This window comes from Pleurodeles waltl, chromosome 3_1, assembly GCF_031143425.1.
Source record: "Pleurodeles waltl isolate 20211129_DDA chromosome 3_1, aPleWal1.hap1.20221129, whole genome shotgun sequence".
Taxonomy (NCBI): Eukaryota; Metazoa; Chordata; class Amphibia; order Caudata; family Salamandridae; genus Pleurodeles; species Pleurodeles waltl.
The window spans coordinates 1,540,041,056-1,540,185,234 of record NC_090440.1 but is presented as its reverse complement, the minus strand read 5'-3'; positions in this window follow the sequence as shown (position 1 = coordinate 1,540,185,234).

Genomic DNA, 144,179 nt, shown 5'->3' with positions numbered 1-144,179 from the left:
CAGGGCCCTAGGGAGAGACAAATATTGTTATCTTCCCCAAAAAGGGGAAGGACCGTACTAGATGTGGCTTGTACGACCTGATTTCCTTAACCCCTTCTGTGCCGGGGACATAATGGTAATGTCCACTGGCACAGTGCTCATGTGCCGAGGACGTAACCATTACGTCCTCGTCACTGAGCTCAGAGTGGGCTTCCCTTCCATCCCCCCCAAGGCAGGGATGGAAGGGGAAACCCTTCCCCTTCCACTCCAACCCCCCCTGACTCCCCCAGGGACAACTGATGATGTCAGCGCGCATTTGCACGCTGACCTCATCAGAGGTCACTTCCCCATTGCGCTGGAATCTCAGCTTTCAGTGCGATCGGAAGAGAAATGCTAAGCATTTCTCTTCCGATCATGTGATGGGGGCCTGAGAGGCTTCAAAGGGAAGGAAAGTAATTTCCTTCCATTTGAAGTCTCTCAGAGCATTTCAAAAGCTGGATCGTAAAGAGATCCGGCTTTTGAAATGCCCAGTAGACACCAGGGATATTTCATAAAAATGAAACTGGCATAAGTGGAGCGACCCCTTGGGCAAGGGTCACTCCCCAGAGGGGCAATATTTTGCAAGGCCTTTTCTGCCCCCCCCGGGGGCAGATCGGCCTATTGTTGTTAGGCCGATCTGCCCTCGGGGGGGGGAGAATCCACTAGGCGCCAGGTATCTTTTTTTTGTTTGTTTGTTTTTTGTATTTATTTTGTATTTTTTTTTTTTGTTGGGGAGCGACCCCTTAAGCAATGGTCGCTCCTAGAGGGCAAATTATATTTAGGCCATTTCTGCCCCCCTTGGGGCTGATCAGCCTATTTTTATGAGGCCAGAGAAACCACTAGACACCAGGGAGTTTTTTTTTTATGGCAAATTCACGGAAGGGGAGCAACCCCTTAGGCAAGGGTCGCTCCCCGGGGGGCAAATTTATTTTAGGCCATTTCTGCCCCCCGGGAGTAGATCAGCATATTGTTATTAGGCTGATCTGCCCCAAGGGGGGACAGAAACCTCTAGGCGCCGGGAATATTTTTTTTTTCTTCTGTTTTTTTTTGTTTTGTTTTTTGGGGAGATGGGGAGCGACCCCTTAGGCAAGGGTAGCTCCCCTGGGGGGCACATTGTATTTAGACCATTTCTGCCCCCCTTGGGGGCAGATCGGCCTATTGTTGTTAGGCCGATTTGCCCTCAGGGGGCAGAATCCACTAGGCACCAGGTATCTTTTTTTTCTTTCTTTTTTTTTATTTATTTCGTTTTTTTTTTTTTGTTGGTGAGCGACTCCTTAAGCAATGGTCGCTCCTAGGGGGCAAATTATATTTAGGCCATTTCTGCCCCCCTTGGGGGCAGATCAGCCTATTTTTATGAGGCCAGAGAAACCACTAGACATCAGGGAGTTTTTTTTTTTACAGCAAATTCACAGAAGGGGAGCAACCCCTTAGGCAATGGTCGCTCCCCGGGGGAGGGGGCACATTTATTTTAGGCCATTTATTAGGCTGATCTGTCCCAAGGGGGGGCAGAAACCTCGAGGCGCCGGGGATTTTTTGTTGTTTTGTTTTGTTTTTTTTTTTTTTGGTTTTTTGGGGAGATGGGGAGCAACCCCTTAGGCAAGGGTAGCTCCCCTGGGGGGGCACATTGTATTTAGATCATTTCTGCCCCCCTTGGGGGCAGATCGGCTGATTTTTGTTAGGCAAATCTGCCCATAAGGGGGGCAGAAACCACTAGGCACCAGGGATCTTTTTTTTGCACCAATTTCACGCAAGGGGAGCGACCCCTTAGGCAAGGTTCGCTCCCCGGGGGGCAAATTTATTTTAGGCCATTTCTGCCCCCCTGGGGCCAGATCGGCCTATAGTTATTAGGCCGGTCTGCCCCCAAGGGGGGCAGAAACCTCTAGGCGCCAGGGAATATTTTTGTTTTGTTTTTTAGAGGTGGGGAGCGACCACTTAGGCAAGGGTCGCTCCCCTGGGGGCAAATTGATTGTATTTAGACCGGGGCACATCGGCTGATTTTTGTTAGGCCAATCTGCCCCCAAGGGGGGCAGAAACCACTAGGCACAAGGATCTTTTTTTTTTTGTGCCAATTTCACGCAAAGGGTGCGACCCCTTAGGCAAGGGTTGCTCCCCAGGGGAGGGGGGCACATTATTTTAGGCCATTTCTGACCCCTGTGGGCAGATTGGCCTATTGTTATTAGGCCGATCTGCCCCCAGGGGTGGCAGAAACCTCTAGGCACCAGGGCAAAAATAAATATTATTTTTTTTAGCGGTGGGGAGCGACCCCTTAGGCAAGGGTCGCTCCCCTGGGGGCAAATTGTATTTAGACGATTTCTACCCCCCTTGGGGACAGATTGGCTGATTTTTGTTAGGCCAATCTGACCCCAAAGGGGGCAGAAACCACTTAGGCACCAGAGATTGGTGTGTGTGTATGCATGTGTTTTCTTTAGGGGCAGCCCCTTGGATAAGGGTCGCTACCCATTAGGGCACATTCCTATTTTTGGAAGGCCCATCTGCCCCCAAGGGGGGGCAGAAAGCCCACCAGAGACCAGAGACCAGGGAAGTTTTTTTTCTCCAAAATAAGAGGGTGGGGGTATGGCCATACTACCACCCCAAATAAATGGGGCCAAAGTTGTTCTGCCTACCAGTGGGCAGACGGGGCAATTACCCCTGATCCACACCCCTGGGGGGGGGCAGAAAGTCTACTAGATGCCAGGGAATTTAAATAAATATATATATATATATTGGGGTGGTGGCTACCAACCAGTATGGGCCTGGTTATGCCCCCACCCCAACTGAAGGGGGTAACAGTCTTGCAGCTCTCCCCTGCACTCTAAAACATCTTATCCCACAGCAAGCAAGAAGGCATTTGATTATTTTGGGTTTTGGTTTTACATTTGGGCCATGAGAGCTTGGCTAACTCTCGAAATCATCCCCCTTGGAATGGTGAGGGCTGCACTTTATGGACGTTGGGACGCTGCCATGCAGAAAAATCCACAAGACCTAGACACATCTGAAAACTAAACATCTGGGTGATTCCAGGGTGGTGTTTCACATGCACCCAGCACCATTTTTGTACCCACAATGCCCTGCAAACCTCCAGCTTTGCTGAAAATCACACATTTTTCCCACGTTTTTGTGATGGAACCTTCCGGAATCTGCAGGAATCCACAAAATTCCGACCACCCAGCATTGTCTCATCTATACCAATTCTGCTGCACTTGTCAGCCTAAAAATGTTTTTTTGCAAACTGCCCTTTTGGACCCACTTGGTTCCCCCTCAATATCGACATGTTTTAGTCTCTTCCCTTTCACAAGCACTTGGCCCACCTACACAAATGAGGTATCATTTTTACCGGGAGACTGAGGGGAACATTGGGTGGTATGAAATTTGTCCCAGTGCGGTGATCCCACACAGAAATGTGGGAAAAATTGGATTTTTTAGCTAAATTTGAGGTTTGCTAAGGATTCCGGGTAAGAAAACATTGGGGGATCCATGCAAGTCACACCTCACTGGACTCCCTTGGATGTCTAGTTTTCAGAAATGTCTGGGTTTGGTAGGTTTCCCTAGAAGGCTGCTGAGCCCAGGACCAAAAATGCTTGTGCCCCCCGCAAAACCAGGTAGTTTTGTATTTGATAATTTTGATGTGTCCAGATAGTGTTTTGGGGCATTTCCTTTCGCGGGGAGTAGGCCCACTCACAAAAGTGAGGTACCATTTTTATCGGGAGACTTGGGTGAACGCTAGGTGGAAGGAAATTTGTGGCTCCTCTTTGATTTCAGAACTTTCTGTCACTGAAATTAGAGGAAAATGTGTTTTTTTGGCCAAAGTTTGGGGTTTGCAAAGGATTCTGGGTAACAGAGCTTTGTTAGAGCCCTACAAGTCACCCAATCTTGGATTCCCCTAGGTGTCTAGTTTCCAAAAGTGCACAGGTTTGCTAGGTTTCCCTAGGTGCCGGCTGAGCTAGAGGCCAAAATTCACAGCTAGCCACTTTGCAAAAAACAGCTCTGTTTTCTTTGTGAAAATGTGATGTGTCCACCTTGTGTTTTGGGGCTTTTCCTGTCACGGGCGCTAGGCCTACCCCCACAAGTGAGGTACCATTTTTATCGGGAGACTTGGGGGAACGCTGGGTGGAAGGAAATTTGTGGCTCCTCTCTGATTCCAGAACTTTCTGTCACCGAAATGAGAGGAAAAAGTGTTTTTTGGTTACATTTTGAGGTTTGCAAAGGATTCTGGGTAACAGAACCTGGTCAGAGCCCTACAAGTCACCCCATCTTGGATTACCCTAGGTGTCTAGTTTTCAAAACTATGCAGGTTTGCTAGGTTTCCCTAGGTGCCGGCTGAGCTAAAGGCCAAAATCCACAGCTAAGCACTGCAAAAAACAGCTCTGTTTTCTTTGTGAAAATGTGCTGTGTCCACCTTGTTTTGTGGGGCTTCTCCTGTAGCGGGCGCTAGGCCTACCCCTACAAGTGAGGTACCATTTTTATCGGGAGGCTCAGGGGAACGCTGAGTGGAGAGACATTTGTGGCTCCTCTCTGAATCCAGAACTTTCTGTCACCGAAATGAGAGGAAAAAGTGTATTTTTTGGCCAGATTTTGAGGTTTGCAAAGGATTCTGAGTAACAGAACCTGATCAGAGCTCAACAAGTCACCCCATCTTGGATTCCCCTAGGTGTCTAGTTTTCAAAACTGCGCAGGTTTGCTAGGTTTTTCCTAGGTGCAGGCTGTGCTAGAGGCCAAAATCCACAGCTAGCCACTTTGCAAAAAAAAGCTCTGTTTTCTTTGTGAAAATGTGATGTGTCCACATTGTGTTTTGAGGCAGTTCCTGTTGTGGGCGCTAGGCCTACCCACATAAGTGAGGTACCATTTTTATTGGGAGACATGGGGGAACACAGAATAGCAAAACAAGTGTTATTGCCCCTTGTCTTTCTCTACATTTTTTCCTTCCAAATGTTAGAGAGTGTGTAAAAAAGACGTCTATTTGAGAAATGTCCTGTAATTCACATGCTAGTATGGGCACCCCGGAATTCAGAAATATGCAAAAAACCACTGCTTCTCAACACCTTATCTTGTGGCCATTTTGGAAATACAAAGGTTTTCTTGATACCTATTTTTCACTTTTTATATTTCAGCAAATGAATTGCTGTATACCAGGTATAGAATGAAAACCCATTTCAAGGTGCAGCTCATTTATTGGCTCTGCGTCCCTAGGGTTCTTGATCAACCTACAAGCCCTATATATCCCCGCAACCAAAAGAGTCCAGCTGACGTAACGGTATATTGCTTTAAAACATCTGATATCGCATGAAAAAGTTACAGAGTAAAACGTGGAGAAAAATGGCTGTTTTTTTCACCTCAATTTCAATATTCTTTTATTTCAGCTGTTATTTTCTGTAGAAAACACTTGTAGGATCTACACAAATGACCTTTTGCTAAATTCCGAATGTTGTCTACTTTTCAGAAATGTTTAGCTTTCTGGGATCCAGCATTGGTGTCTCACCCATTTCAGTCACTAACTGGAAGGAGGCTGAAAGCACACAAAATAGTAAAAATGGGTTATGTCCCAGTAAAATGTCAAAATTGGGTTGAAAAATTGGGTTTTCTAATTCAAGTCTGCCTGTTCCTGAAAGCTGGGAAGATGGTGAGTTTACCACTACAAACACTTTGTTGATGCCATTTTCAGGGGAAAAACTACAAGCCTTCTTCTGCAGCCCTTTTTTCCCATTTTTTTTTTTTAACTACATTTTTGTTGTACTTTGGCTAGTTTCTTGGTTTCCTTCAGGGGAACCCACAATGTCTGGGCACCTCTAGAATCCATAGGATGTTGGAAAAAAGGACGCAAATTTGGCATGGGTAGCTTATGTGAACAAAAAGTTATGAGGGCCTAAGCGTGAGCTGCCCCAAATAGCCAAAAAAAAGGCTCGGCACAGGAGGGGAAAAGGCCTGGCAGCGAAAGGGTTAATTAACGCCAATTGCAAAATCTATACTTGTGTCCTGCCTAATAGGCTATCTGCAGTGATATCAGGGCTGGTACACTTAAATAAACATGGATTTATTCCTGGACAATTTTATGTTGGCTTGAAAGGTAGGATCTGCTGTTTGGGTTCACTTTCGGACCCTATAGAAATTGTTAGCAGAACTAGGCAGGACTGTCCCTTATCTCCTCAGCTATTCATACTATGTATAGAACAATATATTCAAGTTTGCAAACTGTCCAAAGATTTCTGCTCGTTTCATAATCTTTGGCTTGAGGGGAAAGTTTTAGCTTTTGAAGATGATGTGGCAGTTTTTGTTCTACCCAGTGGTTGCTGGTAAACTTTGAAAGTGGTGGGGCATAACCACCACTTTGAACTGCATCCAGTTTGATTAAGCCAATGAATCAATCAAATCTGGCTTAATTAGGGGTGCTTGGGTGGGGTTTTTCCCCTTCAGAGAAAATTTTGAAGACTGCATGGCCAAATGGTGCATATTGGTGCCTTCCGAAAGTCACAAATGAAAATTTTCTATACTTTTGCACAATGTCATCCTTCACAGGGTGAAGTTTACCTTCCCCAAGATAACTAAGAACAAATGGTGGCGAAACAGTGGATTTTCCAGCATAATTTTAAAATCACGTCACAATGTATTTCACTTCTTTTCCCTATGCTACCTCGTGCCTCTGCGAAGTAGATTTCCAATACCTCACCTATACCTGGAGTTCTCTCACTGTTCCAAAAACTAGGAGGACAGCCCTAGGCAAAGACCTGATTTCTTAGGGCAACGCTTCACTTGCAGGGTGAGGACCTTTAGTCATCATCTTTAGGACAGCAACATTACCACTCTTCTGGAAACCAGTCTTACTGCATCAGTGGTCACAGTCTGAATTCATTTGCAAACAAGCTTCTGAAAGATGATCTGTTTGGGGCTACTACTCTCATAGTAAATAAACACCAAACTGTACCCATAAGCCAAATTAAATTTCAGCTTCAAGTCACAAGAACATTTTTGCCATATCTGAAGAACTCAAGTGTGCTCTTGGGCGACCTCAGAGACGTTTGGGAGACAAAGGATAGGTACCTCTTATCTTGGAAAAACAGGGACAAACCCACAAAACACCACTACCCCCAAGATTGGGTTTAGCAGTATTTACATTAAGATTTCAGAGGATTGGGAACAGCCTGTAAAGTCTGTAAACTGGAACATATGTTCCCAAATCTCTCAAAACTGAGATTACAAATTTTAGCAAAATGTGGCAACTTTGCTCTTTGAATCTCCTTTTTAAGAGAGAGATTTCTAGGACAGTTTATATCCTCTTTCCTTAATAACTTAGTGCCCTCAAATTTTCCCACAAAACTGTGGCCTGACATGCCTTTCTTAAAATGCACATAACGCATTAAGTTATGAGGCATGCATGCACAGCTCTGATTAAAGCATCCTCCCCTTCCATGAGTTAGCACCTTTCTGGTTTTATACCAGTGTGACCAGTATTTCAATTTCCTACTGGTGCAAAAAAATAGAAAAATCACCTAAAGCTGCCATTTTTCCTCTCATCAGTAGCTACTTTAAAAGGTAAGTACAAGAAGACACTTTAAAATGTGGTCTACTGCTGCCTTAATGAACCCTGAGTAATAATTAAAGAACACAAAGGCAAAAAGGGCATGTTAAAAACAAATGCAGACAAATTCATATATATATTTCTACTGAAGAATCAGGTCCAGGCCTTTGCAGAATTTTAAAACGTGAAAAGATGGCCTGTATTCTTCTGTGGGAAAGGTGGCAACCCTACCCTCTAATTACCAATATTGTAGCATTCTCCATGTGTATTAAGCATTCACTCATGTAAGGAGTGATCTCAAAATGTGATCACACATGAATTGGACATCAAGGAGATATTTCTGTCAAAAATCAAATTAACAGCTATAGTAAAGAAGAATATACTTCAAGGGAGTGGTTATTGTTCCTGACTATTTAATATAGGGGCGCCTGTTCGCATACTAATAATCACAAAAACGTGATTATGATCTAATGTATTTTAATGTGCTGTTTGGTATTTACATTACAGAAATTATGGCAAAGTAGGCAAAATGTGCTTGGTCAGTGCCCCGATGGGGAACGGGTAAAAGCTAAAAGAGTTATCAGAACATTGTTCGCAGCATGGAGCAATTTAAATGACCAAGAGATTCCACCAACCAGACACATGGAACGATTTCAACTTCAGTATGACAGGTGTGTTTGTGTCTCGCAAACTACAGCATTGTTTGTTTGTTTTCCCTGAGTTGTAACGTTGCACACACAAACCGACTCATGTCTTGCAAATGGAAAATTCCTTAAACGATTTGACATCAAAGACTGCAAGGAAGGCTCTTACCTTATGGCAGTATCGGTTATTTTTTATTTTTTCACTTTATCTGCTCAGGAGTTTCCAGCGCGGAACACACACTTCATGCTGCCTTGATTTAAAAACTCAGGGGAGCGGCACAAGTAGGAAAAGATAGTTTCAGGCCCCTGAGTATAATACCTCGGACCCGGTTACTTGAGCTGGGGGAAGCTATGCCCCTTTCCCTGCCACAGCCCACCAATTACACTCCAGTCAAAGGAGGCAGATACACACCCACTCCTTCATTGTTTACACGGCCTCCCATGGCCCTGGCCATTTAGTATAATAATGATGCTGTTTTGTCTCCACCCCCGGCCACAATTATGTGAAAATCTATTAACAGTCACTTGATGTCTTCAATAAGTGGAACTAGCTACATCTTGGTGTGATTAAGGGGTGTAATGTCAGCACAATGATTATTCTCCCCAGGTGTTTGTTTCTTTTTTAGATGCATCCCCCTTTATCCTCCTAAGGCTTTTTTAACAAGACTGAGGCACGCCGGCAGAAGTACATCCGGAGCTCCGTGAGATAGCCCGGGATAGAGGTGTGCTGTCCCTCCTGTCGCTGCAGCTGTACTATCTCACCACTTTCCTTTCTTGGCTTTGGCTGGTTATGGGTAAGGGAACATCGATGCAGGGTCTCATGCTTGCATATTATCTACCTTTAGGGGACTCGATTACTCTCTGTACTGGCATGATCAACAATGTCTACTTTAATAGGAACCGGTTAAAGACTTTGAGGGAATGTCCATCTACTTTGGGAGTATCTTTAAAAATATGTGCCGTTATCACCTCTTTAATTGATATGCGTAACTAGGACACAACACTAATTTACCTCTATGTACCCACTGTGGCTTTCGGGAGAGCTGGGAGGCGGCTAAACTCCTTACCCTGGGACAAATGTTTGAGAGTGATGTACTTCGTTCTTTTGAGACTCTGCGGCAATGTTTCTCTCTTCTCTTTCAGGTATCCACAAATCTCTACACACATTTACACATCTCATAACTGGTATTAGAAAGCAGGACTGTCCTCAATGTTTCTCGAATCAAGGTGCACCACAGCAAATGTATTAAAGATTTCTACGACACGCTCCATTGTATAGATATTGAGAGCTCGGAGGGGATGACCAGTGCTTTAGGTGTGGGGCGGTCAGGGGAAATATAGTTCATAATTTTGCAGCATGCCCAGTCTTACGTAATTACTGGTCTTTTGTCTTTTGGAAAGTTAACAGCATTTCACAACTGGCTGTTGCACGAGATTCTAAATTAATTTTGCTAGGGCATTCAGCTGCTATTCCATAAAAGTTTGCAGGTTCTTTTCAATCTCCCTGGCAAGACTGGCTCTCAAGTGAGGCTGCTGAAGGCGGGGCGTACCAAGATGGCTGCCTAGATGCGTCCCAAGAAGGCTCCTGTCCAGAGCCACAAACTCCAACACCATCCTGCAGCCCCCGGCTCCCTCAAATGAAAGAAAACACAGCAAGGGATGTGGACTTCTGCTGGTTTTCCACCGGAGCAGAGTTGGGCCCCAACGCTGCCCCCTACCGATCGATTGGTGATATCTGAGTGCAAAAGGCGGCTGCCCAGGCAAAGTCAGAGCCAAGGTCAGAGGGGCGGGACCGGTCCAAGGCCAGCCTGCCTTGCCTGAGTTGCAGGGGCGGCTGCTCATGCTAGCGTGTGGAGGGGAAGCAGTGGCAAAGTTGGACGTCAGTGACGGCGATACAAGGGAGGGACCCTCTGGTGCTGGAGCGGATGTGAAGCTGTGAGCCTGGGAGTGCTGAGGCTGGAACGGCCCATGGCCCTGGTGTCCCCATGAATACTTGGTGGGAGCGCCAGACGGGGGGGAGTTACGGACCCTTGTCCACTTTTTGAATGGATACCACCTCATACACAGCGGAGACAGAGCTTCAGGTAAGGGGTGGGGGGTTGGGAGCACCCCCTCCGCAAATGAAGGTGAGGGGAGAGGCACAGATTCCCGGCGACACGCCACTGAACCCTGAAATTACTTCGGCAAATGGTTCTCCAGATCCTGTGCATGCCAATTGTCAAAAAGGTCCCACAACTGGTGTAACTAGTGTCTTATTGGCTACTAGAAGTCAGGACTGGATTTAAGCATAATGTTGCACGGTCTGAAAGTACTGCTCGTGGGCCACCATGGGCAAGGAAAAAATGCACAAAGGAGCCCAATCTAATAAGATCATGCAATACACCATGCCAGGGTGTGGATTGAGCACCGCGGAGGGGTGGGACCCCCCAACCCAGCACTCACAAGACACTACAGATATTCTGGAGGCAATTCAAGGGACCCGAGAGCACAAAATAGACACTATGGCAATGGGCATAAACCACCTCCGCCTAGACCCACGTAAAGTGGTGGAAAGAGTCACGAACACAGAAGAGGAGGTAACAACATTACGGGCCAAAGTTAAAGAGCTTCAAACAAAGGTCACAGAACCTAATAAAGTAGCTGTCCAGAACTTGGAAAGACTCAGAGACGCAGAGGGCAGATCATGCCGTAACAACTTCCACCGGTGGGGTTCCCGTAATGAGCAGAGGGACCTTTCACAGAACTTTTCCTTGAGGACTGGCTTGTTGCTGCCCTCCAGCCCATGCGCCTTTCAAAATTCTTCATGGTAGAGAGGGCACATTGAGCCCTGGGCCCGACCCCGAAACATGGTGCACCACCGCAAGCAGTTATTGCCTTTTTAATCACAGGGATAGAGACGTAATCCTTCAACATGTGCGATCTCGGCCCCCCCCCCTAACTATGAGGGTAAGCCCATCCTCATATTTCCACACTACACAAGAAAAGTGCAGGAACTGCAGAGAGACTTCTTATGGATTAAAAGAAAGCTAAGAGACAATAACATCAAGTACTTTCTCCTTTTCCCGGCAAAACTGAGGATACAGTATGGAAAATCAGCACATTTGTTTGAGACTCCACAGGAGGCGTTTGACTGGATGGAAACCCAAGGTCTCTCACAGGGAGAGCATGCTCCTGGATGGCGGGGACCTAGTAGGGACAGGACCTGATGGCCTCCTGGCTCTGCTCAGGCTCCCAAATGAAGAAATCATTCTCTGGCACTGGATTGAGCCCATACAACCCTGGGGGCTGAGGTGGAAGCACTGGCTATGGAGGGGGATCTAGAGGTGACCCCCCACCTCTTCCTCTCCTCGACTCACTCTGCAGATACTCAAAACTCAGAATGTTTGGGCATATGACAGTGTGACATGATGATTGGGCCTTCCGACACCCCCCTTGAGGGTGGAATTCCTATATGTCCATCGGGTCGGAGTCCTGCTCCTGGGGGAGACAGAGATCCGTAGAAATCCTTTTCCTTTTAATTTAATTCCGGGTCATATATATATATGGAGGCAGAGGGGGACTGATGGTTCATAGTTTGGGGCAGGGCGGTTCAGGATCAGGGTACCACAGATTTGCTGAGCCTAGGTTGGGCACGTAACGAAGGGTCACTTGAGGTCCTGAACAGATTCTTCATTACCACATGTTCTAATATTGTATTTATGAGTTTTGCTGTTTTCTTTTTCTGGGGGGTAAGTGGGGTGGGGTTTCAGACCCTCTTGGTGACTAGGTACTGGGAGGGTGTTGCGGTCACTGCCTATGGATGGGGGGGATCAGAGGGAGGGACAGGAGTTGTCGCCCCAGGACTGTTCAGGGACTACACTAGATGTTTTCATTTGTTGTGCGTTATATTTGTTGTTACCACCAGACCTGCCATAGCGCAGAATCCTGTCTACCGGGATGAACGGCCCCCACCGAGAAAGGCTGGTTCCACTGGGCCTCCCTGGGTTCCCCCTCATAATGGGATAGTACACTACAGAATACTTCATATATGGTAGGAACAGGATCCGATTACAAAATGTTGACTTGGAATGTACGGGGCCTTAATAACCCTACTAATCGAAACAGGGTCTATGCGTTCCTGAAGTGCTATAGGGTGGCCATAGCTCTCCTACAGGAGACACACCTTTGGGGACACTGTATTAAATACCTACAGAGAAGTTGGCGGGGTCAAGTCTTTGCCACCTCCTAATCGGGCTGTGCGAGGGGAGCACTTATATGGGTGGCCCCAGGAGTCCCCTTCAGGGCTTTCAGATCACGGATTGACGAACAGGGTAGATATGTTCTGCTGGAGGGATCAAATGATACTAAAAAGATTTGTATAGTCAATGTATATGGTCCAAATACCGATGATGAAGAATTCCTTGCATCCATGGTGAGAACGGCTCAGATCGAACCCACCACTGAACTAATTCTGGTGGTTGACTTTAATTTTGTGCTTGATGGCAATATGGATAGATCGCCCCCTAAACTTCCCACTAAGCCTTGTTTGATTGCCTCCCTCCACCAGCTCACACATACACTGGGGCTGGTGGGTGTCTTGCTCCAACATCACCCCCATACCCAAGTTTATTCATACTATTCCCCTCTAACAACGACATTCTATAACACAAATACAGTACCTGGCAAGATATCTCTCGGACCACTCTCAACTCCTTGCTACATATACACTGCGGAGACACCCCCCTGAGGTGACCTTATGATGCCTACGGCCAGAAACCCTCACTGACCATGTATTTTAGGCAACAATTCAGGAAACATTAACACAATATTTCAAGGTGAATAGCCACACTAGTAAGAGTCGGGCTACTGAGTGGGATGCCTTGAAGGTGGTTCTCCGAGGGGTCTGTATGTCCACCCTGGGTGTGAGTCGAGTGCTTGAAAAGGAACTGACAGAGCGAGAACGAGAGCTGGAAAAACTGGGGTCTGGGCCTCCTACAGCCTCAGAACTCAGAGTGAAATGGGAACCATTGCAAGCTAAGCTGTATGAGTGCTGGCTCCAACTCGAGAAACAGAATAGAATAATGGCTCGTAAACAATGGTACCTGGAGGGGGAAGAGGAAGGGAAGTTGCTGGCTCATTTAATCAAGGCAGAAAAATCACTTGAGCCCATACTATCCATACAAGACCGGGGGGTTGGGAGGTCTATACGCAACAGGCCATCAATTACGTTTTTTTGGACTACCTCAGGAGGGTGTACACCCAACCACACACCAATATTGGTGAGACAGATAAACAAAAGTATTTACACTTGTTACCCCTTTCATCACTCCCAGAATCAGATTGTGACAATCTTGGAAACCCGATTAGTAAAACTGAAGTATTGAGGCCATAGCAGCACTGAAGTCCTCCTGGGCACCCGAAAGTGATGGCTTACCATTGGAATTTTATAAAGCATTCTCAGGAGTCTTGGTGGAGAGGCTGACAGAGGTGTACGACAAAGCATATAAAACTGGATACCTCCTTCAGTCCATGACTGATGCGCTTATAGCAGTAATACCCAAACCGGGCAAAGATCGGCTAGAAGCAGGCTCCTACCGACCCATATCTATGCTCAATAATGATATAAAGATTTAAAGCAGTATCCTAGCAGTGAGACTGCTCCCACACCTCCCATCCCTTGTCCATGATGACCAGTCAGGGTTCATCCCACATAGAAACACCCTGCATAATCTATGTCGACTCGCACATGTGCTTCTTGACCCCCAACTCCAGCAGGATAAATACTCCCTAGCCTTTTTTGGCATTGAACGGGCCTTTGATTCCCTTAATTGGGACTTTGTCTGGTCGTACTGGGGAAAATGAGGATGGGACATCAGTTTATCCGATGGTTTAAACTATTATAGGATCCGCACAGGACGTTATGTATCGGATGAAATCTTATTGCAAAGAGATACAAGGCAGGGATGTCCCTTGTCTCCCCTAATATTTATGATAGCAATGGAACCGCTGGTGTGCAGACTCCTCCAGGTCCTACGGGGTTGGGGTATTTACCATACCAACCACCATGGCGGTGGCAGCCACCGGGCTGGAGAAAGAATCACCACCCCGGCGGCTGCTATTGTACCACCGGCGGCATCATGACCCTGCCTACCGCTTTGGTTTTTGTGGCGTTCACAATGACACGAAAACCATGGCGGTAGGCCCTACCAGTGACAGGGAATTCCTTCCCTGTGACTGGTAGGAGGTCCACCCACCCCCAAACACTCCTCAGATACCCCCACCCCTCCTCCAGTCATGCCCCCTTCCGAACCCCCACCCCCCATACATGCTCACTCACATAAACGCACCACGCACATACACTCTCACACAGGCATACACATATTCATTCATGCATGCATCCATTTATTCTCAAACACATCCATACACACATTCACACTGACATGCAGACATGCACTCACATTTCAATTCATACATGCATTCTCACACATGCATACACCCACGCAAACAACACTACACACAGAGACTCATTCACACACACAGTAACACATTCATGCACACAACCCCACAAACACACACCACCCCCGCCTCCCTCACCTGTCGGAAACCCAACTTACCTGCATCCAGGGGGTCTTCCGGCAGGGGACAGGATTGTGCGCTGCTACTACCAGCAGCGCCCACCAGTAGAACACCACCAGGTTGTATTATTTTTCATAATACAACTGGTGGCGGTCTACTGGCGTGGCGCTGCTGTTGGTAGCAGCACCACCTTAAAACCATCCGCCAGTATGGCCACATCTGGATTTCCGCCCGTCTTGTGGAGGAAATCAAGCTGTGGTCACAATTTGGCAGACGTCTGTTAGCCGTGGTGACAGTCTTTTGGCAGCCTTCACTGGAGTGGTAGGTGGCATTTACCACTGATCTTGAAATGAGGGCCATAGTCTCCTTATATGCAGATGACGCATTGATATACCTTTGATGCCCCAATATATCACTCCACCTACTGCTCAAGGTGATGGACGAATTTGGAGAGGTGTCAGGCCTAAGGGTCAATGTGAGGAAGTTCACCCTTATCACACTTGGGACACTGACAGGAGTACCCTGCAATGGGCTCCCTAACACCGAACTCAGATGGGAATTAGAAAAGGTTAGGTACTTGTGCCTGTACATAACGCAAGACCAAGATTTATTCTATGCCAGTAATATGGCCAGAGTGTTGACAGGACTAAGATCCTCAGTACGTTTCTGGAACTCCCTCAGGCTGTCTTTGCTGAGCATGGTGGCACTTGTGAAGGTAGTCGTCCTGCCCAAATGTCTTTATATCATGCAGGGTTCTTAGTTTGAAATTCCGAGGGGAGTGCTCTGCGAGCTCAACAAAATTTTAATTGAGTTACTTCAGCAGGGAAAGAGGAGCCGGGTTAGCCTGGCCACCCCGAGGCAGGGATATGCCTAGAGGGGCTTAGATGTCCTGGACCTGGAACTATACTACTATGCAGCCCAGCTCCAACATGCTGTTTCTTGGTTGGATGGGGAATGGAACTGGGAGAGAAGCCTCCTGGAAGGCTCGTACAAAGGCCATCAACTGGGGGAACTTTTATTGTTGGGTGCGGGCATACCTAAATACTTTCCGCATTTAATATGTCTAATGGGTCGAATATGGGACCGAACAGTGGAAACAGTCCTGAAAAGATCCCCCTTCACCTTAGAGTTGGATCTATGTACAGTCCCTCAGTTTAAACGCCTAGCCTAGGTAATGACGATGGAAAAATGGCAAGAGGCGGGCTGCATAATGTTAGCGGACATATACCTTGTGGGCCGATTTATGTCCTTTCTGGAGGCACAAACACTTTTTCACCTGGGAAGGGGGCAATTTCTTCAATATGCCAATTTATTCGCCACAGCACGACAACTGTGGCCTGTATTCTCTAGAACACCGCACCCGACCTATACATTGACCACCCTCCTAGATATGGCAGGGGGGAAAGACGATAAATTACCAATATGTATTGTGTCTTCCATGCTGACAGACACCAAAAGCCACTGAGAATCGAACAGGTGTGGCAATGTTACAGTGCAGAACAGATTTCTCCCCAAGACCAAGGGGTTCGTGGAACAGCCACTTCGTCCAGATTTAAGCAAATCCAGTATTACTTTATTCATGTGACATGCATTTTCCCCCCCCCCCAGCGCCTCAGCTGAATATACCCCTCTAGGCCCAACTAATGTCCTAGATGCAGCATTGTCAGGGCAGACTTTGTCCACATGGTCTGGTATTGAACAAAAATATAAGAGTTTTGAATACAGATCTTAGAGCACCTAAAATTGGACTGGATGGGATGTTTCCCTATCTATTACAGACTGTATACTAGGGCACCTACCATTCAGCCCCCCCAAAAAAAAACACTAGACGGTAAACAATCTTAGGCTTAGTGGTGGCTAAGCACTGAATTGCCATGCGATTGATTGGCCCTCAGCCCGACACTAAATGAATGGAGAAAGATTTAATAGAATGGGCTGGGCGGAGGAGACATACATGATAAAAACCAGGAGGGATGCGATCGTGGAGGAAGTACTGAAAGCGTGGGAGGCCATGACCCAAACACTAATACACCTTGATCCACCGAAACAGGACCACACCACGGGTAGCCCCGGATGGGTATAAGACTACCTATGATATCCAACTAGAAGTCCCCGTATCAAAGACTATTCATAAATAATGACTGCCCTACAGGAGGGAGAATCAGGTGATACATGACTGATATCACATGCAGTACCGAGTGACACAGGAAGAGAATAACGATATCCTGCAATATCCAAGGCTTGACTTGTTTTGATAGTTTTGGGTTTAATGTTTCTAATATTGTTGGTTTTAAAACAAAGAAAGAAAAAAGGAAGACCAAAAGAATGTGTTATCAGTACTTCAAATAGATGTCTTATATCTGACAACTGCTCCGAACACGTTGTAAGCAAAGGCTGAATATATAACAATAAAGAAATTAGCAAAAAAAAGTGAGGCTCCCACTCCCTGGGTGTGGTAGCATGAATTCATGAATGCATGCTTTTTGGAGATATCTCTGCTAGAAAATGATGTCCGTAGAAGGAAGTTAAGAAAAATGTGGGATACAGTTAGGCTCTGGATGGGTCAAACATTGGTTTGCCAAGGCACAATAGGCCAGATGTATCAAAAAAACGAATTTCCTTTCTTAAATAGCGAATTTTAAGAAATAGCTATTTAAGAAAAACAAAATGGTATGTATGAATTTTGCGATTCAGTAATAGCGATTTCTTAAAATTTCGCAAATGCTATTACCAAATCACAAATAGATGATTTCGACCTCATTCGCACCTATGGGCCCATAGGCCCATAGGTGAGAATGGTTTTGCATTTCCCAAATTGCGAATTCCATTTAGCAATTTGCAAATTAGTAAATGCAAATCGCAGGGTGTTGGCGGCCTAAGGCCTCTTCTGCTGCACCCCAAAGATCTTTTACGGACATGTGAAGCACACACATGTCTTAGGGGCATGTGTGCGCTGCAAGTCAATTTTAAAAATGCATTTATAATGCATTTTTAAAATTTGCCCATGGTTAACACCAAACTTTAATTTGTGGTAATTGCATTTCCTAAATGCCCAATTCGCGTTTAGGAAATGCTTGATACATGTGCTTTGGAAATCGCAAATAGGAATTCTCTTTATGCGATTTCCAATTTAGAGAATCGCAATTTGCGATTCTCTAAATGGCATCGCAATTTTACGGAATCGCTACTTTAGCAATTCCTTAAAATTGCACAGTGAATGCCTTTCATACATTGTGAAAGGCATTTTTGCATTCCCAAATGGCCGAATTTTGCGATTCGCACCGTTTGCGAATGCCAAAAAGCTTGATACATGTGGACCAATGTATCTTCTTTGATGTTTTTTTTCTTCCGGCCTTTAGATGATTTATATTACAACGCTTCCTTTACTATTATCACTTTGCTCTATCACCGCCTGTATATCCCTAATTCTACTGATACAAAGCTCTTAAATGTTAAGTGCTTATTTTGTTTTATTATTTCTATGGATAATACTCTCCAATTAAAAAAAAAAAAAACTAATTTATTCCAGGATTTACCGACAATGGTATTAATCTAGTGATGTCCTGTGCTTTCATGGTTGACAAAACCATGAATTGTTGACGGATAATATTTTCTCTGTCTTAAAAACTGTCTACATTTTCTAACGCATTTTGTCAGTATGTACGAATGTTTAATTGTCATGATATGACGATAGGGCGAGAGTGCACACTACAAATGTTTTAAGTGACTTTAATGCCTCCTTTCCTTGTTCATTGTCTCCTACATCACCAGTGCTTTTAGGTGACTGTTGATTGTCCTAAGAAATTATACAAATCACAATTTTTGCATGATGTGACTTTAATCGCACAATATGCTGTAAAATTAGCTTTTTTCTTGCATTTTAAGTGAACTGTGCACAGTTTGATCTTAACTGCACAATTTCAGTCTATATAACTTCGTGCACCAGTGAGCAGTGTATTATCACATTCATGGTCACCAACGGAACAAGTGAATGCAAGAATAAAAGCTGCACAGTAGGGGTGCCTCTGCATTATGTAAACAGGTGCCTCTACCTCCTCCCATGGTTGTGAGCATAGGGCATAGCGAGGGGCCCATATCCTGAGCAAGTTTTAAACTAGCCAAGAGATAAAGTATAGTGCCTCCAAGGAATTTTGCTCATTGCCTGCTGTGAAAGTGCGAAATTAGTGTACCTTACAAGCATAAAGAGAAAGAACCTGGAGTACTAAAGGAGGTTTGGTGACACTGAGCAGTAAAGGACTTGTCAAGCCACTACTCCATTTGCAATATTTACTTTTCTGCTAATAGAACCACCAAGAACAATCCATAAACTCGTGTGCTATTCCCCAGAAGTGGTAGGAACAATCAGTAGACATCAACCAAATGCACCCAATGCATGTGTTTACAGGAAGATCCCAGTGTCCAACATGGGTGGGATTTCCTTCCCAGGAATGTGGTTCCAGTGGCCTGAGTCTGGTTTGTTATGCACTTGTAGGAATATATGTGGCTAGGGTGTTTTGCCTTGAAGTCAAGACCAAGCAATGTATATGAGAAGCCAAAGTTTGCATGGACAAACAAGGAAAATTTGAGTCTGAGGGTAACACAAGCAGGGTGACCACCTGGCATTGATGCAAATTCTGGACAGGACTGTAAAAAATTCAGGACAAAGGGTTAAAATTCAGGACACAAATTCAGGACAAAGGGTCAAAATTCAGGACAAAAATTCAAGAACAAACATCAGTTTTACAGACACATGCAAGAGAGGCCATGCCTCACTATGTTGTCAGTGCATTTATTTACTCTTTTTTTAACATAGCACTATTTATTCACTGGGGTCTTTTTGTGATTGCCTCCTGGTATGCTACATTCAGGTGTCACATTACGTCCTTGTTCAGTACTAAATTAATACCCTTCAGTACTGTAGCAAGGCCATCACCCCTACCCAAATCTACCCAATCTTTCTTGTAGAGAAAGTAACAGCAAATTTTTGATTATGTTTCTGAACATTTTAAAACCCCTGGCAAACAGTTTGGGAAACATTATGGTAATTAACTTTATGCTAGTTTAAACAAATTGAACAAAAACATCTGGCTTAGTTTAACCACCCATTGACTTTCAAACTAAAAAAAAATTAAAGAGGCAGGGCAGATGGTGTGGGCGCAGTCTCACACCTAATGTCAGGATGTGAGATACCCACAACTTGTCTGTAGTCTTACAGCACTAGAGTGTATGTCTGGGACTCTACATTTATCTCACATGAGTCTACTCTGCACTCTATGACACTGCACCACTCTGAATTACTGCACTCTAGGCCACTCTACTGTATGCCACTCTACTCCACTGCACTCTATGCAACTCTACCCCATGCCACTCTATGCCCCTGCACTCTTCACCACTGCACTCTAAACAACTGTACTGTACGCCACTGCCCTCTACTCTGCACCACTGTACTCTACACCACTGCTCTCTGTGCCACTCTGCTCCACTCAACATCACTGCACTGACACTCTACTCCGCAACATTGCATTCTCCACCACTGTACTGTACACCAATCTACTATGTACTACTGCATTCTAGCCACTGCGCTCTATGGCACTGCACTCTATGCCACTCTATTCTGCATTACTCCACTCTACGCGACTGCCCTCTACAGCACTATTCTCTACTCTGTATTGCACCACTCTGCACTACGCCACTGCACTCTCTGCCACACAAGTCTTCTCTGCACTCTATGGCACTGCACCGCTCTACACTACTGCACTCTCTGCCACTCTATTGCATGCTACTCTACTCCACTGCACTCTATGCCACTCTAATCTGTCGCATGCCACTCCATGCCACTGCTCTCTAATCCACTGCACTCTATACCAATGCACTCTAAACAACTGCACTGTATCCTGCACTACAGAGCTCTCTGCCACTGCTCCTATGCCGCTCTACTCCACTCCACACTACTATGCCACTAACTTTTAGCCATGAACAGCAGCCACTCTGGTGTATAACATGGCTAAAACACATTGGTAAAGCCAATAACTCTTGCGTAGACTAGACCTATTGGCTTTGCTAATGTTTGTTAGTACTATGAAGTACCGAGGCTCCTGAAAGAACTGTGAATGTGTAAGTCCTTATTTTATACATGCATTCGATGCCTAGTCAGGGATAGTGAGCGCTACATAAATACAATTACATCACATATAGGCTGCTACAAAATGCCAAATACTTTTTGGTTAAATAAAAAAAATGCTTCTCAAATACAGATTCGAATAATATACAATTTATACCTAGTACTAACATCTTTTATAACACTCCATTAAAACCACACACTCCACAGATCACCTCGTAACACCATTGCAGTACCTCTCTAAAAGAAGATATCTTTGCCATCAGAAAGCTTCAAGGGACTGCTTTTGGTTAAAGTGGATGCAGGTTTTCAAGCCCCTTTACATTTGCAGATTTACCAGTTGCCCACATTTGCATTTCTTTAGTGGAAGGAGACACCCTGGCAAGAAGGTCTGTTTCTGTTCTGTCTGCCCCTCCCTCCTTCTCAGCACAGGAGACTCCCTGCCTCCCACTCCAGCCGGGGAAACTAATCTGCCCATAATTTTGCCCTACCCTCCTCTGCCCTTTTGGTGAAAGGCTAAAATTACGGACAAATGCTGTCTGTTAACCCTTCCATCACGGACAACGGAAGGCAGGATGAAATTACGGGCAGTCCGTGAAATTTACGGACGGGTGGTAACCCTAAGTACAAGGAGTGTCAACCAAATTAGCGAGCAGTATGTTATGTATGGTTTTGTTATGTACTGGCAAGAAAAGATCCCTTGTTTCACCCCACCATGTCAGTGAATTGTGATATTTGTCTCCACTGGCAGAACTGTTTACTGAGGAGATGTAGGGCCCTCAATGCTTTTCAGAGGAGATTTGTCAGCTGATGAGATCTTACCTAGCTGCTGAACGGATGCAGGTGGGTTTCACGATAGATTGCTCAAAGCCACCCCTAGTTATATAGTGATGTCAAGCATTTTTATTTGATATTGTGCAGCAGTGTTGAGCCACTGATACATGTGCAGTCATCACAGTGCGCAGCAGTCCACAGGCAAATGTAAAGGCATGATGATGTGCTCTACCCCCAAGGGATCGCTTTTCATAGGTCCACCGTAGGAAGTGAATCAACTATGTAAGTGTCTACCTGCATAGCTCTGGTGGGTCCTCCCTGGCCTCACTCCTTCATCAACAGGAACTGCTCTTGGGTTCTTCCTTTTGACCAGTTGGCAATTGCAGACTGCAGAAGACTCTTCATTTTTTTTTTTTTATTCTAGGGCCATTCCAGTCAACCCCATTGCCATGTGCTAAAGAAATTGTACCAAGGAATATGCTTTGAGCTTGAGTTTTCTCCCCGAGGTGTAAAAGCTTCCAGCATTATCCAGAATATTCTTCGTTAATGGGAAATCCTTGATGACTTCACCAGACAACCTGACCTCACCACCCTACTAGAGACAGAGACTTTATGCTAGTTTTAAATCAGTGGTCATTAACCTCCTTAGGACTAGCTGTTTGATGCCCCCGCGAAGCCTGGGGCCGAGTAAATCATGTGATCCACCTACAGAGCCACTCTATTGGTGGTCCACGACTTCAAAGCTGTGCTGAAACACCGTTTCACCTGCATCTGTGGGAAGACCCACAGACAGTTCACAGCCTTGCCCTGAACAGCATCCAGAAATAATTTCTTTATGTGAGGCAGAGCTCCCCCCCTCCCCGCCCCTCCCCACCACCACCCATGGAATGCCTTAAATTTAAAGGGCATGGTGCAGGTAAAGAATAAGTACACATTTCTGAAGCTTGCAGAGGTATGGTGGGTGAGGGGTCAATATTTCACGCTCGTCACCAATCTCATTTTCCATCTCCATATTTTCCGGCAGATAAAATAATTTTGACAGCTTGTAAAATTTCGCAGTAGCTTGTGCATTAGATTCCATTTCCAGGGACTTGAAGAGGAGCCTTGCTTCTCTGAACATCCCGGATCAAGAGATGAGGCCAGACAGATAATTCGACACAGCACGAGCGGCAGAGACAAATCCTGCCTCTGGGTCTGGAGAAAACCAGCAGCTCTTAATCCCCGGCTGTGGGGCTGACGCTGGGCGCGGACGGTGTGAAAGCATCTGATGGACAGATTCTGCACGGTGTGGATTTACACGGCTACCAATCATTTCTTGCTGCTCAAATCCCTTTGCTGCCACAGAATATCGTCAAACTAAACTCTCTTTGGAGACAGCAATCAACATATTGTCATGTAACTGCCTTTCACGAAACCAAATCCATTCTTTAGGTATGGGTATTCATTTTTGTTAGACATTGTCTCATTTAAATTACTCTCTCTAGCAGAGCCTAGAAGTATGATAGCAGCTTGATTCGGAGGTGAACTGGTTTTTCGAGAAATTGTGAGTTTCCCAACCAGAAGGAAGGCTTCTCAAAGGTTAGCAAGGAGTTTCATTATTTACAGCAAAGTTTATTTTAGAAGTAAGATTAATTTCAAACATAAAAAATCAATGTTCCAGGAAATTGTGTTTCATACATATTACAGGCTTAAGGCTAAAAAAGGTGTCTGTAAAAAGATAAGCTTACATTCACATGTACAAGATATAAAAATATCAAATTCCATTTCATTTAAAATTGCCCTGGATGTTGTTATCCCTTTGTGCCACCCCTCCCAATAATTGAAGAACAAAGACATCTCCTAACCAGACAGGCTCCACAAACAAATGGGCAGTGTCTGCACTATCATAGAAGTTTCTTTGCATGTGAAGATGGCATTTTCAATGAAAATATTTTATGCTACTAAGTTTTGAGGACCTTATCTAGAGTTTGCAGGATGGGCCTCTGTCCCACCGCCACAGCAGAATATTGTCATCAGAGTGGTGGATGACCATTCTTTGTATTAAGGCCCACATTTACACAAAATTTGGTGTTATGATTGCGCCACTTTTGTGGTCCAGCCGCGATGCAAAATCCATGTCGGGGTTTACAAAACCACACAAATCAAGGTATGTGGAATTTTATCCCAGAAGTAACACAATGTATAGTCCTGCCTTGCGTTACCTTGCATCGGGGAGGCATCACATTGGTGGTGCTTGGCAGCCCCCTTGCATCCACCACTGTATTTTGATGCAAACCCATATTTACTAAAATCAGTGAACATGGGCTTGCGCCAAAATATTGCGTCTATTCGACGCTAGTGTAATAAGGAGAAATATCTTCATTTCTCCTCGCTGCTTCCTCTTTGTATGTGTGCTGCATTCTGCAAAACACATACAAAAAGGAATAAGCCTCTGACTCTAGGCAGCCAGAAGTGCACCAGCACTATGACAGAGTAGAAGTGTGCCGTATATTAATAGATATAGCGTATTTCTGCTCTCTCCCTTTGACACAATGCAATGCAGCAACTTACCTTGCTGCACTGCATTGCATTAGGTTTAGTAAATCTGGCCCATGGTGTTTTGTCTCTCATGTCTGCCATTGGCCAAAGCATAATGATGCCTGTTTGTGGTCTTTCCCTCTTCCGTCGACAGGTTATCCTTTCTCTGTTAGCAGTTGTGTGCCAGTCATTGTTGGTGTGGTGGAATACCGTCCACCATACCTAGGGTTATCCTCCATCATGGTGTGATGGACAAACCACTGTGAAACAGGATAACATTGGCAGAGAACAAAATGTTTAACGGAAATTCTTCAAAATTAAATAGAAGATTTGTCAAAATACATCTGATGGATATCTAACAATTACAAACATCTGCTACCTCCCCTAAAAAACAGACCTCACAAACAAACCAAACTATTTACTACTCACTAAGGCGACCACCTGGCAGGAAAGCAAATTCTGGATGGTGACAGTAAAAATTCAGGACAAAGGATCAAAATTCCAGATGAAAATTGAGGACAAAAGGTCATTTTTGCAGACACAACTGAGGACTTCGCACAATAATAAAACAAATAGCTGACAAAAGTACAAGCCAAAATAGGTATATGTTGTTTAGTTACTATTTCACATTGGAATAATACGGGAACATTTACACATAGATGGATGTATTTCAAGATGAAAAAACTAGCGTGCATATACATTCATGCAGAATTTGACAGCCGACAAATATTTTCTCTGTCTTAAAGAAAGTTTTCACAATTCTACCCTGTATCATGAATGATTGTGCCAGAAGCAGCCCTGTGATGTTTAACATAGACTTAGAGTTCACTGGCATTAGCACTACAAGAGAGTATGAAAGGGAGAGAGAGGGATTTATACAGAGAGATAAAGAGACAGAAAGTGGGAATAGTGAGAGTGTACAGTCAGAGACGAGAAATGCAAGTGAGGATCTACCAGCCGAGAGAGAACAGGCTGTGATAAAGAGAAGAGAAAAGAGAATCACAGAAGAGGATGGGCAGAGAACGGAGTGAACAACAGATACAGAAATACACTAACGAAGACAAAGAAGGTTGAAAAGAGAAAATAGGGAGAGGGGGCACGTGAAAGGTGATGTAGAAGGAGCCAGGAGAAACCATGTGGGGGAGAGAGGGATAGAAACACATTTCAAGGTAGGTGAGTGGCTTGAGCAGTTGAAGCAAAAGGAACAGAGAGAGGAAAAGGTTGAATGGGAAGTTGACACAGAGATTATGTGAGGATTCAGGGGCTCCTTTAAAAGGAACTTGTGCCAAGTTGCATCATTTTTTTGACACAGTGGCGGTGCAATCAGTGATCCACACTGCTCCATATTTACAAACTGACACATTGGGCCCAATGCTTGAGTTTGTAGAGGCCTGCATCACTTATACCTGTGCCGGGTACAATGAATGCAGGGTAGGCAATCCCATGTTAAAAGCCACGCAGAACTGACGCAGTGAATGTACAACTTTTCAATGTGTCACTGCGTCAAAATTCTTACGCCTGTTCAAACCAGGTGTAAGGATTGATGCAGGGCTTTTAACATAGGTCTCTCCTACCCTGTTCTTCTGCATTGCTGGAGTTGCGTCAGTTTTATGACGCAACTCCAGCAATGCATCAATTTAGTGGTGATAGATGCATCAAAATTTCTGATGCATCCATGAAAACACGTGCTATGGAGCTCTCTATTGTAAATACAACGCATTCATGGTGCCATTAGAGGATTTGCAGCAGGCGCAAGAAATCTGTTGTATCGATGCCGATGCGTCAGTTCTTGTAAATGATGCTCTGACTGTGTAACTTGCATGTCAGAGGTTTCAATCCCAATTCCAATGCACCCTTTCTTTGGAAGCATGGTGCTTTTTTGCTCTTTTTCTTTCATGAATGCAATGCAGCAACTTCACGTGCTGTGTTGTGTGAAGTGTCAGTCAATATGGCCCTCAATGCTTTGGCAGTGGTGCCCTGATAACTTTTGTCTTGGACCATGTACAGCACTCTGCTGACTTTTGGCTAGGGTTATGCAACTGAAATAACATATACATGCAGAAATCACTGTGCCTTAAGAAAAGGCTATTTTTCAAAGAACGAAGGGGAAATCCATCGAAGACTTCAGCACAAGGAATTTTTCTGGCAGGTTACAGTGTGGCATTACAAATTTGTGGATTAGTACCCGCTGGTCATGTTATGATAAGCATTTGTAATCATGCTCTTCTTGCTCCATTAACTAGAAATGTTGAAATAAAAAACTTTAGGGAAACAGAGATCACAATAAAATAAAATCCCTCAATTCTATGGCTATGCCTGCTTAGCAGTCCATCCCACAGACGGCGCCTCGAGTGCTTCTGCCTCAGGGCACGGAGCATTGCACGGGCTGCAGGAATGAGCCTAGAGGTGGGGAAGCCAACAACTCAACAGGACAAGCTGAGCCAGAGCTGACACAAGGTTCTGACTTGGCTCTTGGAGGCTGTGCACAAGCCAAGCCAAGCCCTGAAAATGTTTAACATGTGAATCATACAACAGGCTTCACATAAAATATGATAGTTTCTTCATAACTCAAAAAGAGTATGTCATTAACATGTAGAAGCACTTACATTAATAAGTCTCATTTTTCCACTGCACAGTGAAGTAATGTTTAAAAGAGACAGTTTTTAAACATGAACTTAGAACCATTCCTGCCCCCACCCCACTATGATGACAGAGGCATTGATGAATTAAAAGGAAAGACAGTTGTTATGTGAACCCTGTATGTGGCCCAGTTTGTTATAGAAAGAACAACAATATAGTCTAATAAATCAAACGCATTAGGTTTTTGAAGAGCATCGGAATTATGAACTTGTGTATTTGAAGGAGCCTTCATATGTGAAAGTGATGAAAGAGGAGGATCGGTGAAATAAAATATTTTTCTAAAATCACACAATTTGGTGAAGGGGGAAGCTGTGATTAACCCAGGTTCTGTGGTTTCACTTTGTACAAACAGTCCACTAAATGGGTATCTATTTTTCTCCCTTTTTTATATCAGATGTTAATGCTTTGTTTTTACCTCTGTGCATTAAGGTAGAGTGAGGTGCTTCCAAATGGCCCTTGAGCTGATCCTGAGCCAAGCTCCAGGGTTGAGGCTGGCTTGAGCTTCCAACGGTTGTCTCACCTTTAGCTTTGTCCCTGACAGGACTCGCTTTGGTGCTGATGGTAGCTGGTGTGACATTCTTTGTTTAGTTGTTTTCCTAACATCCCCAAAGACCCTCTTGCATGTGTATTTCAATTTTGTATAGTGCTACTCATCCCAAGTATGTAGAGTAGGGTGTCAGAGTGCGTTACATCTCAAAAATAATATACAGAGAGAATGATTCATATAAGTGTGGAAGTCACTCTATATGAAATGTTATTTTCGCTAACTGTGCTATAATAGGATTATAACTTATGAACTGCAAGTAACAAAAGCAACTCTGATAACAGCAGTAACCCACTAAGCGGTCGAAATAAAAATAATTCTTTAATCTGCACGTTACATGTTGTGCTTTGCAGAAGTCGTATTATCATTCCGCATTACTTTATGATTAATCGTAACTGGGACTAGTCAAAACGTTGATCTTTCCAAAAGATAATTTAATCATTAGAGTTAAATTATAATTTTTATTATTGCCTTAAAATTGGTGGCACATATAGAATTTTGCAGTCTGCACCTTTAACATGTTTATTAATTTCAAAACACAGCGCTGCAAAGCCTGGGTGGCACAGGCCCCTGAAAAAAGCTGAATGCTGTGTTCTAGCCGCAGCAGGAGGTGGCCTCACAGGTTGTAACTTCTGGGGTTGCTTCAGCCCTTGGCTGCAGATGTGGTGTGCGAGCTGGCACCAGTAGTGACCGCTGCAGAACTTGGAGGCTTCTCCCAGGGAAGCAGCATAGCTCACTTCAGTCCCCACAATTATAGATAAAAGGCGTTCATAAAAGAATTATCATGAACAATAGAAGTGAGGCCCACATAACGAATGGTCAGTGAAATTTATGGATGGGTGGCCACCCTACCACTCACAACACCGCCCTCTGCTGATCCACAATAGAATATACTACCATCGCAGACAGGATAGCCCCTCATTTCTTTCAGGATGAGCTAAATGTAATGGCGGATGAAATTGTGAGGGTACACAGTTGTTTGGTGCTCAGATTTAGACCACAACGATAAGTCAGCATAGGGAAATGTGGGCCAGAATAGTGGAATGTATGAGTTATTTGACCAATATGTGAGGCTCACAGGATGACATCTGCAAATGGTAGAACAATTTGTGCATGAGAGGCTATTCCCATCAACATGAAATAGCAACAGGTGGTAGGTTATTGTCCTGGGAGGAGGAGGTGTTAACAATAGTTCACACTCAAGGCATTGTGGGCAAGGCAAAGTGGACAGTCGCAAGTACTCAGTAAACATGTCCTTAGGTATGCTTGGCTATGCCTTCCTTTAGGGATTTATTTTTCAATAATTAAAAAATTAACACATAAGCTACACACTGTTTCACATGTGTGTACTCATTTGCGCCACAGTACACACCATTTCAATGGTTAAAATCTTTGATTCCCCACTTCCACAATCCCCCAAATCGACAAATCCTTATGGCATTTGGGGGACCTACTAATTCAAAGTTATCATGGACACAGGTCCTTTTTTGACTTTAGCATGCACACAGGGTACTCTGCCTCAAGCATAACATATTTCCTTTTCCAAAGACTGTTATGTTTCTGCTAGGGAAACGTCTTCTGGCTCTGCTGGGAAACACCTTATACTGATGACTGTTGTATTTTGTGACTCTGGTTAAGGGTCTTTACACAGTTCTACATAGCGAGAGCATTTATTTTAACTAACTATTTGTTACTTGTAGGAAAAAACTGTTGGACCTAAACTTTTTTTATTTGAATGTAATCCACACGTGCTTGGTGATTTCTTCAAGGGTGTCTGGATTTTTAAACGTTTTACTTCGGTGAATATAAAAGTCACGAGGGGCAACATTCAACATTATAGGCAGGTGTACAGGTGTACATCTATAGTTAGGTAATTGTGTAAATATGTGCTGTAATCTGGAAATTGATAGATCTGTTGCAAAACTTTAAGAAACAGGTTCCTCTAGTGCTGAAATGTTTCGGAACAAACCCCTATTTTGTTGTAGTTATTTAGAACTATGCAAAGTAAAACTAGAACACCCATGATACATTAGTTGATGTAGTTTATAACACAAAAAGCCAGGACTAGGATCATTGTAGGAAGTTAAATGGAAGTAGGTGGTAACCTTACTTCATACATATAACAATCAACTACTTAAAAGTACCCAAAGAATGTTGCCAATATTAGACAACCAAATTTCACAATAATTTCTAAAAATAAAGAAATACAAGTATATGTTTCTGATTTGATATAATATTACAGTAATTACTATGTTGCATTTAATAACATATTTTTCATAATCTGCTCTAATAAAAATACATTTTCATTCTATCCTTTCCCCACATAATGATTGCCTCATCAACATGAAGGTCAATTAGCACATACCTTATATACTGTCAGCCCGATGCAATTCAATGAAAACCCATGCCCATTAAATAATAATGTCTTTTTAAAATTCTACAAAATACTACATGGTGATATTAGTGATTGTCATTTCCACATCCACTTTAAAGATACCCCATATAGGCTGTATATCACCAACCCCATCCAGAAATCAAATCATTTAAAAAATGAAACCAAATACTATTTAAAAATTCCAAGTCAAGGAGCAATCAGTTGGTTTTCCACAAAATAAAAAATAAAAACTACATATAATAATGGCTATTATGACAATGAAGTTACTTTACTTTATCCATTGTAAAATATATTTGTCATTATAGGGGCAACGCTAAGGCAACAGGGTACCAAGTCCACACAGCTCTCCACATCCTCTGCAGACAGAACATCACATGTCTTCATCGCAAGAAGGAGCCCTCTTATTGCATCAATCAGTCAAGATGAAACATCAGGCCGATCACGTATGTCTGGCCTCTCCCCTACTCACTCCTATAGGTGCCTTCAATGCTAGTGCAACCAGAAGTATCCCATCTTCTGCTCCACCCACCACCATTGGTCCAATACCACCTCCCTGTGCTATGACCTACACCGTTGCCGCTGTGGCCCACCTAGCATGCCTTGTTGCACAAGGCAAATCACAACAAAGTTGTCGATAAGTCGAGGAAGACATTGCCATAACTCAAGAGTCACATAGTCGTTCCCAAAAGTGCTGAAACAGGACCAACCGTTGAGAGGGAGGTGCAGGGCGTATTTCAAAATGTAAATGAAATAGGACAACACCTGAAAGGTGTTGCAACATGGGACAAAATTATTAAACCACTACAGACACAAAATATCTTTCAAGAAAGGAACATCAAAGTCACGAAGCAGCAGTGTGTCATTTTTGATCGCTTTAAGGCACTGACTGGGGTAGTATTGGATCTGGCATCTGCACTTTGAGGCCAAGCATCATCTTCTGCCACCATCTCGCTTGCAACATTTCAGAGTGGCAGGGTCAAAGAGAGCACAACATTGTCACACATTGCAGCCCCTGGCAAAGACCCACCTGTTCTACAGTCTGTCCTTCAACTGCCACTACATAAGGGGTTGTACTGTAGGTTCAGCTCATTCAACCTTGAGGAAATACAACTGCCAAGAAAGGAGAGAAATAATGTCATCATATGAGCTTTGATCTTTGGACTATAGTGTCATCCTATCTAGGAATGAGTTATATATTTCTCTTGCAACTGTGGACTGTCTTCACATACACATTCTCCAGTACAGTATTATCAGAAAAACTGTAAGATGTGAAATGTGAATGCCTGTAACACATTTAACTAATTAAAAAGCAAAGTATATTTGGTTAAGACCTGTGCTAGCCAAGATCTTTTGATTTAAAAAAAATATATATGTATAATATAATTACTTACCCAACAATAACGTTTTAGAAACATGACCACAAAGCCAAAAGGCTGCCTGACAATTCCTGAACTATTGATTTGCTAATGCTTGTTTTCTATGCTTTCTAATGATTAATGTGGAAATATCTGTATGTACCTTGTTACAAAATGTTTGTCTTTCCTTAAAATATTCCTAGAATCGTCTTCCTCTACATGTCAGGGCCTTGTCCTCTCTTACTTTCTTTAGAAAGGAGCTGACAATGTCGCTTTTTAATAACTAAGGGTCTCGTTCTAGTTGTGTTCAAGTGAAGCTAGTGCCAAGACACCTCCAGGTAAACGAGCGCTCTATCAATCTCTTTAACATTAACATGAACATATCAGCCACGTATAACATAGGTACTGATTAGGTACTTTTAATATTGGTATTTTTCTGTATTCACAGTGTCTCTGCAACGACACAGCCTATGCAGACTAAACCAAGGCCCAGATTTACTAACGTTTTGTGTCTCCAGGTGCAATGTGTTGTGGTGGAATTCACTATCCAACACACAACCAGAATTTGTGTTGGAAATATCCAAAAGTAACTCAAAGTTGCTCTATGAGCTACTTTTGCATCAGGAGTGCATTCCACTGTCGGTACGAGTGTTCACATCCAACCTTTCTTGGGTTTTGACACAAATCTCTACCTACAAACATTTGTAGACAGGCTTTTCTCCCACAACTGTGCATCTTCTCAAGGCAGGCTTAAAGAACAGAAATATTTTAATTTCTTCCTACTTTTCCTACTTTGCCTGTGTGCTGAATTGCACATCACTCATTCAAAGTCGGAAGTCTCTTAAAATATTGTTTATGTACTGAGTGGGTCCACTTCCAGATTCAAACCTATGCTTCTGAGAATGCACAACCCCTTGTACTTTGGCACAAGTATTTGTGCATAGGTGCATGGCAGTCAGGGTGTGCCAGTGCTCAGGGAGAGAAAACAAATGCACCATATCTTATTACATATGGTTCATTTTTACACTCTTCCTTTAATGCAACTCAGCATGCCAACTTTGATTGCTTTACAATGGTGAATTAAATGTTGGTAAATTTAGGTCAAAATACAGATGTGAGATGTGTTTCAAGAAAAGTTAGCATCATACGGCATTTATATGTTTTTACTGGTCATTTTTACACAGTTATAGTGTGAATAGGTATATATTTGAAACATAATTTCATACTATCCTTTCCCCTTTCCCACTATCTTTAAACCAAAGTAGTTTAGAGGTACTATTAGTTTTTTAGATTTACAACATATAATGATCACAAAACAATACTATTATTGTATACACAATTTAATTAATGAATAAACAAAATAGAATTGCTATCATCAAAAACAAAGAACAATATTCCATAGTTGGCATGAAACATGCAGGCCACCATTTTCAAAGAACACAATGCAGAGTACACACCATGAATTATTATATAAAAAATAGCCTGGTAATGATCTACTTTAGCATAACAATTCTGACTGCATATGTTTCACATAAATTGCACATTTTACAAATTGGTGAGTCATTGTATGTGTTGCACATCTGAGCAATCAGCTTTTTTTTAAAATACCTTTGGGTATTTCAGTAGAATGTTACACACACCATTTTGTACTGTCAGCACCTATTTCCTGAAAGTTGTTCCTGTACACGTGCAGCAATTCTTCTACTCCGATTTGGATTTGGGGGCATATTTATACTTGCTTTGTTCCACTTTAGCGTCACTTATTTTGATGTTAAAATGTTGGAAAGTTAACTCCATGTTTATATTTTGACGCTAGACCCATCTAGCCCCTAAATATAGGATTTAGCGCCATATTGTGGATGCAGCAAACTACCTTGCACTAATTAGATGCAAGCTAGCTGTTCCCATCCACAATATCACGCTAACCCCCAACGCCTTATTTTGTCCTCTGGGGCAAAAATTACATGCAAAGAGTAGGCAAACCCAAATAATAAGCCTGCTAAGCACCATTATTTAACACGTGGGTCTGACCAGGCATTAGGGGACTTGTGGACCCATTTCCATGACTAAACAGCATCAAATGGTCCCACAGGTGCCCACCCCGACCCACACCAGTGGGACGCCATGGGATGGGGAACCCCATCCTCTGTAAGTAGTGGTAAGTATATTTCAATTTTATTTTTAGTGCCATTGGGGGCCCCTTACATGGGGCCCTCTGCCTGGCACTGGGTAAGATGGCCATGCCCAGGGAGCACTGGTCCCCTGTGCTGGCCATTTGGGTGGTGGGCATGACTCCTGCCTTTACTTAGACAGGAGTCATGTTTGGGTGGCAGTGTGTCAGGAAACGATGCTAGGCTGGTTAGATGCATATTTATTGCCGCAAGCCAGCCTAGCGTCATTCCTGGCGAACTAACACCTTTTCCCCTCCCGCCATCCCCCCCGGCCAGCGTCTTTTCTGTAGACACTAGCCTGTCCTTTGCGCCATTGTGCGCCATTCCATTAATATGGCTCCCAGCTGGCACTCTGGAACGGCGCTAGCAGGCGCTATGAATTTTGACGCAAGACTGAGCTAAGGCAGTCTTGTATCAAAATCCACAAATATGGGCCTTGGCTTGTTGATTTACAAAAATACAAAGTTCAATGTTTAGAGAAAGAATACACATTCTTTAGGTATAAAGTGCATGAAGCATGTACAGTTTACATCACAACATGACATTGGGTTGGGTTATGCATCCATAAGCATTTGCATTCAAACAATGTGTTTTCACCTGGTACTTCAGTTCTGTTCGTTTCCAGTGGCTGACCAAGGCATCAATGGATCCACACATGGCTCTAGTATGGCAGCAGAAGACAGGATGAAATACCATATGAAGAAACAACGGCTCATAATTATGCATGCAATATTATAAATAGCATAAATATTATAAAATTATAATAATAATAACATATAATCTATATATAATATTAATATATAGTTACAATAATAATATTATAAAATCACCTGCAACAATTTTAAAGAAAATAAAACATTCATATTCTGATTATAACATGAAATCTATACTTATTTCATGAACCTCAATTCTAATTAATGTTTGGAGGAATGTTTCACATATTGCATTGTGGAGTATCTAAACTAATCCCCAACTCTAGTAATATTGATTTTCTACAAAATGCAGTTCACTACCCTATGGGTACAGATATCTTCTCCAAGTAGATATATGTTTCTGAAGTACATGTAGGAGGGACGAGGAAGAGTAGAGGGAAAATGGTGAATAATTACTACAGAAAGAGGGGAGTAACACAGCACACTCCTGTAGAAAAAAATAAATATATAAAATGTTAGTGAAGGTAAGTAATATTATTTTAAAATTTTTGTTCACAAATTGATATTTTCAGCTTGAAATAATATGTTTAATATATTTGAAATGTAATAAAGACTTAATTTGTATTTTACACACACAAGCATACATATATTTTTTTCTTTTATTTTTCTTTAAGTGTTAAACTATAATAATTTTCCCTATATTTCCCTGCATGAATATCTTAGTCTGGGTGGTGGAGAGTTCCATACACTGCAGAAAAGTTACTAATAGTAACTTTACAGTCGCGAAATTGGTTGTAAGTGGCTGTACCTCGGGTAGAGACATGAAAGTCTACATCTAGGTGTACTGTAAGACTCCACTAGAGCCAATCCAGGAAGGTCATTTAAATGTTTTGCAGGGACGTAAACACAACCTCCAGCATCAGATAGGTTCCTAAGCAAGAAAGTAAGCAGAGTCTGGCTGGCTAAATTCCAAGACCCAAATGCTACAACCAGATGCCATATCAGAATAGTCAGAAGAAACATTAAGTGGTGTCAAATTGTACGGAGAGAGCACTGAGCTTGAGCCAGAGGGGTACTGAGTAGAGAGGTAAACATAGCATAGACGCTTGTATGCCAGTAGAAGGCAGTATTTTGGCTAATGCACAGTCCTCTGTAATACGCACTTGTTGAAATCCATCAAGTCTGCCATGCTTCTTTAAAACATTATTTGTGTTGCTGCCCCTTAGCTGAAACATCTTCTCTGCAGCTGCTGCCATATTGTTCTGCTGAGGAGAGATCATGTCTGAGGAATCTAGTGACAGGGGAACAAGCTTCTCCCCACAGGAACTGGGGAGCTGGGTATCCTGGCAGAGGGTAAAGTACAATCAGGTTTGTGGTTCAACAGACAGTCAGTAGACCATGCACTAATAAGGAAATAAGGTCTTACGTTGAGTCTGAACAGACTGTCTGTTGGAAATTTGCCATTTCTCAAGGGTCACCACAACCTTTTTTGCTATTTCGCTTAACTCTATTTTTTGCTGGCTATCGAACCCTATGCACTTTACCCCTGCCAATTAATGGTAAAGTGTTTGTGGTCCCCCTTTCATCATTTAAAATAGGTATGCTCCTGAGTGGTATAATTAATTGCCAATAAGTCCCTAGTATGTGGTACCAAGTTGACCCTGGGCCTGTAAACTAAATGCTACCAGTGTCTACAGCACTCATTGTGACACTGATTGCAGTAGCACTGTAAAACCTGTTTTAAAACTGCCAATATTCAACTTGTCAAAATAACCCCTTTTGACAGGCCTAAACCTTCCTTTTAAATATTACAAAATCACCCACAATGTAGGTCTGATTGCCTATAAGGCAGGGTGCATGGTGTTTAAAAGGAGGACATGGTAAAGTTTAATGTTAAACATTTCCTTATAGTGAAAAGCCCTTAAAGTTATTAAAGTTATTTTCACTGTAGAAGGGGTCACTATTCCATAGGAAGGCATGAGAATACTATAGTAACTTTAAGAAATGTTATCTCGGGCTAGGAAACAGCTACAAGTTTAATTTCTAGACTTTTTAAAATATTTTTTACAAACTTAAATCGCTTGTGAGCTCTGATTTGCAATAAATATTTTGGAATGGGGACTTTTAGAAAATTGACTTTGCCCTGGGAGCTAAATCTGCTTTTTTGTCTTCCACTTCTCCTAGCCAACAATTAGTACTTGAATAGGCATGAAGGACGTATGAACGTTCTTCCAGTAGCAAACAAAAGGCTGACCTGAATGGGAAGAAGTGACGTGTTAGACTTTTCATTCTTGGCGTGGTCTTGCTTAACTTTGTGCCTCTGTTCCGCAGGTTGTTGATGTGTGCTGGACTCTGATTTTACTGTTTTTGTTACTTTGGGCACTTTACCACTGCTAACCAGTGCTAAAGTGCAAGTGCTCCTTTACAAAATGTGTATGTAATTGGCTTATCCATGGTTAGCATGTTTGGTTTACTAGTAAGTCCCTAGTAAAGTGCACTAGAGGTGCCAGGACCTGTAAATCAAATACTACTAGTGGGCCTGCAGCACTGGTTGTGCCACCTACATAAGTAGCTCTGTAATCGTGTGTGCAGCTGTAACTGTAAATTCGACTTGGCAAAGTGTACCCACTTTCCAGGCCTAAACCTTCCCTTTTCTTACATGTCAGATACCCCTATGGTAGGCCCTAGGTAGCCCCAAGGGCAGGGTGCAGTGTATGGTTAAGGTAGGACATATAGTAATGTGTTTTATATGTCTTGACAGTGAAATATTGCTCAATTCATTTTTCACTGTTGCAAGGCCTGTCCCTCTCATAGGTTAACATGGGGGCTACCTTTAAATCTGATTAAAGTGTAGATCCGCTTTGGGAGTGGATGGACATGCGGAGTTTGGGGTCTCTGAGCTCACAATTTAAAAATACATCTTTTAGTAAAGTTGATTTTAAGATTGTGTGTTTGAAAATGCCACTTTTAGAAAGTGGCCATTTTCTGGCTTATACCTTTTCTGTGACTCTGTCTGTTTGTGGATTCCCTGTCTGGGTCAGTTTTACAGTTGGGCTGGTTGCACCTCACACTAGACAGTGACACAAAGGGAGCTGGGGTGTAGCCTGCATATCCTGATGAGCCATCTGTGCTAGGAGGGAGGGGAGGAGTGGTCACTCACACCTGAAAGGGCTGTGCCTGCCCTCACACAATGCAGTCTCCAACCCCCTGGTGAGTGTCTGGGGCGTGGCCTGGGCAAGGCAGGATTTCACATACAAAAGAGACTTTACTTTGAAGTAGGCCTACTTCAAAGGAGAAATTGGGTATAAGAAGGGCACCCAAAACCACAGACTTTAGAAGCCCTTCTGGAAACAAGAGGAACCTCTGCCTGGAGAAGAGCTGAAGAGCTGAGGAAGAAGAGCTGCCCTGCCTGTGACTGTGGTTTGTGGAGCTATCCTGCAGTTGCTGCTTCTGCCAGAGTAAGAGGGCAAAGACTGGACTTTGTGTGCCTTCCATCTTGAGAAGAAATCTCTAAGGGCTTGATTTAGAGCTTACCTCCTGTTGTTTGAAGTCTCAGGGACAGCAAAGACTTCTCACTGCCAGCACCTGGTGTCTCTGGAGAGACTTCTCCTCTGCCCTGTTGTGCCCATCCAGTTCCTGGGACCCTGAAAGGAGAAGCTGGCAGCCGAAAGACAAGGAAATCCACTCACAGAGCGCCGTGCAAGGAAAAGATCATCACAACTCTGATCTGCGGCTGAAGAAACAACGCGTCGCCGGCTCAACAGCTGAGAATCGACGCTCGCAGGACACGTGACTGAAGAATCGACGCACGGAGGAGGAGAAACGATACGCAGCATCTCTGATGGAGGCTGGAGATCACAACCAGCGCTGCCGGGTTTTCGGATCATCGTGCTGCTGAATTTCTGACTCAAGTACCGCTTTGCGTGGAAAAACAACGCAATGCCTGCCCGGACCCGAGAGTGCTGACCGGATTGACGCATTGCTCTCCTGCGGAGAGAAGAAATGACACGCCTTGACCCGGCGAAAGGAGAAACGACGCATGGTCCCGCTGGTGAGTGGAATCAACACATCGCAAGCCCTTTTTGACGCGCACTTGCCTGTGCTGGGTTATTAACTTGACTTGTGTATTGTGGATATTTGTCGTTTTGATCTTGTTTTGTTTAGATAAATATTTCCTATTTTTCAAAACTGGTGCTGTGTCATTTTGTAGTGTTTTCATTAAGTTACTGTGTGTGTTTGTTGGAAAATAGGTTATTGGTAAGGGCAGGTAAGTACCTACACTTAGCAATAGGCCTCTAACCTCCACTTAGGTCCAGTTAGGTCTCAGTAAATTAAACCCAGCTCAACCCTTGGTAGCTTGGCAACGAGCGACACAGCTTAACTTAGGAGACAGAGTGTAAAGCATTAAAATATCACAAAACAGTAATAAAATAAAACAAAGGAAACAGTTTGAAAATCCAAAACCAATTTATAAAAATAGATTATATTTTTATCTTTAAAATGACACAAAACCGAATAAAATCGGATGAGGGGAACCGGAGATATGAATTTTGAAAGAATTATTGTTTTCTAGCGCCTAGAAACAAAAAGCACCAATCTGGTCATCTGGTCGCACCTCGACCGGGGCAAAGTCAAAGTTTAAGGCCGACCGCGATGGAGCCCGGCTCGGCTACAGCCCGCGGGAGGCCTTGGTCAAAAGCTTACCTTCGGACTTAGTCGTTTTTCTGAAGATTTTCTTCAGCAGGACGAACCTGCCAGTCCAATACGACCTCCTGGAACTCTTCCTCGGATACGCGTCGCGGGAACCCTCAGTGGAGATTTTTACCTTCGGACTTAGTCGTTTTTTCGAGGTGAAAATCCTTCGACCGGGGCAAACCTGGATCTTGATCCGACGTCCTTGGAGCCTTCCTCGGATATACTGGCTGGGAGGTCCCGGTCAACTTCCTACGTTCGGACTTAGTCTCTTTTTTTGGAGATTTTCTTCCCCGGTACAAACCTGCAAGTCAGCCCGGGTCACGGTTGAGGCAAGCCGGCTAGAGTTGCCGCGACGGGTCGGTCCCTCTATGGAGCTTTTTTTCAAAAGTTCTTCAAAGTTCTCCAAACTTCTGGATCTTCTTCCAGATGTTCCTTTAAGGTTCTTGTGGGGTCCATAGCTCACCCCAAGGTCCCAGAAGCTCTGAGATGATCCTTGGGGGTGTGGACTACAACTCCCAGAATACACTTGGCGCGAACTCCTTTTTGGCCACTGGGCAGTGGTCAGCTGGTCGGTTTCTTCAGGAGTTGGTGCAGGGGACTCTGGTTAGCAATTTTTCACCTGTAGCAAACAGGGAGTCCCTCCTTGAACCAGTTGAAGCCAGGCAAAGTCCTTCTTGTGGTGAAGCCCAAGTGTACAGCTGGTGCAGTCCTTCAGAGAGCAGGGTCCAGGTGCAGGCCAGGGGTCCAGCAGGGCAGTCCTTCTTCTCCTGTAGTTCTTTCTTGTTGGAATCTGATGGGGATCTGAGGTGTGGGTGCAAGTCTGCCACTTTTATCCCTGTTCCTAAGTGAAAAACAGGGGGGTCCTGGTTCTCCAATCACGTGCAGGGTCCTTCCCCCTGTGATGACCACTTCCTGGGAAGTGTGGTAAAAATCAATCCCAGGGAGCAACATTCCTGAAAAATCCATCATGGCTGAAAGTGATTTTTGGAGGTTACATCTGGCTGAGCCCACCCACTGGTGTGGCTAAAAATCCTAAACAAACCCCTCTCCTGCCCTCTCCTAATCTAATCAAAAGGGCACCTAATTGTCTGGGTTTGCAGGATGTAGGGGTGTTGCTGGGTTGCTCCAAATGCCCTTCTCTGCCTTTGAAGACCATTTTGGCAGCCCTCCCCCTTCCTGCCTCACCATCTGCTGAGGGGAGGTCTCATCCCACAGGCACATCTCTTTGTGTGAAGCCAGGCCACTTCACACCTCATCAAGGCAGCCTGGCCAGACTGCCAGAGGCTGGCCATCAGAGCACAGAGCAAAAACACTGCAGGGCTGAAGTTGGCAACTTTTCAGGTAAAGTTTAAAACTCTTTACCTGAACAAGTTATATTAAATCCAACAACTGGAAGTTGTGACATTTATTATAACAATTAATTTGATACCAAACTTCTGTCATCTGTTAGTTAAGGGGACTTTTAAAATAAAACAAAAGTCTCCCCATTCTAGCCTGTGGAGGCCATTCACTACAATGAGGGAAAAACAAATTTGGTTGTTTTTACCTCACCAGGGCTTATAAAACTAGTTTTATAAGGTCCCTGCTTTTAGTTACATGGTACCCAGCGCTAGGGGCACATAGGGCACTCCTTAGGGGTGACCTATATGTAAAAATAAGGTAGTTTAAGACTTTGGAACTACTTTTAATTCCAAAGTCAAATGTGCATGTAACTTTAATTTAAAAGCAACCTGCAAGGCAGGTCTGCCTTTAAAATGACACTGGGCACCTCAGCAGTGCACCTATGGGGGCACTACCTATGCTGGGTTCCCTAAACCTCCATGCCCTACCATATACTAGGGTCTTATAGGTAGGTTAATTTTGCCAATTATAATTAGCCTAATTTGCATATCCACTTTACACAGAGCACTAGCCCTGGACTGGTAAGCAGTACCCAGGGCACAGCCAAGAGTCAGTAACCATCAGTACCTGTCCAACAAGTTTGGGGGTGACCAGGGCAAAAAGGAGGACTTTCCTACACTGCCCCCCCCCAGATGAAAGGTCATGGGTACTAACCTACACCCTGGTAGTCCTCATCAGCTAAGTGGAAAAACCTGGAAAGGCCATCTGCATTGGCATGGGCAGTACCAGGTCTGTGCTCCACTGTGAAGTCCATCCCCTGTAGGGACATGGACCACCTTAACAGCTTTGGGTTCTCCCCCCTCATTTGCATCAACCATCTGAGAGGTCTGTGGTCAGTTTGTGCACAGAAGTGTGTGCCAAAAAGGTATGGCCTCAACTTCTTCAGGGACCAGACCACAGCAAAGGCCTCCATCTCAATGGCACTCCATCTTTTCTCTCTGGGGAGTAGTCGCCTGCTGATGAAGGCAACTGGTTGATCTTGGCCCTCTTCATTAACTTGTGCTAACACTGCCCCAATCCCTTCCTCTGAGCATCTGTTTGCACTATAAACTCCTTGCTATAGTCAGGGGCCAGTAACACTGGTGCTGAACACATAGCCTGTTTTAGGGTGTCAAAAGCTTTCTGACACTCTGGGGGCCAAATGACCTTCTTGGGCTGTTTCTTGGAGGTAAGCTCAGTCAGAGGGGCCACTATGGTCCCATAATTCTGAACAAACCTCCTGTAGTACCCAGTCAGGCCAAGAAAGGCCCTGACCTGAGTCTGGGTTTTAGGAGCCTCCCAATCCAGGATAGTCTGGATCTTGGGCTGGAGAGGTTGTACATGGCCTTCACCAACAAGGTGGCCCAGGTACACAACTGAGCTTTGCCCTATCTGGCACTTGCTTGCCTCGATATCAGGCCTGCTTGAAGCAGGGCCTGAAGCACTTCCTTCGAGTGGACCAGGTCGTCCTCCCAGGTGGAACTAAATACAGTTATATCATCCAGATAAGCTGCACTGAAAGATTCCAGCCCAGACAGGACTCTATTCACCAAGCGTTGGAAGGTGACAAGAGCATTTTGCAGGCCAAAAGGCATCACCTTGAACTGAAAGTGGCCCTCTTGTGTGGAAAATGCTAACCTCTCCTTAGCTCTTGGACTTAAGTCAATCTGCCAGTACCCTGAGGTCAGATCAAATGTGCTCAGGAATTTGGCAGCCCCAACCTATCAATGAGCTCATCAGCTCTAGGCATGGGATGAGCATCAGTCCTAGTGACTGCATTTAGACCTCCGTAGTCCACACAGAATCTCAATTCCTTCTTCCCACCTTGGGGATTAGGTTTGGGCACCAGTACCACTGGGCTGGACCAAGGACTGTCTGAGCGCTCAATTACCTTGAGCTCCAACATCTTAGCCACTTCAGCTTTGATGTTGGCCTTGACCTGGTCAGACAGCCTGTACAGCTTGTCCTTGACAGGTAAGCTGTCACCAGTGTCAACGTCATGGACACACCAATTGGTGAGTCCAGGGGTCAGGGAGAACAGACTAGCAAACTGCTCCAAAACTTTCCAGCAGTCTCTTTGTTGCTGGTCTGTCAACTTGGGAGAGAGTACCACTCCCTCCACTGACCCATCTTGTTCATTTGAGGACAGGAGGTCTGGCAGAGGTTCACTCTCTTCCTTCTTCCCTTTATCAGTGACCATCAGCCTGGTCATGTCTGCCCTGTCCTGGTGGGGTTTCAATCTGTTGACATGCAGGATCCTATGAGGATTCCTGGGGGTGCCAAGGTCCACCAAGTAGGTGACCTCACCCTTTTTCTCCACAATTGGATGGGGCCCAGTCCATTTGGCCTGAAGTGCCCTAGGAGCCATGGGCTCCAAAACCCACACCAGCTGTCCTGGGTGAGAATCAGGCATGATAGCCTTCTGGTCATGCCAGAGCTTCATGAGCTCTTGGCTGGCCTCCAGGTGTCTGCTTGCCTTCTTCATGTACTCAGCCATGCGTGACCGCAGGCCCAACACATAATCCAGCACATTATCCTTGGACTCTTTGAGAGGCTTCTCCCAAGACTCTCTCACCAAGCACAATGGGCCTCTTACAGGGTGCCCAAACAGTAATTCAAAGGGGCTGAATCCAACCCCCTTCTGTGGCACCTCTCTGTAGGCAAACAGCAGGCATGGGAGGAGAACGTCCCATCTCCTCCTGAGTTTGAAAGACAAACCCATGATCATGCCCTTCAGGGTCTTAATACATCTTTCCACCAGCCCATTGGTCTATGGATGATAGGGGGTGGTGAACTTATAAGTAACACCACACTCATCCCACATGGCTTTCAGATAGGCAGACATAACATTTGTGCCCCTATCTGAGACCACCTCCTTTGGGAATCCCACTCTGGTGAACACACCAAGCAGGGCCCTAGCCACTGTGGGAGCAGTGACTGTCCGGTGGGGTATTGCCTCAGGGTACCTGGTGGCATGGTCCACAACCACCAAAATGTACCCGTTGCCTGAGGCAGTTGGTGGGTCTAGGGGAGCAACAATGTCAATCCCCCCCTCTCAAACGGAGTTCCAACAACTGGCAGTGGTATCAAGGGAGCCTTTGGCTTAACCCCTGCCTTGCCACTGGCTTGGCATGTAACACAGGAGCTGCAAAACTCCCTGACTTTTTCTGACATTTGGGGCCAGTAAAAATGGTTGACCAGCCTGTTCCAGGTCTTGGTCTGTCCCAAATGTCCAGCTAAGGGAATATCATGGCTTAAAGTGAGGAGGAATTCCCTATACTTCTGGGGGACCACCACTCTCCTGGTTGCCCCTGGTTTCGGGTCCCTTGCCTCGGTGTAGAGAACTTCATCCTCCCAGTAAACCTTGTGGGTCCCACTGGTATCCCCTTGTTCTTGCCTGGCAGCAGTCTGCCTTAGGTCCTCAAGAGTGGGACACTCTCTTTGTCCCTGGCGCAACTATTCTCTGGTGGGCCCACCTGCCCCTTGCAGTTCTGCCAAGTTAGGCGGAGCTTGCAGGTGAAGTGGCCCTCCCTCAGAGGTCAGATCCTCCCCCTCAGGTTTGGATTCCTCCTGATCCTCTGTACTTGTGGGGGCTGGGAAGCCAGACCCAGTGCCCCTTCTCTTCATCTTGGAGGCTTGGCCCATTGTTTCCGTGTCCAAGTGTCCAGCACTTCCCTGTTGTGCTGCCTGTGACCTGGTTACAGCACACACCCATTCAGGTAGGTCCAGCATCTGTGCATGGACCCTTCTCTCCACCTCTGACCATTCAGATGCTTCAAGATCATTTCCCAGCAGACACTCTACTGGGAGGGCAGGAGCTACAGCTACCTTCTTAGGGCCAGTCACAACTCCCCAATCCAGGCTCACCATGGCCATGGGATGGAGTTTGGTTCTGCTATCTGCATAAGTCACTTGGTGGAAGACACCAGGTAAGACCTGTTCTGGAGAAACCAGCTTCTCTGTGACCATTGTCACACTCCCTCCTGTATCTCTCAGAGCTTCCACCTCAGTCCCATTGACTTTAGGCCTCTGCCTATACCTCTCCATGCTGGGAGGTAAGGTGGCCATAGTTGCAATGTCCACCCCACCCACGGATACTAAGGTGACCTCTATGTACCCTGATCCCAGCCCTGGGCCAACTTCCACCCCCATCCCTACACTAGCTATCCCCTGGGATTGCCCACCAGTGGGGGGCTTCTTGGAGCAGATAGCGTCTCCTCTTTTGTGTCCAGGTTGATGACACTCAAAGCACTTGCCGGCCTTAGTAATCTCCTCAAACTTTCCTGCTTTAACAGGATCATAATGCTTCCCCTGATATCCTTTCCCCTTAGAAGTGGAATGGCTTGGGGCTCCCCCACCCTGAGAAGTTTTTGGGGACTCTTGTGAGGTCTCCTTGGGCATCTTATCATCTTTCCCTTGGTTCTTCCCCTGAGAAGAACCATGTCCTCCCTTTTTCTGATAACCCCCTGGGGGTTTCTGGTTAACCCTAGTTCTTAACCAGTAATCTGCTGCCTTCCTCAGCTCTCTGGGGTTGGTCAACTTAGAATCAACTAGATACTGGTGGAGCTTCTCTTGAACACAATTGGTTAGAAGGTGCTCCCTCATAATCAAATTGTACAGCCCCTCAAAGGTACTTACCTTATTACCCTGTAACCAGCCCTCTAGTGCTTTAACTGAGATGTCCACAAAGTCCACCCAGGACTGGGTGCTTGTCTTTTGGGTGTTCCTAAACTTGAGCCTACACTGCTCTGGGGTCAGACCAAACTTTTTAATCAAGCATCACTTCATACTGGGGTATGAATCTGCCTCCTCAAGGTTAGGAGCCTATACCTCCCAGAGTTGGGGACCAACTCCCAAAGAAGTGAACCCCAGTACTGAGGCTTAACTCTCCTCATCTGGAGGGTCCTCTCAAAGGCCCCCAGCCACTTATCTATGTCATCCCCCTCTACATAGGCAGGAACCACCCCCTTGGGTAATCTGGGGTAAAAACCCCCACCCATGGACACCTCAGCTTCTCTGTCGATGCCACCATCTCTTTTCTCTTCCCTTGCCCACTTTTTCTTTTCTAGGGCCAGCTTCTCTGCCTCCAAAGCTATGAATGCTGGCTGGGCCTCCAGCTCTCTTTCCCTGAGGAACAGGTTCTCTCCTCCTGAAGGGACCCCCTTCCCCCAACTAGCTTTGGGTATGCCCCCAGTGACTGTGTGTAGTGAGGATCGGTCTTCCTCCTCCTCACTTAGGCTCAGATGCCCTCCCTCCCCTGAGTGGTTGGAGCTAGCATCCTCCCCTGCTTCTTCCTCCTCTGGAGCTTCCTCTGGGCCTACTTCTTGGGCCACAGCCCATGCTGTCAGGGATTTAATCAGGACAAGCTTCCTGAGGTCAGTGGTTGCAGACAACCCGCTTGCAGTACACAACCCCCTAAGCTGGACTACTGTCAGTGTGGGTAGGCTAGCCAGATCAAGCTCCATGGTTCCCTAGTTTTGTGTCAACAAAAACGTTTTGCAAAAATTGGAAACAAGAATTTAGAAAAATCACAAAAATGCAATAATTGAAATTAATCCAAATTAAAAATTAAAAACAATTTTTGCACTAGGACAATTTAAAGGATTTTAAATTTGTTTGACTTAAAACTGTAATGTGATACTGAACACAAGTACAGGATCCCCCCACTGTGCACCAAAAGTGTTGGAAAATGGGTTATTGGTGAGGGCAGGTAAGTGCCTACACTTAGCAATAGGCCACTAACCTCCACTTAGGTCCAGTTAGGTCTCAGTAAATTAAACCCAGCTCAACCCTTGGTAGCTTGGTAAAGAGCGACAAGGCTTAACTTAGGAGACAGAGTGTAAAGCATTCAAATATCACAAAACAGTAATTAAATAAAATATAGGAAACAGTTTAAAAATCCAAAACCAATTAATAAAAATAGATTATATTTTTATCTTTAAAATGACACACAAACGAATAAAATCGGATGAGGGGAACCGGAGATTTGAATTTTTAAAGAATTATTGTTTTCTAGCGCCTAGTAACAAAAAGCGCTAATCTGGTCATCTGGTCGCACCTCGACCGGGGCAAAGTCAAAGTTTAAGGCCGACCGCGATGGAGCCCGGCTCGGCTACAGCCCACGGGAGGCCTTGGTCAAAAGTTTACCTTTGTACTGAGTCGTTTTTCTGAAGATTTTCTTCAGCGGGACGAACCTGCCAGTCCAATCCGACCTCCTGGAACTCTTCCTCGGATACGCATCGCGGGAACCCTCGGTGGAGATTTTTACCTTCGGATTTAGTCGTTTTTTCGAGGTGAAAATTCTTCGACCAGGGCTAACCTGGATCTTGATCTAACGTCCTTGGAGCCCTCCTCAGATACGCTGGCTGGGAGGTCCCGGTCAACTTCCTACGTTCGGACTTAGGGCCAGATGTAGGAAAATTTGATTTTGCGACTCGGAAATTGCAAGTCGGTGCGACTCGCAATTTGCGAGTAGCAAAATCATATGCAGAATGGTGTCCCAGAGACCTTCTGCGAATCGCAAGGGGGTCACAAAGACCCACCTCATTAATATTAATGAGGTGGATCGCAATTTGCGACCCCCTTGTGATTCCCTGCACTCACAGGGATGGTGGCCTGCTGGAGACAGCAGACCTCCATGTCTGTGACTGCTTTTTTAATAAAGCAGTTTTTCTTTTTTGTATTGCAGCCCGTTTTCCTTAAAGGAAAACGAGTTGCAATACAAAAGAAATAATGAAACCATTTGGTTTCGTTTTTTCAGAGTAGGCAGTGGTCCATTGGACCATTGCCTGCTCTGAAAAAATATTTATAGTGACATTCACAAAGGGACCCCTTCCCTTTTGTGAATGAGTTAGCACCCACTTGACATGGGTGCTAACTGCGAATTGCTTTGCGACCGCGTTCGTGGTCACAAAGCAATTCTGCATCGCAGTGCGAATCGCAAATAGGAAGGAAACACCCCTTCCTATTTACAAGTCGCATTCCCATTTTGCGAGTCGAAAATGGGAATGTGCATCGCGATGCACGTTTTGCAAGGTGCAAACTGCGAATTTCGCAGTTTGCGCCATGCAAAACGCTTTGTACATCTGCCCCTTAGTCTCTTTTTTTGGAGATTTTTTTCACCGGGATGAACCTGCAAGTCAGGCCGGGTCGTGGTTGAGGCAAGCCGGCTAGAGTTGCCGCGGCGGGTCGGTCCCTCTATGGAGCTTTTTTTCAAAAGTTCTCCAAAGTTCTCCAAACTTCTGGATCTTCTTCCAGATGTTTCTTTAAGGTTCGTTTGGGGTCCACAGCTCACCCCAAGGTTCCAGAAGCTCTGAGATGATCCTTGGGGGGGTGGACTACAACTCCCAGAATGCACCTGGCGCAAACTCCTTTTTGGCCACTGGGCAGTGGTCAGCTGGTCAGTTTCTTCAGGCATTGGTGCAGGGGACTCTGGTTAGCAATTATTCACCTGTAGCAAACAGGGAGTCCCTCCTTAAACCAGTTGAAGCCAGGCAAAGTCCTTCTTGTGGTGAAGCCCAAGTGTGCAGCTGGTGCAGTCCTTCAGAGTGCAGGGTACAGGTGCAGGCCATGGGTCCAGCAGGGCAGTCCTTCTTCTCCTGTAGTTCTTTCTTCTTGGAATCTGATGGGGATCTGAGGTGTGGGTACAGGTCTGCCAGTTTTATCCCTGCTCCTGTTTGAAAAACAGGGGCGTCCTGGTTCTCCAATCAGGTGCAGGGTCCTTCCCCCTGTGATGACCACTTCCTGGGAAGTGTGGCAAATATCAATCCCAGGGAGCAACATTCCTCAAAAATCCATCATGGTGGAAAGTGATTTTTGGAGATTACATCTGGCTGAGCCCACCCACTGGTGTGGCTAAAAATCCTAAACACACACCTCTCCTGCCCAATCCTAATCTAATCAAGGGGGCACCTAATTGTCTGGGTTTGCAAGATGTGGGGGTGTTGCTGGGTTGCTCCAAATGTCCTTCTCTGCCTTTGAAGACCAGTTTGGCAGCCCTCCCCCTTCCTGCCTCACCATCTGCTGAGGGGAGATCTCCTCCCACAGGCACATCTCTTTGTGTGAAGCCAGGCCACTTCACACCTCATCAAGCAGCCTGGCCAGGCTGCCAGAGGCTGGCCAATCAGAGCACAGCAGAAAAAACACTGTAGGGCTGAAGTTGGCAACGTTTCAGGTAAAGTTTAAACTCTTTACCTGAACAAGTTATATTAAGTCCAACAACTGGAAGTTGTGGCATTTATTATAACAATTAATTTGATACCAAACCTCTGGTATCTGTTTCTTAAAGGAACTTTTAAAATTAAAATAAAGTCTCCCCATTCTAGCCTGTGGAGGCCATTCACTACAATGAGGGAAAAACAAATTTGCTGTTTTCACCTCAACGGGGCTTATAAAACTATTTGTATAAGGTCCCTGCTTATAGTTACATGGCACCCAGCCCTAGGGGCACATAGGGCACACCTTAGGGGTGACTCATATGTAAAAATTAAGGTAGTTTAAGACTTTGGAACTACTTTTAATTCCAAAGTCAAATTTGCATGTAACTTTAATTTAAAAGCAGCCAGCAAGGCAGGCCTGCCTTTAAAATGACACTGGGCACCTCAGCAGTGCACCTATGGGGGCACTACCTATGATGGGGTCCCTAAACCTTCATGCCCTACCATATACTAGGGACGTATAGGTAGGTTAACTTTGCCAATTATAATTAGCCTAATTTGCATATCCACTTTACACAGAGCACTGGCCCTGGGACTAGTAAGCAGTATCCAGGGCACAGCCAAGAGTCAGTAACCACCAGTACCTGTCCAAAAAGTTTGGGGTTGACCAGGGCAAAAAGGAGGACTTTCCTATAGTGTTGGTACAAATACTTTACACCTAGCACTCTGAAGTTAAGCCTACTGCTCTGCCAAGCTACCAAGGGGATAAGCAGGGGTTAGCTGAGGGTGATTCGCTTTTGCCCTGACTAGAGTGAGGGTCCTTGCTTGAACAGGGGGTAACCTGACTGTCAACCAAAGACCCCATTTCTAACATGACCCATCTGAACTTGACAGAATATACAGGATAGGGATTTGAGGATCCTTTTTGACAATAAAGAGTCAAATCCTGCTTGCATGGCATATCCTGCTTGACAGGCCTGATGGTGTTTTTCATATGACATACAACATTTGGGTTGTGATTCAAAGAGGCTTTAGCTGACACTTGGACAGGGCCCTTTTTTGTTCCAACCAGCTAGACATGCCCCAATCACAGTGGGCTCCATTTGCTACAGTGTTCAAAGCCTGTTTGACAAGTCTGCTAGGTTCACATTTAACATCTGGGGTGGTCATCTAGAGAGAACATCTTAATGGCAAAACACTTTTTGTGCATCCCCTGTTTGGTTGCTAAAAACTCAGCTATGTTCTATAACATTTCTGCGACTGGAGTTGTGTGTGTACAGGGACTATCTCAAACTAGATTTTAGAGTTAGATGTGGAAGGACACTAAGATTACCATAGTACACCCCCCCACACACACTCCCAACTCTCGAAGCCCATGTTTAGTGTGGCTGAAGACTTTGGCCATCTTGAAAATGCCCAGGTAGAGTTGGGCTACCCCCTTGAACCTTTCCATCATTGGTTGGATGTCCTTAGAGGTCATTCCTATCCAGTAGCTCAGGCCAACCTTGAATGTGTTATCTCCAGGCACCCACCTCAGAACACTCCTGTACCTGCGGAAGATCAGACAAGGACTAAAGACGACTGTTAGAAAGTGGGTTTCTGGTTGGCAGAGGAATGCACCCTGTCCAAGCAGGAACCACAATCCTAGTGATGATAAGTCAGATACACACCATAAATTAACCTGTGCCAGCCTGGCACAGAACAGGCAGGCTTAACCTAAGAGGCAGTGTGTAAAGTATTTGTGCAGCACTTACAAGAGTAAAATAGTGAAATCAGTGAAGTTTTATAAGACGATCTGAGATGAATAACCCCTGAGGGTCCTAAAAGCTATCATGCATCTTTTTCCCGTGATCAGGAGAACACTTCTGACCGAACAAAAGTAAACTGAAATACAAAGGACTTTCATCTTCTCTTTGAAAAGTGCAGGATAGCTTTTAAGAGCCTCACAAATTGTTCATCTCGGATCTTCTTATAAAACTTGATGGTATACAAAGCTTCACGGATTACTCTTTTGGGACTTTTTATCAAAACACTGGATGCCAGTACGAAAACTGTGATTTATAGATACTTTCCTCAGCTTACCCATTTGGAGGCTAGCACTGTACAGTTAACCAGGGCTAAGCTTTGATTTCCTCTAACAATGGATGTATTCCAGACAAACGTACCAATTTGTTTTATCTGTGGAAACCACTTCTGAAGAAACCACACAAATACAATTAATTAATCCCTGAAGTAGTGGCATAGGTTGCCGCCAAACATGTGTTGGCTGAAGGTTGTCAAGCTGGTGGAAGGCAATTGCAACTCAAACCAGCTTTGCTATAATTTTGTAACTAAATGTTGAAATCAATTCATGTGATATTGTTCTGTTTCTAAAAAAAGATAATATAAACATGAATCATTTGACAATTAACACTCTAAATAAGAGAACTAATTAGGGGTACTTCAGATTAATTGAAGCCCCTGACAAGTATAATTATTATTATGGTTATATTTATTTTATACCTCTTAATATTCCGACTGAGCTAACAATTCTACATTTTATTAACTTTATACATATTTAAAAATAATATTTATTAAAGTGTGAATCACCAAAACATTATACGTTCTTGATTTCATTTTATTTATTTTATTTGTTTTACTGTCTTAAAAACATAAAATATAAACAGATTTTTACACAGTGCTATACACCCTATCCCATATAAAACTGATAATCCCATTTTGAGAAAAAAATAAAACTGTAATGGTAAGAAATTGGGTTATAGGTTGAGAGGGTAAAACCCTTCTCAAGCAATCACCACAATCCTCATCAGAGTGAACCACAAAAAGTCACTAAATTCCCCTCTGCTTAATCGACAGGTAGCTTGGCAGAAAAGCAGTTAGGTGTAACCTAAAGGCAATGTATAAAGTATTTATCCAGCACACAAACAGTAATTAAGTGAAAACAGTACACAATAAAACTCCTACATCAATTTAGACAAATTAAGTAGATTTTAATAAATAAAATGATGCCAGCACAACAAAAATCTAATCAGTAGAACTGGACATAGGTAATTTTAAAGTTTAAGTTGATATAATGCCTAAAAGCACAAAGTGCCACTTGTGGTCATCTGGTCATACTAGACTGGGGAGTGTCACAAGTTCAGGCAGACCATGATAAAATGCGGGCTAGATACAGGGTCGAGGGTAGTCCAGCTGAAAAAGTTCCCTTCTCAAAGTCCAGTGTAAAGGGTCCAGTTCAGAGGGCACATGGGTCGGGGAGAGGATTAACAATGGTCATCGCTGTAGCGAGAAGAGATGGCCTGGCATGGCGTGGCGGATGGACATCGCTGTAGCACGAAGATCTACATGGGCCCCTCAAAGGATTGTTGCTGGAGCTTCTCGTTGGCCGTCACCTCAGGCTCTCCTTGATGTAGAGCAAAGTGTAGAGCTGGCTTTACCATTCTTTGCTGATGGTGGCTGTAACGCAAAAAGTCTAGGACACAGGAAGGCACCTCTTGAGGATCAGGGACTGCTACAGCAGAGGCCACAGGGCTCAGGCAAGTCCATTTGAAGATCCAGGCAGGTCTATTTGCAGCAGGTCAGCTGGGTGGTTGGAGGGAGGCTTCTGGAGCTTGTTGTATCCCTGTAGCGCAGAACAGAAAAGGCTGGTCTACTAGCCCTTGGAGCCGTTTTGGTGGTCCAGGGTTCTTGGACCAGGCACAGTCTTTCCTCTTCTGGTGGCAGGGGAGTCCTGTCAGTAGCAGGGCAGCAAGAAAGTCCTTCCAGCAGAGCAGCAGGGCAGTGGAGAGTCCTTCTAAGTCATCCACAGGTCCAGAAGTGATCTGATGAGTGGCTCAGGAGGTCCAATATTTATACCTGGTGCTAACCTTTAAAATGGGGGGATTCTCTATTCTACCCCCACATCTGATACTGAAATATTCCTTCCTTCCCTTGCCAAAGCTCTTTGTAATGTAGGGTGATGAAAGGTTGGATTGAAGTCCCTTTACCAATGTGCTGTAGGCAGCCCCTTGAAACGTTAATGGTGGAGGGAACAGCTCCATTACAACCATCCTGGCAGGGCGGTCTAGAAGAAATACACAAAGACCCACTGCCAAGCTATTCACAGTCATGTGACCCAGGACACAGGCAGCAGGCACCAATTGGTTAGGACAAGAAAATGCCAACTTTCTAAATGTGGCATTTGCAGAATTATAACTTAAAATCTGACTTTACCATTAAAGGGGATTTTAAATTGCATTTCAATTGAGTGTAAGCATCATTTTCTTATCTGCTCCTCAACTTAAGTTATCACTTGTTTCGTGTACTAAAGTAGCCTAATGTTACCATATGGGAGAGTAAGGTTTTGGATTAGTGAAAAACAACATTGGGAGTTTTTAACTACCAGGGCATGGAAAAAATGAAACCCACATGTCCTACATTTTTTCTTATCTGTTTATTGTGATTATCAAATAATATACAGTGGTTACAATATTATATGAAGTTAGTACTCCATGCAGCAACTCCTGTGAGGAACATCTCTTCGTTCATCACCATGTGTCAACAGATCTTGTGTTTAACATTTAAGGAGTAAATAAAAAAAAGGTCAACAGAACAGCATTAACTACAAATGGAAAAATAAAAGGAGAAAAGGAAAGAGAGAAAGGGTGAGGGACGCTCGTTGGTGGATCCACATTGGATTAGTGGGAGGAAGGGAGAGACACACGGGGGGAGGAGCGGGAATGACGGGAAATGGGCAGCGGGGCCCAGCTATCAGGGTAAAAGTGGCAGGGAGAAGGGGGGGGAGGGACTCGCCCAGCGCGGTGTAGTGCACCGGCTTTACCTATCCAAGCTGTTACTCGTTTATTGTACCTGGGCAGGCAAGCGCGCTAGTGCGGCCAGCAGGACGCCGCTGATGGCACCGCTAACGCCAATCTGCACTGGTGTTGTATCTGCAATTCAGGGGGGATGGGTGTCGTCTTTTTCCTGCAGCTGGTCTATAAAGGAGTCTCATACGTCCGCCCCCTTAACCACCACTCCGATACCGCGTAGTGTGTGCAGTACATGTGCCTCCGCGCTAGCCCAATGTATCAAGTCTGATGTCCATCGATGTATGTCTGGGGCGCTAGGTGATTTCCACTGTGTCACGATAAGACATTTGAATACAACAAACCCTAGGTCTGCGCATCTATGTTTCTGTTTTTCCCTGCCATGTCTTTTGCGTATCCCTAGTAGGCAGGATTCAGGTGTTGGGTGAAGGGGAAGCCCCGACCAAGCTGCTGTCTGTTTTGTTATGTCCTGCCATACACGGAGTATTGACGGGCAAGTCCACGTCATATGGTAAAAGTCTGCTTCTGGGCTACCACATCTCGGACAATCAGAGTTAGCCTGTGGAAACATGCGTTTTATCCGGACTGGGGTTAAATATGTCTGGTGTAAATAATTGAGTTGAGTGTACCGGAAGCGAGCATTCCGTGATACCCCCCGTGTAGTTGTGAGAGCAATGGACCATGTTTGTGCATTTAAGGGTGAGTGCAAAGCCATTTCCCATCTTGCCTTGGCTTGTAACTGTGCCTCCTCTGGGCGGGCTTGTAGTATGTCATATATACAAGAGATACCTGATTGTGTACCTGAGCGCAAAAGCAAGACGTGCAGGACAGGTGATGTTTGTGGCTCTTTATTACCATTCCCCCATGTAATGCGCACCAAGGCCCATATTTATACTTTTTTAGCGTCGCATTTGTGCCGCTTTTTGACGCAAAAACTGTGCAAACTTACAAAATAGGTGGGTCTTGGATCTGCCGCAGTGGGAAAAAGCATGATTTTGCCCAGTTTATACATAGTCCTGATGGGGTTCCGAAGGAGTTCAACAGGTGTAGCAAGTGCAGTAGGGATTGGGTGTAATTGCTAAGGTATATTAATGCATCGTCCGCATATAAGGAGATAATACGATAGTCGTCTCCATCAGGGATGCCCCAGCGTGGTGCTTCAGTGCGCAGTCTAGCTGCGAGAGGTTCGATTGCTAATGCGAGCAGGAGTGGCGATAGGGGGCAGCCCTGACAGGTCCCTCTCTCTATCGCAAACTCCTCAAATATGACCGCGCCGGTCTTGACGCGTGCTTTTGGACTGGCATATAGGATTGATACCAAGCACATAAACACATCACCAAATCCCATTTCCTTCAGTGCGGCCATCAAGAATGGCCATCCTAACGTGTTGGACGCTTCCTCGACATCCAGAGACCGCTACGTGCGTATGACTTGTCTCCGGAGTCTCAGCTATTAATCGCAGAAGGTTCCTGATATTAATAAAGGTACTGCGTCCGGGTATGAAACCGGATTGTTCCGGGTGAATCAGGATGGGCATTAATGTGAGGAGGCGGTTTGCCAGCACCTTCCCCAATAATTTGCAGTCTGAGTTCAGTAATGAGAAAGGACGGTAGGATCGGACGTCTAGGGGGTCCCGGCCCTGTTTATGGAGGACCACGATTATTGCTTCATGCTGTGAATCAGGAATGCGTCCTAATTCATACGCCTCTTGTAGCATCGTCAAATAAGGAGTGAGCGTCTGAGTCAGAAAAGTTTGACAATACTCAATTGGTATCCCGCCCCCCCCCTGGTGTTTTATTGTGGGCTAGTTGTCGGAGGGCTTGTATTTTGTCCATATCTATGGGTCTGTCCAGATCTAATAACTGTTCATCCATTAAGCGGGTCAATGGGGAGGCCTGGAAAAAGTCTTGCAACTGTGCCGGTGATGGAGGAGGTCCGGCCTTATACAGAGTATCGTAATATTGTCTGAAAGTATTGTTTATCTCTGACTGAGTGTTAACTATCTTTCCCGTGTCTAAGTGGATAGCTTTGATGGGGGAGTGCGGTCGTTCCCCTCTTGCCAGCCAGGCTAATAGTCTACTGGAGCGGTCGCCCTCAGCGTGTAGTCGCGCCGTATAATGCAGATAATCGAATTTTCTTAAGCTGGCTTCAGCTACCCCCAATTGTTTTTTAAGAGTAGTAACTTCTCCACGATCGTCTCTGTTCATCGCTGCCTTGCACTCCGAATCGCATAGTTTCTCCTCAATGTCGCGTAATTCTAGAGTAAGTGTTTGCCGAACACCACCTGCCACTGACATAGAGATGCCCCTCATCACCACCTTGTGTCCTGTCCATTCCACTCGATCGCACGTGATGATGTCGACCGATTATTTATTTTAAAATAGGAATCTATATTTTCTGCCAGTTTAACAGGAAAGGGGGGGTCGTGTAGTAGGGTGGGTTGTAAGCACCATGTAGGGATGCGTGTGATCTGTCTACCCCATCTTGTTGTGGTTATTAGGGGACAATGGTCCGACAAGGTTTTGGCCATGTATGATGCGCTGTGTATTGAGTGTGTAATTGTGTCGGAACAGAGCAGTAAGTCAATCCGTGTGTGGAGTTGGTGCACTGGAGAATAAAAGGAGTATTCTCTGTCGATAGGATGAAGGTCTCTCCATGCATCATGCAATCTCCATTCTAATATCCAGGACCACAGCGTCGGATATAGTCTCCTACTGTGGGCGCCCTCAAGCAGGGGGATGGGATCTATCTAATGATATGTCAGGAACACTGTTAAAACCCCGCCCCAGATGATAGGTATTGACGGGTTATGCAGCAGCTGTGTAGATATAGTCCGAAGGAATTCCCCCTGTCCTGTGTTTGGTGCATATATGCCAGCTATGGCCAGCTGTTTACCGTCTAGTTCTCCAGCTAGGTAGACGTATCTACCGTCTGCGTCTATTTGTGTACCTTTAATCAAGTAAGGGACTCCAGGGGCGATCCAGATAAGTACCCCTTTCGCGTATGTTGATGTTGTAGTGCCATGGATTGTGCCCAACCATCGCTTACCGATATTTCCCAGTGCGTTAGTGGTTATATGGGTCTCTTGGAGTATGGCGATATGTATGTTATGGCGTTTGAGGTAAGTATGTACTCTACGGCTTTTAGTGATATTAGACAGGCCTCTTACAATGTTGTAGGTCGTCATTGTGTTTTGGAGGTGTGGTGTAGGACAGTAGACCCCTCAAACGAGATCCCATTGCGCCCCGAACCCGACCCCCCACGCACCCCTGCCCCCAATCCCCACCTACCCCGCGAGCGTAGGAGAAGTGACATATGATGGAAAAGTAAGTAACAATAAAGAAAAAGGATAGTGTAACTTACACTAACTGATGCAACTATATACTGCACGGCACAACTGGTGCCAACGTAGACATCAATTCGAACAAGGTCCATTCGGTAACCCATATGGGTTAGGAGGGGGAACCGAGATGTAGTCTGAGGCCGCACATAGTTCCCGGCCCATATGAATGTTCTTGCTTCCCTTACGAGCTCCTATATTGCTGCATCCAGTCTACTTCTGCCGGTGATGTGTCGGTCAGCATGGCAGTTTATCCCAGGCACACACGTGATCCGGGTTGATGAGCATGTGTGAGTTGCAGGGGCTGTATAGCACCAGCCGGTGATGGCCCGAGCAGGTCGAGAGCATCTTCAGCAGTTGCCACGTGTTATGAAAGCCCAATAATACTGAGGCGGAACAGGGCGTGTATGCTGTCTTAGAGGTCGTCAGCCGTGCGTGGTGTGATCACTGGGCCAAAGGTCAGGGGCGATGAGGGAGGACTATGTTGGCATCCTGGTGAATCCGAGTCTTTAGTGCTAGCTTCGTTTCCAACCGGTGTACGCATGGCCGAAAACATATTGGCTTCCTTCAAGGCTTGGTTCTGTTCGTCCGCCGCCTGCGATTTAGACGGGCGTAGCGCAGTCCCTTTGCTCGTTCTTTTCTTCCTGCGAGGGCGCTGGGCCAGCCACTCCCTCTGCTCTGTACTCTCCTCGATCGAGTCCGCCAGGCCTTTAGCATGAAGCCACGTCCATGCGTCCTCCGAGGTCGGAAAAATATGGTTTCTATCGCCATCTACTACTATGTTCTCTGGCCGAGAACATGAGGGAGTAAGGAATATATTTGTTGCGTAGCACCTGCTTTGCTTTGACAAACATGGAACGTTTACGCTGTACCTCAGTAGTATAATCCGGGTAGGCCATGATATGTGCATTCTCTATGTTGATTGGGCCCATAGTCCGAAAGCTCTGCAGTACCTGATCCCTATCTCGGTAGTTTAGAAATCTCGCAATCAGAGGCCGGGGGGAGCCCCCAGTCGGGGGGGGGGTCCTCCTGGGATCCGGTGAGCTCGCTCCACCAATAAGAAAGGTGTTGTTCCTTGTGACAATACAGATTCTTTCAACCATTGTTCTAGAAATATTTCTGTGTTGGGGAGCTCTATGCGCTCCGGAAACCCCAGAAATCTGACATTATTGCGGCGCGAACGGCCCTCCGCATCTTCAGCTCGCCTTTGCAGCATTAATATTTCATTCTCCTGGCGACGGAGTTGGGCTTTCATATCGGCAATATCAGGCTGAGCCGTTTCAAGAGCCGACTCAGTGGTAGTGACCCTATCCGCCAGTTTGTGGTGTTCTACTCGGAGAATATTAACTTCTGCCACCACCGAGTCAATTTTCCCTTCTAGGGATGTTCTGGTTTCCAGCACCGCCTGCAGCACTTTATAGAACTGCTTAGGATGAGTGGCCAGAGTTTCTGTCATCTTGCGCAGGGTGGCAACTGGAGCATCAGTGTCAATTTCTGAGGGTGCATGTTCGGTTCTGGCTTCAGAGAGCCCCTTCGGGAGTTTTGGCTTGACCATAGTTACCCAACTTATTTAAATGTATTTTTTTTTTTTTTTTTTGCATTTATTATGAGTCACTGGTCTAGGAGAGCGATCCGTATTATGTTGTGCGTTCCACACAATGGCGAATGTGGGGCACAGGTTTTTCCACCAACACTATCGGTCAGGAGCGACACAGGTGTACTGGGTTGTGCCCTCCTCTAAGTCCCGCCTGGGGAGCACATCTGTGTGGTGTCTGGTGCAAGGGTTGTAATGGAGAGACTTCTGAGAGGTGGCACCCAGGACAGCATGCGTGAGATTCGAATAGTCTGTAGATGATGTAGTGGAATCTTGAAGAAAGATCGTCTTGAGCGTGAAGAGGAGCGGAGGATCGGTGCGGCACTCGCGGTCTGCGGTCGCGAGTTAGCTAGTATGGGAGCGGTGTCAGCAGCACCTCCGTTACAGGCGGCGGTGAAAGGGCCGAGTGTATCAGGGAGCACGAACGGGTATCCCCCGCCTAGTGGGGGACACCGTGCCACCGGTGCCCCCGACTCCAAAGAGGGGGGGATCCGTGAGCCTCGCAGTTCCAAGTGGGTTTGCCTCAGGTGCCCAGTGTGTGCTACACGTGCCGCACGCAGTTCAAAGTTCGATGGGCTCTCTAATTATGTCCTCAGACATGGGCCAAACACCGCCAATGTCTGCCTCCGTGTCCCATCTATCCCTCCACGTGGGGGGCCCCTGCAGCACGGCACCTCCCCGGGGCCTAGTCCCCGTACTTTCACCGGGCCCCGTGGTCCGAGCCCACACCTCCGCAGCAATCTTTGCTCGTCGTTTCGCTCTGCCGGGTCTTCCTTCGTGCAGGACACACTCCACAAGTCGCGCCGGCACACAGATTTGAGCCTCCCCGGCTCTAAGTGCCGGCAAACACAGTTATTAGGGCAGCCCCGTGTTGCGGTGTCCGTTCCGATCGTGGTCCACGACCGGGCCAGATTACGCTGTTGATTGTGTTTGCTCAGTCAGGCAGGTTCCTGAGGGCAAATAAGATCTCCGGTGTGCTTGATGTGTTGAGATCCATGTATGTGACCTCCGGGATCAAGTCATTAGCAGGATAGTTGCGGGCCGGGAGCGGAGCCCTTTTTTAAGCGTCTGCTCTTGCCGCCATCTTGGCCACGCCCCCCTATGTCCTACATTTTAAATACAATGCAACCTGCCTTATGAGCCTTTGGGGCCTATCTTAGCAGTGACTTAAATGTAATTAAAACAAAGGCTTAGGCCTGGTAGAGGGTTTATCTCGTCAGGTGGAAATTAGAGTTTAAAACTAGAGTACAGGCTGCAGTGGCAGACATGAGAAATGTTTTAAAAGTCTACTTTATTGGGTGGCGTATGAGTCCTGCAGACCCACTAGTAGCATTTAATTTGCAAGCCCTGGGTACACATCGTACCACTTTAGTAGGGATAAACAAGTAAATCAAATGTGCCAGTTAGGAATAAGCCAATTTTACCACGGTTTAGGGAGAGCACCATGCACTTTAGCACTTGTTAGCAGCGGTATAGTGCCCAGAGTCCTAACACCAACAAAAAGAAATTCAGCAAAATAAGAGGGGTGAAAGCAAAAGGTTTGAGGAGCTACCACCCATTAGTGGCTGTCTAACAGTAATAAATACAAGTAAACATTCTTAAAAACAATTAAATGTTAACATAGGTTCTTATTAAAAATACAAAAAATTAGCCTGCAAATTGAGAACTATGCTTGAGTCAATATTAATGCCCATATTTATGAGACTTGCGCTGCTGTTTCATTAATTTTAGTAATGTAGCGACAGTGCAAACTTCACAACGATATATATGACGCCACACAAACCCATTTTGCATGGCTTTGAATGGCCTAATAGATATGGGGTACAGCAGTGGTTCCCAACCTGTGGTCCGGGGACCCCTGGGGGTCTGCAAAGCCTTCTCAGGGGGTCCGCGAGAGCCTAGAAAATTAAGAAATATTAACAAATATTGACAAATTAGGTCCCCAGCTTCCAGTAATGACTCAGGCGGGGGTCCCCGGATTCCCATGGTGATTCAGTGGGGGTCCCTGGCTTCCATTAATGTTAAAGTGGGGGTCCACAGAAATCAAAAGGTTGGGAACCACTGGGGTATAGCAAGGCAGTGCAAATTGCTGTGTTGCCTTACTCTGCATAAGGGAAGTGTTCTATGGGTGTTGCAGTGGATTTTCCCATGCAACACCCATGGATTTTGACACATCCCCAGATTTAAAAGAGCACGTAAATCTGGGGATGCGCCAAAAACTTAGGCCTCCCAGGGGAAGCACAATGAGGAGAAATATCTTAATTTCTCTTTGCTTTTTCCTCTTTCTAGGTGTGCTGCATTCTGCAGGACACATAGAGAGAGGAAAAAGCCTCACATGATTGTTTTTTTGCAGGAAGGTGCCCCTTCCTGCTAAAAAATAATGGTGCCTACAATGCATGCACCCTTGCACCATAGTGCAAGGGTGCCTGTTTTGGCAATAGGCTTCAGAAGGGGCGTCAGCTCAGGGGGGAAAAGAAAGGAATGTTCTGTATGCCATAGATACGGTGCATTACTGCCCTTTCATTTTGACGCAGGGCAGTGCAGCAAGGTGTCTTGCTGCGCTGCCCTGTGACAGATTCCCATAAACGTGCGCCTTAGTGTCTCTATTGCGAAAAATTGTATTCTAAGAGCAGACTGAAAGAACCTCATTGTCAGGTTTTTATCACGCAAGAAATAGGTTTCCTGTCCTCTATTAGGCCCTCCACTTTGTTGATTGATAATAGGCTCTAGGCCGGTAATGAAGATGATAAATAAAGTTGGTGCCAGCACCTACTGTTTCCTGACACCCTTTGGACATTTGAGCCAGCTCTTCATTCCTCCCCTACCTCGATAATCGACACAGGCCGTGTATTAGACTTCGGGCCATGACTCAAAAGGGAATGTTTCATCCGGGTACAATCAATATTATCGAAGGACAAGGCAGACAAAACAAATCTTCCCTTTTTAAAGGTGACCTATTTCATCTCCAGGACAGGTAGGTATAACCCCTGCTCTACTGTCCCAACAGCTCTTCTACACCTTGCCCGACAGTGGATGATACATTTGAATTCACCGAGATGGCCATGCAGCCCATTGGCTAAAATTCTGCCAAAAGTCTTAAGTACCCCATTCAGCACGGAAATTGTTCTGTAGTTAATAAAAAAATGAACCAGTACAATTATATATGTTGCCAAAAATGGTTTATGGGAAGTGAGAGAGCTTCAAAATACACATATGGGACTACACATATGAAATAGGAAAGCGTTGTTGGATGTGGAAAAGGGCAGGGACAGGAATATTTTAGTGACCTTGAAAGGAGAGACACAAGGATGATTCTCTTTCACTACGTAGAGCCCTGCCGGGCAGGTAGCATCTCTAGGTACTGCGAGTAGTCCTCCCCCCAAGGGGGGCGGAGGCCCTGGCCTCGTGGGCCAGTAGTCTAAGCAATCATAAAGTAAATCAGCCAGACCTAAATTACTTTTTAATCAGAATTCAACGCCTGGTAGTATAAATTAACTATTTGCAAGGCATTAGCAATTAAAAAAAAAAAAAAAAATCAAGATAATTATCATTAAGTGCGTATTAGCCCACGCAAATATATGTATGTAAAAATTAAAAGAACAAATAGCCATACGATGCTCAGTAGAGCAACATTACATGTGATATAATTAACCTTCACTTCTATGGATAGTGTAGCAAATGTTTTAATACAGTACTTGACTTTAAATTAAACTTATTAAAAGTCCTTTGCGATCATCACCTTAATAACCACTCACACATAATCATAGCTCATTCATCATTCTTTCATACATAAACAAATTGTTAAAAATCACCTAATCCCAAGAAGCCAACAACATCCAAATATATTGTCATGGAACACTTCTCTTTATCCCCATTCTAAATCTCCTTCTAAAGAGCCCTAAAAGATAAGACGCCTGGGAGGGATCGAATGACCCCTGAGTAGCTAGCATTAACTTTAGGTACTGTTTGTGAAAAGGGTTTTGCAGCCAACCCCTTAGAATGCCGTTATGTGAGAAAATACTATTGTGTAATTGGAAAGCTCTTGGGTATAATGCAGCAGTAACAGATCTACAGCCTTAAAATTGAAGCATACAGTTGATCTGCTTTTTTTAAATTCCTTGAACACAACGTTTGATCATTCGGTCATTAGCAAGGTGCTGTTGTATAGCAAATCGCCCTTGTTTTGTTGGGAACATTTTAGTTTGAAGCATTGTCTTGTATTCTATAGTTATTGCACATTTACATAATAGTCTAACTGTTTTTTACGCTTCCTGCGTTTATTTGCACATTTAACACTGTGGGTGCATACATTAGTTCTAGACGTTAATTACTTCATTTTGCATTTGAATTCTTTGTAAGTGTTTATTTTTCAGTTCCTTAGCAGTGCCTTTAAGCAACTCAAAATGTGGATGGGTTTTTGCGTGATATCTTGCAAGTATCTTGCCGATTGTTTGCTTTCTTCTGAAGCTTGCGTTTCAAGATTTAATTGTGCGTGTCAGAATTCCCATTGCTGTGTTTGGCTACTCGAGAAAGCAAAGCACACAGCTTTGCCTCTGAGGGCGTGTGTATTACGCGGTGTTTTCAGTGTAACACGTGTTTCTATTGCCATATGCGATGAATTGCATATCCTTTATGATACAAGAGTCCTTTGTGGTTTAGCAAAGGTGGAGTTGCTTGCAGTTGTGTCCTTAAGTGGCTGAGAGGATGGGAGCTTATACTGATGTGGCTGTGGGTGGAAGGAATCCATACTTTAGCGACATGTTAGCTATATCCTGTGGCTCCACATGAGTTCAGTGTTGAGAGACAGCCTTTACTGTTCTCGATAGTTTAGTTGACAGGCTGTCTGAGTAGGTGTAGTTAGTTGCTATGTGATTTTTGTGTAACTGTCACTTACAATTTACTTTTGTGTGTTAGTTGTTGGTATTAGTTTTAACCTTTTCATTGGGTGGATACCGTTGTGGTTTGGAGTTTGATTTGCTACCAATTTTCGCTTGTAGGATGATAGGATTATCACATGCTGCTTTGTTTAGCTGTACAGTTTTGAGCTTTCACTGAAGTGACCAGAAGTATTGTATCCTGCTTTGTGGTATGTGTCTGTGTCCTGTATTGCAAGCCTCCCTGTTCATTTTATCATTTGTAATGTAACAGATTTACTTGACAGCTTAGATTTTATAGGAATTGTAGGTATCGGGTCATTTAGAATGGATAGACTTTTTAGTCCTGGTGGGAATTCTCCTTATATGTGTAATGTAAATTACATCGATATAAGGAGAACTGTTTCCCAAAAAGTTAATTCCACATCCAAACTTGTACTTCTTGCTTTACACAGTGGTTCACTGAATTTCACCTGCAAGTTCAAACTAAGGCCCAGGCCCTTACGTTTGCCAAACGTGCCTTTAATGTCAGAGTTACAAGCCTAAATTAATAAAAAAAGCTGTTAGAGTGAAACTTTGCTCAAAAGACATAATTTATTTCTGAAACTAGACTATAACAACGTTGACAATTTGATTCTCATCCAATCTGTAAGACTTATTAAAGGGATCTAGATAGTAATACATATCTGTTGTGCAGCTATTTAGTTCTACATATACTTTTGAAAAGCTGATAACCTTATAACAAGTGTGGCAAATAAATGGTCCCACAATTCGGGAGAAGGTGAACATAGAGCCATATTTACAAGAAAGTGGTGCATCGATCAGGATGAGCCACTTTGCTAGCGTCGCCCCACCTAACAACACCATGACTGCACTGTATTTACAAGACGGCACACCATGGCTGTCGTTAGGACAATAACATTAACATTTTTGATGCTATTGTGGCGCTCTGCTGCACTAGGGTCTAGTGCAGCAAAGCACAGCGAGGCCCAATGATTAAAATGGGTGCTTCCTTATAATGTCTGCTCATAGCAAGGGTTAAAAATGGCACAGTGAAATGTTGTAAATTTCATTGCACTCTTTTTTAGGGCTTGCATTAAATGCCCCCTTGCATACATTATGCTTGGTGCAGGCATAATGTAGCACAAGGGTTTACAAAGTGGCGCAATGCTTGGTGCAGGAGAAAGGCCTCCTTAACACTACCTTAGCATAAAAAAAATGGTGCCAGGGTGGAGAAATGTGGCGCAAGGGGCTCGTAAATATGCCCCATAGTGTGATGTTGATAGCTGTTCAGCTAACAATATATACTTCTTGAAGTTGTGGACACGCTGTCCTGAGCATTTCCTACCTATCCTGATGCAATGTGGTAGGACTTTAAAGTCTAGACTAATAGAAACCCTATGGGAACTCTGAGCAACAGGAATGATACTGTGAGGTGCACAAAAGATTTAATGATTGGTATGAAATGTAAAGGGCCACTGTAATGAAATTCATGAATGCAAGAAAGTGTTTCTATGGACAGGCATGAGTAAAACTAAGTCCAAGTGAGACAATACTAGCTAAATTGGAACTGCTCCCAGTGTGTAAGTGCAGTGCCATGATGCACTTGCAGTGATTGATGCTGGACAACAGGCTAAGTGGGAGCAAGACTGAGATATTACTGGTCAGTTACTCTGCCTCCCCCCTCTGGTCTGTGAATGGCCGATTGCATTTGTATCCTCCCAAATTCCCCTGGGGTCTGATCAATAGATCAGAATTTGGGGGCTGTGTTTGATGGTTCATTAACTTTGTATTCTCAGGTGGCAACCATGATAAAAATGTTAATATTCAATTTTGAGCACATGGAAAGGCACGTGTAGGATTTTTTCCACACTACTGTTTTTAATCATTTCTTGGACAAGTGGTACTTGTACAATTGATTTTAAAATGTGCAATGAAGTATGGTTTTTTTTTCCACATATGTAGCATAAATCACTCTTAAGTCTATGTGACTTGTGGGGCATTTTTGATTTCACCAAAATTATCTCAGAATTGAAAACATTTATTGTGGTTTTGAATACCTAAATAATCTGTTTTATTTGAATTGTTGATTATTTATTCTGTGTAAGTTATCAAACGTCAAAGGATTTTTCTTGTTTGCAGAATAAGTTTTCATAAGGTATTATTATCCATTACACTATAACCATTTTTTATGTTTCAAAAGTTTCTTTAAGTGCTTTTGTACGTTTCCTGCTAGAACTCATCTTTTCTCTGCCCTCTGACCAGTTACACTGTCCACTCACCCACATCCAACCTAAATTTGTCCCACCCAGTTTGGACCATGATTTCATCCACATGACCTCAAATAATCCACATCACTTCTAATCACTCACAACCTAACCCAGCACTCTGATCTTAAAATGGAAAATCCACTCTGATTCTATCAACCTCCTCCTCATCAAATACATAGTGACCTCACCCTATAGCGCAACACCAACTTTTCTGAAGACTTCAGCAACATCCTTTGCATGGTTGTAGATCTGCAGGTTACCAGACACTTCTCCACCCTACGGTCAACATAAATTTGTCCTCAATTTTCATTCATACTAGATCTCTAAAGAACAAGATGTGCTCCCTACCATGAATTAGGTGGTACCATGAAAACCGACCAATCATGGCAAATTAACATTCACCCCTTTTGTGTTGTCTAAACACCTATCCGAAATATAAATTCTTTGCTCACACCAATATATCAATATTGATCACTGTTCCCTTTCCTTTAAAGACTTTACCATACTCTTTTATTCCAATATTAACCATATAAGTACTCCGTCTACTCTCTTTTTACCTGTTGCTTTAGCTCACAATCATCCTTTTTTTCTTCCCATACTCTTCAACCTTCATCTTCCACTGGCTTGTTCTGCCACCTTCACCTCCCTTCCAACCATATCCATAAAGAAGAAAATTATCCTACTCTATCTGCCTACCTTTCTTGCATGTGGCAGGGCCTACTCAGCAACTAAATTATGAAATAATTGGTCCTTTCCTCATTTGTCCTCACATTATTAGCTCACTTAATAAACCTGATTCTTAGCACTAGAATTTACTCACAATGTATTACATTTGCAGTGGTTTTACTACTCCAGGAAAAAAACAACGTAATACTCCATACAACTGTCATTCTGTCTTTTGACTCCTTTCTTGTCCAAAGTCTAAGAGCCACTCGTTTTCAACAAGTTTACTCTTTTTCTAGCTACTCATAAGCTACTTATATCTTTCTAGTCTTGTGTTTAAACGCTCCATTTCACCAAGACTCTAATGTTATTTAACTTTATTGCATAAGCACATCATAACCATTCATAAGCTATTTTATTGCTTGCCTTACCAGCTGCCTTTGCTACATTTAATTATGCCATTTTCTCTTACAACTGTTAGAATTACTGAAACTGCCCTTGACCAGCTCTCCTCCTATCTTTTTCAGTCTGATCCTTGCCTAACTCTTTTTTAATGAGCGCTCCCTTATGTTTCTCAGTGCACACTTGGGTGACACTTTTTGCTTCCCATGCACTTTCCTACCACTTGAAAAATGAAGAGACCACATATTCTCTTTCTCATCTTTCATACTACATCTCATGATTGACTATCCAACTGTCCCTTGCCTATATGACATTGGAGGGCTGTGGTATCCTTTATGTGGGTTCCTCTGGCACGAGCATAAGAATGTGAAAGTCAGAACGAGCGTAAGAATAGGGAGAATGTAGAATGTTGGTAAATGGAATGTGGGAGGCGTGAGTGAAGAGGCCGTTGAGACGGAGAGAGAGAGATGGCATGAAGAGATAAGGACGTGGTTGGTGTAGGACTTGTTATACGACCTATTTCAGAATAAACCTGCTTTCATTCAACCTCCTCGAGTGTCTTACCCTGCTGGTCATTCTTACATTTTGGCGACGAGGATCCACCGAGAAAATGAAGAGAGGCAAATTCCTAACGGTGAAGAACAGGTCTCGGCAGTCCTGACAACACGATCCGTGAGACTTCAGTCACCAAAGGTACTTTACGCTTGTACCTGTATATAATTTTCGCTCTCCGCCCGTAAGTTGTTACGGCGCGAGAGTTTTCATGCGTGGCCCAGGCGACGCTAAGCAACGCGTCTTTCAGGAAGCCCACGTCTCGTGCATAGCAACGGTAACCATCACGCGTTGAGCCTTCGTGTTGTAAGCACGAACCTCGCACTTAGCAACAGTAACTAGGACACGCTGGGCCGTCGCGTCTTAGCAGAAGCACGAAATTTAATGGATTCAGTTCCAGCAACTGTTTTTTCCAGGAAAATGTTGTAACATTGTTTGATTCAACACGTTTTTCACTAAGATTTTGAAAATAAAATATTTGGGAATGCTGTGTCTTTGAGCACCTTTCGGAGCTAGGAGGTGGAAGCTTTCAGTGAAGACAACCGGCGTCTCTTCGCAATCTGTTCCTGGCGTTTCTCCTTGGCTTCCTTCATCCTCTTAGCCAGAAGTTTGGCATACTCAGATGCCTTCTCCTTGTTCTTCTTAGTGCGCTGCTTCTTCAGAGCAATACGTCTGCGCTTGTGCTGCAGCACTCGAGGAGTCACCAGACGTTGAATTTTGACACACTACTTGATTTCTAATCCAAAGTCATGCAGAACGTACCCGCTGCACCGTTTTTTTGAACCTCTCCAGGGGACCCACCAATTCCATGGCAGAAGTGGAAAAAGGTTTTTAATAATTCTGCTAGGGTGTGTGGTACTTCTCTGAGTGCGGAAAGGAAGACATCACTGTTAATGCATTGTTTAGGGACTGAGGGCCAAGAAGTCTTTGAACATCTTCCGGAGCTCACTGATGGAGATTCAAATGGTCTCAATGAGTTTGAGATTTTGTTGAAAAAACTGGACTTACATTTTTTACCAAAAGTGAGTACTGTTCTAGAAAGGTACCAGTTTGGGAAGAGGATGCAACGTCAAGGGGAGACAATGGAACAGTATATAACAGAACTCAGAAGACTTGCTTCCACTTGTGCGTTTGGAGGTACTTATGAAGAACGTTTAAGGGATCAATTCATGCTAGGGTGCTCCTTGGAAAAAGCAAAAGAGAGCATGTGGCAGAAAGATAATCCATCCCTAGATGAAGTCCTAGTATTGGCCAGAACCTGTGAAAACTCCAAGAAATGTGTTGAGGTCCTTCGTAAAGACTCCATTGTGTCGGACACAACAAGAGAAGAAGGAGCTTCTGTGAAAGTGATACGATGCAACAATACTGACAATAAAGGTGCTTGAGATTCAGCAATGACATTGACGAAGAAAACTTTTACTGGGAAGTGTTTTAGGTGTGGGAATATCGTCCATATGGCCAATAACAAAGATTGTCCTGCCCTAAAAATGCTCTGCAGAAGTTGCGGTAGGGTTGGACATTTGGCAAAGTGTTGCAGGATGAAGAATAATGAAAAAAAAATAAGAGAAGTGTGGTGTGATAGTGACACAGATGTTAAGGAAGCGGTGAATGTGGTCCAGGTTTTGCAGATGGGTGTTGGGTCTTCTGGTGGTCCCGTAGAGTCAATCTTGGTTAACGGTAAATCTCTGAAAATTCTCTTTGACTCTGGGGCAAAAATCACATTAGTACCAAAAACATTTTATGATCAGAATTTAAAAGGGTCGGTTGAGCTATTCAAACCAGACGTGATACCCAAGGGATATGGTGGTGAGCCAATAAAACTGTTGGGTTACTTTTGGGGAAGTATAGAATTCAAAGAACGCCTAATTCCTGCAAAGATATACATTTCTGAAAAAGGAGACTCTTTAATTAGTTGGTTTCATCAACGTGATCTTCGAATTTTGCTTGATCCAAATGAAGATCCCCCAGTAAGACTTAAGGAAAATCATATGGTTCAATCTGTGTCGGAAGACCTATGTGATTGGGTGGAAGAGTTTCCAGATGTATTTAGCAAGAATTTAGGTTGTCTTAAGAACTATATACATAGAATCAGACTTAAACCAGGAGCACAGCCGAGGCCAGCGAAAGTAAGGAATGTTCCCTTATTGGTAAGAGAGAAAATGAAAGCTGAGATAGACAAACTCATTGCGAGTGGAATTATTCAGGAGGTGGAAGCTTCAGAATGGGTGGCACCAGTGGTGATGGCAAGGAAAGCCAATGGTGACGCTAGGCTCTGTGTTGATCTTAGAGATCTAAACAAGAATGTCATAATAGATCACTATCCACTCCCAAATATTACTGAGTTGTTGTGTTCACTTTGTGGAGCAAAGCACTTCTCTACCCTAGATTTGACCTCTGCTTACCATCAGATTAATTTGCATAGGTCTTCTCAGGAACTGACCACTTTTATCACACCATTTGGTACCTTTAAATTCCTAAGAATGCCTTTTGGGTTAATTTCAGCGGCATCAGTCTTTCAGAGGGTCATGGAAAGAATTTTGGGAGGCATGGAAGGGGTGAAAGTATATCAGGATGACCTACTTGTCACAGGGACCAATCTAGTGGAACACAATACGAGAATGAGAATGGTCTTAGAGAAGCTACGCAACAATGGTCTGACACTCAAGGCTGAGAAGTGCAAGATAAACATTCCCAACATTGAATACTTGGGTCATGAAATTTCGGCAAGGGGAATTCGTCCCAAGACAAGTTTAGTCAATACTATCAAAAATTTACCAAGTCCACAAAATAAGGAAGAACTTATGAAGTTTTTAGGGATGGCGGAGTTTTATAATAAATTTGTCCCATGCTTTGCAGAAAGAACTTATAACATGAGACAGTTATTAAAGAAAAGAGCGGAATTTAAGTGGGATCAGGCATGTGAAAGAGAGTATCAAGACATCAAAGCCAGCCTAGATAAAGCAGCAGATTTAGGAAGTTTTGATGCACGTGATGATATCATTCTGATGACTGACGCTAGCTCAAAAGGGCTTGGTGCGGTTTTATTGCAAAGAAAACAAGGTCAAGTGAGAACGATTCTTTTTGTGTCCAGATGTTTGAAGGAAGCAGAATTCAACTATTCTGTGGTTGAAAAAGAGGCACTTAGTGTCTTTTGGGCAGTGAGGAAACTGAGGAAATTTTTGTGGGGACATAAATTTCAGATAGTGACGGACCATAAGCCTCTCATAGAGGTATTTACTAAAAAAGGAATAGAGTTGATTTCTCATAGGATCAGAAAGTGGGTAGTGGCACTGCAAGAATTTATTTTTGTGATCTCCTACATGCCTGGCACATTAAATATTCAGGCGGATTGTCTTTCAAGACTTTGTATAAACACAGGAAAAGAAGATGAGATTTTCGAAGGAGGGTGTTTTGCAGACATAGTGGCTGATGAGGAGATAAAAGTTTGTTTAGTTACAGAGGGAGTGATTTCAGAATCAACATGGATGGATGAATTGTCTAAAGATACCACGTTGCAGCTAGTGCTGGATAAGGTCATTAATGGTTGGGGTGTCAAAGAAAAAGTAGATGAAGAATTGTCAGGTTACTGGCAGGTTAAAAATTAATTATCTGTGGTGAAAGGGCTTATAATGAGAGGCAGTAAGTTGGTTCCCCCAACTAACTTGAGAATGGAACTTGTAAATTGTGCTCACTCTAGTCACATGGGCATATCCAAAACAAAGGAGAGATTAAGGAATGCCTACTGGTGGCCTGCCATGGACATGATGGTAGAAAGGGCAGTGAGGAATTGTCAAGAGTGTGGGTGTTCGGATAAAGTATTGAAGTGTAGGATTCAACCCATGGTCATGCGTGAAGAGTCCCCCGGTCCCTGGGTTGATATAGCTTTGGACATTTTAGGTCCAATAAGACTGAATTCTACTGACCGATATATATTAGTCTGCATTGATATGTTTTCACGTTGGCCAGAAGTCAGATTCGTGAATTCTGTTGAATCAAAGGACATCATTAATTTTTTAGATGATCTATTTGAAAGAGAGGGTTTCCCCTGTACTTTGTTAACTGACAATGGAGTGCAGTTTGTTTCTGAAGCAACGGAGTCCTTCTTGAAAGAAAGAAATGTAGTACATAAGAGAACAGCTCTTTATCACCCTGAGTCCAATGGAGTTGTTGAACGCTTTATTAAGGTGTTGAAGCAATGCATGCAATTAGCGCTAGTTAATGGTGTTGCGTGGGAGGGTGATGTGAAGAAAAAAGTTCGAAAATATCGTTTAACGCCACACTCCACCACAGGGGTCACTCCTTTTCAATTGTTTAAGGGTAGGGCACCTTACAGTGAGATGGAACCTAGTTGGGTAACGGAGAAAAGAAAGGAAGTCAGTGATCAGGTGGGTAACATTGAAGGTTGGAGAGAGAGAGAGAGAGAGGTGAAAGCGAAAAGAAAGTCGTGGTATGACCAGCGTAAAGCTGTAAAGAGGACAGTGTTGTGTGAAGGTGATTATGTTAAAATAAAGTCCCCTAGAAAGGAAGGGAAATCATCTAAATTTAAAGGTCCTTTTAAAGTCATAAAATTGTTCAAGAATGCTGTGAAAACGGAAGATCACAGGATTTGGAACTTGAATAGAGTGGCCAAATGTTTGAGGCCTGTTGTAGGTCACACAGATGTTACTGCTCGAGAGGCTCGAAATGCTTTAAGTGTTCCTAGCATACGAGATCCAACTGAGACTCGACCGAAGAGAAATGCATCAACACCGTTATGGTTCAAAGACTATGTAACGTGAACATTGAGCTTTGCACTTTCTTCATGGATTTTGTGATGCTAACTTCAGGCGGGTTGTGTCGGATTGCATGTAACATAATGTACTTATTGCTCAAGTGTTATTAATATTTAGGTGTTGTTAATGTGTAGTTCCGTTAATACGCTGTTTATGTATTTATTTATTTATTTCTTTTCGAGTTGATATGAGGAAGATGGTGTGGTATCCTCTATGTGGGTTCCTCTGGCACGAGCATAAGAATGTGAAAGTCAGAACGAGCGTAAGAATAGGGAGAATGTAGAATGTTGGTAAATGGAATGTGGGAGGCGTGAGTGAAGAGGCCGTTGAGACGGAGAGAGAGAGATGGCAGGAAGAGATAAGGACGTGGTTGGTGTAGGACTTGTTATACGACCTATTTCAGAATAAACCTGCTTTCATTCAACCTCCTCGAGTGTCTTACCCTGCTGGTCATTCTTACAAGGGCACTGCATTTATTAATGTTCAAATCCTTAAGAAAGAAACCCTTAATTTTCCAGTCCTTTCTAGCAAATTCCAATACTTCTTGAATCTGTGTATCTCCTCAAGGGTCTGCCAGAAGTCTTGGTGCGTTATTTGATACCAAAATGTACTTAAACTCATTAGTTTCCTATACATAAGCCCCGGCGACATTCTAATTATATTATATCTTAAAAATCCACTTCAGTCACTCTTTTCTCATTTGACATTGCAAGGTCACTGATCAACCATTCCGTCTCCCTCTGCTGTTTCCAGCCTCCTTGTGTGCTACCCTTCAGAGTGTAGTTTGTCTCTGGCAGATCCCAATGGCCTTGTTATCCTGAGCCTCTGAACACAACAAGACTCTGTTGCTGTACCCACACTAATTTGGGGCCTGGTTGAAAGAACCATGCCAGCTTCTTCATCTATTTATGGTAGACAATTAAAGTCCACAGTTCCCACAACCCTGTGCCCCACTACCTCATTCACTATAGGAGTACAAGGATTTTTGGAACTCTCTCATTGCTGCTTGGACACCAGTAGGACCTGTAAAGAGAGATCACTACTTCCTGCATGCCAGAGTTGTGAGGCCCCCATTTACAACACCACACCATGTTCTTGAGCATCCAACTGAGTAACGTTATGGTTGCGAATGCTTACAATATCTTACTAAAACACTTTGGCTGCTGTCAGTAGCATACTGTAAGAAACTTGGTTATTGATTTAGGGGGGTGGAAGCCCCACTCAGACAACAATTACAACCCTTTTCAGACAAACCTGTGCTTAAATCTCTGGTAGCTTAGCACTAAGGCTTCACTTAGAGGCAATGTGTAATGTATTTATGGAGCACAAAAACAGTATTAAAGTGAAAACACAACACAAGAAAAATCCTAAACCAATTCCAACCAATTTGGAAAAACAGAGTAAAGTTTAATAAATAATATGATACCAAAATGACAAAAATCCAATTACTCTAACCGGAGATAATCAATTTCAAAGGTTTTAGCAAAAATGGCACATAAAAGTGCAAAGTGCCACTCACAGTCATCTAGTCAAACTAAACCAGGGGATAGTCTCAGGTTCAGGTTCACAAGTTCAGGTTGACCACCATGGAGCAGGGGCCTAATACAGGGGCCAGGTTAGTGCTTATGAAGAGTTACTTTCTAAGTCCGACACAAAGAACTCTGTTCCTATAGAAGAAGGCCGTGAAGAGGAATCTGAGCATCATAGACAGTCTTTGCAGCATGAAGAACAGGTCAGGCATTGGTGATGGTCATAGTGGTAGTACAAAGAGCCAATCAAGCATCGCAGATGGCCATGCTGTAGTTTTGCATTGGCAGTCGTCATGGGCTGTCATTGTTGTAGTACGAAGTCTAGTTCTTGTGTTGCCTCTTGTTGCTGGTGGTAGAGTGTTGGTGCAAAGTGGTCTATTAGCAGTCAAGAAGAGCTCAAACTTTACGATCTTCATCTTTTCTTTTGGTGTAGTACACTCTGATGCCAGATAAGGATCTAGGACCTGGGATTCATCTCTTGGGGATCAGAAACTCACTCCAGCAGAGGCCAGAAAGGCTCGGGCTGGTCTAGCTTCAGGCCTAGGCAGGTCCAGTTGATGAAGGTCAGCTGAGCAGTTGTATCCTGGTAGCTCATAGAGGAGCTCAGCCAGCGGACCCTTGGAGTCGCTCTCTTTGGTTAGCCTGGAATGAAGGAAGCAGATCCAGCTTTTGTTCATAGACAACAAGGCAGTCCTTCAATCAAGCAGCAAGGCAGTCTTTTGAGAGCAAAGAAGTTCCTCAGGTCAAGGAGTGTTCTGATGAGTGGCTCTAGAGGTTCAGTATTATTACTTAGTGCCAGCCCTTGTATGGGGTAAATCCCTGTCCTACACCCACATCTGATACTGGAACGTTTTTCCCCTTCCCTAGCCAAGGCTTTACAAATGGTCTGGTGGTGAAAAAAATGCAGGGCAGGCATAGTGTACGGCTTCTTTGTGTGTACAGTGGGCAAACCCCTTAGAAGTGTAAACTGTTCTTGGTAGCTCAACCAATCCGCTCTTAAGCCCCCTTTGTGTTTCTGTCTGGAAGCAATACACAGCCCCAACAGTAGAGCCATTCACAGGGTTTGTGACCCAGGACACTGGCAGAAAGCACAAATGGTTGGGGCGAGAAAATGGCAACTTTTTAATTTAAAAGTGGCATTTTCAGAATAGTGACTTAAAATCTGACTTTACCATTATAGAGACTTTTAAATTCCATTCATGGGAGTGTAAACACCATGTATCTACCTGTTCCCAATCCAAAGTTAGTACTGTAGTAAAGTAGCTCAGTGTTAGTAAATGGTAGATAAATCTTCCAACAGTGAAAAATGACGTTAGTTTTTTTTTTACTTCCAGGGCATGTAAAACCTAAATACACATATCCTGCTTTTTAAATACAATGCCCTGCGCCATTTAAGCCTTTAGGGCCTATCATAGGAGTGACTTATAAGTATCAAAAATAATGTTCAGGCCAGTTGAAAATTGCAGGCACAGCATGCCTTAGTAGGCCCAAAATGCTTTACAGAGCTTCTTGGGTGGGTTGCACAATGAGTGCTGATGCCCACAAGTAGTATTTAATTTGCAGGCCCAGGGTACACTTAGTACTATTTACTAGGGACTTACGACTAAATAAATGTGCCATTCAGGTGCAGGCCAATTTTACCATGGTTTAGGGAGTGAGCACAAGCACTTTATCACTAGTTAGCATGGATAAAGTGTCCTAATGTCAACAAAAACAAATTCAGTAAACAGTAGGCAAACGTCTGGGGATGGCTTAACAAAAAGGGCCAGGTCTAACACATATTCTCTCAGATGAGCCTCAGTGAGTGTGCGTTTAGACATTTTAGCCTAGAGGATATAGTTTAATGCTAACAGGCTCTGGAGAAATGAAAGTTTTGTCTGATAGTAAAATTATTATTAAAAATGATGTTAGATTTAACACAAGTAAAGTTCTAATTTGTTTAAAACAATATAAAACTGACATTGTTGGGAAAGAAAAGTCTCTCTTGCAAAGTGATAGATATGTACCCTAGTCCTGAGTGCCTCCACTGCATGTATATAAGGATTCCTGCTAAAGATTTTTCATAATGGGCAAGCACGGATTATGCGTGTGTACCACACCTAGGCCTGTCTCAATGTAACGCAGTTTGGTTGGACCAGAAGGGGCACACCAAGCACTGCCCTCATAAACATGAAGGTGGAGGGATACTGTTCTTACTTGGAGTTAAGTGACACAAGCAAATGGTGGCATCATACCTGTTTTGTGTTCAGTAGGATCAGTAATGAGAACAGGTCTTTTTACATGTGTCACCGGAGTGGGGTCTCCTGGCCATTTCTGTAAGGTTCTTAAGCGTACTTAATTCACCCTTGCCCAGCAAAGATTGTGTATAGTGCTAGACAAAGCATGATAGGTGCATGTGTGTGATAAGATGCATATGTGTTCCTGTGTGTGGTACATAATGTGGATGTCTGTGGGTTCCACTTTGGAAACACAGGGCCCAAAAAGACTGGAGAAGTGAAGACTGCAACTCCAAATATGAGATTTATACTGCTGACATTCCTGGGTGCTCAGGTGGGTCACAGACACTAAAAGGAGAGGAGCAGGGCACACCCTGTCCAGACCAAAGTCCTCTTTGACTCCAGGGTGATTTACTGGTCAGCGAGTCTGGGCTAATTGTCAGAGAGATGGTGGGACTGATAGGCTAGAACTGTAGACAAGGAAATGTTGATAGAGATGACTCTTTATGTGGAACATTTTAATGAAGGCTGACAGGCAGGTGTGATGCCCGGTTCCTCCTTCTGCCTCTATTGTGGGTCAATCAGAACAGAAACCACTCAACAGTCAGTTTAGCAAAGGGCAGTGCAGAGGCAAGAGAACTTCAAAGGAGCTGAAACCCCCAACATGAATTTCAAAAGTCAGACACTAAGGGGGTCATTCTGACCCTGGCGGTCTTGGACCGCCAGGGCAAGAATGACGGAAGCACCGCCAACAGGCTGGCGGTGCTTCATTTCCTATTCTGACCACGGCAGTAAAGCCGTGGTCACACCGCCGGGGCCGGCGGTTTCCCGCCGATTTCCCCCCGGCGGTGATAATCCGCCAGCGCAGCGCTGCAAGCAGTGCTGCCCTGGGGATTATGACCCCCTTACCGCCAGCCTGTTTCTGGCGGTTTACACCGCCAGGAAGAGGCTGGTGGTAAGGGTTGTCCTGGGGCCCCCTAACAGGGCCCCGGCCTGCTTTTCACTGTCTGCATGGCAGACAGTGAAAAGCGCGACGGGTGCAACTGCACCCGTCGCACGGCCGCAACACCGCCGGCTCCATTAGGAACCGGCTCCTGTGTTGCGGCCTCATTTCCGCTGGGCTGGCAGGTGCTAACATGGTTAGCGCCCGCCGGCCCAGCGGGAATGTTGGAATGGGGTCCGCGTTATTGCGGCCGCATGGCTAGGTTAGAATCACCCCCTAAGTCCTCATTATGACATTGGTGGTAAATCCCACTTACCGAAACGCTGACTGCCGCCAACTTACCGCTGCCACGGCAGATATCCGTTCACCATATTATGACACACACACACCAATCCGTCAGTATTCAACCACATACACAAATCCGCCAGCCAAAAGGTCAGTGTTAAAGTGGTGATATCAAAACCCACACCATTACACCAACAGAACAACGCCCATCACATTATGACACACGAATCACCACAGCGGACATTCAACGGCGGTAAACCATTGGCGGTACACACCATCGCATTAAAATTGGAAACACACAAACAAAACAACACTACTCTGGACAATTCAAACAACACACACCTGACACCCATACACATACCACACGACCATAAAACACACACACATTACCCACAACCCTTTATCATTTCAAACCATTGCCAGCAGAGAGACATCAAGACCACTGACACAACTAGAGCCACACACTATTCACACCTATACACCACTCACGCACCCCAACACATTACTCAACACACCCTCACCAACACACCTCACAAAACAGCCATGGCACCACAAAGACACCCCCGTTTCACAGAGGAGGAGCTAAGGGTCATGGTGGAGGAAATTATCAGGGTCGAGCCACAGTTATTTGGAGCACAGGTGCAGCAGATATCGATAGCTAGGAAGATGGAGCTATGGCGGAGAATCATGGACATGGTCAACGCCGTTGGACAGCATCCAAGAACTAGGGATGACATCAGGAAGAGGTGGAAAGACCTATGGGGAAGGTACGTTCCACTGCAGCAAGACACCAGCGCGCTATCAAGAGGACTGGCGGTGGACCCCCACCTCCTCCCCTACAACTAACAGCGTGGGAGTAGCAAGTCTTGGCAATACTGCATCTTGAGGGACTGGCCGGAGTCGGAGGAGGACTGGACTCCAGCCTTCTCCTCCTGCAGGAATGGGACATGGCATCTGAGGGCCAGGTTATGCAACATGCAGCATGCCACCACTATCTGGCAGACCTTCTTTGGTGAGTAGCACAGTGATCCACCTGTTAGATGGAGACACCGGAGGCCAAAGGTCATTTCAATTATCCTTCTGGTTCACCCTTGTGCCTCATTATAACGTTCTTCTGCTCTTGTCCTGGCATTCCTTACAGGGGTCAGCAGCCATGATAAGCTGGGGTAACCAGAGTCACCTGCAATATTGAGGGACAACATTTATCCACACACTATCCCATATGGCCCACACCATACCCACATACCAACACACACTGGGTGGGAACCAGGGCTCACCTATTAGCCACACCCTGTGCCTCTGTAGTTGGTCCATCACATTTGGGATGCTGCTATTCCTCAGGACAAAGGCATCATGCACTGATCCAGAATACTTAGCATTGACGTGGGAGATGTACTGGTCCACAAGGCACACCATCTGTACATTCATAGAGTGGAAACTCTTCCGATTCCTGGACACCTGTTCATTCAGGTGGGGGGGTACAAATGCAATATGTGTTTCATCAGTCACCCCAGTTATGTTGGGGATATGTCCCATTGCATGGAACTCAGCCTTCACTGTGGCCAAATCTTCAACCTGGGGGAAAATAATGTAGCTGCACATGTGTTTTATCAGGGCAGACTATACTCTTGTCAGCACTATTGAGAACATTGGCTGTGACATTCCTGCTGCCAAGCCCACTGTCAATTGGAAAGAACCAGTTGCCAGGAAATGGAGTACAGCTAGCACTTGCACAAGAGGGGGAATCCCAGTGGGGTGATGGACAGCAGATATCAGGTCAGGCTCCAATTGGGCACACAGCTCTGTGATTGTGGCCCTGTCCAGTCTATAGGTGAGGATAATGTGCCTGTCCTCCAGTGTTGCCAAGTCCACCAGGGATCTGTACACGGAGGTATGTCTCCATCTCCTATTCATCGGCAGCGATAGCAATCTAAGGGACAAAAGAGTGATGATCCGGTCACAAACTAAACAATGGTGCTATAACAGAACTTTGCACCCTGTAAACAACTAATGGGTTGTTGTGATTGGTCCAGTATGTCCTTATATCTCATGTGACGCAGCATTATTCCAGGGCTTGCCCGCCCCTGAAATGGCGTCCACTTGTCCTGTGTGGAGGGACAGGTGGAAGTGAGGTAAATTCCACTGACGTTGTGTGCCATTGCGGGAGGCGTTCGGGAACCGCTGTGCAACTCCTCATTGGTTATAATTGGGCCCTATGGGGTACAGTGGCCAATGGTGATCTACGCCGGCGATGACGGTATGTGCTGCTGTGACCTGTGTCTGGAACCTACCACGGCCTTGTGACTGGGGAAAGGGTCCCAGCCTTCACTTTGGAGGAGCTGGAGAGACTGGTGGATGGGGTCCTACCCCAGTACGGACTGCTATATGGGCCTGCAGACCAACAGGTGAGTACAGTGAGCACGATGCACGTGGCATGAATACATGGAATTGTGAGGGTGAAGCCTCGTGTAAGGGGGGTGGGTGGATGTCCTCTGGGCAGTGTACAGGTTGTGTGCTTGGCCATGTGTGTGTAAATGGTGATGGAAACGGGTATAGTGCCTCTGCAGGTCCTCACCCATCAAAAGAAAGGAATATGGCGTGCCATCGCCAAGGAAGTGCGGACTCTGGGGGTCTATGGCAGGCAGAGCACCCACTGTTGCAAACGGCTGGGCAAGGAAGACAGTGGGGGCCCAGCTGGGGATGGCCTTCCAATGAGGAAGGGGTGCCCGCGAGCTTTGACCCCCCTGATGGCCCGCATACTGGTGGTGGCCTATGCTGAGTTGGATGGGCACTTGGGTGCATCACAGCAGCCACAAGGGTGTGAGTACAGTGCCCATCATTACAACTTACCCATGTAGGGTGGTATCCGGGTGGGGGATGTGTGTCAGTGGGTGCCCTTAGGCCAGGCCTGACATTGTAGCGTAGGTCCCCTGGTGGCTAGGGTGCAGAAGGGCAAATCTCGTAGCTCGTAGGCATCCACTACTTTCAGGGCTGTATGGGTCCCAGGTGTGCTGCATTTAGCGGTGTGTGCCCCTCCCATGCCTTGACCGCTAACTATTTGTCTAGTAGTGCAATGCATATTGTGTAGTGCTCTTCACTGTGTTTGAGGGTGCTGTGTACGTCAAAGGTGGTATTGGTGCAGCCATTGACCAAGTGTATCCTTTGTCTCTCCCCCCCATTTTTGTTTTGTCATCCTGTCGTTATGTGCATTAGCATCATCTGGTGGAGGAGCAGAGGCACCTGCAACGGAGGGAGCTGCATCCCACAGGACCCAGGAGGCACCAGTGGGAGGGAGGGCGAAGGGAGCACCACGGTGGAGACTGGAGGGGACAGTTCTGACACAGATACCTCCTCTGATGGAAGCTCCCTGCTCCCTGGTGGTGGCGGACACGTCTGTGACTACCCCAGCTACAGGTACAGCTACTACCCCACATACTAGCACCCCCACCCAGCAGCCCCTCAGCTAATTGCCCGTGCCCACTCACCCAGGAGGGTGGTCATCTCCTCAGTGAGTGTGGAGGCTTTTGACCTCCTTAGATCCATCTCTGTAGGGCAGTCAACCATTGTGAATGCCATCCAGGGGCATTCCTGGAGGGCATTCACACCGGATTGGCAGCCTAACAGAGATCGATTAAGGCTCTGGCCTCTTCTCTCATGGCAGCCATTGTTCCTGTTCCTACTGACCTCCTCCAACTTCCACTGCCCTGTCTCATTCCCCTCAACCCCAACCTATCCCAAGCACACATACAGAAGAGCAAGCACACAAGACAACACCCAGGAGTGTCACAGGTAAACACAAGCACCACACTGCATCCCACAGGCACTCACACAAACACCATCCAGTTGCAGACACACCAACATCCACTGTTTCCACTGTCTCCCCCTCCTCCTCCACTTCCCACCCAGTTAGGTCCACACCCACACCTGCATGCACTACATCATCATCCACTACCAGCATCACCACACCAAGCAGAACACACACCTCACTGACAGACACCTCCACAACAGCCATGCACACGTCCCCTGTGTCCTCTCCCACTGTGTCTGCCCCCTCTCCTTGAATACACAAACACAAACACTCAGACACCCAACAGCCGTCCACCTTACAACAGCATACAACCCATGCACCTGCACCCAAAAGCAGCAGGCAGACGCCTCCAACAACCACTCCCTCATCCTCCACTCCCTTTCCTTCTCCCTCTTCCCGCCCCAGTGTCCCTTAAAAAGTGTTCCTATCCACCATTGACCTCTTCCCTGCCCCTACCCCCCAGTCCTGCACGTATGGCCAGGGTAGGAAGTACCCAGCCAAGCACCTCAGCCACACAGTCCACGGGCCCCAGTCATCACTGCAACCACTTGTGGTGGAAAGGGATCCAGGCCACATGTCCTGAAGGGGAAGGAGCCTGCACCAGCCAGCCTAAAGTGGAAGAAGACTGTCCCAGCAGGACAGAAGGGAAAGGAGCCTGCACCTGCCACCCTAAAGGCCAGGGAGCCTGCACCAGCAGGCAGGAAGACTAAGGAGCCTGCCCCAGCAGGCAGGAAGACCAAGGGGCCTGCCCCAGAAGGCAGAAAGACCAAGGAGCCTGGACCAGGAACTGTGATGGAGCCCCCACCACTAACCATGGATGTGCAGCCATCTGAGGTTACAGGGGATGGGCAGGAGCCTCCCCCCACCAGCAGCACCACCACTGTGCAGCCGTCCGAGGTTGCAGGGGAAGGGCAGGAGCCTCCCCCCACCAGCAGCACCACCACAGTGCAGCCGTCACCGCAGGCAGACAGTATGTATTCCTGCCTCCATGGGCTGCTGTGCGGCCTGCCCCCTCCAAAACCAGTGGGCAAGACACCAGGCTAAGATGCTGTGGCCTTGCACTACCCAGGATCAAGCACAGGGCCTGTTGCCCTCTTCAGAACCAGTGGGTATGACACCCAGCTGAGAGACTGTCCCATCACACCTTAGGATCAAGCACAGGGCATATTGCCCCCTCCAGAACCACTGGGTATGACACCCAGCTGAGAGACTGTGGCCTTGCACTCCCCAGGATCAAGCACAGGGCATGTCCCCCCTCCAGAACCAGTGGGCATGACACCCAGCTGAGAGACTGTGGCCTTGCACTCCCCAGGATCAAGCGCAGGGCATGTTGCCCCCTCCAAAACCAGTGGTCTCATTACATCTCCCGGCTGAGGTGCCCCCCCCATCCACCTGAGGTGCCTACCTATTTACCAACTGATGCCCCTGCAGTGTTCTCTCCGTGTTGAAGCAGGTGACATGTGTGGCCTTGGACTTTGGCCTGTGGCCATGTGGCCTACGCAAATTGTGGACTGGGCTGTGTCCCTTTTTCTGTACATATGTATACATCTATTATCTTGCCTAACTTATTTTTTATACTGTGGTAATCTCATTACATTCACTTTTGCAAAATTGTTCTTTCCTTGCATTATTCAGCTGAGTTACGGGGTCAAAGTTTTTTGTAATGCATCTGGCTGTGTGTATGGTGTGTGTGTATGGGATGTGTGTTGGGCGTGTGTGTGTGTCACTCTTGTTTTCTCCCCCCCCTTGTGTGCTAGGCGTCTGCACTCACCGTCGTCGTCTTTGTCGGTGTTGGTGTTCGTGGTGGAGCAGAACGTAGAATATCATCGGGAAGACATGCAGTTCAGGTTCCATGGCTGCGTGGTTGTTCCCTGTGTCTCTGTTGTGTAGCCATTTTAGTTATAGCTCCATGCACGTTAGTTTAATACACTAGGCCGCTGTGTACCTTGACCTAGATATATTTTATTCAGCTTTGCATTATTTTTACTGTTTTGCTTAGCCTAGCACTGTGTTCTCAAACAACACATTCTTGGTCACTTTGTGCTTCAGTCTATGCTACAGTTTGGTACATTGCCGGTGAACGTGGAAGAAGTTTAGCCTCCAACATTTGTAGAAAATACACATCCTTACGTAGGGACATTTTCTTAGAACATTAGCTGTGTTATTATAAAAACACTTCCTAGTCCCATTACACGTTAAGAGGGAGATTCCAGCCAGGGAACCACAACTGTATGCTGAATGCTTCGCTGCAGATGCTAACGTAGACTACAGGCCTTTGCTCAGGTATGAGGGTGATGTCCTCCCGGGGGAACCTGAAAGGCAGGATTAGAGCTTAACATGCCATGCTCAAATTATGATTCTGATAGAAAATAGTCCCTCGACTTTAGTGGCTATATGCTTCACTCTCATCGTCACCATTTTAATATTGTTATGTTGTGTCGTTCTGGTTATTGCAGCTCACGCTTTGCTATCTAAAATGCAGTTGTTTTATTAAACCAGACTTTAAAACGTATACTGCTTTCATTGTCATCTATATATGAGACCGAATTGTGAATGAGAGAACCGGATGCAACCTGAGTGACCACAACTTCCCTGAGAAGTATGATATGTCATGCGCTCGACTGCCCAAACATCTCTACCTTTCGGGAGAGATGAGGCACTGCTAGTTAGCCAGAGCAAAACCCGGATTTGGAGCGACAGGTGTCACCCACCGTGGGTCAAACTCAGTCTCCCACACTGTGGACGATCTTGCTGCTCAAAATCCAGTAGTCTCATTAGAATAATGAGAGCCTACGCGACATCTCCAATGGTGAGTCGTTTCCCTTCTGAGCTCAGTTTCTGCCAGGCTTTTGATGTCGTTGGTACCGCCCCAGCAAAGGTGGAGGTTTTCAGGGTCTTAATATGGTGGGAGGAACATTGACTTGTGCCTGGCTGTAGGCAGCTCCCACCTGGTAGCTGTTGTTTCCGCCCTGTGGTACATTGGCTGACTATTGGAGATCTTTCCACCATGGTCATAATTTGGCAGTAGTTACCACCAGCCTGTTGGCGGTATTACAGCCATTTTATCACTGACCGCCAGGGTCGTAATGGGGGCCTAAATCACATACATGTGTTGATTTTGACTATGAAGGTGGGAGCATGAGTCCCATACTTTGATTAACAGCACTGTCTCATCAGGAGAGGAAAGATTGCCAAGACTTCTTTTTTTTTCAACCACGGCTGCCAGTTTTCCTGTTGGGTGAAGGGCCATCACTCAGGAAATCAAGACCACTTCCCCTGACCCTGGAGCACCAGCATTCTGCTTGCCTGCATAGACCAGAGCATCTTGTGTGGAGGAAAGTATTTGGAGTCGGCCTGCCTGGTAAGACCACTGGGCCTTGTGAGGAGGAGAGCACCTGGAGAGAGTGAGCAAGGCCCTTTTGGAATCCTGCCAAGTGGATCCCAATGAGCGAAGTGGTGGATGATCAATTTGGTGGGAACCGATGCAAAAGTGTATGCTGTCCAACCCATTCTGTCAAGTTGGTGACCTCCATTTGCAAGAAGGCGCCACCATGAAATTCATCCTATTGCACGTGTATGCTGTCGACCTATCCCCTGTTTGCCAACAGAGGGAGAGCCATCATAAAATCTGGACTGTCGCCTATGTCTGAGCAAAAGTCAGTTAACCCCTTGAGTGCTAAGAAGGGAGAACACTATGAAGGTAGGGTCATTGCCTGTGTGCAAGGGGGCCCTGTGTTTGCAGAATGGAGGCCACTGTGGAACCAGGGCCACTGCCCTGATTTGTTGTGCTCATGAAACTGCTGGGAGCGCTTACTTATTGCTGGAGTAGCTGAGCAGGAACGCTTGACATCAACCATCAATGAGGTCATCCAGAGAGTGAAGAGGCTGAGGTGATAATGGAGAACTCAAAAATGACTGCCCCATTTCACTGCTCCTCTTCCCAGCCAAGGTCCTTGAAAACGTCATCAACAAACAGCTCTGTGAACATCTGAAAGGACACAACCATCTGACTCCTCCGAATGTGACTTCCACTCCAACTAAAGCACCAAGACAGCCCTTAAAGCCATGATGGATGACTTCCAGTCTCTTCTTGACCATGGAGAGAAGGCAGCCTTGATCCTCTTAGACCTTTCTGCTTCGTTCGACACCAACTCCCACTACACCCTCACCTCCAGACTCCACCACATCAGGATTCGAAGCAACACCCACAAATGGAGCACCCCTTCCTCACAGGCCGCAGCCAGAAGGTCTGCCTCCCACCTTTGACCTCAGAACCTAAGAACAACATAGGCGGCGACCCCCAAGGATCCTCTCTTAGGCCCAACCTTTTCAACATCTAGGTGATGCCGTTGGCCGAGATTGCTCGTTCCTACGATCTCAACATCATCTGATACGCCAATGATACCCAACACATACTCTTGCTCTCTAAAGACCAAGCCACCCCAAAGACAACTTTAGCAACACCAGTAGACACCTCACCGAATGGATGAAATCCAACTGCTTGAAACTGAACACATAGAAGACATAGGTGATCATCTTAGGTAGAAACCTCTCCTCTTGGGATGACTGCTGGTGGCCTACCATGCTCTGACAGCCCCTGACTCTGAATGACCATGCCGCAACCTCAGCATCGTCATCAATAGCAAACTCACCTTCAAACAACAGATAAACGCAGTGGCCTCCTCCAGCTTCCACAACCTCTGCATGCTATGGAAGATCTTCAGATAGATCCCCATAGAAACCAGAAAGACAGTCACCTATGCCATCATCACCAGCAGACTCGTCTATTGAAACACCCTCTATGTCGGACTCCCCACCCAGCTCCTTCACTGTCCCAGGCACACCCAGAATGCAGTACTGAGACTCGTGCTGGACCACCCCAGATGGACCTACATCACCCCCCACCTCAGAGGTCTCCACTGGCTGCCTGTGCACAAGAGGTGCACATTCAAAATTCTCATCATCACATACAAAGTCCTCCACAACACCAGACCCAATCTCATCAACCACAGGCTCTCCTTCCACCAGCACACCAGGGAACCCTGTTAAACAACTCACTGACCCACTCAAGTCATGAGAATTCGACGCAGACGCAGCGGACAGCACTCCTTCTCATACCTCGCTGCATAGATATGCAACGACCTCGCTTTCCACCTGAGCACCTCACACACCCTCCTCGATTTCAGGAGAAAGCTCAAGACATGGCTATTTGAGTAGTAGCTACTGATTTTCAGCGACAACCCACAGCGCCTGGATAACCCCTGGGTTATAAGCCGCGCTTTACAAATCCATCAATTGATTGATTGATGAATTTGCAAGGCCCTCAGTGGGTGGATAATGGAGCCTACGAAGGAGCACCCTTTTTCTTTGAGTTGCCGGCTGCTCTATAGTCAGGTAAACCTGTTTGGGGCCATTACACCCTCAAAAGATTTGCTCAAACTTAGCAACTGAGCGGTGCTGACTTAACTGTTAATGCTAACATAGCACTTTTAGTACGGCACTAGCATGAGCCGCCACTGGGGAGCTGACTCAGTTTTGAATAGGAAGTCACAGTCCTCACTAGACAGAGTAGAGGGACTCGGGGATTCCAGCCAGGACAATTATAGGAAGTTATTTTAATATGGCGATGCTATTATTTGTGTGTTACATTGAAATACTCTTTTTGTCATAAAAATAAGTGTTTGACTTGACAATCACTTTGTTGCTGTTATTGTTTGTACTTTGATTTGTGAGCCTGTGTATGTGCTACACTTACATCCCACTGGAAGAGCCTTAAACCTCTCGACTTGCACTACGAATGAGAATCAAGTGCTAGACGGAGTAGGACTTGGCCAAGCTACTCAGCAGTCTTAGTAAGTTGGGCCCAGGGACATCAGGGAGCAGGAATCCTCACCCCCCTACAGCTGGGCAAAGTAGCTCCTACTTTCCTCATAGTCCTCTGAATAGGCTTCTGACGGGCATTCTAAGTCATTGTGTGTTACAAATGGGCTACATGAATCTATGTTCTGTTCCAAAAGACAACTTTCAGAGTGAGCCTTGAGCATTTGCCCTCACTACCCTCTGAAAGTGAAAGCCTAAAAGGAAAGCTCTTGATAAAACAGTGAGCTCAAGGTAGTAATAAGCTCCTGTTGGTCCAAAGACTGTAACAATATTTACCACAGAAAATTCCTTATGTCTCGTTATTTCATAAAACTCGAAGAATTTTCATGACACGCCTTTGCTATCAGGTTTTCCGCTTCCTTGCTATACTTAATTGAAATGCCCCCATACTTGACCTCAAAAACATAACATCTCTAATTGCATTCAGAAATGCCCTCTAGAAATACCTAGTGAACAGAGAGTCTCAATACGTCTAATTCTAGTTATTAGACAATGGCCTTTCCTCTGCACTTTCCTTCTCCATTTCACCCCGCCCTGCTGCCCTTGCAACTCTCTTGGCACAATGTGTATTATGTATTCTTTGTATAATCCATTGTCTTCTATCATCGTTGGCACTATCTACAACATCACAGCTATATGAAACCAGCAAATCGATACTGTACAAGTGTAACCTTATAGATGCTATTTACAATATTTCTTGTCAAAATGTATTTGCTCACCAATAAATACACGTACAAATATCTACAAAGGAACCCCTCTTTGCCTTCATGCTACAGGCAACTTAATCCCTGGTAATACACCTACTCTGCATTCCTGAAAGCTCCATCTCCTTTCCAAGTGACTAGATCAGTGAGCAGACCAAATAGCTGTACGACTGCAGTCCCGATTATTGTCCTAGAAAGAAAGAAAGAAAGAAAGAAAGAAAGAAAGAAAGAAAGAAAGAAAGAGAGGAAGGAAGGAAGGAAAAAAGAAAGAAAAAGAAAGAAAGAAAGAAAGAAATGCTCTGTTCAAGGCCATTTTGGTCGAGGTTGGCTAGACAACATCCTGATCGCCCAGTGTGAGAAATTAGGTTGTTGGTTGACTGGAGTGTGTGCCTTGGTCATGCAACATCCACAGTCTCTTGCTAAATGAATCACAAAAGGTCACTACATTAACCTATGCTTCATCCTGGGTAGCTTGGCACAAAAAGTAGTCAGGCTTAACTTAGAGGGAATATGTAAAGTAGTTATACAGCACAGAAACATTAATAAAGTGAAAAAAACCAGAAGACAAATCCCAAACCACTTTAGAAAAATAGAATAATCTGTAATAAATGATTTGACACCAAAATGATAAAAATCCAATCTGTGGAACCAGAGTAATGCATTTTTTTGCGTTTTTTGTAAAAACTAGCACCTAAAAGACCAAAAGGGCCAACCGTGACATCTAGTCACTTGAGACCAGGTCACATTTGAAAAATATGGCCGACTGCGATGGAGCACATGTCAGATATAAGAAGTGGTTTGGGCCCAGCCAGGGCTTACCTTTGTACTTAGAACACATTTTGAGAAAAATATTCTGAGAAGGTAAAGTTCAGCAGGGCAAGGCTGCAGTCAGTGTCTGAGGAAAGCCCGTCATCATAATCATCAGTGAGCCTTGGGTCGAAGCTGCAGTGAAGATTTCTACATTCGGACGTAGGGCCTCATTATGAGTCTGGTGGTCAAAATAAAATTTAAGAGTTTTTCACTGCAGCAGGAGATCAGGAAAGAATTGCAGGCCCTCAACACCACCATGTTCTCCATAGCAGGGGTGCTGGGTGATATGGCCAACATAATGAGGGAGTACACATCACACCAGATGGCCCCTTCCACTATCCAGTCAACTGACCAGCCCTCCCCATCTATTGCAGCTAGTGGACAGGAGGCCCTGCCACAGGACCCACAGGCCACTAGCATCCCTCCCTCTGCAGAAGGTGAACCACCCTGCAAATGTTCCCTGCGACTCAGACAGACACCAGTGACACATGCCGAGACCAAGACCACTGTCAGGAAATGAGCCCCTCCTGAACGTCCTCCTTGTATTCCACTGTGTCACCTTGTTCACGCTGAACTGCCATTGCTCCACTTGCTATGGCCCTTTAGACACTGAACCTGTGCTATAAACAGACTGGCACACTACACTGGACTTTTCCCAACCATCAGCCCACTCTATTGCACTTCCCATTGTAGAACAATTTTCAATAAACACAGTTGGATGCAACTTGTGTAATAGTTCTTTAACTACAAGTAATGTACCATGTAACAAACTGTAATGAACTGCATGATCCTGTGTAGCTGTCCAGTAACATGTTGACCCATCCAAAAAATGTGTCTCAGCAGTCTGTACACATCATAGTAGTACACTCTTGGAACAAAATCAACATTCGCAATAAGGGACGATATAGGTGACAGTCAGGTGAGATGCAAAGGGAATGACTGGCATCAAGCTGCAGTCACACAGTACAACACTGAAATGTTATCTTGCTTAGTTCAACACTCTCATCTGAGTATCATTGGAAGTACTACTGGATCAAATGTGACCTGTTGTCCACATCCTCATCCTCTTCCTCCTCCTCACTGTCCTCAGTGTCCACTGCTGCCACAGCTGCACTGTCACCTCCCTCCTCCTGCAGATAGGGTACATGCTGTCTGAGGGCCAAATTGTGCAACATGCAGCACACAACAACGATTCTGCAGACCTTCTCAGGGGAGTAGCATAGGGATCCACCTGTCAGGTGGAGGCACCTGAACCTAGCCTTCAAGAGACCGAAGGTCCTTTCGGCAATCCTGCTGGTACACCCGTGGCCATCATTATACCTATTTTCAGCCCCTGTTCTCGTATTCCTAACAGGGATTATGAGCCAGGACAGGTTTGGGTAGCCGGAATCACCTGCAAGAAGTAAGGGACACACATTAGTCCAGCGCAATGGCATGGGCTATGACTCCTGAAGGCATACACTCACCAACAATGGGTGGGGACACAGGCTCACCTATTAGCCACATGCTGTGCCTCTGTAGCTGTGCCATCAGTAGTGGGATACTGCTATTCCTCAGGACAAAGGCATCATGCACCGACCCAGGGACATGGGAGATGTACTCGTCAGCCAGGCACACCATCTGGACATTGAGTGAGTGGAAACTCTTCTGATTCATGCACACTTGTTCATTGGCCCTGGGGGGAATAAGGCAATGTTGGTCCCCTCAATGGCCCCAAGAACATGAGGATTATGTCCCATTGCATAGAATCCAGCCTTCACAGTGGGTAAGTCATCTACCTGTGGAATGTGATGTAGCTGCACATGTGTTTGAGCACGGCAGACAAAACCCTTGCAAGCTCAATAAAGAACATTGGCTGTGACATCCATGCAGCCAAGCCCACTGTCAACTGGAAAGAGCCTGTTGCCAGGAAATGGAGCACTGAGAGTACCTGCACAAGAGGGGGGATTGATGCGGTGCTACGGATAGCAGGTAGCAGACCATGGTCCAATTGTGCACACAGCTCTGTGATTGTGGCCCTGTCCAGATGATAGGTGAGTATAACGTGCCGGTCCTCCAAGGTAGCCAAGTCCATAAGGGGTCTGTACACTTGTGTTTGCCTCCACCTATTCCTCTGCAGTGGTTGGTACCTAAGGGACCCAACAGTAGAAAGGGAGTGTCAACAGGATCCATGAATACACTACTGCAGTGTACACAGAGCATGTTTTTGTGTTGGACACTGGAACTGTGTAGGTGAGTACATTCAACTACAATGACACACTTATTAATCTGTACATGTGTAGCAGCATTATGAAATGGCACCCGCATGTCCTGTATTCAGGGACAGGTGGAAGTGACCTCACACCGCTGGCATTGGCATCATGGCGGAAGGCGGTTCACACCGCCGTGCAATTCCTCATTGGCTAACATGGACCTTCATGGAGTATGGGAACCAATGATGATCAACATCGGCGGTGACAGTGTTCTCTGCCGCGGACGTCACTGCCATTTCCTTTCTAACACTTCACTTGAATCTCAGTGTGTGACAGTGATGTTTCTGCCATCTGTAATGTTGCTGCTGAGATTTTCCCTGAGCTCCCTTTCTCTCTCTCCCCTCTCTCCTTTTGTCATCCTGCCATGTGTGCATTAGCATCATCTGGCGAAGAAGCAGGGGCACTGGGGAGTGAGGAAGATGCAGCCCACGGGACCCAGGAGGCAGAGTCCCAGTGGGATTGAGGACGAGGGGACCACCATGGTAGAGACAGGAGGTGACACCACTTACTCTGAATCCTCCTCCGATGGGAGCTCTCTGGTGGTGGCGGACCCCTCTGGGACCACCCCAGCTACATGTTCTACTGCCACCCCGTACCAGCACCACCCTCCCAGTAGCCCCCCACCGAGTTGCCCATGCCTGCTCATCCAGGAGGGTGGGCAACTCCTTCGCCCCAGGCACCTCAGGCCCTGCCCCAGTCAGCCCTGCTGCCCTTGGTGAGGAGGCTATTGACCTCCTGAGATCCATCTCTGTAGTGCAGTCAACCATTGTGAATGCCATCCAGGGGCTGGCATCACAGATTCAGAAATGCCTTCCTGGAGGGCATCCACGGTGGGTCGGTGACCCTACAGAGATTGTTTCAGGCTCTGGCATCTTCACTGACGGCAGCCAGTGTTCCTGTTTCATCCATTCCCCCTACTATTACCACTGCCCAGTCTCCTTACACCCAACCCATCCCACGTATGCATTCTGATAAGCATGCACCCAAACCAACACACAGGACTGGCACAGACAAACACAGGCAGCACACTTCAGTCCATAAGCACTCACACAGCCAACAGACACATGCACATACATCCTCATCCACTGCCTCCACTGTCTGCCTCTCCTCCTCCTCCCTCACAGTCACCTCCTCACTCACATCTGCATGCACTGCATCAACATTCCCAGATCCTGCCACCTGCACAGCCTTGCCCGCAGACATGCACCCCACACACCACATGCACAGTCAACACCACCACATGCAGCATGCTAAACTCACCTGCAGACACCACCTCAACACCCATCCACACATCAAGTTTGTCGTCCTCTACCCTGTCTCCCCCCTCCAGTAACATACACCCACTTGCACTCAGACCAGACCCCCAATAGCCTCCCACCTCACACACACACACTGTCCATGCACCTGCACCCAAATCCAGCACACACCCTCCTCCTACAACCACTCCCTCTACCTCCACTCCCATCCCTCTTCCCACATCCACACCCATTTTCCCTAAGAAGCTTTTCCTTTCCCGCCGTGACCTCTTCCTTTCCCCTCCCCCACATCCTGCACATAAAAGGAAGGTCCCACCATTCCAGGTCCGTACCTCAAGCACCAGTCCGACACAGCTCCACCCCCAAAGTCTCCAGCTGGCACTATGGGGCACATGGGTGTTAAGCCGGAACACACAAAACAGAGGGCTAAGGTACTTCCCCCTCCCAAACAGACTGGCAAGACCATGGGACCACCTCCAAAACCCAGGGCCAAGCAGGCCCCAATGAAGTCCCTGCCCCAAGAGACCCCCCAGAAATCAAAGGGCAAGGAGGAGCCCTAGACATCCAAGGCCAAGGAGGCCCCCCAGAAATCAAAGGCCAAGGAGGCCCTTCAGAAATCAAAGGCCAAGGAGGAGCCCCAAAATGCCCTGGAGAAGGAGGCCCCACAGGAATCCCTCGACAAGAAAGAGCCCCAGAAATCCCTGGACTAGGAGGCCCCACAGATATCCCTGGACCAGGAGGCCCACAATATAGTGGCCATGGAGAAGCATCTGTAACTAGAGGCCAAGGAGCAGCATCCAGAACCAGAGGCCAAAGAGCAGCATCCGGAACCAGAGGCCAAGGGGCACCATTAGTAACCAGTGGGCAGCCTGCTCCCTCCTGAGCCTGTGAGCAGCCAGCCTCCTCCTCATCTTGTGGGCAGGAAGCCCCCTCCAGAACAAGTGGGCAGCCAGCCACCTCCTCATCCTGTGGGCAGTTGGCCCCCTCCTCATCCTGTGGGCAGGAAGCCCCCTCCAGAACCAGTGGCTAGGATCACCCTCACAATGAGTTTCAACCCCCAGCCACTCCACCACCCTACTCATGAGTTGCCTGCCCATTTCCAACATGATGCCCCTGAACAGTGGAGTCCCGATGTTGTCAGGAGTCAAGTTGGGGCTTGGACTTTGACCTGTGGGCATTAGTAACTTTGGACTGGCCCTTGAGCCTGCATTTCTTTATTTCTGCAGTTGTGCATGTTTTTGCATTATACATATTCATACATAAGGAATATAGTGGTTGGAACTGTGTATGTGTCCTGCTTTTATTCACTCCGGGGTTCTGTTACTGTTTATTGCTGTGCATGTGTTTCTGGGTGTGTGGTGTGTGTATGGTGTGTGTTGTTCATGTGTGTGTCACACTCCCCCCTCCCTCCCACCTCTATGTGCTTAGGTGTTGTACTCACTGTCGTAGTCTTCATTGGCACTAGTGCTCCAGGACAGCCATGGCATGATACAGCATTGGGAATACCTGTAGTTCAGGTTCCATGGCAGACACGGACTCCTGTGTGTCTCTGGAGGTGAGTGGCTCCTTTTCAGTGATGTGTTTCCACCAGGCTTTTGGTGTTGTTGCTACCGCCCCGGAAATCTTGGTGGTGTGCTATGTCATAATTTGGGGGGCAGATCCTTGCCTTCTGCCTGCCTGTAGTTGGCTACTGCCGTTTTCGGTGTTCGTACCATGCTGGTGGTTAGTGTGGTGCATTGGCTGTCTATGGGAGGGATCACCGCCATGGTCAGCATTTGGCGATCATTAACGCCAGCCTTTTGGTGGTGATACCGCCACTTTAGTCCTGGCAGTCAGAAGACCACCAGGGTCATAATGACCACCATAATGTTTTACATTTATGACAACCAAACCTATCTCTCATTCAACAAGCCTGCAGTCGAGCCGCTAAGTGCACCAACTCCACAGCAAGTCTTCACCTTCTCAGTGGCCGCACAAGTACCCTAATAAGATTGAGAGCCCCAAACTGCTCCAAGAACATTCACATCCAACAGGATCAAGAAGCACAAACTGCTCCAGAACTTTCCACATCAACATCCCAATGGGATCCTCAACCACATCTCGCTCCAGAGACTTTTTTTAACTATTTGCACACAAGAAACTCGTATCACCAGATGGTTAGGGACATCTCCACCGGAACCATCCCAAGGCCTACAATGTTTCACAAGTTGTGTTTTTATGCATTTTTTAAACTCCTCTGGTTACTAGCGGTGCTCCTGCATCCATGCATTTCTAAAAAGTGGCCTTGTCTAATGGAGTCTATTCAGAAATCACCCCAGCACTTGCCTAGGGACCCTTCCCACGTCACCTATAATTACACAGCACCCAATACTAGCAATCCACATGCACTGCACACAGCCCTTTTACACAAAACATGGTATCAGCACATGACCGCCGTGGGTTCCCAGACATCTGCTAGGTCATGTTATGCCTGTTCGTTGATACCACATGCAGTAGGCACAGATAGGCTTTTCTTATTCAAAGAGGTAGCGCCTAAAAAAGCAAAATGCCTTATCCATCTCTACCTATATGTGATTAGGGTCAAAATACGACCTAATAGAGTGGAACCCCATAGGGTAGTTGTACATCCGACCTGCTACAAGACAGACCGCACAACTCTGTACCTTCTCACCAAGCCTAGTAATATACACACTGAGCTAGGCAGGATGCACAGAAAGGGAGCTATTGGGGATGATGCTGTTTGGCCCCAAGATTATCCAGAGAAGAGATCCTTGGAAGTAGCTAAACCACCTAACCAGTTCACAAACACGTCTGCTCCCACTTCCACCTGTGGTCCCAGGGTGACCCTTAACGTATCTGGGGCTGTCCTCATTAACAACAACTGAACCCCAGGCATGGAGTTTCAGTGAAGGCCCATCTACCTTGAAGAGATGAAGGGAAATGGATCTCATAGTGAAGGGTTTAATAACAGTGTAAATACCCCATGTCAGAAGATCTGGGTCACTGAGATAGATAGGTACATGTGGATAGAAAGGAAGGGGCAACCCCTAACTGCATAGAAACTCATACTGTATTCCTTATGTTTCAGAGGCAAAGGAACAATTCAGTTGGGCAGGAATTAAAACTGTGGCACAATCCTGCACATTCTGTCCAAACAATGGGGCACCTCCACGTTGATGGGCACCATGTGGCACATTTGCTTACACCCAGCTGGTCCCCGGATAGTGTGGTCGATGCTCCCTCACTACCATATAAACCCCAACCCTGCTCATCCCCAGAAAAAAATCTGTCAGATTTGTACCAACAACTGCTAAGGAAGAAATGAACACTTGCATAAGGCTCCAGAAAAAAGAACTGCTGAATAATTTGTCTCGGCTCAGTACAAGGACATTCCAGAGGAATTTATTGACTGTTCATTGATGCCCAAGTGTCAGCGGGAGGGTCCATACCCTTCTTCACCTTTCAGACAAAAGCAAATGCCCACTGGTTGCAAATAACTAGGTGGGGAATGCTCAAAATGATGAACAGTACTGAGCTTGGCCTTAATGCAAATAAGGAAGAACTGAGAGCCATCCACCTCATCGTGATGAGCGCAGTAGAGGGTGAAGAATGCATAACAATCGGTGCATCTTGCTGTACTTCCATACCTGGCACTGGCATGGAAAATGGAACTCTGACTCTTGCCATTCAAGCATTGCGCTGACTGCAGAAAGACATGCATGAAGAGGGAGGTGCCCCTAAGCAGGTGTAGTTCACACAATGGTTCTCCTGACTCCCCTGGTGGCTGCAGTATGGTCTGTGCACATCATTGTTGCCTGTTTTCATCGTGTTACTGGTTTTATGTGGTTTCCTGCAAGTAGGGGTTTCCTGCTGTGAAAACACAGTCCTCAAACTGAGTAGAATACAAGTAGCTAGGCAAGTGGGACAACACGCTCCCAAAACTGTGACTGCTATGATGCATGGGTTTGATGGTGCAGTTTAAAATTCAACTAGATGGGGGACTGTAATATTGGAGTAATTGATGTTGATGCACACAGCGATACATTCACATACACAAATGAAGTTGCATCACCATTATTGAATACTCCCATTGTGAACTCTCTGTCAACCCCGGCACGTAGGCACGTGGTCAGGCAGGCTCAGAGACCTATGCCTGACGTTACTGACTGACAGGTCAAAGGTGGTGGGGTAATACTTAGCCAGCAGACAAATGCACAAACAGGAAAACTCAGATCAGACAGATAGGTGCAGTGATACCACAATGGTCCCTATAGATCAGCCCCAATGAAACGCACATGGCCAGAAGGGGTGCGTGCATTCCCAAAACACCATAAAGTTAGATGCCACATGTAGTTAGGAACATTTAGCCAATCAGAACACAGCACACATAGCAACCATGCGTCCCTCAGGCTGGACATCTGGGCACGTACTCGCTGGCCCACATTGTGTCCACGCAAGGTCAAGTCCCACCAGCATTCATTATGTGGAATTGTACTTATGACTTCATGACAACTGTTTGATTTTTCTCCATGAAGGGAATGTTTCTTATTGCTTTATGGTATTCAGAGAAATATATAAAGACCTAATCCAAGCAAATGAACATCGAGAGACAGTCCTCAGACCTTGGTTCTGTAACTCATGTCTCAGCCATAACGTTTAATTAACTGAACTGTTCCTGCTTGGCCAGATGCCTCTTGTCTTTTGTTTTTTAAGGTAAATCCACATTCGAGCAACAGATAGAGCATGACAGTAAGCAAGATGGCACTAATGAAAGTCCTTGTGATGTGGAGCAACCCACAGACATACCTGCCACACAGACAGATCAAGGATATCCAGAAGAAGAGCTACAGTTTCACCGCTACCATAATTGCCGGATGTCGCAGATGAAGCATCCATAGCCAGAGAAACCATGTTGCAGCTTTTTACATCAGGTCACAGCTTCTCGTAATGCTGGCCTCCTTGCTGTGGATAATGGTTCAGAGACTTCACAATTGCTTTGGGAGGTTAGAGGTCTAAATTCTGTTTGTGCAGGACCTGCAAGCAGGAAATATAAAAACTTTAAATCCTCAACTAATTAAATATAAATTTCACAATTTCACAATTGCTTGATTTGCAGGAAAGGTTTAGAAAAACATTTGAGGATGGTCAAATTATAATGAATGAAAACTTTGCTAAACTTACGGGATCGACTGAAATACTTGTAACAACAGTAGAACAAGACCACGCAACACAAAGGCATAGGCATAACAGCTACATGTGGCAGTTTGATGAATTAAGCAGATCCATTAACCGTTTGGCACAGACTGCTACTAATTTTTCCAGGCGCACTATAAACATACAAACCGAGATGGGGCGCTGCTGTAGTGATGTAGCCTGTGGCTTAGTACAGGTTACATTTTCCTTAGAAAATATGCCAACTAATACAATATCAGGGCTTGAAGATTTAGGGGTATGTGATAGTGAAGAGGTATTGAGCCTACATAGTCTCTCTGTGGCTGATGTATCAAACATGAGGCGCACACACCAACATACCTCTAGTACAGAAGTTCATTATACTACAGAGGCAGTTACTGCTGTGGAAAGTAATGCATGCAGAGGAAGAAGAAAGCACTAATGTGGTTGTTGACTTCGTATGCACTTGACTTCTGCCAATGTTTGTTTACAAAAAATACTAAACAATATTAAAAATTATTGTTCTTGATGAATATGTTTGGTTCTTACAACACAAAAGAAGAATGATTTTTGACTAAAAGGAATATTTTGGTTTAAAATCATCATTAAACCTGTACTCTTGATTTCATGTTGCATATTTGCTTTTGACTTACCTTAGAAATCGTTACAAGTGTTCTCTGCACAATGTGATCTACCCTCAGCAGCACAAGAAGCATCCTGTTGGTGTTGTATTTAAAGTATTCCTTCCTCAGAAAACAAATTTGAATAAATCTCCACATTGTGAAGACGTCTCTGTTTAGCGGGATTTTATCACATTGTACCTGTAGCAATGATTTTACAACAAGCTAACGGACAGTACTAGAGTGCTTCACCACTCTTGTGCGATGTGTCCTTTTAGCCTTCTAAATGTCTTCTCTATAACAGAACGTGGTTTTGTGAACACGGTCCTATCTCTGTTCACTGCTTGTGCTTGGATTTAAATATGGTGTCAGGTTACAAGACTGTAATGCATTTGCCCTGTCTCTTAAACATTTAAGGAAGCTGACATTAGTGTGGGTTATTTGTTTGGGTGGTAAAGTGGGTGTAAAACAATATATAAATACTTACCAAGTAGAAAACCATTACCAAAATCACCTCAAGACAGCCTATTGTACATCCCACTGTGATGGACATATATGAATCATGTATGCTGCGTGGAAATCAGGCAACATGGTCTGCTATTAGACAGCGGGTGTCAGGCACAACCTGTAGATTGGAGGAGTGTCTATTTTTGCAGTTTTCGAAAAATAAATTAATTTGCAGATGGTAGACATATAGCAATATGTACCATCAACTCATCTTATGACATTTGGAAAATGTGCCAGATGATAAAGTAATAGTTTTGCATGTTGTAAGTCCTGTTGAGATGTAAGAAAAAATGTAATCATTAATTTTGGATAAAAATACATCAATAAACCTATGGAAAAAACACGTAGAGAGCACTTTGGGGCACTCCGCCTGCTACTGCTATTATTCCCTGGTAACTTCCAGAAGAGGAGAGGTGCAGGCAACACAGCTCCTGCATGTACAGTGGAATAGAACTGCTGCTATGTGTTGGGGTGTGTAGCGGTGGATGAAATCGGCTATGAAACCCAAAATAAACTGACTGCTAGGCCTCTATTTAGCAAAACTCTTCTCCTCAATCTGATTAAAAAGGGTTACCCAAACCCTAACAATCCTCTTTATCCCTTTCTCTGTATGCCAGCAAAAATCTTCATCCTCTTCGTCAGAACATTCAGTACCACAATTGTGAAAGGGCCTGATGCCTTTTGGGCTACTTTATATAGTTTGCACCCCATTAACACCTGATTCAAATTGGTGGAAATTGTATTCCTAAAACTGCATTTTGCGACTAGTCGCAATAGGAAAGCGATTTATACATGTAAACTGTGAAACGCGAAATTCCTATTAGAGATTCCTTATTTGGAAATACATAACCAGTGGTTACCAAAAATATGATCTCAGAATTAATGAAGGCAAAATTTCCTTTCGTACATAAGGAAACAGGTGTTTTAATTCGCAAACGGCTCGAAATGTCGATTTGCACGATTTGAGAATGTGAAAATCGTTTGTACATCTGGTTCTAAATACCTTATAATGAATGGCCTGTTATTTTCAAGTTACCATATCAGCAGTTTCTAGTTTTATGGTAAATCATGCAGGAATTGTTGCATTTTTTTTCCTGCTGTCATACTCGATGTACAAGTGCAAAATTCATAATCCATGGATAACCCAAAATATATTAATATTCAAGATACGATGGGACATTTGATCGCCCTGAGTAGTGAATATGATGAATAATGGAAATATTACAGTCCTTATGACTCTAGCAGGAAATCCCATTTTGCCTGCGGTCACACTAGAAGTCGAACATTCATGGTGTGAGCTACCTCCTTCTGTGTTTAATGGTAAAATGGAGTGTTATGCATGTAAAACAGGACAGACAGAATTAACCATACCCATGACCCTCTCTAAAAATGTAGGTTTATAACCAATAGATACCAAGACATTGCTGTTGAAAGTTACCTCGTTTGCCCTTCTGATACAAGAGGTTGTGTACTGGCACCCATTCTGCCTGGTTCAGCAAAGCAGATAATAAAAGAGACTCAGGAGGGGTACTCTAGGTAAGTAACTAGTGCGGACACTTGTGCCAGATGTATGGCAGAGTGCAGCAGGTATGAGCCACCTACTTTGGAATCACTGGGCCCAGCATCGCATCAGTGGGACAGAACAAATAACAACACTTCTGAGAAGCCAACATGTTGTTGACCTCAAGAAATGAATAGGGCCTGTGAGGGCCCATTATCCCTTCTCCTGAGATAGACAGCGAAGTGTCCGTCTAAGAGACCTCATTGATTAGAAAGAGGAGGAAGGAAGGCAATCATTTAATTCTATTGGAGATTCTCTCTTAGAATAATGTACCTCATTGTATTCCTATTAAAATACAAAAGGCACCATCAAATAATTAATCATGGATTAATGAAGTAAACCTCATGCTTCTGTCCCAGGTTTCACTTTAACCTGGTAACTCCTGGAGTTCTTCAGTTGTCAGGCAAGAAGACTGACAAAAGTCCTAAGAGCTCTTCTGCCATACCGCAGGAAATTCATCTTTTCACATGTTTCACACTAATTAGCTGCAAGTCCACTTCTGTAAATATTAAAATATTTATAAAAACATGGCTAACAATTTTAAATGTAAGACTGTAGGCAATGTTTTCTCCTACTTCTATTTAGAGGAAAATGTAACACTGGCTTAACACAGACCATGTGGCTGCTCAAGTTTTCAGCATATGTTGAAAACGAAAGGAAACAACTTGCGCTTGCTCGTGTGAGTGAGCAAGATGTTTCATTACTTAAATAACGTTCATCTATTGATAGGCAAAAAAGTATAATCCTTTCACCTGGTAAAACCTACAAGTAATTACTGTTTATCACACCTCATTGCCTCAGAGGTAATCAGACCAACATCCAGACTTCAGAGCCTGTAATGCAGTGGACTTCAGGAAAGGAATTAACTCACACTCGAATGTCAATAGTAGCTACAACCCTTGCCTCCTTTGCTCTTGGTTGGAAGATTCCCATCCCATTATAGAAGACTGTGGAGAAATGTAACCAGTTTTATGCGTAATATCTTGGACGTTTTATGCGTAATCTCTTGGACTGGAAGTCTACTTCAAGGGCTAAGGAAGATAACTCTTGCTGACTAACAGGTACAAAGGTGTCTAGGTCCTATCCAACTAGACTATATGAAATTCCCCTTGCCAACCCCTTCCACACCCCCATGATCCTGTGTCTGGAGACTGGAGAAGGCCCAGTGTACGTACGGACATGGAGCTGCTGTAAAGGGAATCGTGGTAGCATCTGCTACTAAGCACATCTATGTGGACCTGAAGATGTGAGAAGAACTTTGCACCTGAAAATCTGGACTGATGTTCAAAGAACATGTCCTGAAGATCATAAAAGCTTCAGACCAGCTTCTTTTTAAGCAAGGTTTTGCCCTTGGAAACACTCACTAATTTGGAGCAGCTGTCCTACTACAAAAAGTGCTTCAATCATGGTTTTGGAGTACTTTCAAGAAATAGCCGTGACAAAAGCCCACCAAACTCAGAAATTGGGAAGTTAGCATTCACTGAGCTGTCAGAGGTGAGACATTCTGTGCCCCAACAGTTTGCTGGCCTATCTAAATGATGTGTTATGGCCTAATTTAGATAAAGGCATACGACGACAGCCAAATGTCAGCAGATGTATAGGCTCCCCACCTCATTCAGAGATGGGAGAAACTCTGTGCTCTGTGAAAGAAAAGTCTCAAAAGGCAAAGCTATCAGGAAACATCTCCTTGCTTTCATCTGCTGTAGATAAGGGTGGAGGGGTGCTCTATTTAGGGTGGACCACTTGGAATACTTTCTGTCAGTTTCATTCATGCTGGGGACTATGAAAATTTAATGGATGAAAAATTCCGAAGTGTCCTAAGCGTGTTTGGAGACATTTCCTAGCTTGTTGGAAACAATGTTTTTATTTTTTCTCAAGGACAATCTTTACTTTGGGGATTACTTGTTGTCAATCCTTTTTCATCAAGCACTTGTGGCAAAAATTCCTCATTGACAAGTGGGGAACTCTATATTGGTCAGGCTGGCTACTAATGGGCTGATAGAAGTGGTGCTTCTGCTGACCTGGCCACTTGGCATAACCCTCAAATAAAGTATTAAAACTACTAAAAACTGATCTCCTAAACAGATTAATATAAAGATTAAGATTAAGAGGTCTGAAAACTAAAGCACTCCAGCTTTCTAGTGCGTTTATCAGATCACATCCAGCATAAAGATTTCATATTGCCTTCCAAAAATGACTTTGCTTCAATAAGAATTTAAATTTTATTTTGCCATATCTTCTAACCGCTACATCAGATTTCTGTGATAGTTTTGGCCGAATTTAAGAGAAAAGCGCTGCATCCAATGCAGCACCACTTTTCTTGCACCTCCTTGAGCCCCCCTAACGCCACCATGTGTGCACCGTATTTATGATCCAGCACACCAAGGCGGTATTAGGAACAATTGACGCTAGTGGAACAAAGTGCAAGGAAACCCATTGATTACCATGGGTGCGTCCTTTTTTGACACCTGCTTTCAGCAGGTGGTAAAAATGACACCAAAAATGGCGCAATGAAATCTTGTAGATTTCATTACACCATTTTTGCAGACCTCCTTGTGTCGGAATGCCCCCTTTGCATACATTATGCATGGCGCATGCATAATGTGGCGTTAAGGGTCGCAAAGTGGCACAACGCATGCAATGCAACACTTGTAGAAATGGAGCAGTGATTTTTCAAGCCTAACGCAATATTAGCGTTAAAAAAAATGACACTAATGTGGCACTAGGCCTTCTTAAATTTGGGCCTTTGTGTTTTAAATTATTATCCTTTTAAATAATTTGGTTTGGACCTTTTGTATCCTTTACTTTCTTATGGAGCACAAATCTTTGAGCTAGGACTGGGACTAACTTAATAAAAGGCCGCTGGGATCCACAATGGAGTTTGTGTTGTTCCAGCATTTCTTCTAACAAGCCTGTGATCTGACAGATAGGCCTCTGCTGAAATGTATAAAGGCCATGGCCCTCAGTGCAGAGGAGTTAAGTGATCGAAAAATTGCCTCAGCAAGCAGCAACAAGGTAGAGACAGATTCCTCATAGACACACTGGAAGGGTGAAACTTAAAAATAGACATCATCTTTTAACGTCGAAAGAAGTCTTGCAGCATTGTAAGATTTCCATGAAAATCTAATTTCCCCTTCAAGATTTTAAGCACAAGAGCTTTCTGCACAAAAATGGGTCCATCTTCAGTGACGTGCTGTCTGTTTGCTAGTGCAGCAAACATATGTTTAATATAATTGAAAATCTGGCGAACTACGTTGTACACTGGATAACGCAGAGCGATAATCCCACAGTACACATACAGAGACGAGGGGGCCCGATAATTGTATCCATGGTAAATAGCCAGAGGTTGTACGCAATGTGGGAAAGACAGCTGTGAAAACGGTCCCAGCTGCTGCAGAGCGGCTTGGTAACAGTGCTGCTGGAAACATAACTTTATCATCCTTAAATTACTGTAATTGTATCTACACTGAACCCACATAGAAACATATTCTAGTGCTGCAGGTCTGTGCAGGCGTTTTCAAATCAGATTCCTTTCACAACATAGTTTACCTGAGTAGTTTCTCTTGGTAGCTCTGTCTATACGGAAACTCTGTGGAAGTCTTTAGAAAGTGTACATCACTCTGGTACCTACTAAATTGCCACCAAATTCCGCCTCGGCATAGATATATCCATAATTTAAATTAATAGATATAAATACTATAAATAGACTCAATGAGTGCCATATTATTGAGATCTACCTTATGTAATTCTTCAGACTTGTTTCTTGCTTACTGTCAACTAGTCTTCCTAGATCTCCCAAATCTGACCGATTATTCTAACAGCACTATTTCCCAATTCATAGAAATACTCAAGTTTTGTTTATTTCTTATGCCAAGCAGCAAAAATTGAGCTATCATTGAAAGTAGCTTCATCATTTTTGTAACAATGAATTTTCCCATGTTCCCCATGGACCTGTCCTCTATGCGGAGAGTACTGCCTAGAAGACCAAAAAGGAGTCATTCCAGGGCATACCCATGTCATGATAAACCAATATCCGACACTATGATCTGGGCATCTAGAGCATTGGCCAGGAATATTGACATTGATCTTGTGCAGGAATGACAGCCCTAAGTTTCCTAGGTCCTTGCAAGATTTGCAGCTCCAGTCCAGGTTGTTTCTTTAAATTCTGGTAATTGTTGTCTCGTTTAAGCAATTATAGAACAGAACTACAAATCCCAGAATTCAAAAGAAAAAACCTGGAGTGGAGCAGCACATCACTCATGGATCTGGGAAACTTAGCAGCTATGGAATGCCAGGGTATAAAAGAGCATCCACTTAGTATACAAGTACATTGGTGTCTACCATACGTGGCCCCATTCATAAGGTGGCAGAAAAACGTACAAATAGCCTCTGGCAAAATCATGCAAAGAGACAACTGTCTTTACATTGTGTGAGTACACACAGAGATGTATTTCAGTTCCCTGACCACAGTCTCAATAGAGAATCAAAGAGAGTTATTGTTCTTAAGAGGCATGGAGTTATAAGGGTAAAGCCACACTCGATGCTGGAAAGGTGAAGATTTTAATAGAAGGCTGCACACCCTGCAGCCTGTCAGCCAGCACGCAGAAGAGAAACCAGTGACTAGCTGACATGGACCATGGGACACTGTTTCAAATGTATAACACTAAAAAAGACATACAGGATTGTAACAAAGAAATTAAGTAGCCTAGAATAAAATACACACAGAGGGGGATCAGGGATGGGAAACATAGATCATACATCCTAACAGGTAGTGGGCATTTCTTGCTTTAGAGAGGTTGGGTGGCAACCGTAGAAAAGAAAGAAAGAGCAGAGAATATGTTACCGACCATCTTAAGTCCAATCAGTGCAAATCAAATAGGGCTCTTAAAATTTGCTAGTTCTCTGTGTGAGTGATAGGCTACTATCAGGCCACGTTTCTGTGGAAGGGGAGAATGGAGGGCCCCGTGGAGAGCAGACACAGTCCAGTCTCTCCACGGGAGTCTTTGGGAGTGAAGTGGTACAAGAGGGACAGGATTGCTGGGGTGTTACGTGGGGATGAGATAATAGGGAGGGTATAAATGAAGATTAAAGTGGAGGGAGTGGCCTCTTCCTTGCTGGCGCCTTTGTGCAGTGGGACATTTTTGGGAGGCTAAGCTAAGTTGTGACTTGGGCGAGCTTAATTTTATGGCGAGTGGCCCCGATGCAGCACCGGTGAGGGCCGCGCTCTGTGTCCTTGGCGAAGCTGGCTGGGCCGACCTTCTCAGGCCTGGTGTACTCGACCAGGCCTGGGTCGGTATGGCACACCCTGTGCACGCTGCGGCGGGAGGCGTAGTGGGTGCGGTTGGGGCATGCCGCTCGCTTGACCGCGCTCCATGTCGGAAGTCAGGGAGGTGGGGGGCAGTGCATCCACTCCCCTGGTGTCCAATTTGGCCCGAGTGCGGGGCCTGAAGTTAGCGAGGTAGTGGGGGGGGAAGGCCCCAAGGCACGCAGCCTTCACATGGCTTAGTGGAGGCCTGCAGTGCAGCTGAAGCGGTGGTGCAGGGGACTATATCACAATGGGGGGAGTCAGGCACTGAAAAGGGGGGTTCAGAGCCCACAGGCCCCCGCAGATAGAGCAGCCTGCGAGGTGGTGGGGGCGGGGCCCTTGGGCAGAGAATGGGCAGGGGCAGGGCCAAACAAGATAGAGGCCCTAGTCAGCCCAGGCAACAACCTTGGAACAAATAGGAGACTAGCTTGGCCAGGTATGGTTTGAGGCAGGCAGCTGAGGGCAGCGTGGGCCCCACAGGGTGGGACCTTTTGGTTTCTCTATCAGGACAGCTTAGGGGCACAGTTTGGTCCACAGTTGACATAGAGGCGAAAATCAGGCAGCAGAGGCAGGCAGTGGTGGAGGTAGAAGAGCTGTGGGTCCAACTCTACAGGGAGAGGGAGGAGCCCTTAGGCTGGCCTCTGAAGCGAAAGTCTGGTAAGGTAGGCCTTGGGGGTAGTGAGGATATTGGGGTAGGCCAGGGAAGTTGGGTATGGGTTCCCCACAAGGTTTGTGGTGGGAGCCAAGAGGCTGGTGAGCTGAGTGGTCCGACTACATGAAAGGCACGCCTGGCACCGACGGCCTAGTGCCATGGGGAGAGCAAAGGTCAGCAATGGAGGTTGACAGAACAGGGGTGGTGCTAATGGGGCACAATACAGTCCCAGGACGTTGGTCTGAAGCACGAGAGGGGTCTTCAGCGGCCTTCTCTATGGCACAGGAACGAGACAAGGTGAGCAAAGAGAGGGGTAGGGGAACAGGGCGCAGGAGCAGCGCAACCCCCTCTTCGGCTTCTGTTTTGCAGGACCGTCCATTAGGTGCGCTGACACAGGAGGAGTCGCACTAGGAAGAGCATGGTCGCCAGACAGCGAGAGGAGCGGAGCCTGTGGCATCCAGGTTGGGAGGTAAGGGTGACTGGTGGTCGGTGTAGGGCGCAACGGCAGCCAAGTTACCGGCTTATACACACAAGTCACTGGGGGTTGGGGATTTTTCAATTCATGAAGAGCCTGAAGCAAGTGTGCCACAGGTTGGTGACGGGACGAAAGCAACTGACAAAGGGACGTCAACGATGAGAGAGGAAGGGGAGAAGGCCCAGGTAGAGGGGACTGAGTTGGGTGGTGAGGACGTTGGGGGACATAAGAAGCGTCTCTCATACATGGGCTTAGCAATGCCTTTAGGCTCACATGTGGCTGACAAGACCAAGGCCAGAATTTGGAGGCATGAAGATGTGAATGTTTTCAAGCTCTTACACAGGGATATACAGGCAAAGGAGGACCCAAAGAGGAAGAATGGGAATTGGCAAGGAGGCCCAAGGTACCACTCAACATGGATAACTGGACCTCAGCATCCCTGATATATGCGAGCATTTATTGCAAGATGTATCCTGATAGGGCCATAGCACTCTTTAATTATATGGACATAATCCGCAAGGCCCAAATGCACTTTGGGGGTTTTGCCTGGCTCAGTTATGATGAAGAGTTTAGGGCGAGGGTGAGCTTTAATCCGGATAAGCCTTGCGGGGATGTGGATCCCAAATTATGGCTGCAGTGAATGGCATCTTCCTATTTGGTGGTGTCCACGCATACTGCTAGTGGTCTGCCCGTAGTGTATTAGCCTTTTCAGCCGTGTCCCTCTCAGGGGGGTGGTTACAACACAGCGACCCCAGGCTCCTGCCCCAGGGGCCAGCTCGAATTTCAACTAGGATGTCTGTTCCAAACACCCATGCAAATTTAAACACGACTGTTCAAAATGTGGAGGCAGACACCCGTTCATGCAATGCTTTTTGCTGTCCAGCCTGCCGAACAGTGGAGAGCGGCCAGAGATAGAGGGACGTCTGGCACTCCTGCGCCAAAGGGCTCCTACGCCAATTAAGTTGGAGGGGCTGCTGCCTTGGTTGCGCTTGTACTTGGACAGGGACATAGTGAGGTAACTGGAATGGGGATTTAAGGAGGGGTTTCACTTTGGTTACATGTCCTGTCTACACCAATTTGTTCCCAGAGGTTATGTGACACATGACATGCTACGTTGTTAGGGGGAGCAGTTTGTCCCTCAGTGAATTACCTGCCAAAGGTTCAATAATGACGCTATACGTACTCACCCCTCTGTGGCTGCTGTGCTGGCCTCAAATGCCTATCCAAGGCCAGATAGGCCACCGTCATAATGCAGGCTATTAGGGGAGTCATGGTCCAATGGGCACCCTGTCCTAATTGGGAGGACATCTCCAGCTGGGCCTCTGCGGTCTTCTGGGCCTAGAGTCTCAGGTCCTCACGCCTCTTCCAACAGTGGGTGCTCCACTGGCTTTGGACCCCCAGGGACTGCACATTCATGGCAATGGCATGACAGATCCTCTTCTTCTACTGGGCGTTTACCTGCATGGAAGCCAATGACAACACATAATATTATGTCCAAAAGTCACACACATGTCAGTGCACCTAGTAAATGGCATCCTGTCCTGGCAGTCCTGTCCACCGTGGCACACTGCAAGCATTGGACTAATGGACCTAACTGTAAACACTCCCCTTCAGGTTGCACAATACACACTAACCCACTCAGGCCATGCACTGGCCAGGTAGTAAAGCAGTGACTTTGGTAGGACATGAGCTATTCACATGACATTGACCAGGAACTTGATAAAACAGATCCCACAAAGTGGCAGTTGACAGGAAAAAGCAGACTGCAAACAATGCAATAAAACATCCACTACTCCTAAATGTCAACCGCTGCATACAGTCCTGATATGTCACAGCAAGCCAACATACAGACCCATTGTGCCTCAACCACATTGAAGGGAGTGACATGTAGAGCAAACAAAGAGGCAAGCCTCTCCAGGTGTGGATACTGATGCAGGCAACTGCCACTTCTGGTATTGGTGGTCTGTGTCTCACATCAAGATTGAGCTACACACCCACACATGTGTGCCAATAAAACCTATAATACTGAAGGAGAACCCTGGGCTTTGCCTGCATTGTACACATTCTGCGGGCATTAGCACAGAGTCCAACATCCTAGCATATCACTCAACTGCACACTGCCTGCAGATATGCAATGTTCACAATGATAGGTGCCTGCACTGAACACATCAGTGCTGGATGAAAGAGACAACAGGGCTGTGGGATTGAGGGATCAGGCAAGACTATGTGATACACATTGTCAGGGATGTTATGAGCATGTCAGTCACAGATTATGACCCTTGCCAAATGCAATTCATGTACTAGTTAGTGGCATGGCCTCAAGAAGTTGCATATTGGCAGTGAGGCATGTTTTGGCACCACCACATGCTGTCCAGGGTTACAGGGAGTGAGCACAGAGTCACACTGGTAGTGGGAAAGGAAACTGATACCAGCCAAGATGTCCAGTTATGGAGTGTGTGACAATACACATGTCCCCTTCTCTGCAGGCTGAGCAGGCATACCTACACAATACACCATGTCTAAAAAATAACCTGCACAGTACATCATGTATCTCACAGTGAATTTACATTGGCTGCCTATGTGCAGACCTGAGGTGCACAGTGAATCATTATCAGGCTTAAGTACAACAGTCCAACAAGGCCAGAAGTGGCCAGAGATCTCTGTGCAGAAACAGAAAGAGCTCAAATAGTGGCCCAACAATGCATACAACATGCCTTCAACTCTCCAGCTGTCATGCAACCACATGTGACTACACATTACAAACATCGTGTGCCAAGATTACGCTGGGGATGGCTGTCAGAATCCCTCACCTAGCTATGCGCATTAAATACAAGTTGGTAGAGGGAACACTCAATGTGCACACACCACATTGTCTCAATACCACAAATCTGTCACTTAACATAGATACATGCCCATTGACTCATCCATTGATGTACACTGACCGCACCTACAGGACTTTGTAGACACAATCACACAAACTGGTCTCAAGTCTAGGATGACTAAAGATTATATAAGTTGAGCTACAGAGAATAGTGTGCACATGGTGCACTTACCTGCTACTCTGGTGTACCATTGAGCTTTCCATACAGGGCTAGAACCTCCTACACCAGCTTCTCCAGCTCCTCTGGTGAGAAGGCAGGGGCCTTATAACTTGTAGGATGTGGAATGATTGCTCCCAGAGGCAGTACATAGCAGCTCACGTCGTGGAGGTCTTGCTGGCAGCAGTGTCAGGAGTGAAGTGAGAGAAACAGTAGAAAATGGTGGTCATGTCCGCCACGTATGCGACTGTCACCACTTATGGACACTGCCATTGGGCCAAGACTGCCACAGACACCTATGTTCTCCTTCGGCAGTGTCCGCTGCGGCAGTATCTGCCTGCTGCGATGATTACTATCGCCGGTGGTCGCGAGCTCTTCCTATTTTCCAGTGGAGGAGGTGAGGCAGCTGCCATTTTAGAGGTATACAATGCTATTACAAGATATGTATTGATGCATCAGAAATATAGAAATGATGTCCTTGCCAAGATTCAGGGGCATATTTATACTCCGTTTGCGCCGAATTTGCGTCGTTTTTTTCCACGCAAATTCGACGCAAAACTAACTCCATATTTATACTTTGGCGTTAGACGCGTCTAGCGCCAAAGTTCATGGAGTTAGCGTCATTTTTTTGCGTGAACACCTTCCTTGCGTTAATGATATGCAAGGTAGGCGTTCCCGTCTTAAAAAATGACTGCGATGCATATGCGTCGTATTTATACTCCCGGGCAAAAATGACGCCCGGGAGTGGGCGGGACTAAAAAACCTGCATTTGCGCCGGATTTTAGCGCCTGGGTCAGGGCAGGCGTTAAGGGACCTGTGGGCTCAGAATGAGCCCAGAGGTGCCCTCCCAAGCCCCCAGGGACACCCCCTGCCACCCTTGCCCACCCCAGGAGGACACCCAAGGATGGAGGGACCCATCCCAGGGAAGAAAAGGTAAGTTGTGGTAAGTATTTTTTTTAAAAAAAATTTGTGGCATAGGGGGGCCTGATTTGTGCCCCCCCTACATGCCACTATGCCCAATGGCCATGCCCAGGGGACAGAAGTCCCCTGGGCATGGCCATTGGGCAAGGGGGCATGACTCCTGTCTTTGCTATGACAGGAGTCATGTTAATGGCGTCTGGGCGCCAAAAAAAATGGCGCAAATCGGGTTAAGACGATTTTTTTGCCTCAGCCTGACTTGCCCCATTTTTGGACGCCCAAACGCCATTTTTCCCTACGCCGGCGCTGCCTGGTGTATGTGTTTTTTTTTCACGCACACCAGGCAGCGCCGGTCGGCTAACGCCGGCTAACGCCATTCAATAAATACGGCGCCCGCATGGCGCTTCAGAATGGCGTTAGCCGGCGCTAATTTTTTGGGCGCAAAACTGCGTTGGCGCAGTTTTGCGTCAAAAAAGTTTAAATATGGGCCTCAGTGCTAGCTTTGTCCTGTCATGTGGGTCAATCATTTCCGTTGTAATGTAGATATGTGGTCCAGCTGATGTGACTACATTATTGGGGGTACAGCCACCACCCTCTCCCCCATGTGTAATCCAGGCTTTGGGACATTTATTTACAGGCCGTTTCTGGAGTGATTTTTACAAGGGATTGCGGTCCAGATAGAGATTTTGCACACATATGTAGATTATCAAAGTTTTATGTGCAAGTGTTAGCCCTGGTGTGTGTTGTGTATCCATTTTACAGTGACTCTCATAACAAGATGCATTACGTATCTGATATGTATCTGACACATTGAGTCACAGCCTTTTCCACTTTTTGTCCCACATTGTTACCCTGGGAGGAGAAGGATCAGACAGCCTCCTGTGTACCGTACACTAGCAGACTTGCAGACAATGGAGAACAGACATGTCATACAGACTTCTCACCTGGATAGGCAGACAATCATAGTTCTTTGTCATCAGTTGCAGCCACATCTGATGCCAGCCATACATCATCCAAATTGCATACCACCCATTGTACAAGTAATGTCAGTGTTGTACTTCCTGGCCACAGGTTCCTTCCAAAACACAGGGGTCCTATCTGCTGGGATGTCCCAGCCTATGTTCCGTTTGGTGTTGAAGGATGTACTCACAGCAATGTTGAAACACCTGGACAGCTGCATTAATTTTCCTCAACATGAGGATTTTGCCCTTGTGAAAGTAGAGTTATAAGGTTTGGTACACATACCATATGTTGTGGGAGCCATTGATGATACCCATGTAACCCTGGCAATGAACAAGTCTATCGGAACAGAAAGAACATCCATTCCATCAATGTCCAAATAGTGTGTTTGGGGGGCCTCTATATTTCTCAAATCTGTGCCCGGTACTTGGGTTCAGTCCGTGATGCCTTCATCATGCGGAACAGCGCAATGCCCCAGCTGATGACACAACTGCACCCAGAGAGGGCCTGGCTGGTTGGTTAGTAACATATGTCATATGTGTATGTATGCTATGTCTGCTGCTAGTGAGACGTTGCTCTGGACTGGTGGTTGTAAGCATGTCGCTTACAGGGGATTCTGTCTATCCAAACCGTCCCTGATTGCTGACAACAGTGAGGAATCCAACTACGCCAGGGGATGTCTGCTTCAACGAGGAACACGGACGAACACATGGTGTTGTTGAGTGGGCTTTTGGGCTACTGAGGGCAAGATTCCACAACATAAACAAATCTGGTGGAGCCCTCCTCTATTCACCCGAAAAGGTTTGTAACATCATTGTGGCCTGCTGCATGCTCCACAACTTTGCCCTGAGGAGGCACATCCCGTACATCCCTGATGAGAGGGAGCTGGTACTGCCACCTGGGAAGCCTCCTGAAATACCAGGTGAGGATGACAGTGATGAGGATGAAGGTGGAGACATGCAGGCAAATCTCATCAATCAGTACTTCACTTGAGTGTATGTATGTGATGGTCTGTGATTACTGTGACTGCATGGTGTACTGTAGGGGTCAGGTTTGTGGTGAAGGGTATCTCTGTCACCATGAGACAGAGCATTTCATGCTATGCATCATACAGGAGAGGTCTGCTGGCTACATCAGATTGGGAGATGTGCCTCTCTTGAGGGTTTCCTTTGTTTGGGGCAGGCACATTGCAGTGTAACAACAGAACTGTGAAATTATTTTACGTCTCATGTATGCATTTGCATACCTAAACTGCTTATATGTCACCTTTTTTCATCCAGATCTCTTCACCATGCTATCCTCAAGTGGGAATTTCTCAGTTGTGTCATTGGCAGGTGGCTGTAGCGGATCTGATGTGTGAAGGGAACATGGAATTGATTGAGATATTGATATTGTGTATCACAAATTTGGGTTGTGTGAGTTCCATGCCCAGGCTGTCCGGACAGTGGGAGAGCAGTTATATGACCTGCAGATGAGACCTGTTTGCCCTGGTATGTTGGTCCAATGATTTAATGTGTGTGCTCATGTGGCCTTGTAACATGGCATCCTGTGCAATCCATCCATTCTCCCTTCACATTGTGTTGGTAATGCTCCTTTATGACCTGTACATAGATGTCAATGTGTTTCCTCATTGCAGGCCATAGTGCCTGTGCCATTACACGAACATAGGTGTGTAACATGTCACTAGGGGCCAGATGTATGAAAAAAAACCTTAGCAAATTGCAAATAGTGATTTTTAAGAAATCGCAATTTCTGAGTCGCAAAATGCAATGTAACAAAATTGCGATTCGGAAATTGCGATTTCTTAAAAATCGCTAATGCAAATAGCGAGGTCCAAATACTGAATCGCAAAATTGCGAAAACTGACACCTGGCACAGCCTGATGACATCACAAGCAGGAAGTGAGTCAGCCCAGGCTGTTTGCAGGTACCACACCCACAGGAGCAGCAGAGAGACACAGACCAGCCCCAGGGAGCAAGTTTGTGAGCAAGCCAGGACCTGACATCAACATGGCCAATGTTGCTAATGGGAAGGAGAAGGGAGAGAGGAAGAGGAAGCTCAGGTTCAGTGAGCAAGAATTGGAGGTGCTCATTCAGGAGGTGGTGAGGAGCCATGACCGGCTATTTGGGAAGAGCTCACTCCAGGTCCCAGAGAATGAGAAGCAAAAACTCTGGGCCGACATCCAGACCAAAATCTGCGCAGTGGGGGTTTCGTAGTGCTCAGTGGAGGAGATAAGAAAGAGGTGGTATGACCTGCGTTCCCATGGCAAGGAGAGGTGGCCAGCAAGCTAAAGGAGGCAAGGAGCACAGGAGGCGGACCATCCACCCAGACACCCTCCACCCCCATGGAAGACCTGGTGGAGTCCACCCTGCTTCCAGAAGCTGTCAGTGGGGTCACTGACATTGACACGTCCGGCACACCCAGCACCAGTAAATGTAAGTCCAATAATGATATGTAACCCCATATGTGTATGTACAAATGCCCCTTGGGAAATAGCAAGTAGTGCAAACCAGTGTGAGAAGTACTCCATTCCACATCTTAGATGTGGCACAACAATGCCTTATGGGAGTGGTAGTCCATAACCCAGAACTGAAATTAGCACATAGAATGCAATTAAGTAGAGCGACACCCAGAAGAACACAACACCCACTACATAGTGATACGATGTAAGTGTACATTTATTACCATTGTGCAAAATTTGTTGATACATACATAAATGACATGCTGCACATCGTTGTTGCAGATTGCCCAGGCCCAGCAGCAGCAAAATGTGCCATTGTGGGGGATGCAGAAACACAGTCTCCATCCGACTCCAACACCAGCAAGTCATTGAGTATTGCACCAATCAGACGCAGGGCAAGGGTGTTACCTCTCCCTGATTTGAGCCAGGACTCCGATGACATGCGGGATGAAGGCCACAGTCCATCCCCAGAAGCCAGATCCACCGGAAGGCAGCAGTCCCAGCCCCAGCGTCACTCAACTCCCCGCAGGAGGTCTCACGATGCAGGTACACAGCACACGGAAGTAGGTGAGGGCCCATCATTCTTCAGTGGCCTGGAACCATCAATGCTCAAAGTGCAGCACCTGCAAAACAAAAACATGAGCGCAATGAACAGGCAGATGCAGGCTCACAATGCCAACATAGGGGGGTTGTAAAAGCAGTTGGAATGTCTGAATACAAACATCTGCAAGCTGCATGAGGGACAGCTAACAGCTGCAGAGAACACCAGGGAACTGACGAATGCAGAAAAGGAACTCTGTACTGAGATCAGGCATGAGCGAGTTATCCACCGCAGGCATGAAAGGTGATTCATGGGGATGTTCAGTGGCTTTTGTAGATCAGTAAATCACCTAGCTACATCTACTGCCCTCATATCCCCACATGCTGTGGCTGCACAGGTGGAGGCAGCACATAGCAGTCGGGATGTAGCCCAGGGATTGGTCCAGATTACCAACGTTCTGGATACTATGCTGGCAAATCGCAGTGCTACACCCAGTGAACTTGGAGTTGGGGATACTGTGGAGTCATCTAGCCTCGGCAGCCTTGCCATGCCCGTGATGGATCCTAGGCGTTGCAGTGTCAGGCACAGCACTGCCACTAAGCCTGATACAAGAGGTGCCGGCGAGGCCACTGCGCACTCAAGTGGAATGTGTGGCCGTAAAAAGTGACATTGATGGCCACAGGGGACTAACTTTACATGTTGAATTACAGTAAACTATGAAGACAATAGTGCAACACTGTAAATGGCTCATGTAAGACTCAAGTGTATTGCTTTGTCCTAGTTACACAGATGTTACCTGAAGTCAAGGTAATAAAGGTCCTAACTACCAGAATACATGTCAGTGAGGTTGTGTTGTCATTACTTACATCTGAAATGGTTTTGCGTGATGTCAGCATGCCTTTGCCTGCCCTCTCCTGCACTGGTCCTGTCTGCTGGCTGTAGGGGTGGTATGGGATCATCATCCTCATCTGAGTCTGGCTCTGATATTTCCGCAGGTATGCCCCTGGTTGTAACTATATTGTGCAAGATCGCACATGTGGCCACTATTCTACAGGTCGTGTCCGGGCTGTACTGTAGTGCCCCTCCATTTGTGTGGATGTACTGGAAGCGACTCTTCAGCAGGCCAAAGGTGCGCTCCACCACATTGTGGGTTGCCCTGTGTGCTGAATTGTATCACCGCTCTGCTGGTGTTGCAGGATTTAGGTAGTGCATCATCATGTAGGTGCGCACTGCGTAGGCGCTGTCTCCTAGAAGGAACAGAGGGTATAATGAGTAGCTGAGCCATCTGATGTCACATTGCCATCAATGCACCATTCTAAAGAGGGAAAATACCTAGTAGATATCCTTCACCAAATTCCCCAGCTAGCAGTCTTGTGTGAATCCCGCTGTGGCGAAAGATGTACCAATCATGTGTGCTCCCTGGGTACCTGGCCGGGAGATCAGTTATGATATAGGAGGCATTGCATATCACCTGTATATTCATGTAATGTTGGTATTTACAGTTGCGGTACACATACTCTGTGGCCGATGGTCGACAGATTGCAACATGTGTCCCATCTATGGCACCTAGGACGTGGGGGAACTGTGCTATCTGGTAGAAATCTATTTTTGTCTGCTGTATTTCCTGTGGGGTGTTGGGGAATCTGATGTACTGGTGTATCCTGCTAAGCATGGTGTTTAGAAATGCATTGAAAAATCTAGAGAGGGTACTCTGTGATACCCCTCCAGCTGCTGCTATGACCCCTTGAAAGCTCCCTGAGGCAAATAGGTGCAGGGAGCATAATACCTGCACATGGGTGGGTATGGTATTAGTCCTGTGTGTTGTGCGCTGCAGTATGGGTTGTAGCTCAGCTATCAGATCAAGTATCATGGCTGAGCTCAACCTGTGCTTCTAAAAAATGTCCTCCTCAGTCTGGTCAAAAAGGGTAATACACACTCTGGCGCCTCTGTCTCCTCCTCGCTCTCCTCAAACCTGCCAAGATCCTCATTCTCCTCGCCATGACGTAGAGTGCAGCCATTGTGGAAAAGAGTCTGAGGCATTCTGGGCCTCTTTATATAGATTGCACCTGGTTACCACCTGGTTTCAATCCGTGGTAATTTGCATGTGCAAAAGGCCATTCCGCGAAAATTCGTAATTTGCAAATTTTTGATGCATCGAATTGCAACATGGTTTTGCATGTCGCATTTTGGGTCTCGCAATTTGTGACGTGAAATACCGGATCTGTATTTGCGAGTCGCTATTCAGACTAGCAACTTGCGAAATGCTAATAGCGATTCAGTATTTCATGTCGCAAATTGCGAGACGCAAAATGTGACACACAAAACCATGCTGCTTCGCTAAAAATCGCAAATTTTGCGATTCCTTGTTTTTGGCCAGCGAATGCCTTTCATGCATAGCAGACCACGTTTTTGCATTCGCAAATGGCCGATTTCTGCGATTCGCACCGTTTGCAAGTGCAAAATCGTTTGATACATCTGGCAATAGATGCCTAACCATTGTAACAGGATGGGCCTCTGACCAGGGACTTTTTTACTGTCCTCTGTCTGTGTCATGGGGTATGTTCAGTTTGGTAGACTGGGTTTTGGTATGTGATAAAGCTCAAGCAGGCGATAACATTCACCAATCTGTTTGCCAATACAATGGAACAGAGTCTGACACAGCCCTTTCTTCGGTGGCCACGGAAATGGTACTTTGAGATATGTACCCAGAAGCAACAATGTCCACACATTCTTGGTAATGACAGTCCAGACATATTTGCAGTCTTTGGGCTGGACAAAGTTAAGTTAAAATTTGGTGTGCGTGACCATTTCTGTTATGTTGCTGGAAAGCGTCAGCCTGACACTGCCTGTGACATATGCCTCCTAACATTACTTTCTTAAGAGTTACTAATTTGCATCACATGAAATTCACATTGTACATCCCCCAATGTTGACAAATTAGGAACTGATTGTGTGCTAGTAGTCTTTATTCACAAGTGCTCTGAACATTAAGGTGAAACTTGATTGTAAAAAAAGAGACAAATAGTAGAGGGATCAGTCATGGTTGACATAATCATTAGAGTAGCTGCCACAACATTTGAAGTCCAAAGTTCAGTGTCCTACTATCCTGGAAAGTGAATAGTGTTTGAAGAACAGTCAACAAAGTGATTCTGTGGAACACAAAGGGGCTCCATCAGGAAGAAGTCACTTCCTGGCAGTGGTTGAGTTCTTGGCATCTGCACTACCTGGATGTTTGGGCGGACGTCCCTGCTTGTGGTGGGGTTCTTCAGGTACAGAGGCAGGGGTGTCTGAGGCAGGTCCTTCCTGTGGCAGGGCCTCCCTTCAATTGACTGGCACAGAGGTTGAAGGAGCAGATATTACCAGGCCAATGTACGGGGTCCGGTGTTGTTTTCGATCCCTGCTCATGGTGGTGTTCATGTCCCTCAGAATCCCTGTTGTTCCCAAAACTCAGGTGATGGTGTTCTGGCCAGACCCATCCCCAGCAGCCTCATGCTGCTAGCCCACACCATCCCTCCCACGCACCCTACCCCCACGTACCCGTGCCCTTGCCACAGTTTGCGCCCTACCACTGGGTTCAGATCCATCATTGTCAGAGGTATCTAGATGTGACTCAGGTACATGGACTGGGGGGCACTATATTGTTGATGCTGTCCACAAGACACAAGTTTTGGGGGCGACTGGTTGCTTGAGACGTTGATGCAACAGGGATGGGAGGGGTCGATGTGGTCAGGGTGAGACTGACAGGTGTCATCTGACCAGGTTCCCATGTTGGGCCAGCGCCATCTGCAATGTCCAAATGCCCAGTAGTGTTATCCTCAATGAGGGCTTGATCCATGGGGGAGTGGTAGTCTCTTTATTGATGTCTACTCAGTGGCGGGTAGACTTATTGAATAAAGAAACAGAATGTTACAGGTTGTACAGTGACATGTACCTCCAACAGTTTACAGTGACATTTGATGAAGGGCATGTACACATTGGCTTTACATTTTTTCCCTTATGTGAGAGGCATACCTGCTTTCAACTGTATAGGCCTACTATTTGTGGAACAGGTCAATTCCATTTCAAGTCACCTTGCTACAGGAGGTCAGAGTATCTTGGTATTGGATGTCAAACCATTGTCTGGGCCTGATGTGGCATAGGTCATCTCAACACATAGTAGACTGTTATGTATGCAGACCTGGATCATTGTTGTGTATATGTTAGTTGTCATCATGTGGTCAGTGCATTGTGAATATGGGTTGTGTTACAAACATTAAATGATGAATCTTGGTAGCTTTGAGTTGTCTTACGTTCATTGGTTACATAGGTTTGCCTGGCCTTCCTGTCCACATTATTATCATCTTGGCTTATCTGCTCAAGCAGGATATGGCAGGATATGGCTGATTAAGCACATCACGTCCCTCTCAAGTAGGTAACCTGCTTTCATGAATTAATAGACAACTGCACAAGGTCATTGTGGACAGTGTCCTGGAAATTGGAGTTAGAGGGACTGTTCCTTCTGGCTTTTACCGTCATGTTACACCACGTACTACACACAGCATTCATAAGTCAACCTATCAGGTGAGTGGACTTTTATAACAAGTTGCTGTACACTGATATTAGGACAGAAGCACAATGAGCAGGTGCTTTGCATTGAGTAGCCAGTGTCTGCTGACCTTGGCATTGCTATCTTTGCCTGTCCTACCCACACACTCTCCACTTGATAACCCCATAGGTGAGTATCTGGCAAAGGCTGAGTAGAGAGAGAATGGTCCTAGTAGCAGAGAACACAGTATTGGCTGAGTAGAGTGACCTTGCTAGTGCCTGCTGACTTTGGCATTGCTGTCTTTGCCTGTTCTACCCACACCCTCTTCAGTTGATATCCCCGTTGGTGAATTGGCTGAGTGGAGTGACATTGCCAGTGCCTGCTGATCTTGGCTTGCTGTCTGTGTCTGTCCTACCCACACACTTTCCAGTTGATATCACATAGGTGAGTACATGGCAAAGGCTGAGTAGAAGGAGAATAGTCCTAGTATCAGAGAACACAGTATTGGCCGATTGGAGTGACAGTGCCAGTGCCTGCTGACCTATCATAGCTGCCTCTGCCTGTCCACTCCACTCACTGTACAGTTCATATCCTCTCAGGTGGGCACACTCCAATGCTGAGTTGACAAAGGTGGTGATTTTGATTGGGCTACACTGTTCTGGTCTTAGTTATAGTGGAACAGTGCCTGCTGGCAGTTGTAGTGCTGCCAATCCCTGTACAACACCCACTATACAGAGATGTGCTTCCCCATGTGGGTGTGATTGGCATGTTGTAAGCAGGCAGAGGTTTATGGACAGGTGGACACTGGACTGTTGTGTTGTGTGACATTGTTGAGGAAAGGTGATCTTTGAGCATGCATGCCAATACATTTGGGTTGGCAAAATGTTGCTGATGTGACTTACCCAACTCAACTGCCACAGGTATTCCTGGCAAGCCCTCAGGATGCAGAATGGCCAAGACCTTCTCCTCCCATGATGCGAATTGTGGGGGAGGAGTTGAGGGGGCACCGCCAGATTTGTGGGCCGCCAGCTGGTACCTGGTGGAGATAGAACGTACTTTCCCCCTGAGGTTGTTCCACCTCTTCCTGATGTCATCCCTTGTGCGCGGGTAGCTGCCTACAGAGTTCACTCTGTCAACTATCCTTTGCCACATTTCCATTTTCCTAGTGATAATAGTCTGCTGGACGTAGGATCCAAATATATGTGGCTCTACTCTAATGATTTCATCCACCATGACTCTTAACTCGTCATCTGTGAAATGAGGATGTTTTTGTGGTGACATTGTGGTGTTATAGAAATTATGTCAAAAATAAATAGTAGGTGTTATGCAATGAGGGGGTGACGGTCCATAAATATTGTGATTGGATGCAAATATGTGTGTTGTGTGGATGTGTGACATGTGCGCTGTGAGATATGGTGGGTTGTCTAATCTATGGTTAGTTTTGCTCCAATGTTGCTCTGGCTTCTATGTTTGACGTTCTAGATGCAAAGGATTGTAGTGTGTGGATGGGTGTGTTTTATAGTGTAATTTGTAGGTGTGTTGAGTGTGTGAATGTGCATCAGCTGTGTTATTTTCAAATCTATCCAATGTGGTGCTGTGTATTACTGTGGGACCGCTAACTGCCGTAATTTGCAACACCATGACAATTTTCAACTTTTAATAGGTTTGGTGCTTCGTTGACAGGCCGGCGGTGGTCTATATGACCGACAACATGGCAGTCTTTTGGCGGTCGGCACCACAGTCGAAACACAAAACTCCTAATGAGGCCCCATATCTTGTCAGACATGTCTGGAAATATGTCAGGCTGAGAAAGCTTCATTCACATGCTGTGGGCTAGCACATTTGGAAATTATTGCGTGTGGTGTTTGACCAAATATTTAGCAGGAAATATTGTGGAATAACAATATTATTGCATTTATATTATGATATGAAACACACAGTGTAAAAGAATGTTGCAGGAAATAAAACAGTTTTTAAGTGTTGTTTTTAATAGTTTAAATATTGTTGTTAAACTACAGGTGTAAATTGTATTTTTATAAGTGTTATATGCTTTTTAATGATTTTACATAATAATGTTAAATTGGTCTTGGAAATTATGTAGGTACTGTTTAAAATATTGTTTTGTTAAGGTATGTTTTTAAATAATATGAGTTGTAAAGATTTTACATTTTAATCTGTAATTTTAATGTATTAATTTGCCTAAATATTTTAATTTTAATGTAGTTAAGTTTTTAAGTAGCAAGATGTAGGGTTTATGGGGAAAAGTGTAAAGAGTTTGTTAACAATTACATTAAAATATTTTACTATTCAATAAAAATAATTAAACTCATTTTTATTCACATTTTTTTAAATCAACAGTTCATTTTTAAATGTAAATATTTATTTTATGTTGTGCTTTGTGGATTTTGTGCATATTGTATTTAAAAGTTATATGAAACTGTTTTAAAATGTATGTTTAAGACTAAATAATCTTTTTTCATTAATATATTTTGAATTTATTAGTTTCTAAATTGTACATTTTCAACACCTTTCCCAATGTAGCCTAGATTTGAGTGGCTATCGCAGTCGCAATCCCTTCAGTGGCCAATGCCTTCCCTGACATAGCTTAAATTGGAGAAGGAATAGTAAATGTAACTCCTTCAGGATCTAGCACCTTTCTTCATGTAGCTTAGCTAGGAGTGAGATTAGTACATGTAATCCCTTCAGTGGCCAACGCCTTTCCTGACATAGTTTAAATTGGAGAAGGAATAGTAAATGTAATTCCTTCAGGATCTAGCACATTTCCTCATGAAGCTTAGCTAGGAGTGGGAATAGTAAACATAACCTCTACAATGCCCAACACCTTCTCAAAAGCAGCTTAGGTTGAAGTGGAAGTAGGAAGTATACCTCTTTATAGTCCAATATCTTCCCTAGGGCAGCTTAGACAGGAGAGGGAATAGTACACCTAACTCTTTCATCGTCCAGCACCTTCCCCAGTGTGGCTTAGAGTGGCATGGAAATAGTAAATTTAAATTCTTCAGTGCCAACCACCTTTACCAATATAGCTTAGATTTGAGTATGAATAGTAAATGTAACCCTTTTAAGTCAACACAATACAGCTTAGATTGGAGTGGGAAAAGTAAATGTAACCCTTTTCAGTGTGCAACACTTTTTCTAATGTACCATAGATTGGAGTTGGAATAATATATGTAACCCCTACAGTGTCCAACACCTTCCCTGATGTACCTTTGATTGGAGTAAGAATAGTAAATGCAACCACTTTAAGATTCAACACCATTCCAAATGTAGCTTACACTTATGAGAGACTTGTAAATGTAACCCCTTTTATGACCAGTACCTTCCCCAGTGTAGCATAGATTGGTGTGAGAAATGTAAAGGTAAGTAATTCAGTTTTCAGCGCCTTTCCAATATTCCTTAGAGTAGAGTGATAATAGGAAATGTAACCCCTTAAAGTTCTACGCCTTCCACAATGTAGATTAGCTGTGGGTGGTAATAGTAAATGTAACCCCTTAAAGTACAACACCTTCCCCAACTTGGCTTACTTGGAGTGTGAATAGTATATATAACCCTTTGGAAGTCAAACAACTTGTCCAATGTAGCTTACATTGGAGTTGGAATAGTAAATGTAAGCCCTTGCATGTTCAACACATCCCCCAGTGTAGCTTTCATTGAACTGGAAATGTTAAGTGTAATGTTTTAAATGTATAGGGTGTTCCCTTATGTATGTTATGTAATGCTGCATGGTGTGTAACATCTACAAAGAATAAGAATATTTTTATTTTTACATACTTAGGAAAATTGTCACACATAAAATTATATTGTTTATTTTGACCATATATTTTTGATTATAGGTATAATTTTTACAGCATTTTATAAACAATATTTAATTTTGAAACATATGTATGGATTTCTTTTTTTTTTTTTTTTTTTTTTTAATGTTGCATACACCTTATATTGCAGTATTGAACATTTTCCACACTTTTTACAATCTTTTATCAACAAATACATTTAATACATTTTTGTAAGCATATATATATTCATAATATTTTAGGTACTATAAACATATCATATATATGATTTTATAGTACTTTTTAATACATTTTTATTTTAACAATTTATACTTTTTATAACTTTTCTATATAATTTTTAACTTGTTTAACTTATTTAGTAAATCATAATTTTTTTTACATTTATTTACTATTATCCATGGATAGTGTTAAGATGCAAAAGTCCCCTGCATGTAAGAGATGTGTGTCCCTGCCCTAAATGCTCAATTGAACTGTTGTCTATATCTACAATGCAGATTTTTTTGACACACACGAACAAGAATCATGCAAGTGTGCCTTGACATAGGCCTGTCCCATGGATTGTGGCCTTGCTGGACCGGGAGGGGAGCCCAACGCTCTGCCCTCATAGTGGTGGAAACTTCGGCCTTCAGCATGAGTTAAGCAGCACAAGCGCAGTAGTTTTCAGAATGCTGTGTAGTGATCAGTAATAGTGAACAGGACCCTTTTACCCTCTGACACTGGAATGAATCCTACAGGCTTATTCACCTTTTTAAAGGTTTTGTTGCTCATGTGCTTAACTCACCTATGACCTACATCAGGTGGATATGGAGGAGCACATAGCACAGGAGTAGTGGCTCTGCATTAGATGTATGTGTGCCTGTGAAGGGTATAGTACAGGAAAAAAACAGTACTGTGTAGTACATGTGGGATTAGTGCATGTGCTGAGTGTATGTATGCCTGCAAGGAATACTTGACAGGGAAGATTTAGTGCTGTGAGGTACACATGCAATGAAAGCATGTGCTGGGTGTATGTGTACTCACATGAAGGGTAATGTGTTTAGCAGCATGCACATGGTGATGGTGTGTGCTGACAGTGTGTGCATTTATAAATAGCACACCCTAGTTAAATATATAAAGGTTTCAGTGCCGAACTGTGTGTAGAGACTGAGTGTGTGTGCTGAATCCATGTGTACATGTAAGGGCACAATGTATGAAGGTACCAGTGCTGGACTGTAAGACAGCTGTGAATGGGCACTGAGTAAATGTGCATGCAATTGTACATTACATGGAGGACCCTTAGTTGCATTTTGGGAAGCTCAACACTGCCTGGTGAAAACATGAGGAGGAAAGGCATCCTCCTGGACAGATATGTGTATTGTCACATTCCTGTGACTTGGGTGGGACACACACTGGAGCAAAGGATGAGACTCACTTTACACTTCAAAAGATTGTCTTTGATTCAGTGATAGATCACAATGAAGGGGAGTACACACATCTCAGAAAAGGAGATGAGACTGATAAAGGAATCATAAACAGTAGGGCTGGGTGGTCTGGGATCAACCTTTTGATGCATATATCACTGTACCTACATTCAGGTGTGAACTCTGATCACTCCCTTGAATTGTGTTGTGGGACAATCAGCTATAAGAGTCATGCTGCTGTGACAGACATCTTTCATGAGGAAAGAAGAAAAAAGAAAAGTGTCGATTTCAAAAGAAGCAGAAGCCTAACAAAAAACGTCCTCTTTGAGGGACAGAAAAGCATTGAAGGGACCGAGGTCAGTGGGGATCCCTACCAAGAGGTCTCCCTGAGCAAGGTGTGAAAGAACGGGTGTGCACTGATCGGGTCATTGGTCATGTGCAGGGACTGTATGGCGACCCATATAGGCCAGAAGATGGCTGCCATGATCTAAGCCAAGTAAAGTGCACAATGCGGAAAGCACCAGGTCTGCAATGCTGTGGTGACCCCTTATTCCAGAAAGGGCCACCTGTTAACTTAATTGGGCTGGAACATGGGACTTGCACCCATATTTCGAGCGATCACACCAAAGAGTCTACACCCAGTAGTGAGCCATGCAGCAACCCAGTATGCCAGAAGGAGCTGACAGTATCACCGTGGCCAAGTGTTCGGGTCGTGGTACGGACGAGAGTATTACTGAGCCCACCAACTGCACCTGTTTCCCAGAGGATTGCAGGATGCCACTAAGGACATTACATCATCGCTGGAGCTACAGGTGAAAGTCAGAGAATTACCCTGCCTCTCCTTTAGGAAAAGAGTGACTTACAATGAGTTGGCCAAGTGGGAGCAGCTCCAATCAACGAGACGGTCAGTGCTGTTCAGAGGTGAGAGCGTGTGCCTGCCAGGTGCTGCAGCACCCACTGTGCATAGCCCGTTTTCACCAAAAAGGATCTAAACTCAGGAGCACCCACAGAGAGGGCACTAACTTCATCGCTGCACAGTTTTACATCACTGAACTAGCTAAGACCGAATCTAGACCTGGGGGGATCCAGGGGACTTTCTGCTAATGGTGCTAAGGCACCAAAGTCAAAGGGCAACTTTTGAGGAGGGCCTAAGAGTGAGCACTCCCTGCATGAGGCCACTTTGAATGGTGAATAATCCTGCACACATTACACAAAGGCAGGTGGGACAGGAATTTGCATCCTAACTACTAGAGCCCCGACATCAAGGGGATTGTGTTGTTGCTTTTGAAAGCTGTATTTCGTTGCACGTATGGAGGCAGAAATAACATACTACTTCTTTTTTATAAAAGCAAGTATTTGGCAGGACATTGATTTATTGTTCTCACTGTTTGTATGTTGAGTTATGAGTTGTTTCACTGACCTTTATCTACAACCCTCTTCCCCTGAGGCAGCCTTGACTGCTCGACCACAGCTACCACTGACAGTCAGAAGGGGTACTTGACCCAGTTGAGAGGGATCCTTATTAGGTTGGGCTCTGGGACATCACTAGTAAAAGGCCTTAACCACCACTGTTGGGCCCAGTAACTCTTGCGTGCACCATGGCCTACAAAAGGCGTTTTGACAGATAATCTTTTTTTTATTTAGCAACCATTTTTTCCACCACTACATTTATTTTCAATTATTGTTATTTTGGGTCAAATGAGATTCCTGTCAGTCATGGTTCTGTGCTTCTAAAGTACTAGTAAGAGTCCTTTTAAGTTACCTTTGGGATATTTGGGACTAGGGGACAGGTAGCTAGGGCTAGTAGAGTTGATTAGTGGTTACAATAGTCTAGTGTTTTATTATTGATTGTTGTTTTTTTGTTAGGGTGTATTTTGAGTTTTTGTAGTGCAGTGCGGTAAGCCTTACTGTGTTTTATATAGTATAATGACTTTTAAATGTTGTTGTGTTTGAAGTGTTTATGGGATATTTGTTTTGTCTGGGTATATTGTACTTCTTTACATGTTTTTGACAGACTCCTGGATTTTTCCTATTTTGGGAAATAAAGTTATTTATATTTTAATCAATATTTATTTTCAATTTTCATTATTTTTCTGGTTTTCTTGTATTGGTTTCTTCAACTAAATTGTCCGAGTTTATTTTTGGGGGAATTTCTTTTTAACCATTTTGGTGGATGAATTTTTTTAATGAAATTGTTGAAGATTATAGAGTTGAGATGCAAAACTATGTTATATTTATTTTATTCTCAATGGACGGAAGTGCTTCTTTCTTTTACAGTTGTTTATTTTATTGTAATGTGCATAGTTTGTATATTTTTTGCTAATTGTTACTGTGGCCCTCATTATGACATTGGCTGAAAATGCCACCTACCATCACGGCGGCGGCAGCCAACATACTGTTGCTGTGGCTACCGCCCGTCCATTGCATTTTGACCGTAGACGGAATTCCGCCAGAAGGTTGGCGGAATTCCATCTATGGTCATGGCGGCAGATGGCGGTAAGGTGGCGCTGCTGCCAGCAGCAGCGCCACACGCCAGCAAAACACTGCCTAACGTCTCCTGCCGGAGGACCCCCTGCAAGCAGGTAAGTCAGGTTCTCGGACAGGAGAGGGGGATGAGGGGTGTTGTGTGCATGTGTGGGGTGTGTGTGAGTATGTGTGAATGTGTGCATGTGTGTGTAATGTGTGTGTGCATGAGTGGGTGTGAGTGTACGTGCATGTTGTGTCATGAGATTGCGTGTGCCTGGATGTATGTTCGTGAGTGTTGCTGTGAGTGTGTATGAATGAATGAATGAATGCACGGGTAATTGTATGTATGCATGTGTGTATGGGTGTGTATGTATGTGCATGTATGTATGTAAATGTGGGGAGAGCCGGTCGGGAGTCGGAGGGGTAGGGTGGGGGAGGACTCTGGGGAGGGGAGCGGGTAGACCCCTATCAGTGCCAGGGAAGGAGTTCCCTGGCACTGATAGTGCCTACCTCCATGGTTTCAGTGGCGGTACAGAAAAAATTGATCCGCCACAGGTATTATGACCCACACATAGAATTCCACAACTATACAGACACCCACACAAGTCCGCCCCACCAAAGATCAGTGATAAACTGGCGATAGCAAAACCCACACCGTTGCGCCAACAGGAATACGCCCACAGTATAATGACCCACGAATCACCGCAGCGGTCTTTCAACTGCGATAAACCATTGGCGGTACACACCGCTGCGCTCAAAATACACCCACTCAAACAAAACAACACCACATTGGACAATTCAAAATACACACACCTGACACACATACACACCCCACACCCACACACCCAAACCACTATAAAACACCCACCCACAATACCCACAACCCCTTATGTCGAAAAAAAGAGACCAAGCACAGAGAGACAAGCAAGAAGCACCCACTCAATCAGAGGCACAGAACACCATCACCCATACACCATTCATGTACATCACAGCATACACCACAACACATCACCCCACACATCACCCCACACATCCTCACACATATCACTCACACCACTTCCATGGCACCCCAAAGACACCCCAGGTTTTCAGAGGAGGAGCTAAGGGTCATGGTGGAGGAAATCATCCAAGTAGAGCCACATCTTTTCGGATCACATGTGCAGCAGACGTCCATTGCAAGGAAGATGGAGCTATGGCAGAGGATCGTGGACAGGTTCAATGCCGTGGGACAGCACCCAAGAACCACGGATGACATCAGGAAGAGGTGGAACGACCTATGGGGGAAGGTGTGTTCCATGGTATCAAGACATCAGATTGCTGTACAGAGGAAGGACTGGGGTGGACGGCCACCTCTTCCCCCACAATTAACAACATGGGAGGAGTAAGTATTGGCGATCAAGCATCCTGTGGGCCTCACAGGAGTAGCAGGAGGACTGGACTCTGGTAAGTCCAATCTATACTACTATATCCCCCCATACCAGCATGCCATCACAAACTCCTACCCCTACCCTCACCCCCATCACTCCACCAACTCATATATACCCCACTATCACAACCCACCCATCCTAATACCAAGCTCTGCATGCAACACCAGTGCATGGACATCCATCACAGACCTGTATTGACACCCATCACCACAGCATGCCCAGTAGAGAGACTCACCCAGACCACAAAATCAACACTTACACAAGGGCAAGCCGACAGGGAAATCGCAATCAAAGATGGAAATACACCCATTCTCAACATGGCCCACACAGATACTTTAACAATGCATTTGCATCCCAACAGGACCACTACTCAACGTCACTGGAGAGGAGGTGCAAGCTACATCCAGTCCCCCTGAAGAGGCTCACAGTGATGAGAGCAGCTCTGCACGTCTGGATCACGATAACCAACCTGGCCCGCTAGGGGCCTCTGGACAGTCGGTTCCCTTGCCACAGTCCCAAACCACCACAGAGCCTCCCCCTTCAGAAAACACCACCAAAGCACCCACTCAGCCCGCCCATGCCACTGTCCCCAGACACGTCAATCAGCAGTGTGTCCACCAGTACAGGGACCCCAGGCAACCCCACAAACCCAGGACGATCAGGGACCTGGGGTCAGTGGAAGTGGGCACACGGTTCAGGGGACAGAGGCACAGGACAACAGGGAAGCTGGGAGGACTGCTGTGCGACGGGGGGAGGACAGGCCTAGGGAACCCACTCTCCACTAGGCACTCTCCAACATCCTGGGAGCATACCACCATTCCCAGAAGACCATGGGCCAGATACTGGCCAAGTTGCAGGAGACCCAGTGGCTGCAGGAGGGACAGTACTTGGGGATTAGAGATGACCTAACAAAAATCTACACCATCCTGGTCACCTTTGCAGGGGTGCTGGCTTACATGGGCAATACCATGAGGGAGGCAGTGGCACACCAAAGGGCGCCTGACACTAGCCAAACTGAGGAACAGCCTTCCACCTCTGCCGGCGCTAGTGGACAGGAGGCCTGCCACAGGAACAACAGGCCACCAGCACCCCACCCCCTACAGAAGGAGAACCACCCCGCAAACGGTCCCTGCGATCCAGGCAGAAGGCAAAGAACATTGCCAAGACTCCCACTATGAAATAGGATTCTCTTGATTGTCACCCTTCTGTCCTACTCTGTTACCCTGTCCACTGTTAACTGCCATTGCTCAACTTCCCATGCCCCATTGGACAAAGCACTTGTGATACCAAGGGACTGAACTCTACCATGGACTTTCCTCCACCATCAACCCAGCCCCTTGCACATACCCCTATACTTATTAGCACCTAAATAAACACCCTTGAAACAAATAACAATCTGGAGTCAGTCTAATGATTCACAAATGTATGAGTACAACATTATCAAAGCATTGCAAAGTATATGTACAGTGAAATATACTACAGGATGACCTTTGGTGGGCAGCAGTACATATAGCAGGAGCCAGAATGGGGCACAGTGATCTGCAAATAGAGATTCCAAAGGGAACAGTCAGTGGCCATAGACATAGGGAAACAGGCTGCCATGTACAATGTCCAACAGAAAACTGAAATGTAAAGTGAACTTACAGGGTCTCACCCGTGTGTCACTGGAAGTACTGCTGTATTATGTTTGTTCTGTAGTCTACATCTTTTTCCTCTGCCTCCTCTTCGTCACTGTCCACAGGCTCCACCACTGCCACAAGACCATCTCCAGGCACATCCTCCTACAGAAAAGGCACCTCGTGTCTCAAGGCCAGGTTGTGCAACATAAAGCATGCCACGATCATCTGGCACACCTTCTTGGGTAAGTACTACAGGGATCCACCTGTCATATGTAGGCACTGGAACCTGGCCTTCAGGAGGCCGAAGGTCCCTTCTATAATCCTCCTTGTAAGCCCATGTGCCTTATTGTAACATTCCTCTGCCCTTGTCCTGGCATTCCTCACTGGGGTCAGTAGCCATGAGAGGTTGAGGTAACCAGAGTCACCTGCAGATTTCGAGGGACAACTGTTAGACACACACTAACCTTTAGGGGCAATCCCATACCCAGACATCAACATATACTCGGATGGGGACCTTTGGCTCACCTATTAGCCACACCCGGTGCCTCTGGAGTTGGCCCATCACATATGGGATGCTGCTATTCCTCAATATATATAGGCATCATGCACAGAGCCAGGATATTTGGCATTCACATGGGAGATGTACTGGTCCGCCAAGCACACCATCTGCACATTCATCGAGTGATAGCTTTTTCTATTTCTGTAAACCTGTTCATTTCTCCGGGGGGGTGGGACAAATGCTACATGTGTACCAGGGATATGGCCCAGGGCATAAAAGTCACCTTTCACTGTGGCCAGATCCTCCACCTGGGGGAATACAATGTAGCTGTGCATGTGCTTCAGCTGGGCTGACAACACTCTGGTCAACACGTTGGAGAACATTGGCTGAGACATCCCTGATTCCATTGCCACTGTTGTTTGGAAGGAACCACTTGCCAGGAAATGGAGCACTCACAGGACCTGCATTAGAGGAGGGAATCCTGTGGGCTGGCGGATAGCTGATATCAGGTCTGGCTCCAATTGGGCACACAGTTCTAGGATTGTGGCACAATCAAATCTGTATGTGATGATAATGTGTCTGTCCTCCATTATCGCAAGGCCCACCAGGGGTCTATATACCGGAGGATGGCGCCATCTCATATCCTGCCTCAGCGGTTGAAGCCTATGGAAGAGAACGGTAAGCAGAGGGGCATATTTCCACATCTATTGCACTATTGTTGATTTTTTTACTTTATAGAAGCAGTATGTGAACCCAAGAGTCAGTTGATGTGCCAATGTCTGCTGTGATGCAGTTAGGTGCCATGCCCTGTGCCCCCCTGAAATGGCGGCTGCCTGACCTGTGAGGAGTTACAGGTGGGAATGAGGTAATTGTGGTGGCGTTGTGCGCCGTCGCGGTAGGCGGTCGATGACCGCTGCACAACTTTCCATTGGTTATTATTGGGCCCTATGAGTTCCAGGAGCCAATGGCGACGTATGACGGCGGTGACGGCACGCACCGCTGAGGACGTGACTGCCATTTTCTAACTATTCACTCACTTTCTACCTGACCTTCAACAGAAGAGTACCTACACTGTAAGTGCTGCTGTGACCTGTGTCTGGAAGGTATAATGGCTCATGTGTCTGGAGAAAGGGCCCCTGCCATTCCCTGCAGAGGAGTTGGAGAAACTGGTGGATGGAGTCTTACCCCAGTACACATTACTCTACAGTCCTCCAGACAAACAGGTGAGTACACTGTGAGCATGATGCATGGGCCATGAAAGTATGGAGTGCTGTGGATGTAAGCCACATGTTAGGGGGTGCTGAGGCGTCCTGGCAGAGTGCAGCTTATAAGATGGTCGGTGTATGTGTGTCAGGGCATGGGTGGGAACTGGTGGTCAATGATAATGACAGTCCAGACAGGTGAGTGATTTCCATTTCTGCTGTCCTTTCCGTCCAGGTCAGCGCCCACCAGAAAAAGGGTATTTGGCGTGCCATCGCCAAGGAGGTGCAGATCCTGGGGGTCTTTCACAGGCAGAGCACCCACTGCCGCAAGAGATTGGAGGACCTCTGGCACTGGTCAAAGAAGACGGCAGAGGCCCAGCTGGGGCTGGCCTCCCAACGTGGAAGGGGTGCCAGTAGCACCATGACCCCCCTATTGATCTGCATCCTGGCGGTGGCCTATCTGGAGTTGGATGGGCGCTTGAGGGCATCACAGCAGCCACAAAGGGGTGAGTACAGATCCAGAGTCATGACTTTGCAAGTGTTAAGGAGTTACCTTGGTGGGGGATGTGGGGTGTGGGTGCCCTTAGGCCAGGGCGAACATGACAGTGTAGGTCCCTTGTTGGGCAAGCTCTGAAGCACTCCTACCCCAATAGTGTAAGTGGCCATCTACTACTGGGCAGGGTCCTGTGGGTTTCTGGTGTGCAGATGCTGGCATAAGGCAATGTACCCCATGGGCTGGTGACTAGCTGTGTAACTGGAAGTGCATGGAATAGTGCATAGGGCAGCTCCCTGTGTGTACTGTACGCCAACAGTGGTGTTGTTGCTGGCGTTGACCAAGTGTATCCTATGTCTCTTCCCTCCCCTTCTTGTTTTTTCACCCTGTTCTTGTGTGCATTAGCATCTTCTGGCAGAGAAGCAGAGGCACCGGCAATGGAGCGAGCTGCATCCCACATGGCCCATGAGGCCCAATCCACCGAGGGTGATGGCACCAGTGGGACGGAGGGCGAGGGGAGCACCACGACGGGGACAGGAGGGGAGACCACAGACAGCGACTCCTCCTCCAATGGAAGCTCCCTGGTGGTGGCGGCCACCTCTGTGCCCACCGAAACAACAGGTATAGCCGCCACCCCCCTACCAGCACCGCCCTCCCAGCAGCCCCTCAGCGTGCTTCCCCTGCCCGCTCACCCAGGAGGGTGGGCATCTCCTTTGTCCCAGGCACCTCAGGCCCTGCCCCAGTCAGCCCTGCTGCCCTCAGTGAGGAGGCTATTGACCTACTGAGATCCCTCACTGTTGGGCAGTCAACCATTCTAAATGCCATCCAGGGTGCAACAAACAAATGCATACCTGGAGGGCATTCACTCTGGCATGGCAGCCCAACAGAAAGCATTTCTGGCTCTTGCCTCAGCACTGAGGGCAGCCATTGTCCCTGTGTCTAGCCTCCCCCTTCCAACTTCCTCTACCCAGTCCCAATCCCCTAAACCACAGCCTATCCGAAGCACATCTTCAGACCAGCATTCACCCAAATCAACACACAAAAGTGGCTCAGGCGAACATTAGCACCACACTTCATCTCACAGGCACTCACACAAGCACCATGCCCATGCACACACACCAACATCCACTGCCTCCACTGTGTCCCCCTCCTCCTCTTCGTCCACCTCCCTCCCAGTATTGTCTCCACACACACCTGCATGCACTACATCCTCATCCACTACCTCCATCACCAGCACGCCCATCACAACACACGCCTCACTGGTAGTCACCACCCACAGATGCACACATCCCCTGTGTTCTCTCCCAGTGTGTCTGTGACCCCTCCTCCCAAACTACACAAATGCAAGCACCCACCCACCCAACAGTCATCCACCTCACAACACCATCCAGCCCATGCACCGTCACCTAAACTCAGCAGACAGACTCCTCCTACAACCACTCCCTCTTCCTCCACTCTCAAACCCCCTCCATCTTCCTGTCCCAGTGTGTCTAAAAAACTTTTCCTGGTTAACGTTGACCTGTTCCCTACCCCTCCCCCCCATGCTTCCCCTCAAGCCAGGGTGTCCAGATCACAGGCCAGCACCTCAGCCACAAAGTCGGCGTCCGCTGTGGTCACTGCAACTCCCTGAGCATCAAAGAGGGCACCCATCAGGCCAGGCAGCGTGCCACCGACCCCTGCAAAGGAGCAACCCATTCCGCAACCTGCCAAGTTAAAGAAGGGGCCAGCATTCAGCACGGCCAAGGAGCATGGCCCACCCAGCAAGGCCTCCTCCAAATCTCAAACTGCCAGTGCCAAGGTTCCAGCAGCATCTTCCAAGGTGAGGAAGGGTCAGAAAAGCCAAGGCAAGGCACTTCAGGCCTTGGCGGCACCAGGTGAGGCCCTGGTGCCCATCATCAGAACCAAAAGCCCCCCCACCTGTACTGCGGCAAGCCCCACCACAAGCATCGCCACAAGCACCGCCGCAAGCACCGGCACCTGTACCACCACCTGCCCCGCCACTGCCACAACAACTGTCAGCAGCAGCATCCCCAGTAGGCAGCCGTCCGAGGCTGCAGGAGACAGGCTGGTGCCTCCCTCCACCACTACCAGTACCTGCACGACGGACAGCAACGCCAGCATCCCCGCCGCAGGCACCATCACCTGCACCGCCACCTGCCCCGCCGCTGCCAAAACAAATGTCAGCAGCAGCATCCCCAGTGGGCAGCCGTCTGAGGTTGCAGGAGATGGCCTGGAGCCTCCAATCACCAATGGAAGCACCCCCACCAGCACCGGCACTACCACCAGTGTGCAGCCTTAGTCACCGCAGGATGGAGTTGGGCCCTGCCTCCATGGAGTATCATGCTACCTGTTCCCTGCAAATCTCGTGCCTCAGACACCCAGGTGAGGGAATGTGAACTGCCACACCCCAAGTACAGTATCACTGAGCACAAAGCCCCCTCCAGAACCAGTGGGGAAATGCATCCACTCCCCCTATCCTTGGCAGGATGAAGAAGACTGGGCATAAAGCCCCCTCCAGAACCAGTGGAGAAATGCATCTACTCCCCCTGTCCTTGGCAGGATGAAGCAGACTGGCCACAAAGCTCCCTCCAGAAGCAGTGGAGAAATGCATCTACTCCCCCTATCCTTGGCAGCATGAAGCAGACTGGGCACAAAGCCCCCTCCAGAACCAGTGGAGATGCCAGCCCCTTGAGAGACTGTGGCTTTGCACTCCCCAGGACCAAGCAGTGGGCAACCCACCCACTTGAGAGATTTGAGAGACTGGGGCTTTGCACTCCCCAGGACCAAGCAGTGGGCAACCCACCCATTTGAGAGACTGTGGCTTTGCACTCCCCGGGACCAAGCAGAGGGCAACCCACCCACCTGAGAGACTGTGGCTTTGCACTCCCCAGGACATCGCTGGGGGCATGAAGCCCCCTCGAGGAGCAGTGGTGTAGTGCCATCTTCCGCCTGAGGTGCCCTCTCCTTCCCCATCTCCCTGAGGTGCCTGTGCGTTTTTGACCTGATGCCCCTGCAGTGTTCTCTCCGTATTGAGGCAGGAGTCAAGTGTTGGCTTTGCCCATGATTTTTGGCCCTGGGGGCCACGGACATTTACATAGGACAGTGTACGCGCTTCTGTACATCTTGTAAATAATTGTATAAACTGTTTTTCGATTTGTTAAGTGTATCTGCCTATTTCTAATATATCACTGATTTGACTCCATTCCTTTTGTCCTTGCATTCTTCCAGAGGGTGACGGGGTGTAAATGTAATGTTGATGTATGTTGTTGTGTATATGGTGTTGTGGGTGAGGGTGGGAATAGGGGTGTTGTGTTTTGCGTGTGTGTGTCACTCTCTTTTTCCTCCCCCCTTCCCTGTGTACTAGGTGCAGTACTCACTGTGGTCGTCGCCGCCGCCTCCTGTGATATTCCTCATGCATGAGGAGGTAGACCAGCATGGATAGGACCTGCAGCTCGGGCTCCATGGCATCCTGGTTCTTCGTTGATTGTCGGAAGGTGAGTGGTTTCCCTTCCAAGTCCTGTTTCTGCCGTGCTTTTGATGGCATTGGTACTGCCCCGGAAAAGCTGGCAGATTGGCAGGTTGCAATGGAGTAGGCAGTACATTGTCTTCCGCCTGTCTGTTGGCAGTGACTGCTGCGGTGTTTGTTGCTACTGCCATGGCGGTCGGTGTGTTAAAGTGGCTGTCTGTGTTGACGGTTTCCGCCGTGGTCGTGATTGTATTTCTTTTACCACCGGCCTGTTGACAGTATTACAGCCGCTTTAACACCGACCGTCAGGGTTGTAATGAGGGCCTATGTGTTTTGTTTTTATCTGGTGCTGGCTTTTCATGTTGAATATTTATTTTTGTATTAGTAGTATTGAAAATTAATTGTTTTTATGAATAGTATTATATTTAGTTTATAATATTTTATATAATTTAGACTGATTAGAAGATTTCATTATATTTATTTAGAGTTGTTTTTTGTTTTGTCGATTAGATTATTTGTAGGGGAGTTCTTGCTATGGATTCTAGGTAGGGTAGGCCTTAGATAATAAACATTTGGACTTTGTAGAATTTTATACATTTCTTTGGTATGATTGGATATTTTTTATTTGGGTAATATATTGCTCCATTCTAATATGTTGGTAACTTTGCTCTTTTTTAGGTTTTCTAGGAATTGATATAGAGTGGGAGGCTAGGAAAGCTTTGTGCCATCCTTCCTCTCTATTATTTAGTCTGACTTGTTGAGCCATGGTGCAATGATATCTATTCACCATGGTATTTGTTACTTGGGTTGGTGTTGGTGCAGTTTTCAACCCAAATACCTTGAAAGTATGGGACTTAGGGCCAGATGTATCAAACATTTTTGCGATCACAAATGGCCCAACGGGCCGTTTGCAATTGCAAAAATGCATTTTGGTTTGTAACAAGTCCACTTTGCAATTCGGTAACTTGGATTTGCGACTTCATACAGGTTCGGTATTAGGAAGGGGTCTGTCAAGGGCACATCTCCCTAATACGGAATCCCAGAGGTAATTAGTATTGTTTTGTGACCGTGAATGAGGTCCCAAAACAAATGCAGTTACCACCAATTTCAAATTGGTGGTAACCCATTTGCAAAGGGGAAGGGACCCCTTCCCCTTTGTGAATGCATGCGAAAAAGTTTTTTAAGAGCAGACAGCGGTGCCACGGAAAACTTTTCATTTTACATTTTTAAACGCATCCCATTTTCCCCTAAAGAAAATGGTATGCATTTAAAAAAAAAGATTGCTTTGTTGAATAGCAATCACAGACATGGTGGTCTGCTGAGCCCAGCAGGCCACCATCCCTGTGATTGTAGCCATTTGCAATAGCTCGCAAATTGTGACCTACCTCATGATTATTAATGAGGTAGGTCCATTTGCGAGCCCTTGTAAATTGCAGTATGAAACTCCTGGAGTACATTCCAATAGAGATTACTTAATTGCGATTTGCAAAACATTGCAATTAGGTAATCGCTATTGTAAAGAATGATACATCTGGCCCTTAGTTTGTCTTTGTTAGGTAGTAAGGATATTCCATGAGATAGTCATAGTGGTGAGCTACTTCGGTAACTGGTACATATGCTAGGGTTATTAACTTTTTTTTATCTCATAGGCAATTTGGGCATTTGTAGAGTATTCTACAGCTAGTGTATTGTTTTACAGGTATCTCCAACTACTCTGGTTGAGATGTCAGTGACAGCCATGTTTGGCTGTAGGTTGGTAGATTTTTAATGCAGCACTTAATATTGCCTGTTCAAGATCATTGATAATTTTCAAGGGGTAATAGTTTAACTTTGATTTGGGTTAGTAATTCATAGTAAGTAACAGTTTGCTCATTAGGAAGCAGTGCATAAATTAAAGGTATGTTAGTGTGGTGGTATTCACCATGGATAGTATACATTTGTGTGAATGGTGGAGAGCAAGATTTCTCATCACCTGGCTCTGTGTTAGTCTTAGGAAGTTATTTTCTGAAGCATAAATTATTATTATTCTCTCATTATTATTATTACCGTACATGAGGAAGGGTTATTAATTTTGTGTCGTAGTTAGACTAGGTAGAGTATGTCTTGAAAACCTTTATAGCAGCAGGTGTTTCTGTTGTGGCCTTTCTGGTACATACTATTAGTCTTTTTAGAATTGGGGTAGCTGGTGGTTGCCCTGTGGTAAATATATTATTTAATATTGTTCCTGTAGGTTCTTGGGAGCAGTGCTTGCTTCTCTAAGATCTTACAAAATATTTCTTTCAAATTTGGTGTGTAAATATGCTCTCTAATGTTAAATACCACATCCTTTCTATCCACCACTCCTCTTCTTCACCCAAGGAGAAAACTTGCACACTCGCTCGTAACAGCCACCATCCAAAAACGTCTCTGGGTGCTACCAGGTTGCAACCTGTTACTATGAACCTTTACTAGTTACTGCAACATATATTACTGTATGGCTGTATGCACTTCTAAGGTTTGTGGTGGATGTCATCATGGATCCATGCTCAGAACTCGACCCCTAGCCTGGTTGCAATAGTGGCAGGACACCCACTACTGAGTGCAAGAACAAAAAGTAAATGTGGCAAATGAGTTTAAGGTGAATTATTACTTTTGTGTGTGTGTATGCCTGGCTTCACATACACACATTGAAGGGGGTGGGTATGCAACTGATTTACTCAGCTATATTTGCCTAAGGAAACACTGCCTATGCTAACAAAGAATAGGACAAAGGTTTTACCACATAGATATGCCATGCAGGAAGGCTTACGTGCATGTTGAAAGCAAAGTGTATGACGACCACACCAACACCATGCTCACACCTTAAATTGATTTATTGATGCTACCAACACAATATTTCTATTGGCAGCCTAGAGGAATAGGCTGGCCTCATTACCTCACCATTACCTTTGGCCACTTGAGAACTTTTGTTGTTATAAGCCCTACCTGGGTGTGCAGATTTGACAAGCCATTTTAGACCATTTTGTGCATCTTCACTAAACATTTATTACGTTGCTTTTGTTGTGTGTTTCCTGAAGAGGAATAGGCCCTACTAACCACCAAAGAGATTGTTCCAACAACAACAAAAATATTTCTACCTCCAACTGCCAAAACAAATGGTTTTGGAGTCATTTCCATGGGGGTTGTGCGTAAAAAAATGATGCTCGTAAGGTTAGAGTCATTTTTTTTTACTCTAACCTGACTTGCACCATTCTTTGATGCACAACCCCCAGTCTTCCCTACGCCTCCGCTTCCCGGGTAGAGTCATTTATTTTTACGCTAACTAGGCCGCTGCGCCGGCTACCGTCATTCCTTAAATATGACGCCCGGCTGGCGCGTTGGAATGGCGGTAGTCGGCGTTAAACTTTTTGACGCAAACCTTCACTGGTGCAAGTTTGCTTCAAAAAGTATAAATATGGGCCTAAATCTGCCAACACCAAGATGCCAGATTTCTAAAAGTTGTGTTCAAGTCAGGCAGTTCACCTTAGGGGTGGGATTGACCTGAAGGTTGGGCACTCCTCCCTGAATACAAAATGTCCCGCCTGTCCAGGTGCCAAATGGTCCTGAGGCAGGGGGGGTCTGCATCTCTCCTGTGAGTGAAGCCAGATCTGCATACCAAAAGGGGTGGGCCTCTTTGAAGCCCCCTGCCTTGGAATGTAGGTCATCCTGTTTGGTGGGGTGTGTAAGAACCTCTCCTAGAGCCGGCTTGGTTTATGACCTCCCGAGAGCAAAGGCTTCCACCCTTGGTGGGTCAGACTCATGCCCGGTAGTGACAGACTGGCTAATACTGATTTGCCTGCACACAGGTAAAGAGTCGGTTGTCAGTTTCAGGGGGCACCTCTAAGGTGCACTCTGGGTGCATGTATTAGTAAATCCATCAGTGAGGGTTTATTAATATGAGATGTTTGATACCAAACATCCCCATTTTCAGTGAAGCCATCATGTATCTGGTGAACTCATAATTACCAGAGTCCAGTACATGTACTTAAGAATAGCTTCCCTGTTCCCATGTCTAAGAATCAACAAAGACATTGCAGGGACATATCTGCTCTTGCAGATATGTCCTCACATGTAATATAATGCACCCTGTCTTAGGGGCTGTAAATCCTACTATGGGACCTGTTGTAGGGGTGATTTGCATACATTGCATGCAGTGTTTTGGGACAAGTCACACATGGTGTGTGCCATGTCGTGTTTTTATTTTTAGCTGCTCCACAACACGCAACCTGCAATGGCAGTCTGCATGTGCTAGGATACAGGTCCCTGAAGGTGGCCCTTGAGGTCCTTCTTTGGTACCCAGGGCCTATGTACCAGGAGTACCATTTACTAGGCTCTTACAGAGGGGGCAAAGCTATTGTGATTTGGGGAACAGTTGCACAGTTTAAGAGATCTGGCTCTGGGGACCTGGTTAGCAGGACCCTAGTTCACTTTCAGTCAAAATTGCATTGAATACCAGGCAAAAAGTGTGTGTGACCATGTCAAAAAGGGACATTTTCCTACACAACTTCCATAGCAAATTAAAGAGAATGAGACAAACCTTTCCAAAGAGAGTTTCTATGGTCTAAGTGGAAGAACCTGGAAAGGCCATCTACAATGGCGTGGTCAGTCCCAAGTCTGTGTTCCACTGTACTGTATAATCCATTCCCTGTAGGGAGATGGACCACCTCAACAGTTTGGGGTTTTCACCTTTCTTTTGCATCAGCCATCTGAGATGTTTGTGGTCAGTTTGAACAAGGAAGTGAGAACCAAACAGGTATTGTCTCAACTTCTTCAGGTACCAGACCTCAGCAAGGCTTCCCTCTAAATGGCATTCCAAGGCTGCTGTCTGGGGAGTAACCTCCTGCTAATTCAAGCAACAGGTTAGTCATGGCCATCATCATTGGTCTGGGATGATAAAGCTCATATCCCATGTTCAGAGGCTTCTGTCTGCACTATGAACTGCTTGAAATATTCTGGAGCTTTCAGACTGGGTTCTGAGCATATTGCTTCTTTCAGATTGTCAAAAGCCTTTTTACAGCTCATTGTCTATTTTACTTTCTTTGGCATCTTTTTGGAGATCAGTTCAGAGAGGGGTGCTGCAATAACACTACACCCCTTTACAAAATTTCTGTAGTACCCTTTCAAGCCAAGGAATGCCCAGACTTGGGTCTAGATGGTTGGACCTTCCCAGTCCAGAATTGTCTGGATCTTGGGTTGCAGTGTTGACCATGTCCTCCACCTACCAGGTGACCCAAGTATGCAACCTTGCCCTGTCCTATCTGGCATTTGCTAGCCTTGATAGTGTGGTTGCACTTTGCAGAGCTTCAAGAACCTTGCCAAGGTGGAGCAGGGGATCCTGCCAAATGGAGCTAAAGACAGCAGTATGATCCAGATATGCTGTGGTAAAGGCTTCCAACCCAGCAAGGACTTTATTCACCCACATTTGAAAGGTGCCCGGGATATTCTTTAAATCAAATGGCTTAACAGTGAACTGGTAATATCCATCTGGGTTTGAGAATGCAGAACTTTCTTTTGCTCAGGTCAGGCCAATCTGCGAGTACCCTGATGTCAAATCAAATGTACTGAGAAATGTGACTGCCCCTAACCTGTCAATCAACTCGCCCTCCCTTGGAATAGGATGCGCATCTGCCTTGGTGTCAGGATTGAGACCTCTGTAGTACACACAAAACCTCAGCTCTGGTTTACCTTCCTTGGAGTGAGGTTTGGGGACTAAGACCACTGGGCTTGCCCATCAACTGTCAGGGGGCTTAATTGCCCCTAAGTACTACATATTGCTTTCTTTAGCTCTGATGCTATCCTTTACTTGGTCAGACTGCATATTTTGCTTTTGACAGGCACACGGTCACAAGTGTCCATATCATGGACACACCAGTTAGTCTGACCAGGAGTGAGGAAGAAAAGCTCAGCATACTGCTCTCAGACTTACCGGCAGTCAGCTTGCTGCTGGACACTGAGGGTGAAAAAGACCACTCTATTAATTGACCTATCTTTGGGGCTGTGGGAGTGGACGTCAGGGAGAGGCTCACTCTCTTCTTCCTGATCCTCATCAGTGACCATCAGCATGGCCACATCAGCCCTGTCATAGAAGAACTTTAGGCGGTTCATATGGATGATCCTGTGAGAGTTCCTGGGAGTGTCGAGGTCAACCAGATAGGTAACTCTACTCTTCTTCTCAAGCATAGGGTAAGGGCGACTCCATTTGTTCTGGAGTCACTAGGACCTCCAGAAGCTCTGGTTTTACCAAAAGACTGCCATGCTTCTGGAGCTCTTGGCTGGCCTCAAGGCTTTTAGATGCTTTTTCAATGTACTCAGCCATCCTTAAATGCAGGCCAAGGACATAGTCCACAATGTTGTGTTTGAGCTCTTTGAGAGGGCTCTCCCAGCCTTCCCTCACTAGACACGGCAGTCCCATTACAGGATGACCAAACAGAAGTTCAATGGAGGAAAAACCTAGTCCCTTCTGTGGCACTTCTCTGTAGCATGGAAACATGATATCCTATCTCCTTTTGAGTTTTTTAGGGAGACTCACAATCATGCCTTTCATGGTTTTGTTGAATGTCTCAATTAAATCATTTTTTGTTGGTAATACAGGGTAGTGAACTTATCAGTCACTCCATATTCATTCAACATGGCCTTGAGGTATGCATACATGAAGGTACTCCCTCTATTTGATACCACCTCCTTAGGGAAGTCCACTCAAGTAAAGCTACTGAGCAGGAAACTAGCAACTGCAGGAGCAATCGTATTCCTAAGGGTAAAGCTTTAGGGTACCTGGTTGCATGATCCACTGCCACCAGTATAAATCTGTTCTTCTATGCTTTTGGAGGATCAAGGGGACCAACAACGTCAATCCTTACCCTTTCAAAGGGACCCTCAACCACTTAAAGTAGAATTAAGGGGGACTTTGGGTGGCCATATGTCTTGCCACTGGATTGACAGGTGACATGGAAGTTACAAAACTCCTTCACCCTCTGGGTCATACCTGGCCAGCAAATGTGAGGCACCAACCTACTTCAAGTTTGGGTCTGGCCAAGGTGCCCAGCTAAGGGGATGTCAAAAGCCAATGTGAGTAGGAACTCTCTGTATATCTGGGGTACTACCACTCTCCTAGTGGCATCAGGTTTGGAGTCTCTGGCCTCAGTATACAGGAGTCTCTCCTCCCAACTGATTCTGTGGGAGCAGCTGACATCTCCGTATTCCCGGTCAGCAGCTTGCTGTCTCAGGCTCTCAAGAGTGGGACAGGTCATCTGTCCCTGGCACAGCCCTCCCCCGGAGGGTCCCCCTGGGTACAAGAATTCTGCTGTGTATGGCCTGAGTTTCTTGGGCTCAGGTCCCTCAATGGCTGATACGTCTTCTTCCTGAAGAGAAGTGACCTGAGCTTAGGGCTGCTCAGAAGCTAGCTTGCCAGACTTCCTGCCTTTTATCTTGGAGGGCTGGGCCATTATTCAAGTCTCCAGCACCTCTTTTCACCCTGGGCATTACATTGCAATCTGGTTTTCACACACACACGTTCAGGTATACCTTGCTTAGCTGCATAGGTCTTTCTTTCGACTTCAGCCCATGCTGAGGGCTTCAGATCATTTCTTAGCAGATAGGCTACAGGAATTGCAGAGGATGCCGCCACCTTCTTTCGGCCAGTAACCCATCCCCACGCTAAGGACACCATTGCCATGGGATGCACCTTAGCTTGGTTATCATAAATGATGACTGTGAAAGTTTCACCAGTCAAATACTGTTCTGTAAATATTAGTTTCTCAGTCTCAATGGTGACACTTGCACCTGCATCTCTCCTCGGTTCAACATTGATCCATTGATATGTGGCTATTGTCTGTACTTCTCAAGATTAGTGTGCCAGACAGCCAGGACAGCTACATCCACCCCTCCCTCTGAGACTAAAGATGCTTCTGTGAGCTCTCTGACATGGTCAGGTCCCATCTGTGATCCCATTTGGAGATGGAGACTCACCACTGCAGCAGGAGCTGCAGGTGAACTAGGGGTATTCTTTTTAGGACAGGCAGGATCTCCAGTTCTGTGCTCATTGGCCTTGCAATTGAAGCACCAAGCCTTCTTAGAGTCAAAATTCTTGCTCTTGTACCCACTCTTGGTTTGTGGTTTGTCCTGGGCCCACTCTTGTGATCAGTTTTTTGGAGGCCTTTAGAAGACTCTTTGTTTTTATCCTTAGATTGGTCACGTTCCTTCCCTTTGGGGGGCTTAGCAACCCCTTTCTTTTGATCACCCACACCATTAGTTTTTTGGTTACTCTGGTCTTGACCCAGTCTTCTGCATTTTTTTGCAATTCTGGGGAGAAATTGACCTAGGCCTACAAGGTGCTGATGCAATTTTTCAGAAACACAGTTACTTAACATATGTTCTTTCATAATAAGATTATAAAGCCCATCATAGTCTTGCACCTGGCTCCCTTTTAACTAACTTCTTTCTCTATAGCCAAGAGTCTAGATTCTACTTTTTCTCATTGGCTATCTTCTGCAGTTCAGCATCTTCCTCCTCACTCTCATGAAGGGAATCTCTACTTGCCATGGCTCTGTCATTTCTGCAAGCAGCTGCTGCAGATGGGGTTTTGTGGGCTTAGAGCCCATGGCATGTTTCGATGCTTGGCAGAGAGCTTTAAGTTCTGTAACCTTAACATTTTTGTAGGGGTCCAGGTTGAGATCCTGAGATAAACCTGTTGCCTCAGTTATGGTTTTAATGAAGTTGGGACCTTATTAGAAACTTAAAATAAAATTCAAAGTGAACTACTAAAAGGCCTAACATACTAAATGTATTTTAAATTCTAAATAGTTTGGACTGGGGACTTAATGCAAGGCCCTAACAGAAAATTTGAAACAATTTAGAAAAATCAAAAATGGGAAAAAACGTATCCTTACTAAAGATAATTTTGGATTCATTTGTGCAATCACTCAATAACCGAGTGGTATACAAATGTTAAGTCTTGTATCCCACCGCTGCCATCAATGTAGAAAGCTGGCTCTCTATAAGATATATCAAAATGAGATCTATCATGCAAAGAGTCCAGTGATATAGCAATCCCCAGGTGCTCTTTTACAGGGTTGTGTGGTCAACCAGCCTTAGGCTTATCAGAGAGGAGTGTGAGACACATGGAAATACACACACAGTTAATAAATGAGACACATGACTCAAGAAGGAGATCCACACCAATTTGTAAAAGTAACATGTATCATTTCATAGGTTTTGGCACCAGAATCTATTTGTCCAGCTAAGTATGTTTTGCAAGAAAAATATTTACTGTTTTTAACATTTGACATTTAGTGCATTTTTTTTGTGGAAGCTCTTACACTATGAAGGAAAGAGAAAGATGACAAAAACAGGTAAAGTACAGTGACTTACAGTACCAATCTCTTGGACTTGAGGTGAGTACTGGACAAGGCTCAAGGCCAAACCAACAGGTCACACCAGCAGGCACCGGGCCGGCAAGTTGCAGAGGTGTAATACGGCATAATGTGCCCAATGTTAGTCAATGGGGGTTGGTCAGGTTGAAAAGATGCTACAGGTGAGGACTGGGGATCCAGTTGGGCGGACCAGCAAGTAGGTTCTAATCTTGAGATGTCCGGGGATGTGGAGATACCTCAGGTCCTCTTCTCTGCGGGCCAGGGGCTGCGAGTGAAGAGATGCTTTGAGGCGTTAGGTTTGATGGGGCCTGCCTACAAAGGCTGCAGGCGGTATCAGTGAGTTCCCAGTGGGGAAGTCCAAGGTGGGCTTTGTCTTTGTAGGGCTGGGGGACCACACTGGCACCATTGGTCCACTTCAACACAGGCTGTGCGGCACGGGTGCAGTGGTGCTTTCAGGTTCTGGGTTTTTGGCAGTCAGGAGTCCTTGCAGTTTGTCTTCAGGTGTGTGCATGTAGTTCCACTGCTCCAGTGGAGTTCTTGGGTCTTTGTTGAAGGTAGGCAGGCCTCCCAGGTTTTTGAAGGCACAGCAGCTTGCAG